Below are 144,179 nucleotides of genomic sequence, written 5' to 3' on the forward strand. Positions count from 1 at the left end.
TTTTGAAACACCTTAGTGTCAGTGCTGGACTGAGAATAGTCCACCAACCAAAAACATCCACCCAACAGTGACCTGTGTGCAGTGTCCTGTGACCGCTGATGAAGGACTAGAGGATGACCAACACAAACTGTGAAGCAGCAGATGAGCTATCATCTCTGACTTTACATCTACAAGGTGGACTGACAAGGTAGGAGTGTCTAATAGTGGACAGTGAGTGGACACAGTGTTTAAAAACTCCAGCAGCACTGCTGTGTCTGATCCACTCGTACCAGCACAACAGACCACCAGTGTTACTGCAGTGCTGAGAATGATCCACCACCCAAATAGTACCTGCTCTGTGGTGGTCCTGTGGGGGCCCTGACCATTATAGAACAGGGTAAAAGCAGGGATGAGGGAGTAGCTAAGTAGTTGTATGAAATGTAGCTAATAGCTGTAGTGCCTACAAATTTTTGTGTGACTATAGCGATAATTTTTGCCACAATTTCGCTACAGGCTCCAGGCAATCCACGCAAAATATGTACCACAGAACGCGGTCGTTAAGCAGGCTGGCAACTGTGCAAACCTGACTGGGCTGCGGACAGCTCGAGCAAACGGTCACGTGCTGACGATCCTTTACTAGTAGGCTTAGCTCAGGGGTCGCAACCGAAATGTTAAGAAGAGCCATTTTGTTCTTTCAGCAAAAATGAAACCACCTTTGAAGCCACACCATGACTGTAAATATGTCTCAGTATGTGCTGATGTCCTAGTGTAGGCTAAAAATTAAATAAACCTGCTTTAACCTTTAGCTCAGCTATAGCCGCTTTTCTCGCATCTCAGGAAACTTCTCCGCGAGTTTCTTGTAAAATGTCTCTCAATGTTTGACTTTTTATGAGGCTGGGGGTGCCAAATTGTACTGCTGCACCATTTAAGGTGGAACGGGAGAATTCAGAGAATGAGAAGCATCTTCAGCTTCGCAAGTTGTTGCAGATTTAACGTATAAGAAAACCAGCTGAGAGCTTATAATTGCAAATAAGTCCATTCATCTCAAAATATTGATGTTCGTCTTACATCTCTCTCTTTGCCTTTTTGTTATCTGCGGTGTCCAGCAGTCTGTGCATCTTCAGCGTTAAAGGTTGGTGAATTAGCAGTTACACATTAACTCCAGCGTTTAAGACCATTTATTTTGAAAACTGTGTTAGAACTGTGTGTTATAACGATTTCACAGCAAAGGAGGATTATGTTATTATACCTAAAAATCTATTTCTGCTGTGGAGCCGCAACAGCTCTGCAGCAGTGGAGAGATTATTCAGGCCTGATTCTCACCCCAAACAGAACCAGGGTCACTGTTGAGAATTATGGAGCTAAAGTGTTGCTGAAGTTTAACAAAGGACTCTGAATGTCATGTCTGTATATTTCTTGCTGAAATGCTTGAATTGGAGCATTTCATTTCAACAGTTGACAGTGTTTTGCACAAAGTTGTTTGGTGTGTATCTATTTTATTTTTTTTTTCAATTTTTGTAAGGAAAACCTGGAATGATTGACTTTGCCGTTAGTCTTAATTTTTTGTTGGATATCACGCCTTTGGTTGTGTAAGTTTGATTGTTAGTTATACTTTTTGGTGATCTTTTTGTATATTTGCAGCTTTTCAATTGTATGTTTCTTTCTGGCACATGATAAATGCAGTGTCTTGTTCACACTTTCAGTTGGGCTTGTTTGGTGTGTCAGGTGGAGATTCACAAACATTCTGACAATCTTGCTTTGAAAGTAGCTAAAAAGTGGTGCACCACTTTTCAAAAAGTAGCTAAAAAGTAGCCACTACTTTTCCTGGAAAATTGTAGCTAGCTACGAATTTTGGGAAAGTAGCTACAAAGTAGCTAACTACAAATTTTTCAGTAGCTATCCCAACCCTGGGTAAAAGGAGGCTAACAAAGCATGCAGAGAAACAAATGGACTACAGTCTGTAATTGTAGAACTACAAAGTGCACTGATATGGTAAGTGGAGCTGATAAAATGGAGAAAGAGTGTGGATACAAGGAGCTCTACCTAATGAAGTAACTGGTCAGTGTATTTGAATTCAGTAAATTCAATGCACCACTTTTTTTTAGCAGTAACGTTTGTGTTTTACTTTCTTAGCCACTAGATGGAGCCACTTTCTTCCCTAGTTCTCAAGCTCTCCTCCATATCGTTGATCTGCAGCCTCTGTTTGACTACACCAGTTTATTAGCACCCACATTAAGCTCCATACAAATATAAATTTCTGAAAATAAAAACATAAAAACAACTGAAAAAAAAGAAAAAAAATTAACTTTTGTATTTCTGTTGCTTTTTCACTTCAGGTGCTGAAGCGTAAAAGACCACAGTCAGACAGACAGACACAGATTTATTGCACACATTCACTGATGCACACATACAGACACACACACACACACACACACACACACACACACTACACAGACAATTCTAGATATAGACAGAAGTGTGTAAGTGTGGGAGGCCTAAAAGGGAAAGAGTTGAACAAGTTCCCACGAGAAAGCTCCTGTCGTGTGCCTCTCTGCCGGAAGCTGTGGTCATAGTGGTTTCACTTGGTGTATAGAACAGTACATCTGCCTGGTGGAGACAGACAGCATCGCAGAACATCGCATAACACTGATCTGCAGTTATTTACAGCCAATCCAGCTCATATAACGGCCCCATTTTACATTTTTGTTTCAGATCAGCACTAGATAGGCCGTGTTAATCAGGTTATAAATCACAGCTCTAATCGTTTCATATTTACGCGTATTAGTCACATGTCCTAGAGAAGGGCATATAAAGTTCACGCTGATATAGACAGGTCAAAAAGTCCCTCTGAAGTCTCACAGGAAGTCATACCCAACCAAAACCTCAGACAGGCGACCGTTGTGTCACACCATGATTGCCAATGTTAAGCCTGAGCTCTGTTTAGAACTCTAATCTATAAGAAAGTGGGAAGATCTTCTTTTAATCATTTTAGCTGCTTTACTGATTCAGTTATATTTCATAAAGAATAAAAAATGAAAAGGGGCAGAGGCAGATTCGATGTTCATCTCAGCTGTTTTTTTACTTTGCTTTTAGTTAATTTGACTTATACAAAAAATGCTTGTACCAAATGTAACACATTTTTGTAGATTAAAGGACAACATATATTCCAATGACCTGTGAAAGATGAAATTTCATAAAAATCAACAGGTGTACATTAAAAAAAAAAAAAGAACAGTGGGAAGCGAAAGCAAGAGTGCAACCACATTAAACAATAAGAAGCTCCTTACAACAGCCATCAGCTTTACCAGCTTATCCACAATCACAATCTGAATCAAGTCTATCTGCCATTCATTAACATGCACTAGGAACTTGTCTCTGTGATTGTTCCAGAGATGCCACATTAAACACAATCCATAAATATCAATATTGCAATTTCAAGAACATACATTGAACACAGTTCAAATACAGCACATGCCTGGGAGTGACACACTGCAGAGAGCTTCATTGTTGCTGTCTGTCCCAGTCAGGAATTGCCAAAACAGTTCAAAAGCTGCCTGAGGACTAGCACTAATTCATTAGAATAAGAGCAGGCTTTAGCAGGTAGCTGTTTGTAGTGGTTACAGTCTTGTTGTTACTTGAAAGTCTCTGTTGTGTTTTCAAAAAACAGTCAATTGCAGTAATTCTTGACTGGGACTTTAAGGCAAAATGTTTGTGGATGATGAATACTCTAACCCAGGGGTGTCAAACTGGGGTCCTTCTAGGCCACAGCTCTGCAGAGATCAGCATTTTTCCACTTAGAACATGCAACTAATGAAGGGACTCTTTACACCCAAACGAGCAAATACAGCACAGCAAAGACCAGCAAATGTTTTCTCCAAATAGACAAATAGATGTATGAAGAAAAAAATATACTTGAGTGAAAAATTATTCTGATATGTACTGAGGCATGTAAAAATAATAAATAAATGTTTTTACATTAAAATAACTTTAACATAGCACACAAGCTCATCACACTCTACATAATCCAGACTAGTGAATCCATGTAGGTTTTAAGGGGAATTCCACCAGTTCAATATTTCTGCATAGTTCTACTACTGAGATGTAAACAAAGTCATTCAGAATGGTTTGGTGTGAAAACATTTATGGTAGAGAAACTTACAGACACTGTACAGTCTTGATGATAGAAACCAGGGGTCACAAAATCTACACCACAGCCATTTTATTTTCTATCCAAAACCACTGGAGAACCTACACATGTCCACTCTAAATGACTTTGCTTACAGCTTAACAATTTAATTATGCAAAAAAATGGAAAATATTGATGGAATTCTCTTTTTACTAAACTGTGTGTAGCATGGAGACTAATGGGTGAGATGAATTAGCATAGTTAGGATAGGATGAGAAAAGAAAAACAACTAAAAAGATAATTCTTGTTACAAGTTCTTTGAAGGTGTAAATGAAAATGAAAGGAGTAAAAAGTAGTTTTTTTCAGGAAATTGTTCAATTTATAACTCTGTTATTATGCATTGTTGCCATGTAATAATGATGGTAATGGCAGTAATTTTACCATTTCTATCATAGACTGTTTATAAATACTCAAGCATTGCTCTATAAAAATGTCATCCAATGCTTAAGAATGATTTATAAACTCTTTATATGGATGGTCCTCAAATAAAGTGTCATCAAAAATTCTAATACACTCCAAATGCATTCCCAAAAAAGTGTTCTTCAGATGACAAAGAACCTAAAGAACCTTTTAATGGCTGGGTACTAGAGCCACTTTTATAAGTGAGATGTGAGAGTGTGAAGACCGTAAGTTTAAAGAACCTCCATGTAATATAAAGGTGCTATACCACTTAAAGGTTTTACCTAGAGCCATGTTTCCAAGCCAAGAACCTTCTATTTTGTTTTTAAGATAATATCAGCATTAACAATGTATTGTAAAAATTATGTGCAGTAAAGAGTCACATACTGCTAGGCCATTTTGCAGCAGTCTTCTCCAGACATGACTGCTTCATTCAGCCTTGGAGTCTTCTGAATGAGATCGCTGTAGAGCTTTTAGAAAAATACAGCTTTCCATTTGACCCGAGTAAAGCACTGATTGGTATGATTTGTTGACACAGTCATTTTCATGTTCCCTTTAGCCATGGAAAATGGTGCTCTGCCACAGAGACCCTGTACATTAAAGGAGGCTCTTGAAAACGTCTGTGTGCTCCACTGAGAATAGGGCTGCTTGGCTGTGCTCCACAGCTTTCGTGAGAAAGAACAGCTCTGTTTACTGAGCTTAAAGTACCACCAATCAGAAACCAAGGCCAGTGCTAATACTCCTGATACTGAAAATTAACGCCCAATCAAAAATAAGCAAATTAAGAAAGATAATAACTGATGAGGAGTTGCTCGATGGTTTTCTAATCCATTTGCTTGTGTAACTTAAAGTTTAATCTAGTAGCATTTTTTGGGGATGTTTCTAAATGCGCAGTGGATTTACTTGGCTGCACAATTTGACTTCAAACTGGTGAGAAGCCGGACTGTAGTGTCAGATTATGATTTAGGTTATGAACTTTCTGTTGCTACAAAAGAACAATTGGTGGATATACACTAACTTTGTAATGGCAATACTGAACAAAATTGGCCACATTGCTTAGCCAAAATCATATTGTTGCAGTTTCCTCCATGCCCTTACTTTTCACATGATAAGATTTTGCATTGTGGAGAGTGATTTCCATTCCATTTCTTACTCTCATCTCATTCTCTATCTCTCTCTCTCACTCCCACCCTCCATATGAACCCTTATATAATCTTTCACAGTGAATACTGCCTTGTTCTCTCAGTTGTCTTCTTTTACATGAACAAATTGTCAAACCAACTTACTTTGCAAGCTACAATATATCTATTCCACATGCAATAATTAAATTCTATACTTCCTGTTCTACTTATTGCCAGACAGAAGAGTCTGTGACAGTGATACACAGGGTCTTAACCTCTATGACTGCAGTAGAGTGAAGTCTGGTTAACCCCTTAAAATCTCAGGCTTGTTACTTTCTAAAGCTTCTTATTTAGTCACTACATAGGCTACATGGAGTTACTTTTAGGTTATAGAAGTGTCTAGTAACACCTTGGACCTGCTGGTGGGTCCTGGCCATTTAAACGGGTTAATGTGTTATTGTTTAAGGGAGAGTTATGTTTGGCTGATTTGGTTATCGCTGCCTATGGTAGAGTAAGAGTTTGGCTGATTTGATTATAATTGCTTCGGGTAGAGTAAAAGTTGCCTGATTTGGCTACTAATAGTTAGAGAAGAGTTCATTGTTGTTGATTTGGTTATTATTATTGCTTAGTGTAGAGTAAGTGTATTATTGCTTAGGGCCAAGTAAGGTTTGGCTAATTTAGTTATTATTGGTTTGGGTAGAATAAGGTCTGGTTCATTTACCATTATCATTGCTTAGAGTAGAGTACACTTTTGTTGATTTGATTATGATTATTTTTGCTTAGGGCACAGTAAGGTTGGGTAGATTTGATTATCAATGCTTAGGGTACAGTAACATTGAACTGATTTGGCTATTATTTCTTTGGGTAGAGTAAGGTTTGGTTGATTTTGTTATGATTGCTCAGGGCAGAGTAAAGTTTGGCGGATTTGGTTCTAACTGTTTAGGGTTGAATAAGGTCTGGCAGACTGGTTATAGTCGTTTAGGGTTGAGTAAGGTTTGTCGGATTTGGTTATAATTGTTTAGGGTTGAGTAAGTTTGGTGGATTTGTTCATTATGGTTTAGGGTTGAGTAAGGTTTGGCAGATTTGGTTATAGTTGTTTAGGGTTGAGTAAGGTTTGGCAGATTTGGTTATAGTTGTTTAAGGTTGAGTAAGGTTTGGCAGATTTGGTTATAATGTTTTAGGGTTGAGCAAGGTTTGGCAGATTTGGTAATAATTGTTTAGGGTTAAATAAGTGGCAGATTTGGTTATAATTGTTTAAGATTGAAAAAGGTTTGGCAGGCTGATTATAATTGTTTAGGGTTGAGTAAGGTTTGTCGGGTTTGATTTTAATTGGTTAGGATTGAGTAAGGTTTGGTAGATTTAGTTATAGTTGTTTAGGGTTGAGTAAGGTTTGGCAGACTGGTTATAGTCATTTAGGATTGAGTAAGGTTTGGTGGATTTGGTTATAATTGTTCAGGGTTGAGTAAAGTCTGGCAGATCTGGTTATAATGGTTTAGGATGAGCAAGGTTTGGCAGATTTGGTTATAATTGTTCAGGGTAGTGTAAGGTTTGGCAGATTTAGTTATAATTGTTCAGGGTTGAGTAAGGTTTGGCAGATTTAGTTATAATGGTTTAGGGTTGAGTAAGGTTTGGCGGATTTGGTTATAATTGTTTAGGGTTGAGTAAAGTTTGGTGGATTTGGTTATAGTTGTTCAGGGATGAGTAAGGTTTGGCAGACTGGTTATAATTGTTTAGGGGTGAGTAAGGTTTGGTGGATTTAGTTATAGTTGTTTAGGGATGAGTAAGGTATGGCAGATTTGGTAATAATTGTTTAAGGTTGAATAAGGTTTGGCAGACCGATTATAATTGTTTAGGGTTGAGTAAGGTTTGACGGGTTTGACTATAATTGGCTAGGGTTGAGTAAGGTTTGGTAGATTTAGTTATAGTTGTTTAGGGTTAAGTAAGCTTTGGCGGATTTGGTAATAATTGTTTAGGGTTGAGTAAGTTTGGCAGATTTGGTAATAATTGTTTAAGGTTGAGTAAGGTTTGGCAGACCGATTATAATTGTTCAGGGTTGAGTAAGGCTTGGTTGATTTGGTTATGTATTACTGCTGCATAGCACTAAATCTCTGTTAGCTATGTTCATATATAAAACCATATACAATGGAGACCGGAAACCTAGAATGCTTGTCTGGCTTTCTAACCTATTCCATGTCCATGCAAAAAGAAAAAGTGTAATCAGATTAGTCAACATATTCAGAGCGTATCACCATCAATTCATAAATGAGGATCAAATGGACATCTCATTCCAGGCCACTTGATTTGTGCTTTCCTCTCCGCAGTGTTGAGTGCTGTATGCTTTCAACTGTCCTTCAGTTTTTATGATTATGTCCAACTTCCCTTCCATCAGTGAAAGCACTTAAAAATGAAATATTTTCATGTTTATTGTTAAATGCCTATTTTTCGTATGACCATTTGTATTTCTTGGCACTAATCGTTTGTTTGTAGTTACAGTTGCACTCTCTCGGGGGACACAGAGATCGGAATGTTCTTTTGATTAAAACGTCAGCTCCTCAACGGTTTCTTTTGGCATGCTTGAAAACTCCTGTTGGTTTTAGTCATTAATCATGGACATAATCAACGAAGGCACTGGTATTATAGTTCAAATAAGTAAGCAAATACTTTTTTTAATAATATACTTTAATAATCATTTGTACAATCTTATATCTGGTTCCCATACAAGTTCCAATAAACTACAGTAAGTCAACAATCCATATCTATATATGCATTAAACATTTGCAAAGAATCAGCAAATGTGAATATAAGGCTTTAAAAAGCTGATTAAGGCAGACACTTTCACAGGAAAAAATACCCTTATCATAGCATACTGCTGATCTTGTCAGTAAAAGTAAAAAAAAAAAAAACGTATTTTGACAGAATTAATATACATTTCTTTGCAGTCATAACAAAACCTTGTATATCTGAAACACATTTAACTTTACAGGAGATTCCAACAATGGAAAGGTTTGTGGTTGTGAGGTTTTGCACGTTTTGCAAAGCCTAACCAAAAAGGCTCGCAACTTTATGACAGAGTCACAAAGTTACATAAAGTCAGGCTCTACGCTGCTGACTAGTTCATTTTAAAAAGTCAACTGGGCTTGGATACATTATGTAGGCTATTGCCCTAGTTTCATTGCACTAGTTTCAGTCTATATGAGTCAAGTCATTGTAGGAAAACTCTTTGATCTCAAAGAAACCTTGAGTTCCTGCCATTTTTAGAAACACCCTGTAAAAAGTACTTTTATATAACATCACTTTTACATACAGACAACATTTAAAGGCAGTCAGGTTGTAGAATTAGTCAGTACAGTCATTAGATTATGTATGCCCTCCCCTCAAGAAAAAGAAAAAAAAAAACAACTAAAAGGTAGCTGTAGAAGCTGTTTTACTGGCATATTTTAAGTTAAATATTGGCTCCATCAACATTTTACACAGTCATTATGCATGTAAAGTTAAAAATAGCTTTCACATTCGAAGGGAGGATATATTTAGTGTTTTTTCTGTGTCTGTGGCCTGTGAGTGTGTGTGCTGAGAGCTGCATCAGTGGGCTGACTGAGCAGGTAGCGCTCTCATATCACTAGTCAAATGGCCATACAAGCAGTACAGCACAGCCCACATATAGGCCCTCATAGTCACTGGTAGCTAGCCATCTACAAGAGCTGATGAAAGTAGGAGCCATTTTGTAGTTACTTTCTTTATACTTGGCATTTACAGTGTGTATGTGCGTGTCTTCCACATGACAGTTGCAGTATGGGTACGAAGGGCTTTACGGATGATATAAAGAAAGAAATCTGAAAGTCAACAGAAATCTGAATTCAACTATAGCAATTAAAGGAAATGAATCCCAGAAACAAACACAGGATTACCTGAACAAATAAATACAGAACAAGTATGTTGGTTCATCTTTAAGCTGCATGAGTCCATTCAATGTAACACCACGTTAAATACAGTTTGAGTTATTTTCTTTTATGAATGATGTGCCTTGAATATTTCCAAACTGCTACATAGTGAAAATGGAATAGCTGAAAACTATTATTGTTACTTTATGCCACTGTTATGCGCATACTTATAAATCATCTTTCCTTTAAAAAGCACCTATAACATTAGATACAAATCATTTCACATACTCTCTAACGAAACATATAGGAGCTTCATAGTATCAGATGGATGCCATACACATTGGCACAAAATATAATACAATCAGTTAAACATTTCTCTTTAGACAATATTAAAAATGCCAAAGAATAAAAAGAAAGCTACAGATTCCACTCCGTGTCTACTGCTGGGTAGACGAAAGTACCAAGTTCACTGATGAACACCAAATACAAACACTGACCATGTTTATATGAGAAAACATAACTTTTGAGTTAACAGTTTTGCCATTACTGTGACAGCAAAACTACCTGGAGTCGGTTGGCGCAGGTTTAAGTATGGTTGTAGGTGAGAAGATGCAAGGAAATCACACCACTTTGGGGTCAAAAGTAATATTGCTTTCTCTCATATTTGGTCTACAGAAAACACGGAGTCTCTTTTATATGGGTCCATTAGATGCTCTTTTTAAATAAAGTGCTTCACTGGATGTGGAGGAAAGCTATGCGATGTACAGCATCGATGTCATGATAATTGATTGGGGAATGTAAGGAGAGATTGAGAAAGCATAGAGTATTGATAGATACAAACTGTCCAAATTAGGTTTATGGGAAAATGTGCTTTCACTATCTGACCTTACCACGTTTTGCTGATGCAATTCATTCAATCTCATTTGGAAAACTGCACCAGAAAAACAGCTGGTAAATCTGTCCATTTGTCAGTAAATCACCTTTGACAATTCACTCTCAGTACAGTATGACTGAACGTGAGCATAATATGCAACACAGAGAGACATCAGTAAAAGCCACACAGTAAGGTGTTTAGATACATTATCTAAACATCTAACGAACAAGTAACAACTCTTAGATAAAAACATAATACACATTTTATCTGTCTCATATGGAGACATGCATTGATGCCTGGAGGTTGAAGCTGTTGTCTCTGAGTTATGGGTTCTGTTCTGTAAAGATTCTGAAACTGTAGATAAATGTGTAATGCGAAAGGCAACCATTCAGAGAGTGGCATGCTGTATTTAGGCACAGAGGCTTTAGGCAGCATGGCTGGGTTACTGCAGTAGCCACTATGTGGCCTGGTCCAGAGCTTTGAGCAGGTCACTGCCCTGCAGCAGGTGAAGGTTTCCTTGCAGCGGAACGTTCACATCACAGTCGTACTGTGTCAGCTCCATCAGGCAGAAGGAATCAAAAGATGGAGCCAGGAGTCGACTCGTCATGCCTGAGAGCAACAACATGTAATACATGTGAATGAGAATAGCGCTTGAGTGGAATAAAACATATTCGGTCTCCTATAGCGCTATGTAAATAAACCTTGACTTTCTGCATGTAAATTTGTGGAAAATCTGGATGATCCAACAGAAGGACCACTTGTGGTTCCCTATAGAAGCTCTAATAACACTTTACTTGAACCTTGATGCCACATAACATTGACATAAACATGTCATGGCAGACGTTATGTACTGTCATGAGTTGACATAACAGATTTTGTTCAGTAATGTATCAGTATCATTACCATTACTGGTAACTGTCATGACAGATACCATCATACCTGATGTCTTGAGAGTTTGTCACATGCTGCCTCCTCTAGTTAACCACCATGACATCAAAGATTATGTTATCTGTCTTGACAATTACTGGTAATGGTACCATGATACTGTAATATTACTGCATCTGTCATGACACCTTTATGGCATGGTTATGGCAATAGTATATAGCAGAGTTTAGTGTTACTAAAGCTTTCAAGGGAAGAACCTTTTTGTAAAGTTATTTTTTTTTAGATCAGACTCTAATTTTAATAATTTTACCACTTATTTTTCCTATCTAAGCATTTCTCCAGTAAACAGTGTTATTTTTCCCATTATTTCAGTAAACAATGTAAGTATATCTATAATATTCCTTTGCACATTTTTAAAAATCAATAAAAAAATTGCAAACCATTTTTATTTACCTATATTTTATAGTCATATACAGATAACGTTATATGTAAATATCCTCTGTCATTCATGTTTAAACTTATATTCTTGCGCATGTGTCTTGTAAGAGTAAATTCTGTAAATTTTATCGCCTCTCCTAATTTATGTTTTTGCGATTGGTACAGTTTTGGTGCTGCTGCTGTAATTCTGCAATTTCCTTTGGGATCAATAAAGTTTTCATATATTTATCTATCTAAAAATGCATTTACATGTATGAGGGACTGACCTGTGAGTTTGGTAGAAGGCAGCATGCTGTACTGATTGTATTCAGGAGGACAGAAATGCTCAGTGAAAGGCTGTTTGTGCTCTGTACAGTTCTGCTGGTCTGGAGGAGGCTGACTGTGACTAAGCTGAGAACCCACACCTGTTTGTCTGGATGAAAAAGTGTCTGCAAGAAAGAAATTATGCAGCGTGAGAAGCAATGAAGACAGAAAGAGATAGAGACATAATTATCTATGAGACATAATTAATTATTTAGCAAAAGTAGGTAACCATTAAAATACCTTCAAGCACTCTGGGGTTAATCGGTGTTCTGACAGAAAAGGCACAATTATCATTGGTCACTGTCTTCATTCGCTTCCACATGTCTTCCATGGACTCACTGCGAGTAATCCCCTCCTGATTACAAACACACAGAAATTACTTCCAAAAACTTTCTAATACTTATGATTAGACAGACTGTATAGTGGATCTTCATGAACCTTACCTGAGAGACATGTGAGAAGGAGCATGAGGAACTGAACTGCCTTTTGCGTTTGAAGTTGGTGGCCAGTGGAATCTGACTAAGGTTTGCGTCATCACACGGCTGAGTAAAGTTCTTGAAAATTCTGTAGTAAAAACAAAACACCATTAGTGAGAGCACACTGATAATGTATATTAAAATAGTTCAATGCACTGAAGCTGAGCAAGTATTTGAGCGAACTGCTTGTTACCTTTGTTGTGGTTGTCCACAAGTCAGATTCTGTCCATTCATCTCAGAAGCTCCGTACTGTAATGGTGAGTCTGGGGGCCACTGCAGGTTCTGCCTGCCCCCTCTAGAGGAGAGTGGGATGCTGGCAGGTGACTGGTAGGGGGGCATGAGTTCTGTTTCTGAGTAGGAGCTGGGGCAGCTCTTGCTTTCAGAGGTGAAGGGGCCCAAGGGCTGGAAAAGGCTAGTGACGGAGCTAAAATTATGCTGGGGTGTGGTGTACAGACTTGGACCTGGTTCAGATAAAGGCTCCTCCTGAGTAATGGGATTCAGCTGGAAGTCCTCACCGTCCATGGGGATGTACGGTGCCAGTGTTTCCAGGTCCAGATCACTCAAGTCAAACTGTAAGAAAAAAAAAGACAGGTGTCAGTTTTGACATTCCTTCATTGTCTTAAAACAGAACTTTCCCCAGTTTACTTTAAATAAAAGTTTGATGTAGTAAACATTGTTGTAATTCCAAACTATTCCAGTCACTCCCCAATATGTACTATGCAAAGTAAACAGAAAATGTATTATTTATGTGATGTTATGAAAACCAACTCATTTACAAATATCCACCTATTCAATATACAGCAGTTTACTCCCCACCCATTCTTGTTGAAGTTATAAAGAGTTTTTCAGTCCAAACTGCTTTCTGAATGAACAGAGTATATAGGGTAGCCAATCAGAACAGATGTCATGAACATATGTCAGATTTACATATGTCAGTCTTAAAGGATCAGACAAAAACAGACCATTTAATTGTGAGGGATAAAGAGATTAACATGAATTATGACCATATTTGGTACGTAAATCAGATGTTATAAGTGACCTCTTCAGTTTCTTAAACTGTAGACTTGTTATTCCACTATTAATCAGCCCTCAGTAACTACGACGAATTAAGTACTATGAAAATCATATATGTATCATGTAGTTATAAGCGCCCTGTCCGGGTGTATACTGCCTTCCACCCTATGTCTGCTGGGATAGGCTCCAGCTCCCCCTGCGACCCAGAAGGATAAGCGGCTTAGAAGATATGTGTGAGTGTGTGTGTGTGTGTGTGTGTGTGTAGTTATAAGCATGAAGAATTAAATATAGACCTTTTAATATGGAAACTTGTGAGCTGTTAAATGTAATGTACTGACCTGGGTGTCGGTGGGACTCTTCAGCTCAGCGTCCTGGGCAAACAGCCTTTCTGTCAGCTCTACTTTCAGTTCATTATCCCCAGCGCCATAATAATCTCTTCCTGGACTGTTAGGCTGCAAAACACAAGTGCACAAGCCGGTTATAACAATACAAAATCTACAAATGTGTCATAGAGTTGTGCATTCAAATATGCAAAGAGGAAAAGTGAACATACTGTGGAGCAGCTGCTGCAGTTGCTCAGGCTAGGCGTGGAGCTGGACAGAGATTTGGCCAGGCCGCTGTCAGAGCTGGATGCTGGAGAATCAAGTTTCCACAGCTTACTGATGGCAGCCTGACTAGGGGACCTGTAGAAGATGGATGGCTCTTCAAACTGTGGCTTTCCTGTGAACGCACAATGAAGAGCATAAATATCAGACGAGGCCACTGATGTCTCTGTTAATTCCTAAATCTAATGATGCACTTCTTTATAGTGACCAAGACGATCAGACACACAGTTACATCTAGGATCTTCCGCACTACAGCATAAGCTATCACTATAATACCTGCTAATGTTAAAATCCCACTCTATATGATATACACTATGATTGTGTTGTGGAGTTGTAAGAGTGAGTATGAGAAGGGGAAATGCTGTTTGTTAAAAGTGACCCCAAACGCTCCCAAGGTTTGATCTAAAACAGACAAAAGAGCAATCATTAGTATGTTTCCATTGCATGCCAATGGTGAGAAACACATTGAGAAAACAGCTGAATTAGCATAACCATTACAACCCAACACCGACAGTACTCCACACTGATAGAAAACTCAATCATGCAAACCAGGAAAACAATAACAATGATTAAAAAACACCTGTTTATTAAAAAAAGAACAAATTTTTCAACAGTGATAAGTGCTACAACAGTGCCCATACCGAGTGAAATAAAGCCCATTTTGCTATAGAGCAGAGAGATGAAATGAATTTCTGTCCTCTAGATTTATTGTATAATGCGTACCCTGCTGCAAAGCCAAGCTACAACCAAGCTGCTGTACAAAGGCTGCTTATTGCAAAGCATAGGACCAGGGCACTGCATGTGCGCGTGTTGTGATTCCGAGGTAGAGATCTAGAGGAAGACTAAGAATATTAATAGAAGTTCATGCATGCAGGAGAGGGGTGGACATGCCATCGAAGGATGGGTTGGAGTACAGACTGAAGTTGTTGTGGGGATAGAAGTAATGACGGGTAGCATTCTGACCAAAGTCCAGGGCAATGATGGTGTCTCCTGGTGTGGGCGCAAGCTGGGCCAGTTCCTCAGGTTCCTCCTTGAACTTGGTAAAGAGCATGCTGGCTGGATCGGAGATTGTGCCAGTCTGGAAGAGTTCACTTGTGCTCAGCATGTCATGGGGCTTGAACAGTGCCTCTGTCTGATCCATGGAGAAGATAACAGACTTCTCTTCGATTTCACTGAAATATAGTAAAGACAGGGCCACATTCAAGGTGGTGCTGATCCAAGCAGGTATGCTTGTTATGAGTGAATTGTGCAGTGAATTGTGCAGTGAATTGTGGAGTGAATTACACTGTCCTACAAAGACAAAGAGTAGTAACTATGCCAAAAGTGAACAGATCTAAAGTTCCATCCAATTATGTTGTATGTATGAAAGGAAGTATGGGAATTATGGCACAAATATAACAGCACAATATTTTCATGATAAACAATATGTAGCACAATATTTTGTTTTTCTGAGGCTCATAAAGAAGTTGTAACAGACAAAATGGACCAGCAAAACAGTAGTACCACATTTAATAAAGCCTATGAAAAGCTGAGTACAGTGATTTTTTATTCAACATATGCAAAAATAAACTATTTAAGAAGCAACAGGAGAGAAAAAATAAATTAATACAATAGTATAATGGCATAAAGTGATGAAATCCCGATAAGCTATGATACATTACGGGGTGGGTACATCATGTCACAATGTGCTTTTTTGAGCTTATCATGGATATCATCAGTCCTTACGGAGCACTGCCCAAATACATGGTTCATTACGTATAGGGTATAATTAGTCTTGCTGAATTGGATTTAGTGCAGTCCATGTGAAATGTGAAAGGTTGTTTTTGTGGTTTTGAGAGTATATTTTAAAGGTTCTACATATGACATTTTAAACATTAATATAGGAGCAAACAACTATTTTCTATATAAAGATATAGTGGATAAACGGCATCTTGAGCAGATAATGGAGTCGCACCCCCGCCGTGTGTGTTGTAATCCGAGCTTCTGTTTTTTGGTTTTCATAGCTGGTCTGGCCACGTGTGCATGTTAGTCCCACAACTGTCCATAATGCAACTCCCGCACCACTTAAGGCGGAATGGTAAAATTCGAACAAGAAGCTGGTGAAAAAGAAGCTGACTTGAGCTTCATTGAGAATGAAGGGGGATAGGGAGGTTTCTTTGTTTCTGCTTGACAGGTGAGATACATTAACTTATTTTTGCTGTTTTACAGAACCAGTAGGTCAGTATTGTTTTGTCCAGTTTGCTAATGTTTGTGATAGCAACTGGTTTGCTTCATAGCAGCAATTTTAGTGACAGTCTGCTGACCCATAACCTAGCTACCTAGTTATATTACTTGTTGTACGGTTGTTTGCTCTAATGTTTTATCATGTCTTAAAGTATTGTGATTATACTGTATACTGTTGTCATATCGCCCACCCATATAATGCATTATCTCACATTGTGTGCGTTGTTGTTTACAGGCTTGCTAGAATGGGTCTATCCATCTCTGCCATGAGGAACTCAGAAAAGCATATTGTGATGTAATTTACCACAATAACAATAACATATCAACATACTGCCTCCCTCTATATGTAAATGATACAGATATTGACTGATATATGGGCACTTATATTGACTATTTGGGCAGTGAATGCTCTTTGTCTTTATAGGGTCCTAAAGGCTTACCTGAGGACATAGTTGATGCACACAATGCACTGTGGCTGGGAGTTGCGGCTGTTGTAGATAACCGTGCCCTGCGTCTCCACCCACACGTAACCCCCGTGCTTGGCCAACATCCGATACTGCCTGGTCACCGCCTGGCCCTTAGCACACACTGCACACAGAACAGTACTACTATTAACACTGTTGTCAATAACATTGCATGTGCAAATGAAGTGTATCAACACTGTGCTCTTTTAATGTAGATTTAAAGCATTTGATACAAGCTATTAATATTTCATTTTGTTATTTGCTCTGACAAAAAGGGATGTTTTTGTTTACAAATTCTCAGAGAACCTATTGTGCTGATGCATATGGTGAACAGATTAGTCACTTGGGATCTATTTAACACATAAAAGTGTTGCTAATCAATTCATTGTGAAACTGTCCCCTTTGTATCTGTCTTCACAGACAGTCACAAAGCATCATCATGCTGTTAATATCAAAACCCTAATAAAAAAATCCATAATATGCTTGAACAACATTACTCGCAGTTTGTGTGTCAACCGCATTCAAGAGCTGAGAAAGCAATCTGCTTTGGAGTGACTGACATGAGCTCTTCATAATGCTGTTCACTTCAAAGTCTTATTAGCAGACAATCCCCTGCTAATCAGTCAGCCTGACTTGGCTTAACAAACCTCAGAACACTGGCAGAGACTGAGCTATTAGTAATGCAGTCACAGGACCCAGATAGCAAGAGTCAGGCCATTTCCGTGACCCAGGCTCAGCTCATCCTGAAACAATGACAATGCATTCAGAGATCTGAGAATGCGCTAATAAAGCTTCAGGACTCAGGAGTAAAGAGTAAAGTTGCTAGGTTTTTGACAATTTGAGCTATTTCGGCTCTGTATGATCAAACTTAAGGTATCTGCTTTGCCAGGCCTGTAATGCATTTCAGGTCTGGCTTGCTTTGGGGTGCTTTCTGTCCTCAGTCTTGTCTTCTGTAAATGAAAGCAGTGAGCAGTTGGGTTCAGGCTGGGAGACTGACTTAGCCAGAATGTTCCACTATTTGGCCCTGAAAGGCTCCATAATTGCACATGTAGAACGTTCTTGGTTTGAGATATCTAAGGTGAAGCTGCTCAGTTGAGATGCTTCAGTACACTTTCAATCTATCCTCCTACTACAGTTAGGGGAAACATTATGAAAACAAGTGAGCCAGTCTCAAAGCCAGTCTCAATGACACTACCTCCATCATGTTTCATAGATGAGGATCATGAGCAGTTCTTTTTTTCTTTACTTTCCTTTCTTTATTACTCTTGCATATGTTAACCTTCATGTCATCTGACCATTAAAGCTCGTCACAGAACTCTACCATATTTTTATGTACGTTTTAAGAAACTGCAACTTGGCCTTTATGTTCACAAGGCTTACCAACGATTTGCAGCTTCTTATTAACCCTGTGACCCTATAGTGATTAATTCTTCTACATATGGTAGTTCTTGACCGATTTATGATTCGATATAGGAAAACTGAAAAGTTTTTCTTTATTACTGAAAGTATTCTTTGATCATATACTACTATCTGCTGAGATCCACCAGGACCTCAGTAATTTCACCAGTGAGTTCTTGCGTCTTAACAGTTCTGGCAGGTCTAATGTTTTGGATGTGCCTTTATTGATTTTTTTTCTGTATTGTAAGCCTTATAATGGCCTGCTTCACTTCTTTGGTCCACAAGATGAAAGGACAGGAATTAATCTAGGAGTGCTCATATACAGTGACTTGTCATTGGACAAATCACTCGATGTGAAGTACTGAATGGAAAGTGCTGCTGTAGTTTCTATAGTTTATTGTGCATGCCCCATGTGTAGGCAGAGAAGTTAGACTTTGCAAGGTACTGGTGTGGGTCAGTGTCATTCCTAACAGTGCGTGCAGACAGGGCAGCAGTCATTTGATGCCACATTCGCTAGCAAGAGAGAGAGAGGCACAAGCACCTTGTGATTTATGATTTATTAAAAATGTTGTGAAGTACAAAAAGGCTTAAAGGTTTCTGGAACACAGCATGAGGACAGGTCAAAGTTGAGCAGAAGTGCAGGTCAGGTCTTACATAGCAAAATCCACAGTGTGCATCCAGAGAACAGTCCTACTCTCGCCTAGAATGCTTTCCATCAAAAATGTCACTCAGCCACATGATAGCTGAATAGCACAAAGCCAAGTTTATTTTATCTGTGATTAGTCTCTCCAGCAAAGCCATAAAAACACCATTAATAGATTAAATGCTATTGGTCCAGAGCAAAACATTTTCACTCTGACATCTGCTAAGCAAATAAATAATGCAATGCAATAATCGCTGGGTTTATAAATAACTCAACAATTCCAGGACCCAAGCTGGACATCTGCTTCCCTCAGTCACTGAGTCCATGGGAAATGCCTAACGTCCAAGGAAGTCTGAGCTCAAGCCTGGAGTTTACCCATTTCAAAAGATAAGACGCATGGATCTCTGCCAACCTGGGTCATTTTGGGGCTCGATCAAGGTTGATATAAAGACATGATTTAATCAGTCCGGTGTGTTTCAGGACAGTACATGTAATGCATGAGGGAGAATGAGAGTGAGATGGGATATGTGAGCAGGTGCCTGCCATATGTGAATTTTAGAAAGTTTGAAGAGTTAATAGTGGTTGTTTTTTCTTCTTCTTAGGCATTCAGTGGCTTAGCGACTGGCTAATGATAGAGTTTGTACTCACAGTTCTGATGACTCTTGATCAAACTGTCTGAGTCCAGTGCATGGTAGAAGTCATATGCTGAGCGCCCAACCAAGTCCTCTGGTCTGTAACCCATCAGTGCTCTCACCCTAAAAAACATATAACACATAAAAAAATAATTACTAACAGTGCCGCTGTTCTGCATCCCCGAAATAGAAACTTTACGGGAGAAGTAACAAAAAAAAGTTCTCCACTTGTAATGTATGGTGAAGGGCAGATTTCCTGCAATTTTCTTATATTTTATTTTTTCCTCATTTTTTTCCCACTGGGTTCACTTCTATTTGTCCATCCATCATGGAATGCTGTGAATATGTTCTTTACATTACAACAATATGTTCTTCGTGTTAAATTGTGCAAAAAGACAGTTTTAATGGGGTCATCATGTCATAGTGTTTATACCACAGTGCAGCTACAATATACCACAAAAAGGATCCAGCCAAGCCTCTACAAATCAAGATTCATGACTCTCCTCCACATCCTGAAGCATACTACTGAAAGACAGACCAAACTATCAGTCCACTAAATCAGACAAAACTGTGCTGCTGTAAGCCAGTGTAAACATCTTTCCCTACTTTAGCAGAAACTGATCACAAGCAGGGCCTTTGTTTTTCAGAAGAATAAATCGTTCTCTTTCATTCTCTCTCTGGAGGTTTTTTTTTGCTGTGTTTGTTATCTTTGATACGTTTCCAGCTTGTTCAATACCAGATTTATACTCAAACATAATTGCACTGCTTTTGACAGACCGTGCCTCTTCCTGTGTGACTGATTTCAGTAACTCAGAAAGAGCTGTTCATCAGTAAACGCACAAGAGTTTAACTCAGCACATCAGCAAGATTAAAGGCAGCTCTGATGTGAATGCCTCCATCATTACTCAAGACTGCATTTATCTCAGGGATCAATATCCTCATCATGCTGTTGCTCCACTTGTGATTGCTATTGACCTCGTAGCATGGGTCATTGTGTTCCGAAATTTCCTCTGTGCTGCTGATTTAACTATCAATAACAGCTACAGGACTTACGCAAGCCCACCTCTACGAATCATTCCCCCTCTAGCCAAGTGGGAAGCAAGGAGCCTAATGAGTCCAGCATGAGGAGCATTTGTTGTATACATGACAAATGTAATTTAAAACACCGCTGTACTCTTGGGAACTGGTCAGCTAGAAGCTAGTACTGTACAGCTGATATATTTACATAACAATCAAAATATATTACAATATATACACATGGTGTGTATGTTGTCACTGTCCCAAAAGTATCTTTTTTTTTGATTTTCTACTCCATTTGAACACAGCAGCTGTCCTTTACATTGTGTGAAGAGTTATGATGAATGGACCAATAGAAATGACCCAAAACTGTGCGGAATAAAAAACGCTTTACAACTCACACTAAACATAAAGGAGGTTTTTGCCGTCTCCTGTGAACTGACCATTTTGGAGATACTTATTTTTCTTTGGACAGCAACGATTTGCACTTTATAACGGTATAAAACATCCACTTCACCCATCTTTTATGCTACTTGTAGATTATTTTGTTTAGTTTATATGTTGTAAATTTTTACTTTATTTTTATTGAAATTTATGCTGACACACCAAGAGAAATTCTGTGGACCTCTCATGTGTAGTGAATAAAAAAGATCTGGTTTCTAATTCGGGTTTTAGGTGTACTGTTTGGAAATAATCAGCAATATACTGTAATACATTTCATTTTCATGAGGCTATTCGAGTTTTTTTACTCACATATCCGCCATAGTACAGTAGTAACAGCCATAGTACAGTGATAGTCAGCACTGCTTACTAAATCTGAACGGTCACACATGGACGGTAGAGCTGGACCAAGCCCTGCCCCTCTTGGTCGGCCCTGTATGGCATTTACGTAAGAGTGCAGCTGCTGCTCCAAGAAGGCTGCCAGAGGTCAGGCTACTCTAAACGACAGCCCTCATAATCACTTTCCCTTATTACAGAGAATGATAACAACACAGGCAGCGCCATAACTACTGTGTCTCTGAGGGGATTAGAGATAACAACTCCAGCCTTACCCTTTGCCACACACACATGACATGAGCTTAAGGATATTCACACAAATATACATATATGAAATACCTGTATGCATCATTGCTGTTGTAACAAAACCTCATATCTCCTATGATTCTGTTAACTTTTTTCTTTTTTGATTTTATTTGTTAGCTGCCCTCTACATTGTGAACATCTACAGTGCGAACATTTTTATGATAAATGACTAACAGAAACTTTCCAAAATGACATGTAAGAAATTCTCAAATCCTTCCTTAAGGACACTGTTTTTGCAATACCAGGTTGTCACAACAGAGACAATCTATATATAAAAATAAAGCTACACTATACATTTTTTTCTGTTAAAAACTGAAGTAGCAGGAGAAAAAAAAAAGTTTAAATTATGATGTCTTTGTGCTGCTGTGAGTCACCCTGCAAAGCCTGAAATAGAAAAACTTTTGCAGGAGTTTTTGGACCACTAACATCACATGCACAGGCTAAAAAAAAAAGGTCTGGCTCAATGTTTAGGCCTCAAATGCAAAATCAACATTATACTGATGAAGATATGATGACAATAGTAGATAATTCTTAGAAGACATGTCCTCCACCAAGTTTTAACTGAGCTCTCTTTAAATACTCTTTCAATGCACTCACAATCACTAGCTTCATTTGTTGGGGTATATAGTGTAGATGTGATGTAAATGTTATACAGATTATACTATTCATGTACGCTCACACATATAGCTATATGACACAGAGAAAGAACTACATGCCTCTCATCACAGTAGGTGAACTTCATGTCCATGTTATGTCGACTCATGAAGGTCTTGCTGTCGAGGGGCATGTCCACACTGGAGGGGTGAGGGATGGGCTCGCACAACATTACCACACAGGTGAGGGGAGGCTCAGTAAATCCACACAAAACATGAGGGGGGCGACTGGTGTACACCTTCAGATGTCCTGTACAGTGTAGCACCTGAGAAGACATACAGAAAAACACTTTCAGTCATAATGATAAACCATTTTCACTAACCTATGACCTAAAATAAAAGAGACTGGGGCTCAATGAGAGACAATAGGCTGCATATTAAAGTAACTGTGAAGGCTTACTTTAAGACATTCCACTATCAGAATATTTGTGCTTGTCTGTGTCTTAGAGTGTTTACAGTTCCTCACCTTCCAGGTAGCTGATTTAAGGTTGACTGTACGTCCTCTGCTGGTGACTGTACATTTCATCCTCATAAAGAAATCTCGCTCAGTGTTCAGCTCCTTACACCTCCTGCCATACACAGGCCCTAACAGCCACAGTTAAGCAAATTAGTGTCATATTTAAACTTTGTTTAAAGCATTATTTTATCTGTACCACTTTTAAGCAACTGCGCATTATAACATTTCATGTAAAAGTCATGAGTGAATGCTGTGGTAAACAAGTTCTAAGTGTTAGGGACAGGGATCTTTGGTCTTTGCTTTTTTTCTGACTGGGCCGTGGAGGCTGGGTCCAAAGTGCGTGCAGGACGAGCAGGCCTGCTGGAACCTCTGCTACAGTATAACAAGTCTGCTGTGCTATCTCGGAGAGATTATATCCTAGCAGCCAATCAAAACGCAGGAAAATAAGTCACCCAACAGCACCAAACCTGACCAGGTCAGATGGCAAAAAGAGAGGAGGTGGGTGAAAGAATGAAAAGGAGAGGAGCTTAGAGGTAGGCAGACGAGAGAAAAAAAGAGATTAGAATTAGATACAATGAATTTATTTGACTGTGTGTACATCATTACTACATTAATAAACAATATTACATCACCACAATTTTTTACCAAAAGTTGTTAAGTACACCAAAACACAAAACGGTGTTAATGTAATATATTTCATGGTAATTATGTACACACTGGAATTAGTGCTCCTAACAGGAAGCCTGTATGATTTCAATGATCGAGTGTTACATTGTCCTATCAATGGGACTACGCTGAAAAAAGTAACGCGCTTCCAGAAATGTGATCACAAGTAAACACATGACAATGTGAATGTGATAATATACCACAGTGTCAAAACCATGCAATAATGTGGCACAATGTGAACAATATGTGATCACATTAAGCCAGTGTCAATAATATATGACCACATGTGGCTTAATGTGAACAGCATATGATCACATGTGACAATGTCAATATGATCGCATGTGACTTAATGTTAAAAATATTAATAGACAATGTGAAAATGTATTCATATGTGACGTGATATGCAATGACTGTGAATATGTGAATGTGGTCTTGTGATATGTGTCAAGGTGAATAATGAGATCCCATGTGACGTGTGACCTGTTTCACTGTATATTACACGTGTGAAAAGTGTAACTGAACGCATTATAATGTGTATGAGTCCACTAAATAAGACAAAACTTGGCTGCTGGAAGAAGTAAAATGCAAACTTCCATCACAGGTGAAAAGTCCACATGTGGAAGAAGCTGTGAAAAACTTGTAAAGTGTCTAAAAAACGTGACTATTCACAAGTGAAAAACGTTTTTTTTCTGTGAGTGAATTAACTTGGTTTAAATGTGTACATCAATTTTACATTATTAAAAATATACTATAACACAATTATTGCCAGAGGTAGGTACACTGAAAGACAAAGTAGTGCTGTCATATATTTTATTCATGTGGAAAGGATGTACGTATTTGAAACAAGTAAATTCAATGTATGATTTTTTTTCAGTGTGTAAGATCAGCAGGGCTGTGAGGAGTCTGGACTGGACTCTGTTGAGAATGTTTAACTCCTCAGAAAGAACCACTTAAAGAATGTCCAAAATGTATCATGAAAATGGTGATAAGATTTTGTGGATAAAGGCATCTTTATGTTACTATGCAGAAAGATAAGGAAGAAACAAGGTTTCTGTATCATTGAGAGTCTCAGGAGGATATAAACCAATCTACACATCACAAAACACAAATGCAACAACAAACAACAGCAACAAAAAAAACAAACACTTTCCTCAAGTCCTAAGCTCAGTCACACACACCTGCTTTGATGCTGAGGTTTTCTCGGATCTCTTCATGGTCGCAAGGATGTGTGAAATCAAAGATGCTGTGTCCTGTTAACTCTACCTGAAAGGGGTTTAAAGTGAACATCATGTTCATATCAGGGACAAAGTACAAGACAGACTCAGAAAAACAGCCTCGTGTCTCCCTCTCCAGATGAGATAGGATGAGATGTGGACATTCTTGGCTGAGAGATATTCACTGCAAAGAGACTCACCTGCGTGAGGCCCATGAATTTACTGACATTCTCTGAGAGGAAGATTATGTCTCCTTCTGATGTCACCACGGCAACGAAGCCCTGCAGACTCTTCAGGTAGAGAATGTCCATCTGTGTGTCCTCTTTTGGCTGTCTGCTCACAGAGCCTGGGATAAAAAAAGAGAGAAAAATGACTTAAAAGGCTGAACTTGGGCACGTGAGTGTGTGTATAACAGCTGTTTTCCTGAACTGAGGTGGTTCTGGATGTCTGCTCATTTACTCTGGGATGTATTAACATGAATATTTAAGATGCTTTATGCAAGTCTTAATGTATTATTCAGTAACTACTAAGCTAATATGCAGTGAAAAGGGAAAGTCTTGCTTTGTTGATCGACCTTTTACATTTAAGAATGTACTGTTCTGCCACAAAGTCACTAAACTCACTCACTAAAGAGCTACATTCAAATTGAGACTTATTCTCACGAATAACTGACCATGAGAATCAAAACAAACCTCCCATCTAATATCAGCAGAAAAGCACACAATGCCACTGAACAATCTGAAGAACTGGAGACAATAATTACAGCTGGACCTCCTTCTGGGAGGAGGAGAGCTGTTTCCCCTTGATAAGAGCAAACCTCCTTCCCCCAGCGGCCGGAGTAGCCTGACCCGCACAGCCTCATTCTCTCGAGTTTCTGTTTGAAAATTCTGTCCACTGTAAATACCTCTCCTTCATGTCTAACTAACCTGCCTCTATGCCAGACCCTGGCATTCTCAGCATTCTTCCACTCTGTCAAGCTCCAGCAGAGGCTGAGAAACTTTTTTAAGCATCTTTCTCGGTGCATTCTTCTTTCATTTCTCAGCTCTGATATACATCTGTTCATTCTCTCTCATGTAAACAAGCTCATTTAAGGTGCATGAAGAGTACAAACAAATTTTCCCATGTATGAAAAGGGCAACTGCATTTAATTCAATAAAGGCTGTGACTGAAGAAAATGCTAAAGACAAAGAATGAGCTGTTCCCACTTAAGAGAGAAAGAGAGAGAGAGAGAGAGACACACACACACAAAATACATTATGATCTCAAATTCAACACATTTTAAAAAGGCATACAATACTAAATATGACATTCTGCATTTTAACTTCATAGCGTGATTTCAAATCCAATATGCTGAAGCAGAGAGACAAAATAAAAGTTTGTGTCACAGTTCAATTACCGTCAACTGTCAACTACACTGTATTGTGTATTACTTGTGAGGCCTTATGCTGGGTGCAATAGGGAAATGTGGGCCAACGCCAATATCCATTATTTTCTGCATATATCTTCCATTGCCGATACCAATACCGATACATAAGTATCTATAAAATTAAGAAGTTGGGACTACATCTTAGATTAGCATTACAAAGAAATACGACATACATTTCTTATTTCTATCATTTGTTTATACTGATATGATTCCTGTATCACTATGCATCACTAGACTTTAATAATATTGGGAAAAAATAGACATAAATCCTAAATTTTGTCTAAACCTAAACCTTTCTCTAACCTTTACCCCTTAAATGGCCCAGGCCCACTGGCAGGCCCAAAGTTTTATTACACATTTCCAAAACCTAAGAATAACTCAGCCACTGGAGTCTTTGCACTGAAGTCCCTGTAGTTACTGAATAATAAGCCTTAGTGTGTAATTGTTCTTGGATTTTAATGAGTTTAACTACTTCATGAAAAAGCACCATTTCTGTAAAAAATAAATGCATATAAAAGTGTGAGAACCAGCATAACCTTATAAATTTAACACATGTGCAATATTGCCATAGGGTAATACAGTATAATCATGTCTGACTACATTCTCTTGTGCCATACTCGTTCCGCTGTGTAACACTGCATCACACCAGGCTCGGAGCACTGCTCATAAATCAGATTCATATTTCTACAGACCTCTCACACGAAATCAGCTGAGATTTCATTATAGAGCCATTAACTGTGCTGCTTAAGGCCTCATATTATTCCACACAATTAAATCCACAAAGGATTATTATTCACCTTTCATTTCCTATTTAGTGGCACAACACTGCATCTGTTCTTCTTCAACACAAAATAAACAAAGCATTGAAGTTGCAATGATGAAATACTAAGAATGAAATAATCACACGCTCGCTCACTGGAAACAATCACTCTAGGCAACAGTTACACACACAAAGGGTCTTAACTGAGGAGAGGAGGCTCTATATGCAAACTAATGGTCAGTATTATGATGGAGACGTGTGTGTGTGTGTGTGTGAGTGTTTGAGATAAGGCTGCACAGTACATTGCTTATTAACCACTTAAAATCCCCACTTCTTATGCTAAGGCTTATTAATGCAAACTGATTGAGCTATTCTTAGGTTATAGAAGTGTGTAACAAAACTTCAGGGCCGCTGGCCATGTATGGGGTTAAAGGGCCCAGGTTCTACATTTTCCTTGTATTTTAGTTTTTTTCCCCGTAAGGTCCACCTATGATGTTTGTGAGATTTTATTAACCAAAACACAATTCATTTGCACATGAGCATTTTTCAACTTCTCTTTATCTTTGAAGACGTCATATGCAAAAGTTTGAATGACCCTGGTCGAATTACATGTTGTGTTGAACATATCCTATACAGGGAATAAACTTAAATGACATTTTTTGCCTGTCAATTCTAATGCACAATTTCAATTTTTTTGCTAAAACAATATAAAATGCGCCACAGTGATTGCACAGGCCACATTTTCTGTTTTATTTCCCCAACATGTTAAATTCAAAAACAGTAATTTTGCCAAAATGTGCTCTCTGTAGAGGGTGTAGTAACTTGTTTTCATTTAGAAAATGAACAAAACATGTCATTTCACCAGGGGCGCCTAAACTTCTGCATACAACTTTATGTAAGTGTCTTGTATTGTGCCATAAAAAAAAAAACAACAACACTCCTTATGACTTTTGCATGAATGGGTGGAGCTAAACTGCTGTAGGCTGAATAGGTGAATATATGTTAAAGTGTTGTTTTTTTGTGACATCACAAAAACAATTGGTTCAGCATGGGCTGTTTTTGCGGCTCAGTTTAAACTTTTTCAATCTTTTTTTTTTAAGTGAGGAACATTTGGTTTTCCATGATATTGGTTGTCATCATATTGGTCTTTGCAGTTCTGACAGTGTAAGAGGCTGTGATATGCAAATAGTTTTCTATCAAAAGTTTCACATATTCCCGGTTAGTGTTCTGTAAATGTTTGGATAATTTAAGGAGTTCTCATGATCCAACAAATAAATGATTTTGTGTAAAATGAATGCAGTACAGTTTTTAACTATGTGAATAAAAGGTTTTCCATTATGCCTTAAATATATATTATAGGCATATAATTGCAATATGTACTAATATAGTCACAATAAGGTATTTTATCCATGTGCAGCTGTTGTGTACATGTGAGTGTGTGACCCAAACCTGATGCCAGTAGTTTGCGTGTGCGGAGGAAACTGATGGTCAGTCTCATGATGGATGCTTTGTCCAGGTGGGAGCGGACACTGTGTGGCAGGGGCAGCTGGTGGGCCAGCTCATAGAACACCTCTGTCTCTTTACTGCGTCTGCAGCGAGCCGCATCCCGTGACTTCTCCTTCCGCCGCTCCGATGGGTGCCTGAAAACACAGTTTGAAGGTCAATAGCACATTCAAACAGCTGAGGATACTGTTGTGTGTGGCAACCACAAAACTTCCCCAAACAATCGTAACACTATCTTTAAAATAGGGTGGTTATTCAAACGGCCTGCCCACGTAGCACAGAGCCAGAATGTCTGATGAGCTTTCCTGCCTCATACCTGAGGAGGCTGCAACAACTTCCTGTTTATCCTGAGTAAACGAGCGGCCGGACATGCTGCCCTCTGAAGAAAACAATCAAGTCATCATCATAAGTGGAGCCAGACAACAATATGAAAGTGGACGGTGACTGCGTAGGCGAGACACGGGTTAAGTTTGGCCAAATATGGCTCATTTGGCACACAGGCTTCAGTCATAACCATGAACTTTCTGACCTCCGTTCATTGTCCAGACTGTTATGCCAAAAGTATGACATAAAATAAAATAAAAAATGTTCTCCTTTGGATCAGCCAAGACATGTTTCATGTCCAAAGGTCGATTCTGTAGTTTTACACTGGAGCTACAAGGCTACTGTAGCTAATGTAATAAAAACTAACTCTGATATATGAAAATGATCTCTGTTCTGATTGGCTGCCTTTAATTACACCTCATTCAAAAAACCGCCTGGGCTGAAAATTCCCCATTCAATTGTTAAGTAATCTCAAACAGACTTGATTATGTTGTTTCAGACACTGTATGACGCACTGTTATCTATAAAAATTGACAAAAGTATGGACAGAACTCAGGCTTCAAGACTGCTACTACTTTTATTAGCTATAAAATACTTTTGTACTTTGGCTTATTGACGTGGGGGAGCAAAGTTGTGTAAATGTGATTTTTTATTTTTTTTTTGCCAAACTATGGCTTTAAAATCAGCGTGAATTGGAAATAATAACTCATTTTCTTTACATACTGTTTGAAATCACTTGTCTTATTCACATTTTTTGTTAGTTTGGATTTAAACATTACAATTACAAAATTGTAAATATTTTTAAATTTCAAACTTTTGAGCGGTAGTGCATTTCTGAGTGAAACACAGTATCAGCTATGATCTAACTGCTCTGAGTGTTTTGTTGTTTGGTTTGATTATAGGTGGGGGAATATGAAACACAACGTTTTTGGTTATTTTTTTTCTCCCCTGCCCGCAGATGCACGGTGATGTATTATTATTTCATGGAAGACTATGGGAAACAAAAAAAGAAATTTGTCTTTTAAATGGTATAGTATGGTATAATCATGCTTAACGTGACCAGGAACATGAACCAAGAAGGTAAAAAAGTCCATTTTGATTTCAGACTGAAATATCTTAAATATTTTGTCTTAAATATTATGGTTGATCAAATACAATAACCAAATCTTACTATATGAAATAAGTTAAAGTAAAATCATGGTGTGCATATGATGATGCAGTACGAGAGTGAGACAGAAAGGGCAGGGGAGCTTTATGACGGCAGTTAAAAGAGATGCTGTATTAACAGAGGACATATCTTGCCAAGCAAAAAGCTCTGTGGTCTGTGGCTTGTCAGCTTGGGTTTAGAAAGTGTGAGGGCGTGTGGCAGAGAGAGTTGAACTCCACATGCCCCTGAGTGTGGTACACCACTGCGACCTGTGCCACACACCCATATACACACGTACACTAGCCTACGACACGCTGCTCCTGTTTCTGCTTTTTCTGTCTAAAGCAGAATAAACAAATAACCTCCATCACTTTAGTAGCTTAAGCTCTTAAAACTCCAGTGTCTGCATGCATAAAACACCTTCAGTGATTTCTGGCCTTAAGTTTATGCTTTACATTAAGTGAGTGGTCTAAAATCAATTCAGGGAAACACAAACAGAAAGTGAAAAAAAATCCTGAAGGTCAAACAGAGTCTTAAACTTAAGCCTTACATTTTTGACAGTTGCAAAAAGCACAAAGCTGTAAAACCCTTAAGTATAATCCTTAACTGAAATGAGCAGGTGAAAGGTTTAATGCCATGCACTTACGTACACAACTCAAACGTAGGTGAATTTATGGGTTTATTTACCAAAAACAGTCACACTGAACATTTTGCAACATCTCTTTATCCCTTAGAATTAAACAGCCTGGTTTTGTTACTATGCCTTTAACTCTGGTACATGTAAATGATCTCTGTTCTGATTGGCTGCCTTTTATTGTGCCTCATTCAAAAATATCTGTGCTGAAACGTTCCTTCAACATCAATAGGCGAACATATGTAAATGAGTTGGTTTTTGTGACATCACAAAAAAACAACGCATCTCAAATGAAGCCGAGTTTCCATAAACGCACTGTATGAGGCTGGGGAGAGAATGGGACGTTATGAATATGGTGCATGACTGGAATTGGCCAAGATTGGAATCGGCTAATTGTTGCTCCAAACAAACAATCGGAAATCGGCCAATTTGTTATTTTGAATGTCAGATCTGTGCTGCAATTTTATATGTGAGCTAGGAAAGTGCACTTGGCTGTACTTGTATGCTGCTGCTAAGCTATACCAAAATGTTGTAGCATAATTATGCATGACTCATTGTACTAAATGGCCAGCTGCCTCTTACTTTCGATGTAGCATTTATTTGATTTGTGTTACATAAAATAGGCAATTTTATTTTATGAAACAGTTATAATAATTTATCTTTTTCAAGATTATTTTATTTAAGGAAAATACTAGTATATTTAAGCAAATGCGCATGAGGAATCTGGTTCGCTGGGCTGTGTTGGTGGAACTCTAGTAGCAGTGGATCATGTGTGAGCCTCCATCACTCTCTCCCACACCCAGAGTGCAGAGTGTGTTTGTAAAACAGAGTAACAGAGAGCAGGGCTGCAGGAATGTGATAATCTTCCCACCATTGCAGAGCTGCGCATCTGGGAACAAAAACAGTCCCCCTCATCCCCATTTTTCATTTTTTTCCCAAGATAAAAATGTCATTATGCTGACTGTCCTGTAACTTCTTAAAGTTATAGCTTCCAAAGCACAAGTCAGTGTCACATAAGCAAAGATATAGCATTCTAGAGCATGTTTAAGGATACAAGATCAAGGATATATACCTACAGTATACTTCAAACTTCAAACATTCAGTACATACTGAACCATACTTGTAGACTGCTTCCCAATGGCCAGTTACAGCTTCTGAGACGTGTGTGAAGGTCCAGAATGGTCATTCTGTACTGCACCATGAATATTTTCAGTGATTGTTATTCAGTCTCTATATATTTGCAGAAGTCTGCTATTAAGACAGAATTTTTCCTTGTATGCTATAAAATAGTACCTCATTCTCTTTTTATATGTACTTTTTTAAATTATTTTCTATATCATTGTCAGTCATGGCATTAGTATTTGACTCAACAGGGGGGACAAATTATGCAAAGAAAGAAATTACAAATTTTTTATACAGTGCAGACCGCAGTCAGGTGCAGCTGAAAGCAGACAGTCGGCTCTTCACTCAATGACACATGACGAAGGTGAACACACTGATCCTGTGATATTGCAATCATAAATCTGTCTAGACAGCGAGCGGCCGATAACCAAAGTGGAGCAGTGGATAGTTCTCGCAGCACAATCATTTATTTTAATATGCTGTTTTTAAAGATTACGCTGCAATAATTCAAAGTTTCTGCTAACGTTTCTATTGAAATTTAAAGTGTCAGGTACCTGTCAAACAGGGGAAATACATCATATTATTAGATTTAGATGAGCTGCCAAAGCCACATGGCTGAAAAAATCAGGAAAAACTATACTGTTGACAGGAAGGCTGAGAGGCTTAACATACCTCAGGCTTAAAGAGCAGAGAATTTGACACACCCTTGTTCTTAATGGCTGAAATAAAGGGAAAAACAAACAGCTATCGTAGCAACACATCGCAGACTGCGATGCACAGGTGTCTGTTCTTGGAAGGCAGTAATTTAGTACCCAGAAGGACTGACAGAAGGAGGAAAAACTTGAAATGAGGTGGTGAAAAACTAAACGGTGCAAATGAAATGTTTGCACAGAGGTACCAAGCTCAACCAATGTGCTACCTGTCACTCACTCACTTTGTTAGACATTTCTTAAAATGTCTTCAGCCTGAGGTAAAGCAGCTGAACGCATGGGCTGCTATCTACTATCTGAGGTCTGCTGCAGTTGCATGCATTTGCTTTCTAAAGCTCAAAAGTCAAAGACTGATTTAATAGTTACACTCACTATGAATTGATTTAATAGATTAACTGTTCTCAGAAGTACCTAGTAACCGTTCTCACACATACCTAGTTAGGCAAGGAGAGGAAAGCAGGCTCTGTGTTCAGATCCAACTTAAAAAAAGCTGCTGCGCTCATAGCAGAACTTAAATTCCCAAAACAGAAAAGCTAACATGGTTCATCTGAAGGTCCAATGCAAACTAGCTATGGGGAGCTGAGCAAGGGGTGAGTGATATGGCAAAAATATAACACCACTATGAGGGCTGTTATGATTTTCTTGGTATGAAAACCTAGTAAGAAAATATTATGGTTTCATGGTATCACACTGAGTAAACATTTAAATACACTAGAATCTTGTTAAAATAAAGGAAATGTACTATTAAATTTATTAGAAGGCTGCTCTAGAGTGTTTCACAGTAGTCTAGAGGGAGGGGTCATGCCAAAATTCACTGAGAACCATTAATTAGGAACAGATGGAAAGGCCTTTTAATTTGTACATTAATATATTAATTTGACATTTTATGATACACAATACGTATCACAATATTTTTTAGTTTTGATGATGTTTGATAAATTACAAAGAGGGAGTATTTTCATTTTCTAATATTCTATTGAGTATTATTTTAAATGTTGGAATAATTAATAACAATAAGAAAATATCATTTTAATTTTAATAACTGAATAGGAAAAAAATGAATTCTTACCGGTGACATAATTATTAATTTTCTTTTTGCCGTTGCATAAATCATAATTATCTATTTAGCTTTTTTTAATAAAAACCTAACTGAAATACTATAAGGTACTGAAAAATCATTACTGTTCAATAATAAATTCATAGTAATTTGTGCACTGAATACATGGACAGGTCACAATGTCCATCTGATATTCAGTATATTAGTTAAATGGGCTAGAGCCGAGTGGGTGATATGGCAAAAAATTACATCATGGTACTTTAAGACATTTTCACGATATACTAAATGCATCACAATGTTTAGTTTTTCTGAGATTTAATAAGTTGGAATAGACAAAATAGAATCTGTGGTGCCACAAATAAAAAAATACTATAATAATACACCTTCTGCAGTTATTTTTATTCAGTGTTTTACAAACTGTACTGCACTATATCCAATTAAACAGGCCTAATTATGCTCACTTTGTAATGAATTAAGTACTGATGATATCCATGATATGCTCATAAAAGCATGTTGTGACAATTCGATAATGATAAAATATTATCGTATTGCCCAGCTCTAATCCACAATGTAGTCTAATGTAATTCCTTCCTCTTTAGATTTCATGTTATCTGTCTAAAAGTCAAGTGAATAAGGATCTGTGTGAATATTAAAATTAACTCTTATTCTACCAGCACTTTTGCTGTCTTACATAGACTGAACCTAATCTGTGCAGATTCGCTTTTTTCCAGATAAACAAGTAGTACAAGAAGTACAGTTAATTATTTACAGATCAGGGTATGAGCTCTGTGACTTTTAGGCCAATCAATGTCAGTGAGATGATATTTGCTTCTATTCTCATGTGTTCATCAGACACACACACAAAAAATCATACTATTTAATCAATCATTTAGATTAATATTTTACAGAACACAAACCCATCTGTAGTGAAATTTGGTGTTAAGCTTCTCCTATTTGGAGTTTAGAAAAACCCATTTGGAGCCAAGTCCTTCCTATTTGGAGTTGGTCCAGTCTGCAGGAATACAAACTTGGATTTTGAACCACATCACACGTCTTTATGTAGGCTATTAATGTTTAGATGCAGAATAATGTTAGGTCATTCCAGAGCCTGTTTAAGGGGAGCCTGGCCACTTTCCATTTATCCCGTTATATCAGGGCGCCCACTACGAGCAAGTCCTCAAATGGGGGTGGGGGTGTCCAGGACCTTCCTTTAATTTTCACTATTAAGTAAACCTACCTCTGTCCATATATTGTTTTTCTATAGCAAACAGGTTTTTTGGGTAGGACGCTAGCAAGACTGCTACTGAGTGCTGACCGGTTAGCATTTACAAACTGATTTTGCTCAAATGCGCCATTTTAACCCATTCATTTTGGACTTGTTCAGGAGCGCCCTCTAGCGTCTGACAAAGCTGGGAAACAACACTGAGCAATTTTACTCTTTACAAATTCTCTGGATAAATTCACTTAAATCCTCAGAAGACACGTCCTTAAGTTTGGACCGGGCTCTTTTTTAGCGTTCTCGCAAAAGTCAATTCATCCGCTCCTTGGGTTTGGCGGGGGAAGAGGGAAGGGAGATGTCCCATGCACAACCCACGTTACATAATATTCTTCCGCATGCTACGAGCTATTCCACCAGAGATCTTACATAGTGCAGCTTTAAAAATGAAAATGTTCTGGTAAACTCTTCGGTGGAGTGATGAAGGCTTTTAAGCCGCTTGAAACCGATTTATACCAGTATGGTTAGCTAGCTAGCCGGCTAGCTAACGTTTATTATCGGAAATAAATGCAACTAGGAACATGCTAGCTAGCTAACAAGCTATTCGGGACGGTAAGAAAACTTATTTCAACTGCAGCTGGAGTTAAAACTGATACTGTCACCTGGAATTGTGAAAGTCTCTCAAGCTGTGACAAACGACCCGGAGTCCGCTTTGATCCCGGTGTGCAGAGCTGCAGCTGTGCGCTACTGCTGAGAAGCTAACGTAGTAACTTTTCTTAGAAATAACTGTACAGATATAGTATATTTTATTCATGTGTAAAGACATGTTCGAATCAAGTAGATTTAATGCATCACTTTCAGTGTATATCATTACATTCTCATAACTATTAGCACTATAAAGCCTGTGGAAGCAAACATGCAAATGTCTTGCTGTATGGTAATAAAGACTTACTTACAGCATACTGTTAGTCCTCTAATAACATGAGTACATCGCTATAATCAAAAGTAAGAAGGTACAGTAGCACACATGCAGTCCATTAAATATATATATATATATATATACATATAGATCATGTACATTCTAAACAAATGGTCACTGGCCAAAAAGTAAAGGTAAATCCATTTATTTCTGAATAAATTACAAGAAAGAGCTCATGATATACTGTAGTCCAGCATAATTGGCTAGTTTTGGCTGTGGTTTTCTCTCTGCAGTAGCCTGGCCTCTCCTTGGCCCCATTCCCCCCGGCTCTGTTCATCAGAATGGAGGGGCCTATTGCACTGTCCCCTGCCCTCGGCCAGGCTACTGCATCCAGTTCCCACACACTCCAGCTGCTGACCTCCACCTCGAGCCTGCACTGCAAGCAGCTCTACTTTTAATAGGCCAAATGGCTTCTGGATGTATATGCACTAGAGCAGTTTGCATGCAGCTGTAATATTTGATAAGGAAAACAGTGGGTCAAGGTGAACAGTACAGTGTGCTGTCAGCAATTTTGACACGTCTGTGTTATTTGCACATTCACACAGCTTAATGTTCCCCTGCACCTTTCACCGAGTTACTATACCATAATGAGCCACTAAAGACATTAGGCGACAGCTATCAACTAGCCACTCCTCTTGGCCTTTACTTATAGACTAGCTTTGATTAAAAGTGTCAGTCAGATTCTTGATTGGTTAAGGTGAAAGGTCAGCAACAATCCTAAGGCAGATTTGCATGTATGTGAAGGAGGAGAGAGAAAAGGCAAGAAAGAGGTTCTCACTAATTTTTGCAGTGCTTTAAGGGCCTATATCAGGAAAAAGATCATTTTTGAATTTTTTGAAGTACTTTCAGTTTCATTCACTTCTCATACAGCCATATGTTCCATCATTGGACAATCAAGCTGCGAAATTCATTTTTAAGTTTTGACTGCATGATTTTTATGATGCAACACCTTAACATCCACCTGTTCAGTTTACAGCAGTTTAGCTTGTCCATTCATGCTGAAGTTATAAGGAGTTTTCAGCATGAACTGCTTTATGAGTGAGGCACTAAACAGAAGAGCCAATAAGAACACAGGTCATTTACATATATAAAGGCACAGTACCAGAAGCAGTCTGTTTGATTTAAAGTTTGAACATGAAACTGAATTGTGACCGTTTTGGTACATAAGACCACACAAATGTCACAAGTGGACCTCAGGGAAAAAAGAGGAAAATACTAGAAAAATCTAGAATGTGGGCCCTTTAGCATGTACAATGGCCGAACTCCTACACCTATTCCCCACAGCCTGAGGCCTTTTTGCTCACTCGATTGAGAAGAAAAAGAAAACAGGCAATCACATGATTGCTGAACTGACCCTCGCCCCTCTCTCACTGACTCTCTCCCCTTAACAAGATTAGAGCAGAATTCAGAGAAAGGCAGACCACACAGAGCCTCCATTCATGCACAGTGGATCCGCACATTATTGTACTGCCCCTACTGGACAGCTATGAGCAACCCTTAGCCTGATCTATGACAGGAAAGCATTTATCACTAACAGCATTAATTGTTTTTAAGGTGTTATTGTATTAGAATGTATGTGCTGGAGAATGAAGAGCAAGGATTAGAACTGCATGGAGAAAAATACTTGTCAATTTGAATAAAGGGAGATAAAGTCTCTTATAATGTAATTACGAGTGATTATGTGATTATACTAAGCCAATCTATCTCATTTCTCCCTCTCTCTCTCTCTCTCTCTCTCTCTCTCTCTCTCTCTCTCTCAAGAGACACACAGACGCACACACACACCTGTACCATCTCCTCTTCCAAAGGGACAATTTAGCTTAAAGACCACACTCTGAAGACATCAGACTAAATTATAGAGCTGACAATGGAGTTGTAGAAACGTGAGCCAAACTGAATCTGAATTTGCAAAGGGCCAGTGGCCTGATAAAGCTCCAGAGCAGAGGGTAGAAGAGGCAGCGGCTGCTCTGGTGTGTTCTCCTAAGCGTTCTGTTCTCGCTGCCCATCTCTCTGTGCTTTTCCACACTGTGAAAGGAAGGTGAACAATTACCTGCTAATCTCCATCTGCACTGGAACATTATGTCCCCTCTAACAAGCAACTGATGGCCCAAGCACTGAGAACAAATCAGTCCTTCTTTAACCATCCCTTAGGCGTCCAACAGCCAGAGTCAGCTTACAACCTCACCGTACAGAAAAAAAGTATAGATTTTTTTCCCAGTTGTAAACTCAATCTTCCAATGCAATATTTCTGATATCACACACTGAATGTTGAATGTAATACATGCAGGATACCAAAAAGATAACTTCAACAAATACCATGAAATCCACCATACAAGCACCCAATCATGGCCCAACATGTCAAGCTGTCTAGGAAGCAATTGCGAGTGACTAATGAATTGTGAATATGCTACCAACAGGGATCTTTTTGACTCAGCATGCCCACTAGTGCAGTGCAGGTGGCAATAAAAAGGCACTCAGTGTTGCCTTTGCACCAAATGCAAAACAGGACCTCACTTCAGCGCACAGAAAAAGAGATTCATTAAAGAGTTCCAAATAGTCATTTTCGGTTTTAGCATCTAATCTCATCACAAAGCATTTCATTTTTACATTTTCACACAGTGTTGTGTCACATTATGTAACTCCAAGAAGACAGAATGTGAAAGGGCCAATATAAACCTATATATTCATGATATATACACGAGTGGGCCACTCTTTTTTCCTTTTTGTTTTTGCATTTTGATTTAATTACTGTGGGTCATGGGGCAGGCCTGCTCTCTTTCAAAGCCCATGTGCTGGGGTAAAGGTGACAGACACGCAAAGTAGGCCTGAAGCCACCTTCTTGTCATTAAAAAAAAGAAAGGCAACCCAGTCCACACATTCAAGAACATGCAAATACAAGTAATGTTGATTAACATGAGAAAGCATAAGATCTCATTACAGCAAAAATCTACTCAGGACTTCTGACTGATTTATAACCAATTACAATGAAAAAGTTCAGTTGGTGCTAAGCTTTGTTAAGTCAACCCTGTCACATAGATACTAACCCACCTGCACATCTGCTGTTTAGCCCCGTGGCTCTCCAGGCTATTTTCAGCTCTCTCACATTGAACTTTAAACCAATCGGACATTTTCATTTCAGCATGTTGGATTCGTAATTGTCTTCCTCAGGCCAACAATTTAGGGTCATAAATAACGCCCGATTATGACCCCTCCGCTTACAACGTCATATCTAAATTGGAAAACGATTTAATTCACCGAGTCTCGGCATTACAAAAGAAAAGCTGTACTTAACCTAACAAAGAACACAAAATCACATTTACAGCCGTATAAGCGCCCTTCCCAGGCAGACCTGTCAGAATAAACAGCAAATTGACAACTATGGTTATGATCTTTTTGCGCGTTTTCCTTCTCTCTCTCTCTCTCTCTGCTGTCAGCTCTGTCCTACAAACAACAACCCATGTTTTTAGAAAACCTCATCAATTTATCTTTCCATGAGCATCGGCACTAAAAAAGCTGGTTAGCCGCACAGTGAGAGCAGGGTGAAGGCGGCCAATGAAGACGTAGCCATCTAACGCAACCTGCTACAGGTACGACTGGCGCAGTTACTTTGATCAAATCAGAGAGCGAAACTGGGCCCGCGCGAGAAACTCGGGTAGATCTGAAGATCTGTTTCGTTCAGGTTTTGGAGCAATAAAATGTGAATTACCAACCTGTGCAAACTAAGGCAGCTCAGTAAAGGTAGAAGTACGTCAAAACCAACCCTCAGTGAAGCTCACCGCAGCAGAGAGCAAGACAAACACAAACACTCTCGACTCCTAATAATACTGAACGAACAAGCTCAAATTATGTTAAATTAAAAAAAAAGAAGAGAAAAATCACAGCCTTACCTCTTCTTCTCTTTTTCAGCAGTCATGGTTGACTAAGGTGGAAGACGAGATTCCTAATCGGACGCCCTTCACTCAACTCTCGAACAGCAACAACAAGTAGAAAACTTTTTAAGGGTAGAACTCGGCAACATCCACGACTAGCGTACGACCATTTATCTCTTGTCCTGAAAGTCCATGCCGGGGCTGAGGGCGGTAATTCTCCGTGAATGTGTGGAAGTGGTTGAGTGCAGTCTCAGAGCACTGCCGAGGATCGCACTCCCTCCCCCTGTCTGACACGGGTGGCTCGAGCAGGACGCTTTAAAGGTCGATAACAGCTCTCCGCTGGAGCTCTGTGTCCTTTACTGCTGTTTATCTGGGTTAGAGCCAGTTCACTCTACAACCCACCCGTATTCACACACAGTTCCACCTGTATTCCGACAAGACCCCGCCTCCTGCGCAGGCACTGGTTTAAGTGCATTCTCATAAACAGTAGGCCGATCCTTTGAGTCTGAGCTGTTAGCCAATCTTAGCGCAGCAAGTGATATTATACTAACCAATCCCAGCGCAGGAGGGGGATCCTATTAACCAATCCAAACCCAGAAATAATAAGCCTAATGCAGAATGGATACTATTAGCTAGTCAGCGTAGGAGGGCCGACCTGGTCGTAATACAGATGGGTAATAATAATGATAACGGTAGTATTTTATATGTAAATAAAGTATTAATCATTAATATTATATGAATAATAATCTTCGAGTCGATTAGATATTAATAGCCTTTATAACAGCCTTTATAATCTTTGCATCTATTGGATACTGATAGCTGCAGATGAGTAATAATAATAATAATAATAATAATAAGAAGAAGAAGAAGAATATATTGACATCATATTTTAATATACCATTTATTATTAGTAACTAAGAATTAAAACAACTAGGAACGAAAACAAAACAAATCCACATTGAGGCTAAAGGTTAAACTAGGTTGTTAGCCTAACTCTGTAGTATTCTAGTAATCCTAAAAGAGGAGGATAAGATAGATTTTAAGCTTTGAACTCTGAAGAGATTCTTGCTTGGCAAGAGATAATATATGAGGTTTTTCCAAAAAGAATGTGACACCATTTGACTCTGAAACAGGCTGCTTGGCATCTGACCAAACCAGCCCGACAGCACTTTCACTCCAGGGCAACTTTTAGAACTCGAAGACAGACAAGACCATTTTTGACATCTTATTATTTAATAGGTTCAAAACAAAAACCAAACACATTCACATCCTTTAGATTACAGTACGTTTGGCACATAATAAAATGCTTACAATGAGACCGCTAGTGTATCCAGAAAAAAAAGGATATACCTCTGTGCACACAAAGCTTCACCAAACAGAAACTAAAGTCCAATACAAGATGTATATAATACATACAGCACTATCATACATTATGAAACCTTTATGTATTTTAATACTGTATGCGCAAATATTAAATATTCAGCCAGACAAACTTTTGCACTTAATTTAAGAGGTAATGTTTGAGCTGTTTGTTTTATTTATGTTGACTTTGAAGACAGACCATTGTTGGTTCCTACATAGCAAATTCATTATTTTACAGAAAAAAAAAGAAAAAAAAAATGGAAAGAAAACAAACCAGAGCTGAGACAAAGTGTTTGGCATGGTAGAGAAAAAGAAGGTGACAGGTAGAATGGTGACGTGGACGGCTGGTAGGGAAAGGCTTCCACAAATACAAGCAAAGTTGACCAAGATTGACCCACAGACAAATGAGCAACAGTACAACATAAAAAGTCATAAAATACATTAAGAAATAAGAACATACAATTAAAATCAAGAGAAAAAGTGGGCAAATGGGAGTGGTCAATAAAAGAACCATTCATTTTCAAATAAAATTGGAGATTTGTCAATCTGCCACTGAATTGTTCAAGCAAAGTCATCACATTCCAGCAAGGTTTTTAATTAGTTCGCCTGAAATTGACCCTTTTCTCTTACTGACCTCTTCCTCAGCTTTCTTCACATTTTATAAATGACTAATTCCACTATCGGAAAATGTACATGATTGAATCACACGGGGAAAAACCTATTCAAAAGAATCAGGGTGTGGCCTAGCAAGGCTTACTTGTTTGAAATATGCAGACGCACAAAGCACAGAAGGAAGCGAACTGCTTGGTGGCGCAATGAGGAGGGTAACCACGTATGTAGATTGTAGAATAAATTATGAGCGCACACATTATTCCACTACATTCCACAGACTCTGTTCTATGTACATGAGAGTGGTATATGGAGACGCACACACAAAGAGAAAGAGAGAGACAGACCCTCCTCATTAGGCCAACATCAACATCCTGCTGTTCTCCTGGGCTTCTAAAGCACAGAATGGTCATCACCATTTGAGATCAGCAGGGGTGACAGCAAAAGACCACACAAGAGAAACTTACAACAAACAACAGCAAATAATAATAATAATAATAATAATAATAACAGAAACAGAAGAGAAAAATATCTTCAGGGTATTGCACATGGATATCAGAAACTTTTTTTTTCTCTCCATAGACTTGTACTACTCAAATAATGACATAATTTGCCAGACCATGCAACAGTTGACTACTCTATTTGAAGCTTTCACAGGCTTTGGAGCAGATATTATGTACATTTTATGCTCTGTACAAAGGGCAAGACAGCTACGAGCACTGGCCTCTCTGCCCTCGACTATGCCGCCTGTTGCATAGTGGCAGGGCACTGTACAAACATAGCAGGCTCTGCACAGCCAAGCAGAGAGGGAGAACCAATGCAGAAAAACAAAAACAAAAACAAAAACAAAACAAAACAAAAAACACATGAAAACGACAACCAAAATTAAGAGCTTAAAAAAAATGGCATGTGCACTCACTCATGCAGATGCATGCACATGGACACAGGCCGACCAGTCAACACTGCGGATCAACACAACTCATGTACAGCAGGTTGTCATTCTTCATAGACCATCATAACACTGTGAGGGAATATACTGTATACTTATAAACCTTTTTTCCAAACATTTTTATATGTTACAAAATTGCTCCCAAGATTTCAACCGAATACACAAAAAGGCATTTGACTGCAGGGCATACTCTTCTTCTTTGACATCATCAGCATCTTCTCTTTGTGCACCTGATTCCTAACACTAGTACAATCATTGGTATCCTCAAATTTTGGTTCAAGAGTGCAAACCCACCCCTCCTTTCCATCTGCAGAGGACGCAGCAGTTTGGAAATCCAGAAGGAGCTTTCAGTACTGGAGCATCAGTGTGGCTGGAGAGGCCTTGGGATGAAAAGAGCTGAAGTGAAAGAAGGCAAGAGGAAGCGTTCGGAGAAGAACACACAGGAGAAAAAAGAACGAAAGCAGTAGTAGCTTCAGAAGCACACCATGGACCTCTCGCCGTGACTGCAGCCACTGCCTTATCCTACCCATCAATGCTTCGATCCTCTTGTATCCTTCTGTTTCTCACCAGACATGTCTGTGTATGTGTGTGTGTGTGTGTGTGTGTGTGGGGGGGTGTATTGTGTGTTTGGACAGGTACTCTGAGGCTGAATTTTAGGCCAGTGTCTCTTCTCCAAAGTAGGAGAAACCCTTGAACTCCTCCTGGTTGATCTGCTTAATAATGGCATCATCCACGGGAGTGAGGACGGGGTCCTCACGTGTAAAATCCTGATCAAAGTTATTCACATCCCTCTTGGTTTTCTGCAGAGAGAAAAAGGGGGGATTCATTATTGTCCATTTTATCAGCTCCACTTACCACATAGGAGCACTTTGTAGTTCTACAGTGACAATTCTCTGCTTACTTTATTAGCCTCCTTTTACTCAGTTATTCAACGGTCAGGACCCACACAGGACCACCACAGAGCAGGTATTTTTTGGATGGTGGATCATTCTCAGCACTGCAGCGACACTGACTTGGTGGTGGTGTGTTAATGTGTGCTGCGCTGGTACGAGTGGATCAGACACAGCAGTGGTGCTGGAGTTTTTAAACACTGTGTCCACTTACTGTCCACTCTTTCAGACACTCCTACACAGTTTGTGTTGGTCATCCTTTAGTTCTTCATCAGTGGTCGCAGAATGCTGCCCACAGGACGCTGGCTGGATATCTTTGGTTGGTGGACTATTCTTAGTCCAGCAGTGACACTGAGGTGTTTAAAAACTCCAGCAGCGCTGCTGAGAATGATCCACCACCCAAATAATAACTGCTCTGTGAGTTTTTTTTTCCCCCAGGAAGCAAGTATTGAGACACTTGCTTTTGTTATGCAATATATTTCCAATGCATCCACTTCAAATGAACACACGTAAGATAAGAGAGAAGCCAGCAGTCACTTCAACAGAGTTGCAGGACGGCCTGAAAGCAGCAGCAACAATAGTTACACAGAAAACAATAAACAAAGAAGTGCTCAGAAATCATCTCTGTTCAGACACTCCATGCAAAACTGCTCAGATGCATGTTGAAAATTTGCACATGAGCATTTCGAATCAGAACTCTTTTGGCACAGTATACTCTGGTCAGACAAAACAAAGCAGAACTATTTGGCTAATTTCAGCTCGTCATGTTTGGAGAAAGAAGGGATGGGCATATGTTTCAAAAAACACTACCCACAGTGAAGCACAGAGGTGGGAGCATCAAGATATGAGGCTGCTCCTCGGCCAACGGTACTGGGGCATTATAAGTCATCAAAGGAAACATGAATGGAGCAATATTGGCACTTTCTAGAGAAGAATTTACTTTCATATCATCAGCCAAGACTATGGGGAGGAAATGGACGCTTCAACAAGACAGGCAGAATAACTCAAGACTAGTTTCCAAAAAAAGATGGTGAATGTGCTTAGCCAATCTTCCAATTTGAAACCCATTCAAAATTCATGAAGAATATTGAAATCGTGAGTCCAACAGAGGAAAGCCTTGTAACCTTGGGGAATTGAAGATGGTCTGCCAAGAAGAATGGGCCAAAATGAAACTATCATGCTGGAAAAAGCAAATTACTTACTGTAGACATCTTAAAGCTGTAACTGGCAACAATAGCTTTGAAACAAAATATTAATGTTATTCATTTGTGGTGTCTGAATAGTTCTTTCCTCACTGATTTCAATCTTTATGTTTATGAATACATACTTTCTTTTCATATGTGTAAGTACAAAATCAGAAGATAACATTTGTAAATTTTGAATTTTGATATATGCACTGGAAATATATTAAATAACAAAATGAAATGTGTCTAAATGCTTGTTTCCCCTCACTGTATTCTAAAGGTATTCTAACAGTTACTGCAAAGACGAGCACCTTCATGTTATTAATACTTGGACTGTTAAAGTACAAAATGCAACCAACTTCTAAGACTGAACTTTGGAGGTGTGGAAAAATATCCCTACAGATTTCTTTGAAAAACTGAAAGCAAGTCTCCCGAAAAGAATGGAAGCAGAGTATGGACCCTGCTTAAACAACTGATGTTATATTTAGTTGTTGCAGCTTCTGTGTAATTTTCTGCTTTTTCTATGATGCTAAAACTTGTACTTACTTTCTCTGACATTTGCACAGCACTGTACTTCTTACAATCAGACTGCAATGTTGTTTATTCTGATTTCATAGCGTTTTTAAAAAAACAATGAGGGGGATGACTTTGGAAAGGTTGACTGAGAAGGAAATGTCTGAGTGAGTTATAGATGTCAGTGACTCTCATGTGTAACGATTCCAACAATTATCGTAGATCATGAGGTCATAAGATCATAAGACAGCCCTTTTCTTTTTTAGAGTGGCCTTTAAATGTCTAAATAATACCACTACTGGCTTTGACCAGTGCTAGGATGAGAATGAGAAAATGTTTAATTTCATGTTTCATGTTTTCACTTTCTGCAGAGAGACACGTTTCTCGCTGTCTCTTTGTTTCCTAATTTTACTAACACAGAAACTTGGTGTCAGCCTGTGTGGTATGAAGGAAGGTCAGATGAAGGTTAATCAGAAAGGCAAAAGGACAAGCAATCGCAATACTTTCTCTTCACCTTCCTGTGACCTCTCTTCTTACCACACATGCTTGGATACAAACTTCTTGTCTCTAACACACACACAAATATGCAGGCATACAGACACACTCACATCCTCTCCCACCATGGGAAAGCAGAAGCAGAGCGATGTCGTTGTGGCATCTGACTTTCAGTCTAGACCACAAACGCACAGAGGTGCGCGTCAGTTAAAGTAGGCAGTCTCTAAATAGGTGGCGTGAGTCTCTTCCTGTGTTCTGCATAATATATATTTAGCACATGAAAGTATTTATATGATACGAGTCTGGTCTTATATACGAGATGTCCCCCACCGCTTTTACATTTTATAGGTTAATTGTACTATAATAGTTGATTTGGACCATTACTTGTTTACTGCACTTTATGTGACTGTTTCAAATACATATCTACTTGTTTTTTTATTTTACATTATATAAAATACATTTTATACATTATATTGTAATATTATTTTGTATTACATTACATGTATGTAAATACAGTTGATTGCACCCCCAGGGTGTGTCTCAAAGAGCCTAGTTAAGGTACTGCCCAGGAAATCAGAAGTAGTGTCACACCTCCATCCAACCTTTCTTTATACCTCAGAATTAAAGAAGCTGTTTTGTCACTGTGCCTTTTAAATTGATATATGTAAATGAGCTCTTTTCTGACTGCTCTGTATTATGCATTACTTAAAATGCAGCCTGAGCTGAAACACTCCTTATAACTTCAGCATGAATGGGCAGGGCTACATTTCTGTATGCTCAATAACCTGACATGTGCTGGCATCACAGAAACAGTGAATATAGAATGGGCTGTTTTTTGCAGCTTGGTTTCCATATATGGACTGTATGTACTGGGGAGTGAACAGTGCATTTTGAAACAATATTTACATATTCTCAAATTATATGGTCCCTTTATATGGGCCCTTTAAAATCTAACTTGGCCCCAAGCTCAAGTAATGTTTATTTTCCAATTTTTCCTAAGAAGACATCTGGCAGTCATTATCACTGTTTACTACAAAGTGAAATGTTATTTAGCATTATGCTAGTGGTGTAAACTGAATGGAAAAACAAATTCTTAAAGGGCCCCCTGTCATGGGAAATTTCACCGTTTTGAAATAAAAAAAGTTTGATACAGTATGTTAACACTTAAAATTTCAAAACATACTATTCACTTTCCAGCCCATATATGGAAACTAAGCTTCAAAAACAACCCATATTGAATTCACTCTTTTCATGATGTTACGGAAAACCAGCTCATTTACATATATGCTCCTGTGCAGACTACAGCAGTTTAGCTCCACCCATTCACACTTAATTTATAAGCAGTGTTTCAGCCTAGATTGCTTTTTTAATGAGGTATAATACAAGGCACCCAATCAGAACAGAATTCATTTACATATGTCAGTCTTAAAGGCACAGTAAGTAATTCGAAGGGACAGAGAGAGATTAGAAAATGGTCATGTAGAAACAAATTAGCTGGCACCAGGGATGAACATGTAAAGTAAGAATTACAGTGCATGTGTCAATAAAGATTTGAATCTGAACTGAATTTTAATGGTATTTTCTCTTTTTTTGTTGTGAGTTTGAAGGGACTTACAATGCGTGGTTTGAAGGGGGGTTTGATCTTCCTCTGCTCCAGCAGAACCCAGTCTATCTCTCTGAAGAAAGGGTGCACTTTAATGGCCTCCTCCAGCCCCTGAGACACCACGCAGCCCAACCGTTTATTCGGGCTTTTCGTCATGAACTAATGAGAGAGAAGATAAAAACTTACTGTTTGTACAACCATGACTCACAGTGTGCACATTATAAAGAGCATGATGCTGTGACACAGTCTGCTATTAAAGGAAAAGTTTGGCAACAGTTCCAGTTAAACAGTTTTCCTCTTGTCCTAAATGTAGTCGATCAGCCAAAGTTTGTGCAAAGTTTTTGCTTTTGTAATGGAGCGGTGAGGCTAATGCAGCTAACAAGTAGTGGAAGTGTGGAATCTTGTAAATCGCACACCTAAATCATGACACACTTGCCTCAAACTATGTCACTTTGTTAAGTAATCATGAATAGACTTTCTTATGTGTGACTCTGTATGACATCCTATTATCTATAAAAATGAATAAATTCAGATTTCAAGATGGCTCCTACTACTGTTTTAGCCAGGTGATGTACTTTTAGAGCATGCACGGTGTTAATTGGTGTGGTGCATGCCTCTGTTACTTGTTAACAACATTAGCCTTGTAGCTCCAATACAAAACTAAAGAAGCAACACCAAAGATGTCTTAGTTAACTGACTTAGCTGACTAACTTGCTAAACATTTGATCTAAAAGGAAAATTGTGTAATTGTTTTGCCACAATATTCCTGGAAATGGAAAATCACAGAGCTGACTGATCAAGCTGACAAGTGTTTCTATGTCATGCCTCATTAAATGTTAATGAGAGCAAATTCTACATTTAATGTCAACTTACAGCAATTTACTAGGTACTCATGATGTACTGATGTCCTTAATTTGCAGACATTAATGCAGGCTTAGTTACTGTGCAGGTCATTAGGAATCTGTGAGTGTGTGTGAACACAAACGCAGGAACCCTGCTGATGTGGAAGGGAGGGAGAGGCACCAGAGAGGAGGAATGGGTGGAGGTGGAAGAAGGGAAATAGGTGAAAGGGTAAGGGAGGAGCCAAAGAGTCAGAGGAGAGACACTGCAGACCACTCAAGCAGCAGGAAAGCCAGAAACAGGGACGAAATGTCCCCTACAAGTACAAATACCGTCCCAAGCACACATGGGCGTGTGAGGAGATTGGAGAGAGATCACTCACTGCTTTAAGGATGCTGACGGCCTCTTTGCTGAGCCAGACAGGGTAGAGCACGTCATCATGGAGAATAGACTCAAAAAGATCGTCCTCATTATCAGCCTCGAATGGCGGCTGGCCCGCCATCATCTCATACATCAGCACCCCCAGAGCCCACCAGTCCACTGATGGGCCATACTCCAGCTCCTGCAGGATCTAAGAGAGATAGAGAAAGAGAAGCAACTATAAGCATTTCACTGGGAATGGTGTTTTATATACAGTCTTCTGTATGAGGTAAAGACAAAGCTTAGCATTTTAACTATACAGATCAGATAGCAATCTTTCTTCCAAGAGCATATGATTGGAAGAAAATACTGTTGCATGAACATTTCCAAAACGGAACTTTTCTAGGAGAAGGAAAAAAGTTCTAGAAAAATCATTTATAAATCATCACTGTCAAATCAAACCCTAATTTTTCTGTCCTTTATACTGCAATGTTTCATGATGAATGGATCAATAGAGGTAGTCCAAAATGACTTGGAGAGGTCATAAGTACCTGAGAAAATTGTATTTAAAAAGCTATTTCATCCAGCGGTAAATTTTTAAGTGCTCATAAAAACACCAATATTAGAACAGATACAGCCAGTATTAATACTATAATTTAACTGTTAACCATTTACAAACATCTGCTTATGGAAAGTAGTATTAAGTAGGGATGCAGTGATATGGAAATTGTTGGCCGAAAGCCAATATCTGATATTATTCTTATACATCTGCCGATAAGAATATAAAACCGGTAGAAATTAGAACTAGATCCACCTGCATTAACATTACTAAGAAATGTATTTGTATAAGATTACAAATGCACTAAAATTAATAAAATAAACAAAATGTAGACAGTAGACAGCATCACCTAAACATTCACCTAAATAATGCGATATGAGGCTTACTTTATTGTTGTTTAAATGTATTCTTAAGTTTATAGGTTTTAGAAGCATAAGCACACTTATTGCCAAGATAAATGTTTTAAAGAGATTGCTTAGATGCCTTCTAAGACTTCTGCGCAGTGCTGCATATTAAAAGCTAAAGATATGTATTTTTGCTCCCATAAAAAAGTGATCATCTCGGAGTGACGAAATTTCTAAACAATTGGACCAAATAAATGTTAAAGTCTAAAAATGTAGAAATTTCGACAATACCCTAAGAAAAACTTATATCTCCAAAATGATCACTATTGCAATGATATTTAATGTTTTTACAGTAAAGACTAATCTAAACAAAAAAAGACAGAGAGAGTGTGCGAAATATGCTGTGACACGTGCATTCAGTGTTATCAGGACTACTGCCACAGTGCATGATGGACTGACTGCATAACCACAGCAGACTGATTTACGATGGAAGAGAAATCATTCTGCTTCTACAGGTTGTTGTACCTCAGGGGCAATGTAGTCCGGTGTGCCGCAGAAGGTGGTGGTAGTGACGCCATTCAGAATGCCTTCTTTACACATCCCAAAGTCGGCCAGCTTACAGTGACCCTCAGCATCCAGCAGAATGTTATCAAGCTTCAGGTCCCTGATGGTACAAAGAGAAAAAAAAATAGAGAAAATGAGAGAGTGATGAACTTGTACTTCAGCTATGTAAGTCATTAACACTAAGGTCAGGTCTTGTGGTAGCAGCTGTGATGTGAGGAGGACAGCAGGCTGACAGCAGGGATCAGCAGGGCAACCCTACGGTGCATACATTACTGTGAGGCATCAATCACTCAAAGGGCGCATCTTTATACATTTCAGTGTGGCTGTCCACAGGGTTAAGGTCAGCAGGGTCTATAAGAAAACACCCTCAGGTGCAGTGAACCACTTCTGCACGTAGCACATGAGTGAGAGGAATCATTCTAGAGCTACGCCAATACCTGAGGGACAATGTCAAGACCAACCTCTCTCAAACTACCTTCATTACGTTGGTTTCAAAGATGGTATGGTAGGCTTGTTTCCTAAGGCTGGGGGCAGAGCCACCTTTTTAGTGAACGCACTAAATGAGGCTTTTAATATTGCGTAAACCTGTCTAATCAAGAGTGTAATTTAGGACCCTAATTGGCATTTGAAAAAAAAAACAAAAAAACAAAACAAAAAACTTTTTTAAATAAAAGCTGACCAATTTGAAATTTGAGCTACAAATAAAATATGTGATAATATCTGATAATATCTTAAATCTAGTTGAGAAAATAGAGTATTTCTCTTTATGAGATTGTAAGCATATTATTAGAATATTCAATTATTTTTATCTAGAGAAACTGTCTTATTATATGTCTATTCTATTAAAGTTTGATTATTTTAAGAAACATTCTACATCTGCCAATAGAATAAGTAACAATTAAATAAGTGAAAATGTCTAAACAATTAATTATAAGTTTAATAACCTTACAATTTTTCTACAACAACCTCGAAATGATCAGGGACACTTTTTTTATCACAATACTAACATTATGATAAAACATCTGTTCTGAGAGTCACAAAGCCAGTTTTCCATTTGCTTTGACCTAAGCACAGTCCTGTCCCCAGGAGAGAAGACAAATTTACTCTGATTATGTCTTTACATTTTTTAAAAAAGAAATTCCCTAAGGGATTTTCCCTTAAAAGGCTTAAGATGCTCATGAATTATGTTTGAAATATGGGAACCCATCAAAGAGATGAACACAATGTCACACATATACCCAGCTAGAGGCAGGCAAGGCCTCTGATGGTACAGTATGGAGCGGTATGGATTCATATGACCGCCTGCATGAGTAAACAAGGCCCAGAAAGGAGCTGTACGTTGACAGAGCCCAGCGCAGTGCCCCAAGCAGACCATTACCCAACAGACCACCCAAAGCGCCAGCTTTCATCTAAGCCTCCCATCTCAGCTGCCTACTGCCATTTTGCCATTCCAGCCCCAATCCTGCTTTTCTTCCCCCAGCTTGCCTTCCCCTCAAGGTAGGCCCCCAGGGCCACGTCCACACCCACTTACAAACACATACACACGTATACACAAAGGCCCATGTTGTCGCTCTCCGAGACTCCATCCTTAGTGTGTTTTTTTTTGACTGAGATTGTGAGAGTCAAGTTAAGACTAGTGGTTTAACCCTTTTCATGCAGGGGTTACCAAACATATTGCCTACGATATGGTCACAGACTTTGGCAAAGTCCTCATTAACTCTAAATCTGTTGCCAGAGTAGCTGAAGCACATGCGTGTCCATGTTGGCCATACTAATAGTAGTGTTGGATGTACTGTTGATAGTTTCTAAGTGAAAATATGTACCCATTTAGAACTGAATTCAGATTTCGTAATGTTTTGCTTCAATGGATCAGTAGCAAAAGACAACTGAGGTGTGCATATAATCTTATAAGCATTTGTTTGTTTATAGAAAATGTGATGAACTTGTTTCAGTTTTGTTGGATTAAAACAAATGCAGCAATATCATTACGAAATCGCATTATTAAAGGGGAATTCCACAGATTTTTTCCTGCATGATTCTTTTATTAAGACTTAAAGTCATTTGAAGTGAACTGAGGTGAAGTGTAGAGAAAAGATATGTTGAAGCTTTTCATGTCTCTAAAAGCTCCCTCTGAGAAAGTATTACATAAAATTGTCCCAAATATGCTGCCTAATGCCTGAAACATTATTTTACAATAGTTTTGAGATATGTTTTTAGACTTGTCTATTTTTTTTATTCCATTCATGCATTGCAAGGCACAACTTTACACAAATAAAACTTTTTTTTTCCAATTTACCACTATATTATCAACATTATATATAAAAACTCAGATAATACATGTAGGTTCACTGGTTGTTTTGAATAGTAAATAAAATGGCTATATTTGCATTGTAGACATTGCAACCCCTGGTTCCTACTGATATGTAAAGAAATCTGCGTCAGTAACCATCTTCACAATCAACCATGTTATAGCAAAGCACTCTAAATGACTTTCTATACATCTTAATGACTGAACTGTAGAAATTTAGAAAAAAAATGGTGGGATTCTGTTCAAAGGAAAAGAGTGGACTAAAAGGAAGAAACAGCTGCTTTGGCTCAGTATTAAAAAGTTGAAGGGTTAAACAGAGGGTTTCCTCATCTCTGTGCTGGGTCATTTGGGTCTGGGTTTTCTGGAACACTGCACAAGGGCACATAGGGAGGGTGTGTGGTTTATAATGTCACCACTGAATATGAGAGCATGGGTTCCCTGCATATATTGGTCAGGACTTCATGGAATGTGGACAAGGACTGACCCTTGCGTGTATAAACAGCAGCTATACTCCATCAGCTCACATGGCATCGTAGTATGTCAAAGTGACAAGCCTGCTACATCAGCAATGCTGACATATGACAAATCTCTTATGCACAAGCTGTTCTTCTTTCTGGACAATATAGTAATGCTTTGAATTTTTAACAAACATGCACGTGTTTAGTTATGTATGTTTGAATGTATGTACTTATGTGTGTGTGTGTGTGTTGGGGCGGGTGTTTCACTCACAAACACCTGGACAAACTGGCTTGAACCTGACTACAGGCAGGAACGAAGCACAAGACTAATCTGATTGTCCTGACCGATAAGCTATGTTCTCTCCGCTGAACAGAGAGAAAGAAGCCCCAAAGGGGAAAACAGCAAGCTGGCTGCATGCTTTGGTCACTTTGGCAAGCAGGGTCCATTCATGGGGAGCTCCAGACCAGAGGCCCTATGGTTCTACACACAGTTTATCTGACATCAAAATGTCTGTAATCATGACTTTTTTATCATTTATTTCTCAATGTAAAGCCATATATAAAGTCAACTGGGTGAATGCAAACAGATATCATTATTTCACATACAGTTAACGGCTCTGAATGTATTGACACATTGTAATAGATACAGTTGTATTGTGATAAATACAGTGCAGTCCCTAACTAATTAGACAGTGACACAATTTTCATTGTTTTTGCTCTGGGCTCCAGCACATTTGATTTAAAATGAAGCAATGATTGAAGTTATAGTGCAGGATGTCAACTTCAATTTGATGATAGTAATACTCATAAGGCATTACAGCCCATTTTAAACTCATTCTTCTGATTTAAACAGACAACTGGCTGCTCAGTTGATTCTTGACCAACTGGGTGTCACTGCATCCTTAATTCATGCTCAAAAGAGTTAACATATTTTCTAGAGCTGATTCTCTGGCATTTGAATTTGGTTTCTGTTGATGTTATTATTGCGTAATATTGTGTAAAAACTGGTGCATTTTTGAGAAGCATGAACATAGTTATGTTAAGAATGGTAATATTGTACTGTACAGGTATTAAAAGAGACAGAACTTTTGCACAGGTTGTGGTGCTTTATTTTCAGCTGTTGCTGGCCATAAGCAGAGTTTTTCTTCTAACAGTTCGCTCTCTGCCTCAAGTCCTCAGAAAAACGAACGAGTGCAATAAATGCTAGAGAACACTAACATGTCGGAACATTCCTTGAACATGCTACAATATTAAAAAAACACAATTATATGAACAACATGGTCATTGTTTCACACTGTCTTGCATCTGAACTTTATGTAGTCTTCAGTAGTGAGCTGCTGTTGTGTGAAGCGCCAATAGGCCTGAAGAACATTTTGTTGACAAGTTACACTAAAAAATGACAACAAAGATCACTTGACTTGATAGCAATAATAAACAGCAGACTAAGCAGTGGACGACTGCATAAGGAAAATCCCTTTTAACTATTAAACACAACAAGAACAATCTCCAGGATGTAGACATAGACGTGTTAAACCCAAAGAATACACCAGCATGACTTCAGAGAGTTTACGGCAAGATGCGAACCATTGGTAAGTGTCAGGAGCAAAAAGGCCAGGTTACAGCTTGTGTAGAGAGGTCCAACTCCTCACTGCATTCATGATTATTTCAGAATAGCTGCCTTCAACTCACACGGTAGCACAGCTTACTGAAAGCTTAAGTACCTGATCAAGGAACTGGCTGAGAACCAATGAAAGTGACCTCAGATCAGACTCTGTCATGCACTATTTAATAGATAGCATCTCTAAAGCTGGAAGAAGAGCCAATGTGAGGATCTGTGGTGGGACTGACATCATGCTGCCATCTGGACCTGGTCATATGTTAAAGCGATAGTTTGCTAAGAAAAAAAAATACACAATTTATTCCTCGGTACGTTATTTGTATAGGGCAAACTGGTGAGATCTCTGCTACATTAGCCTCATAGCTCCAGTGTAAAACTTAAGAAGTAAATTTGGCTGCAAAGAGCCAGTTAATATTATGCCTAGTTCATTAGGCCAAGCATCCACAAACCTGCAGAACATTCTACTACAGTTGACCTCCTAGTGACCCTTGGTGCGTTTATGTGTGTGCGTTACAGGGAAGTGATTCCCTCATCTACCTGTTCTGACTTGATCTGCTAACACACTGACCCACAGGGTTACAACAAGGGTTGAAGCTTTGATCAGACAACTCTATGATACAATACTGATACAGGTAACATTGCAATGTTCTCTCCATTACCCCGTAGTAGTAATGACATATTCAAGTGACAACATACAACACGTGTGCCAAAAAAGCTTTTTTTACCATTATTTTATCATTATTCATCTTCAAACACATAAGAAAATCTGCAAAATATTTTATGGTCATGTGGCAGTTTTACACAGTGGTTGATTTTAATTAACCCCTAAAATGGCCAGAGCCTGTCGATGGATCCAAAGTTTTACTACACACTTCTATAATCTAAGAACAGCTTAAACAGTTTGCATTGAAGGCCCTGTCGTTGCTGAATAATAATTCTTAGTACAGTCATGGCCGAAATTGTTGGCACCCCTGATATTTTTCCAGAAAATGAAGTATTTCTCCCAGAAAATTATTGCAATTACACATGTTTTGTTATACACATGTTTATTTCCTTTGTGTGTATTGGAACAACACAAAAAAACAGGGAACAAAAGCCAAAAATGATATAATTTCACACAAAACTCCAAAAATCAGACGGACAAAATTATTGGCACCTTTCAAAATTGTGGGTAAATAACTTTGTTTCAAGCATGTGATGCCCGTTCAAACTCACCTGTGGCAAGTAACAGGTGTGGGCAATATAAAAATCACACCTGAAACCAGATAAAAAGGAGAGAAGCTGACTCAATCTTTGCATTGTGTGTCTGTGTGTGCCACACTAAGCATGGAGAACAGAAAGAGGAGAAGAGAACTTGAGAACCAAAATTGTGGAAAAATATCAACAATCTCAAGGTTACAAGTCCATCTCCAGAGATCTTGATGTTCCTTTGTCCACGGTGCACAACATAATCAAGAAGTTTACAACCCATGGCACTGTAGCTAATCTCCCTGGACATGGACGGAAGAGAAAAATTGATGAAAGGTTGCAACGCAGGATAGTCCGGATGGTGGATAAGCAGCCCCAATCAAGTTCCAAAGAAATTCAAGCTGTTCTGCAGGCTCAGGTGCATCAGTGTCAGCGCGAACTATCCGTCGACATTTGAATGAAATGAAACGCTATGGCAGGAGACCCAGGAGGACCCCACTGCACACAGAGACATAAAAAAGCTAGACTGCAGTTTGCCAAAATGTACGTGAGTAAGCCAAAATCCTTCTGGAAAAACGTCTTGTGGACAGATGAGACCAAGATAGAGCTTTTTGGTAAAGCACATCATTCTACTGTTTACCGAAAACGGAATGAGGCCTACAAAGAATCAAATATGGTGGAGGTTCAAAGATGTTTTGGGGTTGTTTTGCTGCCTCTGGCACTGGGTGCCTTGACTGTGTGCAAGGCATCATGAAATCTGAAGATTACCAAAGGATTTTGGGTCGCAATGTAGGGCCCAGTGTCAGAAAGTTGGGTTTGCGTCCTAGGTCATGGGTCTTCCAGCAGGACAATGACCCCAAACATACTTCAAAAAGCACCCAGAAATGGATGGAAACAAAGCACTGGAGAGTTCTGAAGTGGCCAGCAATGAGTCCGGATCTAAATCCCATTGAACACCTGTGGCGAGATCTTAAAATTGCTGTTGGGAGAAGGCACCCTTCAAATATGAGAGACCTGGAGCAGTTTGCAAAAGAGGAGTGGTCCAAAATTCCAGTTGAGATGTGTAAGAAGCTTGTTGATAGTTACTGGAAGCAACTGATTTCAGTTATTTTTTCCGAAGGGTGTGCAACCAAATATTAAGTTGAGGGTGCCAATAATTTTGTCCGGCCCATTTTTGGAGTTTTGCGTGAAATTATGTCATTTTTGGCCTTTTTTCCCTTTTTTTTGTGTTGTTCCAATACACACAAAGGAAATAAACATGTGTATAACAAAACATGTGTAATTGCAATAATTTTCTGGGAGAAATACTTCATTTTCTGGAAAAAATTCAGGGGTGCCAACAATTTCAGCCATGACTGTATGTAATAAGCCTGAGATTTGAAGGGGTTAATATGAAGAGGGATTCAACTGATTTTTTAATTTTGTGCATAATTCTGTTGTTGAGATATAAACAAAGTAATTCAGAGCTTGTTGCAAAATGGTGAACTGTAGAAAAACTTACCAACTCTGATTTGTTTTACAGTGGTGGTGACTGCAACCAGGGGTAATGATGCAAATACAATGCAAATACAGTCATTTTATTTACTATCCAAAATGACCAGCGAACCTACATGTGTATTCTGAGGTCTTATATGTAATGTTGATAATAGTGGTAAATCTGAGATATCTTTTCTTTGGGTACTATTTTGCCTTACATCATCCTGCATGTACCTCTCCACCATGTATTTAAAGTATTTTAGGCCAAAGCCTTATCTCAAAATCACTGTAAAACAATATCTCAGGCATCAAGTTACATATTCATAATCATTTCATGTAATAACATATATTGAGCACCTGGTTCTTTTCACCACCGCTGTAAACAATTCTGAGTAAGTTTCTTTTTTACAACAGACCACTCTGAATTACTTGTTTACATTTTAATGACTTCATTATGCAGAATTTTAGAAATTCTGCTTCACATGAACAACTGATACTGATTTAAATGACACAATAACAATGTTTAAATGACACAATTTTTCATAATGTAGAGGTATAATACCTGGACACTCTATATTAATATGTACAGGTATTGACCCCTTAAATGGCCAGGACCCACCAGTGGGTCTAAAATTTTACTATACACTCCTATTACCAGTTTACATTGTAGTCCCTGTAGTAACTGAATAATAAGCCTTAGTATGTAATAAACCTGGGATTTTAACCTTGGGTTAACAGAAAATATGAATCAGTGTGTCCAGAAAATTCAGAGTACAATGAACAGGGAATTTCTAGAGTCTTCAGCATTGTCTTTCTCTTTCCTTCTCGCCATATGTCTTCTTCTTTCGCTTACTCACTCGCGCCCTTTACTCTTTATGCAAGCACAAAGCCTACTATACAGTGTGTATGTGTGTTTGTGTGTGTATGTCTATGCACTGATGCCAAGATAAAGTCTACGGGGACAAAGATAGCATAAGGAAACCAAGCAACATGGGCTTTGATGGTTGATTGGTAAAAAATGTCAACATTTCTTCACCAGCATCAGTCAAGCAAAGGTGTTTTTGTGACGCACTGTTCCAACAAGAGGGCGGAGACAAGACCCGGTTTATGTAACTGTTCTATTCTGGAGAAAGAATGGCAATGGGAACAGAAAGTATTTTGGTGTAACCTGCGCTTAACATGGCAGTGGTGTCCAATTTCCAGCAAGTTCTGGAACATTCTGCATGTGTATAATATCTACCTTATATATATATAATTCAACTTCAAAAAATAATTCAACTTCAGGTCATATAGATGTAAGGATGTCACTAGTGATTGAGCACTCTAATGATTATTTTAACAATAACTCACTATGTTAAAATAAATAAATACAGCACTGACATTTCTTTCATGTATAAAGCTCACTCCAAATAATGTATATCATGAAAATAAAAGAAAATTCACTGAGCACTTTATTAAGAACACTTGCAAACCTACTCATTCATGCAATTATCTAATCAACTAATCGTGTGGCAGCAGTGCAGTGCATACAAAAAAACATGCTGATACGGGTCAGCAGCTTCAGGTAATGTTCACATCAACCATGAGGATGGGGAAAAAATGCCGATTTTGTGAATTTTGATTGTGGCATGATTGTTTGTGCCAGACAGGCTGGTTTGAGTGCTTCTCTAACTGCTGATCTCTCGTGATTTTGCACAACATTCTCTAGAGTTTACTCAGAATGGTGCAATAAAGAAAAAAACACCCAGTGAGCCCAACCTGCCCGCTGTCAACAGTCCATGCTGGTGCAGGCGGTGCAATTTTTGTGGGGAATTTTTTGGCACACTTTGGGACAGTTAATACCATTCAATCATCAACTGAATGCCGCAGCCTGTTTAAGTATTGTTGTTGACTGTGTGCACTCCTTCAGTGCCACAATTTATCCATATTCTAATGACTACTTTCAGCATGAGAATGCACTATGTCACAGAGCAAAAGTCATCTCAAATAGGGTTCCTGAATTGCATGATGTAATGAAGTCAACGTGGACAAGAATCTCAAAGGAATGTTTACACATCTTGTGGAATCCATGCCACAAAGAATAAAGAAAAAAAAATATATATACATATATTTGATATATATATATATATATATATATATATATATATATTTATATATCAAAATCATATGCACAAAATCATTAGTCCTTTGCCACAAATTAGTTTGTGAACTTTCTGTCCTGATGAGTCTGGGTTTGGCAGATGCCAGGAGAACGTTACCTAACGGAAGGGTAAAGTTAATGGTACAGCATACAAAGATATTTTAGACACTTTTGTTTTTCCAACTTTGTGGCAACAGTTTGCGGAAGGCACTTCCCTGTACTAGCATGACGTGCACAAAGCAAGGTCCATAAAGACATGGTTTGACAAGTTTGGTGTGGAGGAACTCCAGTGGCCTACACAGAGCCCTGACCTCAACCCCACTGAACACGTTTGGGGTGAATTGGAATGTTGATTGCAAGCCCGGCCTTCTCGTACAACATCAGTATCTGACCTCACGAATGCTCTTTTTAACTGAATAGGCAAATAGACACACTTCAAAATCTTGTGGAAAGCCTTCCCAGAAGAGTGGACATTGTTATAGCTGCAAAGGGGAACCAAACCTCCATATTAATGCCTGTGGTTTTGGAATGTGCTGTCCATACTTTTGGCCATATAGTGTGTGTGTATGTGTTTTATCCCAGTAAATAAACAGCAATTGTGCATTAAAATGTTTAGAAATTTAGAAAAAATGAGTGTGTCCATAACTGTGAGAGAGAAAGTAGGACAGAAGGAGATATTCATTATCATCATGCAGTTTCCCAACTAATCATTTCCATTTAACAGAGAAGGTGATTTTTAATGACTATTTAAATAAAGCAGTCTCCTTTAATGGAGTAATAAGAAGAGCTCTGCATTCAAGCACACATTTGTAACACCATAGCCTTGTTTAAATCTTTTGTAAGAGTTTTATAAATTCTGATATGCTCAATTCTTCTTGTTGCTCTAATAGCTTTGCAAATGTCTTCAGAGGGTAATGACGTTTCTATCTATCTGTCTAGAACAGCAGCTACTGCAGAAAGTCGACCATGTGCTCAGCAGCTCACTGCATTACCATTGCCTCTTCAGAGCGCCTCAGTTGAGCAACTGGACTCTTATCTTTAAGCAGACAAACAGGCAGATACACATGCACAAACACACACACATGTATACACACACTCCTACTCAGACACACACAGAAAACGCATGCAGCCACACGTAACACCCACTGATTGGAGACGTGACACACTTCCCCTGTGCTCCAGTGGGCCCTCACTTTGTAGCTATAGTTTACAAAGCCCTGATGATGTTATTTCTCCCTCATCTCCCCCACCCAGTCCCAGCCTCTCTCCCCTGTCTAAAAACACACAAGCACATATGTACTCACATACACTCACATACAAACATACACAATCAGACCCTATTGAAAAGCCTTCCTGTGTTGCTTGTTAGTGTGGAGTGATTTTTCCATAAGACGTTTGGACAAACCCACAGCCCCCTACCGTGACAAACCCCTTCTCAAACCCAGCCAAGAAACCTAGAAACACTTGATACACGAAAGTCCATATATGCTAACTCTACACTGTGTAACTGAATGGAAACGTGTGGCAAAAGTCAATTAAGTTCATACAAGTTCTTACTTTTTTTAAACGCAGGTCAATGAGTACATGCTAGACCTGCAGGGCTGCTTTGTACTGCCCTTCTGAATCAGACTGGACATCTACAGCTCGGCAAGTCGCAGCACGCTCCACAGACCAACTGACTCCACTCATTCTTCTCTTTTCACTCTCTCAGAAGGAGGAAAACATCACTGAGTTGTTAACTCTGAGCAGAATAAAGCAAAAGCTCAACAGAAATGCTAGTAAACAGAGAGAGTTTTAAGGTAGCAATCATGACATTAAAAGCAAGTGCTTTTGGACTGATTTGCTCTAGTTCCTTTTGGGAGTATCTCTTTTTCCGTCTTTTTTAGTCGTATGCCTTGTGTTTGTTACAGTAACCTTCCACTAACCTTCCACTTTAAACAAAACCTTGTTTTCCAACTCCATCAAAGTGCTTCCAGATTTCAGTAGTTTGGGAGAGCACTGCGCCATTTCAGAGACGAGAGCAAAACAAGATCACCCCGCCCATAGCCTGTAGGGTCAGCCTGCATCTAAAGAGGCCAGTAAAATGGTGGTCAACCTGTTGACCGAGTTTTTTAGCAACAAAACAGGTTGCAAAACTTTTGTTTTGGCTTGACGCACCATTAATCATTCAAGGGTTAATGTCAGGGCATGGAGTTAAGCTGGAGTGTAAATAGACCCTTTTTAGATGCAAATTATCTTTAATGATTTTGGAAATCTGATGGGGGTGTTTTGGGGCAGAAACTACACAATGCTATAAAAAACTGCTGAATCATCTAGGAAATAAATTTCACGTCACATCACTAATGATAATAAGTAGGGATTGATCCAATACTCAGTATCAGTATCGGCCCAACACTGGCCAAAATCACTGGCATGGATAGCAGAAGAAAAAACAAAGTGTAAACCAAAATGATCCACTAGCCTAAACCAGAGGTGTCCAATCTTATCCTCAAATGGCTGCAGGTTTTCACTCCAAACAAGCTGAAACACACCTTATTCTCCTTGTTTAATCAATTGGTCTTAGTCTTCAAACATTTCATCAGGTGATTTCCTGCTTTGTTGGAATGAAAACCTGCAGCCACACTGGCCCTGCGGATAAGATTGGACACCCCTGGCCTAAACTATCTTAGAAATGCTTAACTAAACTTTAAGTGAGATGTGTCACAACTAGGGCTGTCAACAAATACTATTTGATTACATAATCTAACTGTAAAAAAAAAAACAGACATTAGATTGTAAAAATGAATATTCCATTGTGCAAAAAAACAGCACTATCGCAGCTGTCTGCCTCGCAAGTTCTCATGTGAGCCTGGGTCGCTGCACTGAATGCACTGTATGACGGACAGGAGTCACACAACATCACTTTCATGATTCAAAATGAAATGTAGGTCAAGCTGAAACGAGCAAATAATTCAACACCAAACGTGTGGTAATATGTTCACATCATGACTCGGCTGCAGAGAGAGTGCCCTGCACTCCGAACAGTCTAAAAACCCCGTTTGGAAATACTTCAGAGCAGTGCTTAAACGTCAGTAGACGGAAAAACTGCAAAACGTCGATATAAAGTTGTATGCAAGCTAGATAAGCTACAGTTAGCCTTCCATTCAAGCACTAGCAGGGGCACATGTCGAAAATATACACCCACATGCATTCGATTCAGTTCCTCCTTATGTTCACGTTCACCCTGATAAACCATGGTCGCGGGGGCGCACATCCACACAGCACTGAAACAATGGAAAACGAAATGGCTGAGAAAGTCTTTTGCCTCAATTTATTAATCTAATCAGTGGCAAAGCGCTGAACCTTTGAACCTTTTTTTTTTACTTTCCATAGTTGCAGTGTTGTTTGGTGCTGAATGCTTCTCAGTGATTAAGCTTGATGCTATTAATATGGCTAGGTTTGGCAAGTGCATCCAGATAAATATATGATTTACAGCTTATTGTTTAAGAGTGGGAAAAGGACTGTATCAGATTGGTATCGGTATCGGCAGATATTCAAGGTTGCAGTATTGGTATCAGTATTGGTATCGGACAAAGTTGTGTCGAGCCACCCCTAATAAAAATGAACAAACAGAGGATTTTTGTACCAAATGAAATCGGAAAGTACAGACACGTTTTGACACTGCTGAGCATGCAGAGGAAGGCTGTGTGCCAAAAAGCATTAGTGTATTTTCTATGAGACTAAAAACTATTCAGCAAATTATACTCGTGTTCTCTGATTTCGTTCTACATGTCAACATGTCGTTCTACATGACTATAAAATATATATAAGGTAAAATAGTAAAACGATCAGCCATAACAAAGTTAAAATAAATTTCGAAACAGTACGGAAATGCAATGAGCATTTTGGCATTCAAACATGTCAAAGAAAGGGAGAACTCATGAATAAACGACCAAACAGTGGCATGCTGTTACATGACATGACAGCTTAAAATGTCATGTTGACAGCTATTTCATGCCTTTCTGTTCACTGGCATCTGTGAAAGCAGAGGAAACAAGTTGAGAAATGAGAATTAAGCAATGATGTCCCTTTGTTGTGATCCAAATGATGTTTTTAGCCTGCCAAAGACCACACCTCTCACCCTTTTCTGGCAGTTATACGCTGAAAATTTCATTGTTAATGGCAGGTAAGAGTCAACAGGGGAGAGGAAAGAGAGGAAGAGCGAGCGACGGAAAAACAGAAACTTTCAACAGGCTCATCCATTCTCCACAGGGACAGAGATATTAATCCAAACTTATTATCTGTTTCTCATTAACAGGGCCATATTGTCTTGTATTTCCTTGCATATGATTTTACTTCTAAGATCCACTTATTACATTTGTGTGTATTTATGTACCAAAAACAGTAATGCATTTTTACATGATGATGTGAATTAAGCTGAATTGTTTTTGCACTGCACCTTTAAAACTAATCTGTGTTAAAGTATGATTGGCTGCCCTGTGATATTTCTTATTCAAAAAGCAGCCCCAGGCTGAAACGCTCCTTATAACTTCAACATAAATGGGTGGAGATAAACTGCTATAGGCTGAAAAAGATGCATTTATAAAACTTACTTGAAACAGCAAAGAAGAACTAATGAATGCAGAAGTGGAATTAGAATTAGACTGGTTAATCAGTACAGAGAGAGATAGACACAGAAGTGCACAGAAGAACAGAAGAGAGGACTCTGATAGACTGGTGTGGTCAGCATTTTGAACCACAGATACAGCAGCCCTGCAAAGATAACTTTCTGAAGAGTGCAGACAAAATACCTTCAAAAAGTGAGGAAAGCAGGTATATCTATAGTTTGTCTCCAACTATCTCCCTGGACAACAATGTGAAAGTTTGATGTTTGATATATATATATATATATATATATTACAGAGACTTACAGCACTTTAATTGTTCATCAAACATCAACTTTCACACACACACACACACACATATATGTATATACCCGCACCCTATTTAATTTATAAATAGGGTACTTAATCATATATATATATATATATATATATATATATATATATTTTAATAGGGTGTGACTGTGTGCTTTTAATTTATAAATGGGGCCTGATTAAGTACATGTGTGCTTGGCTTTTTTTTTGTTGCTTTTTTTTTGACTCTTTTTTTTGGAACTAGTGTGCAGATTTGGCCCTAGGGAAAAAAGAGGCTGTTGTTTGGTCACGCTGTAAAGAATTATGAAATGCTTTCACCTCCACTAAGTGCCTACCATAACAGGCAGCTCTGAGTGCACTACTCTTTCACTTCTCTCTGAGGACAGCTAAATCTGCTTTCGCCCCTGAGGCGCTCCCAGCTCATTCAGGAGCCAAGACGGACATTTCTCACTGATGCTCTTTGTCCAGGGCTAACCCGCCTAGCATCTCAGAACTGTGGAGAGTAAAGGAGCGGTGACATAGGCAGAACAGGGTTTCTGGGATTAGCAGGACAGCCTGGTTGAACAAGCTGGACAAGCATCAGTCATTTACTGCAGTTTCATTAGATTGTAGGCCAATTATTGTTCTGGTAGACAGTTGCATTTGCATGTGTTTGTGCATGTTTGTTTTTGTATATTGTTTCTGAATGACTTTTCTGATCTGGGCATCTGGGCAGCATTTAAAGACATTTGTTATTCATTATTGCATTATTAGCCTTTTAATGCTGATATTGCAGAAAGCTGCAATATGCAATAAGCCCTCCAGCCAATCACAATGTTCTTTGTATGCAAATACAGTAACATATGTCGAAGGAATGAACAAAGCTAAATTATTTTAGACCAAAATATGCAAGTCGTTCTTTAGGCATGTCACAATTTCAATTCACCGATGCAGTTTTTAATATATACTGAAAGGCATATTCTAAATACAAGTGTTTTGCCTATATAGCTCAACTTTATTGTGTTTATATGTGTGTGTGTGTATTGGTACCTATAGATGACTCCATGTTGGTGCAGGAACATGAGGGCAGATGTGACTTCAGCAGCATAGAAACGTGAACGAGCTTCATCAAACTTTCGGGAGCGCTGGATCTGAAACATCAGATCTCCACCATTCACATATTCCATAACAAAGAATAATCGGTCCTGGAGAAACAGAGAGAGAGAGAGAGAATTTGAGGGGGACCCAATGTGCTAAGTCTTTTGTGGCAGTTTCAGGTGCAAATTGTACACATTGTGCCTACACGTTCTGCACGGCCCATTAGTCTAAACATGGAATTAATAAGCCAAGAGCATGGTAAAATGCAAAATAAATATATAATGCATATGCTTTTGAGGGAGTATGCAAAAGTGTGTGTCTTCCTGGTTAAATTACATGTCTAAGTGAAAATAAATACTATCTCTAATGTGTCTATTCTCTATTCTAACTCTATAGAGAACATACTTCAGCACATTTTAACACACAATTACTGTTAATTTGCTGAATTTTAATATGCTGTACAAACAGAGTATAGCCTGTGCAAAAGTTTTGGTACATATTTAATACATATATTAGGGATGTATTGAAACCGAGACCAAAACCGCGGTACAAATGCCTGCGATAGAAAAAGACAGAACCATGATACATCAAACTTTTTCATATGATTGCTGGTTTACCTAATAAATCAGCAACTCAGTGTAAACTCTTCTCATCATAGTATGTGTCACCTGTCTTAATGCCGCAGTACTTTTCCTAATTAACAAAAAAAGAAAAAAATTCCTAAAAATAGTGCGAGCACAAATGTAAGATAACAATGCGCATTCACCAGCGCAGCGGGATAAGTCCTCTTTAATCCAGGCTGATGAAGCGCTGTAGCGCCAGGGGAATAAGAAAGGAAAGGTCAGTCTTCCTGCATTCCTGTTGTGTGATGTGGGAAATGGGAGGGAGCATGGACAGATATCCACTTAACTGTTCCTCATCATGTGCCATTGTTTTCTCTCCCCACAGAGTTAAGGATAAGGAAGCTAAGACACATATTTTATAATGTCTTTACAATGAAACAATGCCATGTCTCTGATGATAAGGAAGAGGCTCCAGTTTAGCTTTACAGGCCTACTGAGCTCAGTCCTGAAATATCTCTCTCACTACGAACTACATACACCCACACATGTGCACGCTCTGTAGGAAGTCAAGGTCAAAGGACAGGGGCGATGCTCTGTTACTATCAGGAAACGGAACTTTCTCCAAGGATGTGTGGGGAAAGGCAATAACACTTTTTATGACAGTCTCTATAAAAAGGTTAATGTCAGTCTACTGTGCACAGCATGACTAAATACTGTTAAAGTGGTACTGCTAAGGAAGCAGTGGAGGAAATGTTGTATTCTATGTTAATACACATCCTGGGTGTTTTGAATGAAGGCAAGGAAGAAATCTTAATGAATTTAGTCGTTTAGGTCAGAAGAGTGTACAAATGTTAACAGATAAATACAATAAACAGAGGAAGAGAAATGAAGCTGGATTTAAATGGTGAGACTGCACACATGAGAAATTAGAATTCATATTAACATGTTCTACACCTTCTAACTGACCCAAATATCTTTGAATTGTTTCCTCTGACAGACAGCGCTCTCACATGAGTGCATGACTGCATAACAAATTCAGTTTGTCTTTATTCGGAAGAAAGATTTAAACAGGATGTTAAAATAATTTGCTTAAATGCACCAAGAAATCTGGAGGAGGCCCACCCAATCAAACATGAACAAACAGTGCCTGCTCCTAATTAGAAATGTACAAATAGTGCCTTCCGGTTGGGATGAGGCGCAGCAGAATGGCTCTGATTGGCAGATAGCAGCCCAGAGACTGCACATTGTCTGCTCTCTGTGATAGAATGATTTACAATACTGAAACAATAAAGAAACAGCCCATATTAACTACTTAGATTCATATGACATAGCAAGAACATCAGTAGATCAACAGAACATACTTCTTGTATTACAAACCAAGAAAACAAGTACCAAGAAGGCATGCATGGAGCACGTACCCCTGAGCAGAAAAGGGAAATGCAGAGCTAACACATATTTCATTTAAGAAACTTAATGCGTGTGCATGTGTTTGGACAATACTGTGTGCTGGAACAGATGGGTGGTGTAAGGAAATGTCTGTTTAGTCTATGCTGTGCTTATATAACATGTTATGAAAAGCATTTTCAATGGCTCCTGTTTTGCAGGTGGAAGAGGTTTTTGATGGATCAGTTACTGCACTGGGAATACTTACATAGACAATCATATGCAAAGCATGAACCCCTTGGTCAAATGACATGTTTTGTTCACAGTCAGCTTAAATAATTGTGCTAGCTCAAGTTATTAAGGGGAGACAAGCTAGCGAGGCACAAATTTACGCGGGGTAAAATATAACATGGATATTTATGTAGTTTAACCCCTTACCAAGCCATGGGCCCGCCAGCAGGCCCAAAGTTTTATTACACACTTCTCTAACCTAAGAAAAGCTCAATTAGTTTGCACTGAAGTCCCTGTAGTTACTGAATAATAAGCCTTAGTATGTAATTAGCCTGGAATGTTAAAGGGGTTAACAGGTTCAAGTAGAAGCTGCTTTTAGTTGCGTTTTCATATTCTCTTGAAAAAGTTATCTGCTAATTTTGACAGCAATCACACAGATATTTGTTGGATTCACCATGAAGATTGTTTTTGTACGATAGAAGTATTTTTTTTCATCATATGCATTTTTCGACCACTGAACTGTGTGCATACATCACAGAATTCACTCACTCTCTTGGTAGCAGTATGATACCACCATTATGAAGCAGCTTTGTTGTTAGATTCTAGGATAAGTTGCCAACAGCAGCCAAAAAGGAAGTATGAATTTTTAATATCATTTTTGTTTGATATTTGCTTACCAAATTGTGTATTTAGTATTTCCCATTTCTTCAGCAGTGCATATGTACTATTTAAGTGCTAGTTTATATATTAGCCTTATTATTTAGCTCTGATTTTCTTCCTCATGGACTGCTGTGTTTCAAGTTTTTTGGACTTTGGGACCAAAAGGTCAAAGGAAAAGTCGTCCCTGGTGCAGAAGTCAGCAAAGCTTCAGAGCAGAAAACTGCAACTTGCAGGGAAATTGAATCACCATAATCTATGACCACACACATGACAAGTGTGACAAAGTTTAAATTCAAGAACGATCTTGTGATGAAGTCAGGAACAATCTTTACTTCTGTAGGAAAATAAAGCATTTTTCCAACTGTGTTTCCATTGTCAAATCTCAACGTCTGTTAAAAAACCCCATGAAAATCTGCTGAGCGCTCACTTTCTCTGAGCCAATTCAATAGTCGACAAAGACTGTAAGTACACAAAGGTCTGATATTGATTTATTTCACAGATAGTTGATAACCTGGCAGTCCTTTTTCTGGAGCTGGAGTTTGGGACACAATGTGAAGCAACGCCTGCTTCTTTCCTCCAGACACGGCAATCCTTCCACTTCATGTTTCAGTTCACCATTATCAACCGGGGTAAAACAGTCAAATATTGCCTGTGTAATGTCTGCTCATATCTCACATGACCCACTTTTTTAAAAGAATGCAAATTATTTCAACCCTACCGTGCATGCATTAATTACCAAACAACATAAACCCTCAAGATTAAAAAAAAAAAATACTTCATGACATAACTCATAACTCATAATTACCCAGTATAACCTGTTGAAAATCCTTGTTAAAAGGTGCAGGGTGGAATGGATGCAATTTCTATAAGGGCAAATAAATTGTTTATTGCACCACTGGCTTCTCTGACTTATCACTGGGGTGTAGAGATATGTCTGAGAAAGTAATTTGGTAAAAGCGAACCTTTCATGTCACTCTTTCCCCTGCAATGTTTCATCTTTCAGTCTAATTTCATTATCTCCTCCTGCATATGCCATAAAGAGCATAGTCCTACCATTTTAATAGAGTGTATATACTGTGTGTATTTCTGCTGATATCTCTGATGCAAACATCACTACAAAGGAGTAGACCCTTCACAATCGTGGAATTTTAGCTGACAATTAACTGCCATATAAATAATTGTGAATTGTATTAAAGTACAGGCCTAAACTGGCCAAACTGGCTGATTAGCTAACTTGCATCCTAGCTGTTGATAGTTAGTAGCTCCAAACTGAGCTCCAAACACTAACCCCTCTAAAGGTGTTCTAGCACTAACTTAGACCTTTCTTGTTTCCCATGACATGTCTTAATTAATGTGTTTTCTGATTTTTAAAAAATAAAAATAAAAAAAAATTATTCTGTTTCTTGTGGCACAAACAAACATAACTGTGGTCAGCTTAAATAATTGTGTTCAGACGGTTATGTAGGGGTGAGTGGGGCATTAAATACATGTTACATGGATATTTTATGTACTAAATTAACAATTAAGCTCACCTATGGGGTTAACTGTAATGTTTGTACTACCACTTTCAACTGAATTGGTCACAAATAGTAGAAGCTGGAAACAAGGTTTTATTTTTATTTGTAGCAGAGATATGTGGATTGCTTGTATGTTAGTGTGTCAATCTGTGTCTGTTGCTTAGATGGAAATTACACAAAATTCATGAACGTTAACAGCACAAAGGAAGCAAAATGCGGAACCAGAACTAAGCATTCAGTAACATTAGCAGCGCCTAAAGAACATGAAAAGGAGTGAAAGAGAGGAACACAAAAATGGGAAATGGAATGGGAATGAAATTCTCACAGAGCGGGAAAAGCTGACTGTGCTTGTGACACAACTGCTGAGTGTTCAGAGTCATAATGTCACTTATTAATCTGCTTGTGGGAGAGAGAGAGAGAGAGAGACAGAGAGAGAGACAGGGAGAGACAGAGAGAGGAAGGAAGAGTACGATTTCTAAATCAGCTCGTGTTTCTTCTGGAAGGGTGCCAGGTCCCACAGAGTGATAGAGTGCCTTACTGTACCAAACACACATACAGAGAGTAAGAATTTTTCACAGATAGAGAGTAAGAATTTTTCACAGACAGAGAGTGCACAATAATGAAACCCACAAAAGACAGAACACAAACTGACAGACCTGCCAAAAGTGTATGTGTGGTCAAAGTGGAGCAGGCAGACGGAGCATGTCCCTGAGAACATGTTCACTAATCAGAGCAGAATGAAAACAGACAAAACACACATTAGGGAGAAAGACTGAGACAAACGAAAGCCAGGCTGATGGTGAGACTGTCTGTGTCCAGGGCTTCACACTCCAACCACCTATGCAGCAGGATCTGCCCTATGTCTCATATAGTCCCATACATTGGACTACGGCTGGCCAGTATACTGGCCACACAGAGGGGTGTTATTTCCACATAGCACCACGTATACTAATCCGCATATCACTGACCTAGCAATTCAGTGATTTTATTGTACTTTGTGTCACACCTAACAACACTTATGTCTCACCTAACAATACTACTTTGAAGGCCCATATCCTACATTATTCTTGCATGTATTTGTATTTTTCCCCTCCACATATAACATTTGTCTGGTTGTATGCACCAAAAACAATAATAATTTATTTTTTTTCCTACCAGTCTTTATCCAATATAATTACACAGGCTGTGCCTGTGACTTATATTTGTAAATGACCTCCGTCCAGATAGGACACCCTATACTGAAATTAAGTCTGGTTAAAACACTCTTTATAACTTCAGCATGAAGGGGAAGAGCTAAACTGTATGCTGAATAGGTGTATATATGTACATGTGATGGTTTGCATGAGAAAAAACAGGCTATTTTTGCAGTTTAGTAACCGCAAATTTTAACATTGTTTACACACTGCTTTAAAGCCCATTAAGCATAGTAAAATTACTGTAATGCAAGGCCTTCACAGCCGAGTTGTTTATTACATTAATTTTGCTCGAAAACAATGACATAACAAATCTAGCCAGCCTGCACGTGTTCCCATTAACTGCTATTCATGAAAGCTGGTCAAGTTCTATTTTCACTGTTGTGCATTATACATCTTATCTAGAGCTCCATCATCTATAATGTTGTATACCTGGCTATTAAACAAAGCAGATACTGCCCAGGCTTACATAAGACTTTTACCTTTTGCATATGTGTGACACAATAGCCATATTCATTGCAGTAATCTCCATAGGAAGGGTTCCAAAACACATTAAAAGCCACTTTTTTCCAGGACTCTGCATAGAGATTTTGGGGGGCAGGTGCCTTATCAAGAGCGTAATCATTTTTCAGAGGAAACCAAACGTAGTGTTGAAGAGTTTTCCAAGGCAGCAGAAATAATAGCTTTACAGCCCAGAGATCTGATTCAACAATGTCCAGCATGCAAAGCTACAGCACTTTCCACTACACTATCTAATCGCTATATATCAGTGTGTTATAGCTGTATTTAAGAGTAAAACAGAGCATTTTCTTCTAATCACAAAACTTAGGGTAGCTTCTTTCTGTCACATCACTGCATTATGGAATGTGATGCTGACATTATTAATGCTTTATGGTTGGGATTACCAGCACTTTTTTATTGCATGCATTTGCAACAGTTTGAAGTTACTGTGATGAAATCTCCACATGCAGTCAGTATTGCACCAGAGGGGGCGCTCAAGAACGAAGCTTGTTGAATGCGAGCTGAGAATCTAACTCTTCTCAGCCACGCCTCGCTGAAACTTATCTTGAAGAATGGCCATATAAAAAAATAATTATTAGATGCGCCAGCAAAGGCAACACGGGCTCAAGACCCCTTGAGGTTTATCTATGTACATCCCTGCCTCTTTTATGAATTCTGTTGTTGGGAGTGGGCTTTGCACATACGAGACATATTAATGCATACTATGATTAATACTACGTTTAATTAATACTGAAGTGCGTTACACATCAGTTGTTATTCTTTTTAAAACTCTTCTTGTGTCAAATGAATATAAAGAATTTAGTCATTATACTAAAATGTTATTTATCAAAGTCTAATACCTCAAAGGTCAGGACAAGGGCCTGGATGAATTGGAACTAGTCAGCAAACAGCAGACAGATACAATGACCTCAGGCCAGCCTTCAGCTGGACATGGTTAGGAGAGAGGTCATTTTCTTAAGAGCTGCATTCTTTTTCCCATTCTTTCACTCTTGGGGTTGTTGTATCTCATCTTGCACAAATGCACAAGCATGAAACAAACACAATTCACACCCATTAAAAGCAAACCTGCAAAAACATCGTATTCTAAGTGTGGCCTCAAGAAAAACAAAGGGATACAGGGAAACAATGACATACACATCTTTTGTTCTTGGAGACTGTTTAGCAGCTAAATTTGCTGTGCGTCTAAGCTAGTTCCTGGAATGTGAGCACTCCACCTAGCAGTTATAATAACAGTTCTTAAACTTCCTCTCACACCTGAAGCTGCTTCATGAACACAAAACTCCTCAAACACACACTTTGCTTCTTTAAGTATCAAGAAATTTTGAAAAGAAGACTAGAGATGGCTAGATGCTGCTTTTCTGGCAAAAGACAGCTTGCCTCGACCAAACACTGCTATGTCACACTGCTACATCAATGACTGGATTTGTGTTGGAATTAGCAACTGAATTGGTGTAGCTTTACATTCAAAACTAGACTGAGAATTTTAAAGAGTGAATCCCACAAAAGAATAATCAGAAGCAAACATCATCTATGCGAGCCGAGTGGCACAGGAGTTCAGCCTATTCAGTCACAGGGGAAACACTGGAAAAAACTCAGACAAACCATTGTTGGAGTTTTTAAACACTGTGTACACTTTACACTGTTCACTATATTAGACACAACTTGTTGATTCACATCGTAGGTGTAAAGTTAGATATGATAGCTCGTCACTGCACAGCTTGAATTATTCATGTCTAGTCCTTTGTCAGTGGTCAGTTTCTGGCCACAGGACGCTGTTTTTGTATATTTCTGATTGGTTGACAACCCCTCTCAGCCCAGCAGTTAAACTGAGCTGTTAAAAAATTGCAGCAATGTTGCTGTGTGTGATCCACTGTTATATATACAACACCAATATCACCCATGTGAAAAAATAATTCCCCCCTAAACAACTGCAACCAAACGCTTTCTATAACTGGTGATCAGTCTTTCACTTCACTGTGACATTTTGGAAGAATTTATGCCCACTCTACTTTGAAAAATTGCTTTAGTTCAGCCACACTGAAGGGCTTTCAAGCATAAACTGCCCGTTTAAGATCCTGCCAAAGCGTCTCAATGAGGTACAAGTCAGGACTTTGACTAGGCCACTCCAAAACCTCAATTTTGCTTCTTTCAGCCATTCAGAGATGGACTTGGTCTTGTGCTTCATATCACTGTCTTGTTGATGACTGTATGTGTCTAGTTTAATTGAACAACAGGTGCCAGTTGGTCTTAGTTAACTTTTTCTTTCAGTTAATCAAATGAGCATACACATATATTTTGCATGAACATTTCTTATTGCATTAAAAGTAAAAAATGTTTCTTTTTCCTCCTATAAAGTTTTCCTTTTCTGACATTGAATATTTTGTTATGACAACAACAATGATATATAATATGTATATATAGTGCACACAGCTCGTATAATCTCCACAAAAAAGCACTGACCAATAGAATGGGAAACTCTGGAACAGCTGCACATGACCCTAAGTTCAATAGGTCCAATACCAATGGCAAGTGTCGGCTAAACGTATATAATGTCCCCCAGCATTGGAATGTGGAGCAGTAGGACTGTGTTCTCTGGAATGATGGAGCTCCATGCAGTACCACTGATTTGAGCTGGAGAGGTTTTATGATACAGAACTAATCATATATATATGTATATATATATAAAGACTGGAGAAGAACATAAAGAACATAGAAGAAAGGCGAGGATAAGCCGGACTTTGGCAATTCAGAAGTTAAACATGCATAAATGCATTACAATATATACACACATTGTAATGCGTTTATGCTTGTTTAACTTCTGAATTGCCAAAGTCTGGCTTATCCTCGCCTTTCTTCTATGTTCTTCTCCAGTCTTTCTGATTTCTGATAATGCCCTGTAGACTATTTTACTCCACCTCCATGCTGCTCATCTCAACTCAGCTACTCTTCTCGCTCCTCTTTTCTTCGCTATTCTCTTCCTTTCTCCTCTCCTCTCTGTTCCTCCTTTGGAGTTCTGTCTCTTTCTCTGCACAGACATGTCTGTCCATGGTCTGGACAGGCCCCTCAGAACCCGTTGTGTAATGTTATTTACATTTCTGCGCTGTAATTACGGCCGATAAGAGCATGGCTGTGATCCCAGTGCTGATTAAGAACAGAGCCTGAAGTTCAGCTGGAGTGCATACCCCCCAATCAATTCATCTCTCTATTTTCCTCTCTTTCCCTCTCTCCTTTCTTCAGTACTCTCTTCAGCCGTTTCTTCTACTATCCCCTACTGTGCTTTTGCTCCACTGCTTTGTTTCCTGATGGAGCCTTCAGACTCTGAAATGTATATAAAAACCTGTGGTGACTAAATAGATGTGTGAAAAAGACAGAGATCAGGCATCAGGAAAAGAGACTGAGAAAAAAAGTATTCACTTAGCTGAATACGGTCACTGTTGTTTTTTTACAGAATATGAAAATGCTTTTGTATTAAAATTTCATGATGAATGGACTACTATAAATGATCCAAACCTATCTGGAAAAAAATATTGTTACATTTTTCACTTTTAGAAACACAAAAATCTGAGCAACGTCAGAGACTCTTGAGTGGTGCCACTGTCGAAGCATTCACCCCAACATCAGGAGATCACGAATTTGAATCTCAGAGATGTCCCAGCCATCCATAAACGGTTCAAGAGGAGAAAATGCCTGGTGGGAATTATGTGATGAAACCAAGCTAATGGGGAAATTAGTACTAGTTCTAGAGTTTACCTAAATGAGATGCAGAACTAAAAAATGTGAGTTAGGAGAACTTTGAACTAAACTAACAAGTTTGGAAAACTCTAGCATTTATTAAAGTTAGCATTTTATCGCATGTTGCTTTGTGTATCACTGACACTAACACAACTAGCAAATGATTTATTTCATCATGTTTTTGCCCCTTTCCATAAGAATTGTGTAGCAATTGTCTATAAACAAAATTCTAATCTGTCTTATCAAACCTCATCAACTAGGAACACAAAACTGACAGCTATTTTGCACAAACATGCACAGTCTTGTTGAGTGAAAGCATCACCCCAAACCACTTTCTGCAAACTCTCTGCTTACAGTCTAAAGCTAAGAACAGTCTCCTCCCTGCTGGGATGTAAGACTGTGTCAACATCGCCCTCTTCTGGACTGACTTTGTCTGTGATGTCTAAGATGTCTGTCACAGTACACCACCTGCTGGACAAACACTTGAAGGAGCAGGAAATGATTTTGCTATCACACTCCATCAATCTACATCTCAGTCAATCATTTCTCCGTTATAAATTACAGTAACTGAGAGGTCTGTGATGGGCTGATCATTAGCCCTCAGAAGGCACAGCTTTTGCCAACAATATCAAACCATACTTGTGTTTGTAATAATAATAAGGGATATCTATTAAAAGATACCGTTATGTTAACAATTTTGCGTGGATAAGAAAACTATTATTCTCACCATTGGTATCTAATTTCTTGACAGTGAAACAAAGTAAAATGTTTTAAGTGCAACCAATGGATACAGAATGTAAAGTGAATTAAAGTGTAGTTCATCACGTAACTATAAAATTACATTATAATAATTATGTAATGGGGATTTAATAATTCTAGACTTCTGTTAAACAGTTGAAAAAGTGGTTCAGCCATGTAGACAGTGGTCATAAAAAGTGGTGATCTCTCCTTTAAAAAAATGGGTTGTCAAGGGTTCTTTAGTAGTTCTGTACAGAACTGTGAACATGTGAAGAACTTTTTGAATGCATAAATAGTTCTTTGCATTGGTTAATTGGTTCTGCTTGATGATGAAAAACATGTTCTATATGGTTCTTTAAATAGCATTTAAAAAGCAGTTGTAATTTAGTTGCAATCTGGTACTGTTTTTTTTTGGTCATAGTTTGGTTAGGAATTCATTATAGTTTACTTGTGGTTTGGTTGTGTTTTGAGTGAAGTTTGGTTGTAGTCTGATTGTGGTTTGCTCATGGCTTGGTTGTGGTTTGGCTATCACTGGGCATTAATCCCATACCTTGGTCTGGAAGCAGCAGAAGAGTTGGGTCAGGTACGGGTGTTTTCTGGCCAATGCCAGAATGCGTTTTTCAGTTAGAGTGCAGTCAACATCATCATCCTGCAAGATCACGTCTTTCTTCAGCACCTTTACAGCGTACACCTCATCTGTCCCTTTGAGTTCTGCTAGCATCACCTACAGAAGAGACGGGGTGAGACTCTTCATTTTATAGTTTAAAATGCTGCATTTGTTACAAAGTTACTCTTGCAATGTAACATTTAGGGGGCTCAGGTGTCTCTACCTTGCCAAAGCTGCCTTTGCCCAGCACTTTGATGAAGGAGAAGTCAGCCAGGTTCATCCTCTTCGACTGGACACTTTTCACATCTCCGTTCTCGCGGCCCTCATTCCCTGAGCCCTGGAGCCCACCGCCTATGGAGGAAGAGGAAGACTTGTGCTCCTGGCCAAATGACAAAGCTTTACGGATGCTTTCAAGCTCTGACAGCTCTGAGATGGAGAGAAAAATAAACAATGCAGGGTTAAACGCAGGGGAAGAGCAATATGAGAGAGAGAGGGAGAATAATATCCCTCATATCAGTAATATCAAAACCTCTGAACTTTCTTTGTCCTACAAAGTTATAATTTTAGAGATGGAAGGTTTTGTTATGACAGCAATGATAAGCTCTTCATTACCCTGGTCACAGGGTGACGTTGGAGCTGATTTGCAGCGGTCAGATTCCTCTGTTGAGGCAGGCTCCGATGAGGCCGGCTGGGCATCCTGGCCTGGAGTCAGCTGCAGAGAGATAAAAGCATGAAACATCCTCTTCTCCACCTCTTCTAATCTCACTGCACTTTATTGTGATTACTGTCATTCTCTAATCTATCACCAACCCTCTCTAGTCAATCATCATCACCATTATCATCACTAATACTCACTCATTTCAAAATGAGAATCATCTTTTTTAATGCACACGGTAAGACCGTACAGGCTATTCATTCTCATTCAATCGATTTTGATGGTTTTACAGCTCAACCCACCCCTGGCCCAGGAATTATATTTGCCTTTTTTCTGCGCTGGGTGCTGTTGGAGATTTTGTCTGGCGTCACTCCAAGATCAGACAAAACTTTAGCGATTCCTCTAGCATCCACTCCACAGTTAGGAGCTACGTTAGTCTCACAACGCCGGTGCACATTCATCTTACAGACTGAAACACAAACATACAGAAAGAGAGGTACAAGCAAAACACCATGAGGAAATATCAAAAGCCACTTTGCTATATTTTCCATGAATATTATGCTAACCCAGAGGTTGGCAACTCAAATGTTAAGAAGAGCCATTCTGTTGTTTCAACAAAAATCAAACCACCTCGGAAGCCACTACGTTTTATGTCCATTTTACCATCATGGCTATAATTATGTCTTAGTATGTGCTAATGTCCTATTATAGGCTAAATAAACATAAAATGAATGAAAATGCAGACTTACTTTGCCCTGCTTTAAGCTTTAGCTCAGCTATAGCTGCTTTTCTCGCATCTCCGGCAGGAAACTTTTCCGCAAATGTAGAACAGTTTCTTGTAAAACGTCTCTCAACCTTCGACTTTTTATGAGGCTGAAGTCACTTCTCATTCACCAGCTTCTTGTTCGAATTTTCCCGTTCCACCTTAAATGATGCCTGAGATGCCAGAATGTAACTGCTGCACCATTTAAGGAGGAACGGGAAAATTCAAACAAGATGCTGACTTCAGCTTTGTGACTTTTTAGTATTTGACAGTTTCTCATTGCAGATTAAACATATCAGGAAACCAGCTGGAGTGCTTATAAATGCAAGTAAGTCAATTCGTCTCCAAATAATCTATGTTAGTCTTAAATCTTTTTGTTTGCCTTTTTGTTAGCTACTAACTACTGTTGTCTGTGTTGCTATGGTGACCAGCAGTCTGCATACCAGCCTTCAGGTTTAAAGGCTGAATTAGAACATACAGGCTTCCTTAACTCCAGCGTTTAAGACCATTTATTGTTAGAACTGTGTTAGAATGATCAGCAAAGCTTTATGTTACTGCAAAGGAGGATAATTTTATTTTTACATACAAATCTAATTCTACTTTGGAGACGTAACAGGGCAGTAAATGAGCCACACGCTGCTCTGAAGATGCATGTTGACGACCCCTGTGCTAATCTAATTTTCACCACAAAAACTACATTTCCCATAATGCCTCACCTTTGCACTGCAGCCCTTGCCGCATCAGTCCCCACAGTAAAGAGCCGCAGTGGTCACAGAAGGTAGGTACTTTATAGTTGTGAATACTGAACTTGTGAGGCATGTTTACACTGAAGCGCTGAGAGCCAACCTGTGCACAAAAACTACATTACCCACAATGCTCACTGTTCAATTGTACTGGATAGGTTCTAATTTAGGTATTCAAGTCTGCAAAAATGAATTAAATCAAAGTGATCGCTGACCTCTTCTGGTGTGTCATCCTGTTTTTTTAGGCCAGGACACTTTGTGATGATGAGCTCATGACATCGTTTATGGACCACACAGGTACACACTGCCAGAACAGCACACAAATCAACACAATGCAGTACCAATACACAGCAATAAAACAATATGAAATGATAATATTTAAGGAACGCTGACCTCAGAACCAGTCTCTCATTCTAACTCATTCTAAATTTTCATTGGCACAGCACAAGGACATTTCAGAAGAAACCTTGCAGGAAATCCTGACCTCTACTATGGTAATATACGAATTTTAGAGATTCTAGGGTAAAGAAATCTTGTCACACATGTAGAAGTGAACGGTGCCAACCTTGACACTGGTATCCCTGTTTTCCTAACACGCCCCTGCAAAGATGACACAGAAAACATGTGTTAGACAAAGCAGATCTCACGCTCTGTCAGCCTGTATACACATCTGAATTTTCCATGGCATAGGATTGCAGTCAAAATTCTACATATTCACTGTTGACCAGCAGAGGGGGCCTTTAGCACAAAAAAGGTCACCCATGTGATCGCCACACTTACTGACGGGAAAAAAGACAACATTGTCTGGTGTCACACAGGCACACTGTTTACCAGTTATGCAAATTGACTAACTGTACAGCCTTGAGACTTAAAATAGAAGTGAAGACCAGACAGTTAGAGATGCAAAAATATCCATGTCTGTATGTCTGGGCTATTAGCAGTCTGTTCTGTGTTTTGGGGATGTAAATTACATGCACACAATGATATTATAAATCATGCATATGAAAATACAGTACATAACACAGAAACAAAGAAACACAGTAAAGGAAAAAGCTCTATTGGGCTTTTTATGATAATATCATAACATGAACAGGAGAGAGAGAGAGAGAGAGAAAGAGAGAGAGAGAGAGAGCGCTTACCATATGAAGTCTCTACAGTGGGAACAGTAAGTTGGTTGTCTCAGGTAAGTGGCCATGAACTTGTGCCCATTAACCTGATGAACACGCCTCCGAACTGCCCCCTGGCGCTTTCGGGGCCGCATGCGCTCACGGAAAACTCGCTCTTCATTTTCAGTGGATGCAGCAGCTGTCAAACCGAAACAAACAGAAGAGGTTTTGAAATTCAAAAATGTACTATGCAAAAAGAATATACATTTACAGAGTCACACAGAAATCATCACCACCTAGAACGCTACTGGAATCATGTATAAAATTCACGCATAAAATTTTTGAAAAGCTTAAGATGCCCAGTTCCCACTGAGGAAAAGCATCCCCACTACAGGATGCTGCCACTCCCATAGTTCACTGCTGAGATGGTGTTTGTTGAGAAATGGGCAGAGTTAGGTTTGTGCCACACATAATGTTTTGAACTTCGCCCAGAAAGTTCCACTTTTGTCTCATCTGACCACAAAACCTCATCCTACACTCTGGTCAGTCTAGTGTTTTCTAGCAAACTCTAGACGTGGTGTGATGTGTTTTTTCTTTAGTAATTGCTTCTTTCTTGCGACCTTCCCATACAGGCCAGTTGCATGCAGAGCTCTTGATATCATTGACTGGTGCACCTTCACTCTTGTCTCAGCCATTGAACTCTGTAACTCCTTGAGAGTGGTTGTTGGCTTCTTTGTTGCTTCCCTAACAAGTCCCCTTCTTGCTCTGAGTTGTGAAGGACAGCCTTGTCTAGACAGTGCTTGGGTGGTAAGATGCAGCTCCCATTTCCACACAATTGATCCAACAGCACTCACTGGGATAGCCAAACACTAGGACATTATTTTTAGCCTTTCCCTGTCTTCTTCATATACATATAACTTTATCTCTGATTGCCTCGGGATGGTCTTCATTTTCCAAACTTTCCTTCATTTTCCAAACTTTCCTTCACAGTCTAACCAGTGGTACTTGAATTAAAGGGGTCTTAAATGATTCACAACAAACATCCAAATTTGCCCTCGTTAGGGCATCTTTACCTTTATCTGTGCAAACTTGGAACTTCCAGATCACAGGGGTTGAATACTTAAGCAAACAGCATTTTTCAGTTAGTCATTTTATGTCAGAAAAATATTTTCTTACATAAACCCCATATTACTTTAAATTAATTCATTTTGAGGGTCAGTCTTCCAGCTGTAGCCTGGACAGAGGAAACACACCCAGTTTGCGCTGAGCCAAGACAGGCTTGTTTAAAACAGAGAGGTACTCAAGCCCCCCTGTCCTCAAGTCAACCCAGTCAGCGGAGAAAAGGAACAAACATATCTTTCATTTCTCTACTCCTCTCCTCTGTATGGCCCTCCCAGAGCTGTACACAGTCTGAGTGTATGTGTGTGTGAATCATGAGAGGGACCTGAGGTCCAGACCACCTGACTCACCATGTGCCCTGCGCAGTCATGTGCATTAACACAGGTCAAGTCATGTAGCCTGAGGGACATCACAATGCATGTAGCACAGCACTGACCTGCACGAGCTGTGCGTGTGGGTGCAAATTAGAGATCTGGGACCAAACCCAGTTCTGCTCAGAGAAGATGCGACATGAAACAGCTCTGTTTGCCCTTTCAACTTTCAAATACTGCCTCCTCTTCTTTCAGACCACATGCGTGTGTGTAGAGAAAGGCTGATCCATATGAACAAAATATCGCATTGTGATTATGTTGCTACATATTATGATTGATTTCTATATTGACAAACCTTTGATGGGACCTGAGTAAAGACTGAGTTGCAACCAAGCAACTGTGAACAAAATTACTAGCATTTGCAGTTTGGTTCATCAGAACACCCACCATAACACTCCTCAGAACATCTGTGACTGGTCAGGATGCTCACAGCACACCACAGAAAGTGAAAAAAGTGATTCATTGAATGTATTTGGTTCAAAATTGCAATTGGGTCATGCAGTGGTTCCCAACCTGGCCCTCAAGGCCCCCTAGACAATACACGTTTTTGCTCCAACCCAACTCACAACACTTGGGGATGAGGAAAAATGTGGGCCATCTGAGGTCCAGGTCTAGGTTGGCAACCACTGGTGTGGTGGTATACCCACTAGTGGTGGTATATGGCATATATTCATCTCTGAAAAGAATGATCTACCGTATACCAACCTACAAACCGCAAGAAATACAAGCCTTTTTTCAAAAAAGTTGGGACGCTGCACAAAATGTAAATAAAAACAGAATGCAATGATGTGCAAATCATTTAAACCCTATATTTAATTGAAATTTCATTATTTTTGGAAAAACAAATGCCCATTTTGAATTTGATTCCATCAAGGTTTTAAGCGAGCTGAGCTGGTACCAAAAGGTAACTGAAAAAGGAAAAAGAAAAAACTGAAAAAAGAAAAAAAAATACTGACTGGTTGGAGAGATTGTCAACCTAAACATGTTTGCTAATGTTAGCTACCAGGTTAGGGTACCCTCTTGCGTCGCCTTTAAACAATCGTAACAATCTCATCGTCTGAAATCTAAAGTAGTATTTCCAAAAGTCTCCTGTTTTTTTATCTTCTGAACAAAATTCCTTCACATTGTGGCAGTGTCGCTATGACGACCAGCTATATTGAGGGGGCACTATATCTGCAGTAGAAAATGGAGTAGCTGGTACCAAAAGCGAGCAGAGTTGAGAAGAGTCAAGCTGTACCATGTGATGGAAAAGTGCCATTAGACACTCCTGATTATGTGTGTTTGTGGTGCACAGACACACACACACACACTTTGGGGTATGAAGATCCCTTAGAATACCCACCTATTCAGACACCACTACAAATGTGTACAAAATTTCCACATGAATAAAACATATTACATAAACACAACCACTACCAAAAACAAGTAACTGGAAAGACAAAAACTGTGTAGATGGAATATAATATATTTTATTCATGTGGAAATGCACAGATTTCAGTGCATGAGTTTTATTCAGCATAGAGAGTTCATCTCCATATTGAAGCTATGCACAATATCAGTATAGCAAATGCCGCTATCAATTTAGTAATAATATCCCTAGTGTAGAGGTGCATAGTGAAAGAGTACACGCACACCTTACTGTGATTACATTACCATTAAACAGCTGCTAGGAATCATACTGTGTGCGTACAGTCTGTTTCATGTCGGTTACCTTTCCGAACACACCTTCTATGTGTGCGACTGTCTCTCTGTTTGTGTCACGTCAGCAATCTTCTGGAACACGCTTGGTGTTTGTGTGTGTGTTGTGTGATATTTTGCAGGGAGGGCAGCTGCTGAGGAGCAGAGCAGCTAAAAGGGCCATTAGTGGGATAGATGTGCTTACATAACGCTGCTTTACCCATCTGCTTAGAGAGCAGGCTTAAGCACAGCCTAAGAATGCAGCTCCACAAGCCACCAACAAAGCTGAAACAATGCTATACACGCTATAAACAACGCTATATAACAGCACTCCTCCACACAGTGTCCTAAACACACACCCATACATGTCCAGAGACAGAGGACAGATCAGTGATGCCAGAATACACAACTCTTGATAATGTCTTCATCCAGACACTGGTGTGTGTGTAGCTTCACTATGCAGACTGCAACTGTGTTGACACTACAATTATTCAAATATAATTCTATTTTTACCAATTTGGGATCAATATATTTAACGCTTTGAACCCCTACAGTCTTATGTATAACTTTGGGCTCCCCTGGACAAACCACATATTTATTAAGGTGAAAATGACTTTAGATGCCCTGTACAGAAAATACAGTTCTCTCCATTTTATTGCACAACTATAATGTACTTGCTGAATTTCACATTAGGAACAAAATAAAACATAAAGTGTGGCATGTACAAAGGTTTGGGCATATGCCACATTTTATTTTTCATCAATATGCTAAAGTCAGCAAACACAGTTGTATACAAAAGTTTGGGCACCCCTGGTCCAACTACATGCTTTGTTGATTTTCTAAGTAAAAGTAACACTTCTGCACACTTAAATGCACAATTACTGTTTATTTGCTGAATTTAACATACTGGAAAAAAAATGTTTTCCTTGCACTGTTTGGGCGCCCCTGGTCATGAGCACCCCTGGCCCCTGCACTAGGGCTGCACATCATACTGTTATCATGATACTGGCCTTTGCAATACTAATATCTTAGAAAGCTGCAATTTACAAACGAGTCCTCTAAACATACCCTAGACCCAACTGGGTATTATCTTGACCAGTCACAGTTCCAGATGAGAGTCTCTATGGGTGTTTTGATATGTTTTGACGAGGTAATTATTTTGGTTAAAATGCAGACCAATTCTTAATTTTGTCACATTATTCATTTACATTTTTTAATATTGTCACTAAAGGAACAAAACCTCATCAAAGTGGCAACTTTTTAGGAGAAGAAAAAATGTTCTTAACTTTTAGTGGAACATTTTTATTCCTAGTTCTAGAGTCTAAAGGGCAGCTGCCATTTTTAAATGTAAAAAAAAATGAGTATGAGTATTTGATTTGACACCAAACACGCAAGTTTTTATTGCAAGTTGTATCACATATGTAACAATGTCATCATGATACTAGTAATTTATCCATATCGTGCTGCTCTAATACACACTTAAAAACACAGTACTCTGTGTATCTCTCTCTCTCCTCTCTCTCCCTAATCTCCACTGTCTCTCTCTCCCTCTCTCCTGTGTGTGGAGTGGAGGATGTGGTCTGCAGGAGGCTGATCTGATGAGAGGGCAGCAGAGTGGAGCAGAGAGCTGACCGCCCACGGTCAGACAGCCAGAGCAGCAGAGGGCTCGCGCCGCCCACACCAACGCCACTCCAGCCCCAGACACGCCACACACACGAGCACCACAAGCACTCTCAAACCTCACCACAGCTCAGGCACACACTAATTAAAACAGCATTAATCAGAGAGAGAGAGCGAGAGATAGAAAGTGAGAGATTTCACACGTCCTTTAGTGACAGCAGCACTTTCAACTAAAAGAGCAGACACACAGACACGTGCACACACACACAGAATTAACCATATCCAACAGCAGGCTGAACAGAAGAGTCATTCTGGCATTCATTCAATCATTCTGGCAACGTAGATCAAATTTATAAAATTTGTGCTGGATAGTCTAAGGATGGGCGATATATCACAAACATAACATTATGATGATTAAGACTTCACAAATAATTCATAAGTAGATGTTTATTTAAAGTGTCTAAATAAACATTTAAATAAAAACATTTGATGTAGTACAAAAATACTGTTAAAATTTAAAAACACACTGTTCATTCTTCAGTCCATGCCTACGTGGAATTCATCATTTGTTATGATGTCACAAAAATCAACATATTTACATATATCTGCCTATTCAGCCTACAGAAAGTTAGCCTCACCTGTTTCTATTAAAGTTTTAGGCAATATTTTAGCCCAGACTGTTTTTTGAAGCAGGTATAAAACATTCTAAAATCATGCAAAAATGTATTATGATTTTAGTACATAAATAGTTATGCTTTTGGTACATTAACCCATGCAAAATTCATAATAAAATACTAGAAAATTGTAGGATACAGGCTCTTTAAGGAGGAAAAATCTGAAGGAAAAAAATTAGCCCTTAAATGCCCAGGACATGCCAGCGCATCTAGGCTTCCATTCCTTACTACTATAACTTAAGAGTCCATGAAAACTACACAGAACTACATGGACACATTTTGCCTTGTTTTCCATATTTTCCGTATTTTCAACTAAATATAGGGTTTAAATGATTTGCACATCATTGCACTTTGCATCATTGTTTTTATTTAAATTTTGCACAGAGCCCCAACTGGAAACAGGGTTGTAGTTACTGAATTAGTTACCTTAGTATGTAATATGTCTGGGATTTATAGAGAAAGATAATGGCATAATGTAGTGATTCTATGGGCTACTTGTTATTGTGCAGTATGCAGTTACTCTGTACTGGTTGTTGCTGTTTACAGGCTCCCTGTAATTGGTCTAAATTTGCTTATGATACATTCAGTTGTTCTGGTTTCTAGAAGTAGTAATATACTCATAAAAGCACCCTGTGATGTAATCTACATCTCACATTAAGGATTCATCATCCTATGGCTTATTCCTAGTGGGTATGGTGTTCATTATATTCATTATAGACTCAGAAATGTTGTCACGTCATTAAAAATAATGCATAATTAGCAAGTATGTGGTTTGAACTGGTGGGTTGTGGTTTGAACCAAAAAACCATCAAATGTCCCACACTCTAACCTGTTGTTCAATACCATGTTAGTAATCATCATATCTATCATACTGTGCTAGACATTTCTTTTCCAATAACGATCAGTGAGAGCTGAAAGAGCTCTATCTAATTCTATAGCTCCACCAGAAAAAGGTTCAGATTTACTAAGAGAGGCACTAACTACTAACACTCTACCGACATGTTGATCTGGTGGTGGTGGCCAATTTAACAGTTATCTACTTAGAACTTCCATGCAAATGGACAGAGGCACATAATTAACATCATAATTAACATATGACCAGCGCAATATAACCACGTGTTTGGCTCACATGCTTTTTAGTATGAAGGCTTTTCTGTTGCATAGATGAAAAACTCCTTTTTGTGTATCTGTTTCAGATTCTGTGACTCATTGGGTCAAATAAAGATAATGTATAGTAAAATATAAAAACAGTAATACAGACATGACACAATTATTGGCACCCTTTTTGATGAATTCTAATCAGATTAGACTCACATGTGATGAATTAGAAATTAGAATCACCTGTGAAAAATGAGGGTTCACATGACATGAATTAACCAATGAATGATGGCTTTAATGCTTTAAAAGGCCAAGTTACTTTCCTTGATACCTTTTTATAATGGTTAAGACAAGAGAGCTGCCTAAGAGCATCAGAAGTGCTCTAATCTCCAAAAACAAGAACGGTAAAGGGTACAAGGCCATCTCCAAAGTCCTTGATATCCCTGTTTCAACAGTGCGTAATGTAATTAGGTTTATTGCTCATGGACTGTCAAGAAACTCCTAGGACTTATGTCAAAGGGGAAAAACTTCAAATGTTGGTGCGAAGTGTGGATAAAATGCCACGTACACTGCACACTAAACCAAGGACTTCATAGGCAAAGGCCAAGGAAGACTCCACTGCTGAAAGAAAGACATAAAGCACGATTGATCTTTACCAAAATGTACCTAGACTAACTACAATACTCTTGGGCAGATGTTTCATGGACAGATGAAACAAAAATAGAGCTCTCCAGACCAGGCCAGAGATTTGTTTATAGGACACAAAATGAAAAAGAACACACTACCTACAGTCAAACACGGTGGTGGATCCATAATGTAGGCTGCTTTGCTGCCTCAGGTTCTGGAAGCCTCAAATGGAAGGAATCATGAAATCTGAAGATTACCAAGGCATCTTAGAGCAAAATGTGCTCCCTAGTGTAAGGAACAGAGGTTTGACTCGAAGGTCATGGGTCCAACAGCATGATAAAGACCCAAAACACTCATCAAAAAGCACAGCAGAACAGTTGCAAAGGAAGAAGTGGACTGTTTTAAAGTGGCCTGAATGAGTCCTGATCTCAACCCCATTGAAAACCGTTTGTGAAATCTGTCACAGGGAAGAGACACTTTGCAAAGCTTGCAGATGGCTACCAAAAATGTTTGGAGCCTGTCATTGCTGCTAAAGTGTGTGAGACAAAATATAAGCAAAGGATGCCCTTATTACTTTCCATGGCATACTTTGTTCCTCTTCTTTAAAATCACTTCCTGCAAGTTGAAATGTGTTTAATAACTTTTGACATTCATTAAAATATTCTAATGATAAAAAAAACAAAAGTTGGTTTATTTCCATTTATTTTCCACTTTTTAATTAATTAATATTTAATAAAGACAAGGGTGCCAATAATAACGAAAAACTCTCTTTTGTCTCCCTGAGCAAAAATAATGTCAGTCATGTTACTTCCAAAAACAAGACAAGCTTTTCACAGGTGTTAAATATCACACAGTCAGTATTTACTACCAGTCTTGGTAAATGTGAGTAGGTGCTTCATTATAATAATCCCCTCCCAGTGTTTTGTGCTTTGAAAGGGAAACTCCCATGAATGCATATGCAATGAGGCAAAAACGCAAAAGAGCAGCAACTGCCCCTTTGATCTTTTTATGGATGCTAAAGGACTGCAGCACATAATTAGTAAATCACAACAGACACACTGAAGCATGCAGCCGTGCAAAACGTTAGTAAATCCGTCCCAAAGTGTGACAGGAAAAGAGCAAGAAAGAAAGAGAGAGAAAGAGAGACAGCATGGCGACGGAGGTGGAGAGGAGGAAATGAAGACAAAAACAGAGCTTTATTCCTTTGTGGATTTCTTCAATCTGTTGGCTGGGTCACAGGAGAGTTTGGAGGGAGGCAGCACTCTGTCTCTTTCTCTCCTTCTTTCTCTCACTCGCTCTCTCACTCAGGACAGACTGGGGATGGAGAGAATAAATACAGTGACATGATGGAGGTGCTATGGCGTGTCGAGCCGAGATGTTATCTAACTAGCCATCTGGCAAATGACTCTCGCTGTCACTCTCTTTCTCCAGATTAGAGTAGAACATGAGTACTCCACTGAACACACGCAGAAAACTACTGCATTAGACGTGCAATGATGTCCAGCTATACATACTGTGCGCTCCAGCAGGACCGTGAGGTGCCGTGAGCATGCTGGGAACAGAGACTAAACCGTTCATGATTTCGTACCAAACCCTTTTACATGCAAGTCTCTCATCCTTCCGTCTCCCTCTCTCTATCTCGCTCCCTTCGCTCTCCAGACCTTGCTCTTTCTCTGTCCCTCGAAACCTGTGAGCTCACAGGCTCGTTTCCATGACGACCCCCGCAATCTAAATGATCTGAGCGCCTGGGCCGCCCTGCTGAACAAACACAGGTAGAGACTATAAAAGAGCCTTGAAGCAGCCCCCCGAACCCACTCATAGACCGATCGATTCAGCAAGTACTGGATAGAGGGGGGAAAGAGAGGAGAAGGAGACGATGAAGGCATGGCTGGAGAGAACAGGCAGAAGAGGAGGAGAGAATGAAAGGACGGTAGAGAGGAGGAAAGGCCGGAGCCGCCAACTCAGGAACTCATAGAAAGAAAGCGAGAGAGAAAGAGAGAGAGAGAGAGAGAGAGAGAGAGAGAGAGAATGACTAAAAATAGCTCTCCCTCCAACGCCACCTCTCTTTCCCTCGCTCATAGCCGCGGCCTCGCATATATTTGCATGGTAAGTGGCGAGGGGCTCAGTGTGCTGGGAACACGTGAACCCTGGGAGAAAGTTCAGGTGAGGCAGAAAGAGGAAGTGGGCGGGATAAGCACAGACTCACAGCCAATGAAAGAGAGGACAGAAGCTGGGTGGGCACTTTGCAAGGACAGCTTAAGTGACCCTGTGTATCTCACTGTATACATATGCATTAAATAAGACTCACTGGCCACCTTATTAGGTACAATCTGTATCTACATTGATTGTCTTTTTTATCAGCTTCATATACTGTATAGGAGTATTTTGTAGTTTTACAATTAGACTGTAGTTCATATGTTTCTCTGAATTATTTGTTAGCCTTCTTTTAAATGGGGTCATCAGTGGTCAGGAGTCCCACAAGACCACCATAGAGCAGGAAATATTTGGACGATCATTCTCAGCACTGCAGTTACACTATCATGGTGGTGTGATAATGACCATGCTGAGATTTTTGTACAAAAAGATCAGTTTTTTTTCTTACCTTAAAGTCTTATCTCTTCCATTGAAACTCGTGTTCAGACAACTCTCAGGTAAATCTGATCTGCTCATCAGAGACCTTTACACAAACTTGGAGTTGCCAGCTAGAGTGAACACTGAACACAAAGAATCTACTTTTATGTAACTGTTATGCTGCTAATTTAACTTGTAATGAAAAACTTTGTATTAAGTTAGAAAAGAACACAAAAAATGCATTTTCAGTAGTGGTCTCAGACTTTTGGACCCCACTGTATACGGTATGTGGACCATAAAATGAACAGTGAACGTATATGTGCAAAAAAATTAGTGAACCTGCTATTTTGACCCTTTAAACCATTCAAGCCTGAAGCCCAGCTACTCACACAATGTTGCTTATTGCTATGATTCCCAGACTGTTCAAGTACAGCTTCTAGATAGCAGCTTTCACTGAAGGCTGTCTTGGCAAAAGTTATTTCTGGCTTCTGTTATGCTGTGAATTTGTTTATCACTGAAGTACATCAATGCTGAAGTATCATTTACAAGACAAACACAGCACTGATGTAGCAGTGTCAGCAATATTAGTAACATTAGCTGTGCTCACAGAAGAACTATGGATAAATTAACAAGCAGCAAACTAACAAAAGCAATAGCAGTTCCCCTCAAAGCCAGGCATTACAGTGTTTTCAAATGGAAAATGAATCTTTATTTAGGGTCAAATTGGAGCAAATAAAACAAATGTGAGTAATCACAGCCTATCTACACAGCCCAATGTGATTAATAATGATGAATTCTTTTAATTGTTTGACAGCCCTAATTTATATTATTGTGTTTTTCATATTTTTACATCATCATCATCGTCATCATAAATAATCGTCATTATATATATATATATATATATATATATATATATATATATTGTAGAATAACTTATTTTAAATGTTATCAACATTTATCGTTTTCCTGTAAAGTTAACAATTCGGACATAAAACGTTTTATTAGGACACCGACATCAGATGTTCTGTATGTGTGTGCGCTCTTTGACTTTTGCATGGAATAGAATTTCTTTAGAGATACATATTCTAATCAGTGGTCAGCACACACATATGTGCATGTGCACACACACACACTTTTACCTAGAAGTAAGTATGTGTGTGTGTGCGCGTGTGTGTGTGTGTGTGCCGTAATCCATGGCTCAGTCTCACCTGCTATTTTGAGACACTAAACCCTGGTCAGCCAACTTACTGCCCCTGACACAAATGTTTCCACTCATGCACATATGCATACAAGACCACACAGACAGACAGACAAACACATACTAACCCATCTCATTCTGCACTCCACAATTTCACACGCTCAGTCCAGTCAGTATTAGTTAATAACTTTAATCCTGCTCAATGCGTTGAGAGGCAGGTGAGTCATTTGTGTTATGATCAGAGCTTTATAAATAGAGGAGAGTAAAGATAGATGCTGTGTGTGCCTGACTCTTCTCTTCAGAGGTGTGTGCCAAAAACAGCACAAGGGTCACTCACGTAGGACAGCTGGGTCTCAACCTTATCCTGATGACCCTCTTTGTGGGTGTCTGGGTCTACTCGTGTATGTATGGAGTGCTCGGGTTATGATTCCCTCAGACATACACGCTTACTCGCTATGTTATGTTGACTTTACAGTTTAATGTTCTATACTAGCAGGCTCTATGTTGGTGTAGCAAACAGAAGCAGGCAGAGTGAACAAAAACTGTACTCAAGTGCTCAAGTATTGCTACTGTACATTTCACTCTTTATTTTACACTCAATCGTATGCACTTTTAGTTCAAGCTTAACAAGCAACACTTGCTCCTAAAAGAGACAGAGCAAAAATATACTGTTATAAATAAGATCATGGTCCATTTTCAGTATCCTTGACCCCCTAGTCCTCCGATATTTTTGTTTCCAAGCGAGCTAAAGGCTCTTTCAGGGAGCTAAGCTTTTTCCTGGCATCCCCTAATTTTAACTCTTATGTGACGGTATAAACAACATATCTTGAGGCCATGCAGTGGTGATCTCCCTCTGCAGAACTGCTGGCCGTTTCAGCCATTGTGGTTATCCTATTATGGGGCTTCACTTTCACAATGCTAGATTTAAAAATGTAATGGGAAGAATGTAGATGAATGTAATGGAGCAAAGTATTTTGTTTCCCTACAAATATTCTCGAGTAAAAGCATGAAGTATCCTCAATTAAAACGACTTATAGAAATATAATTTATTCAAAAAGTTACTTAAACTTCTCTATGTTTTTTGTTGTTAAAGCTTAAAGTACCTTTGCTGAGTCAGAGGGAAAAAAAATCACAATAAAATATGGTGCGCGTGCGCTGCCTTGAGTCACCCTATAAAGCCTTAAGTAGTAATTTAAAGTTAGAAGTGTTCGATCAGATTTTGCAGGAGATTTTCAGACCACATCATATGTCTTTATATATTAGTCTTATGCATAGGCTCAAACAGAAGGTCTGGCTCAATATTTAGGTCTTAAATATAAAAGCAACATAATAATGATAACTTTTGTCAGTAGGTTTTGACTGAGATCTCTTTGTATACTGTTTCAACACTCTCACAATCATCAGAGGGGTGGGGAGGGGGGTGTCTGAAGCACAACCAACATTAAAAAAATGTTCTTCCGCACAATTACGTTTCATCACCATGTAATCATTCATCAATTCTTTTACCCAATGATCGACGATTTTTGACACCTCAAAATTTGCCACTATATGATGTGATTCAGTTCGATGCTGGGGTCTGCAGTTGATATGGGATGATACTGTGGCTTTAGAGAACGTCTGGGTTAATTTCATTTTAGTTATTTCATTCAATAGCGGTTATTTAGCCTATTGTTGTGAGGACTTATTTTGATGGGCAGGGCTGCATGCTGAGGTAAACAGTGTGAGCCTAGCAGTAAACAGAGTAGCCTCGTCGGGTAGCAGTGAGAGTCAAGTGCTAGCCTGAGCCTGAGCACCAGTTTCCCTCTATGCTGTTTCTGATTTATTCAGTAAAGCCAAGTTACGGACCAGATACATGACTTTGTCTGAGTTCTCCTGAGAAGGCCCCAACACTACAATATGATGAAATTCCACACATTCAAGCACCTGGCTTCAACACCGTGTCACCTTTTCAGGTGAGCTGGCATGCTTGTGGTACTACCTGAGTATCCTAATTTACAACAGCAAAGGTCTTGTCTGCCTGTCCGTTATTTTTTCTAAAACCAAAATGTTTCCACACCCAAGATTTTGTTACCAATGGGAGAGTGTAAAAATTTCTTTTTTAGTTGGCCACTAGTGATTGATGCTGCAGTGTTAAGCGCTTTAATGTGAACGCAAAGGCGCACATTTATTTGGCGGGCTGCACCAAGCTTACACCTCTTACTGCCACCTACAGCGTAGGAGCATACAGAGAAGAAACATGTGGATAATGCTGCAATCAATGTTTATGCATCACAGTTATGACACTGGATCATTTGCTATTTGGTCAATCCATCAATACAGAGCGTTGGATTGTTACATTCCTACCCACTACAGAGGTCTCCAAGTCCCCAAAACTCCAGTAAAGCTTTCAGTAAATCCAACGAAGCCAGCCAACATCCCTACCCAATACAGAGGTCTCCAAATCCCCAAAACTTAAGCAATGCTTTAAGTAAATCCAATGAACTGCTGAGGAAATTCAGGACTATGAGGAGGAAAATCAGCATAAATACCATTGTCATATCATCAGCATATTTTTGTCATTAAGTCCTGTTTTGCATTTTGATATAATGTAGACATACATGTCATACAACCACCTTGAGTTTCAGCTCTTCCTGCGCGCACTCCATAATTCTTCTGCAAAAAGGTTCTAGTGGCAGTAGAAAGGAAGATTTGCTTGTTCCAGGCATCCTTCCACATATAAACACATGAGTCGCAGAGGGCAGTGCAGTCAGCAGACTTCTGAATCAGGATTAAATTTGCGTTTCTTAACCTTCATCACTCTACAGCAGGAGAGGGCCAGGCAGGTGGGATTGTGGGTAATTGTGCAGGGATTGTGGGGAGCTGCAGTGTCTGAGCTATTCAGGACCGTGTAGCTTGAGGCGTCACTGAAAATAGCTTGACTCCCCCTCACAGTGTTTGAGAGTTTCTCTTGTGTGCGTGCGTGCATGTGTGTGTATCACTGATTGGGTCTGTCTGTGGAAGCAGAAAAAGAACGGCTATTTCTTTCCTGTCTTCTCTCAGTTTAGATAACACAACCTGCTACTGTTGCCATGGCAGCAGAGGTCAGTGGTCATGACCCACTTGGAATTAGCATGGGCAAAAGAAATCATGTATCTGAAAGCCCGGTGGGCGAATACCTTTTTCTTCCAAATTTACTGCAGTTTACTGCAGTTTCCCTAGAATACTAACTTCCCAAACTCAGGAACAAACTCCTGCTGCTCCTGATGTGTGGTCACTGATGGAACCTAATCTGCATGCCAACAAATCTCATAATTAAGAAATAAGTAGGGATTTGGCATCTGTAGCAGACAGCACTGAGCAGATGACATAGGAATGAAGTTTACAGCACATAAGTGCTCTATAGATAATGCATGGAATGTGTCAATATGTGCTTTTGATGCCATTCTGCAGCTTGAAGAGACTTGTGCCCTGTTCAAGCAGTGTTAGAAATGGGGAAACACTAATTTCCCAACTTTCTGAGTTGTTTTTACAAGTGGGCAAGTAAATGTGATGTATAAGCAACCATTTACTTTTTCAGCCGGGGAAAATCAGTAAACTTGGTGGTGGCCTGTGCCAGTAACAGAATCCTTTTATTAGGTAACCATGTAAAAAATAACAATGGTAAGTGCTTATCGCTAAAAACAAACTCAATGATAGCATGTGAGTTGAAGTTTAATCTTTGTGAAATAAAAGAAATTAAAAATAAAAAGCACAGATCAGTACAAGTTGTGGTTGTAATATCATGTCATTTGTCTTTTAGACATGAAACTATAATTAATCCAGTTAGAAAGAACAGAATTATGAATGTCACACAAATGTAACTGTCCAAGGCCATTTTGACTGTGGCTGCTTAGCCTAATGCCTTTTGATCGAGTCTATTGTGCGTGATGTTTAATTGTACAAGAGCTGAGTAAATGAGTAAAAGAGCTTTTGACATCACCATATAACCATTTGTACCATATAATACAATGTTCTGGACTTGCATTATTCTTGCATAATTTTTCTGTGTGGTGGGTGTATTTTTTTTAACAAGCACCTGAACAGAGTGAAGTAAACCATCTCGCATGCATAACCTTCCGATGAGCATATGAGTGCAGCATCGGCAGAACTGGCCTATCCATGCTCTCCATACAATAGTGTTCTTTTACAAAAATCATTGGGAGGTTGGACAAGCTTTACAGAACATCTGCAAAATTCCCATACAACCTAATGAAAGAGTGTACCGTGCATTGGAGTTTTGCCCGAGTGTCAGAGTACATTATTAACTTCAAATTATATTTATTTTGCATATGTATAAGAGGTGACACTTAGATATACCAGGTATAGATTTTGTGTCAGTCAAGCTAACATTAGTATGGTGTTAAATCCAATGTCATTTAAAACCTGCCTAGTTTTGTTTAGCTACGACAACACAGTCCAGCTCAACAATGCAGCATTTTAAACTCAAATACCCGTCTACATATCAAGTCTAAATTCCAACCTAAATTCAGTAGGTTGAATGGGTTTGAGAATGGGAGCTCTGTAAAGCTTATCTAACCTCACAATAGTTGCTACAAAAGAATGCATTTGTTTGCAGTGCAAGGATAGGTCAATTCTTGCCCCCATGAAGGTTACAGAATAATAGCCTAAAGCACATATTCACACTTCAGCTGACTGTATGTAAGGTTTGTGTGGATGGCACATGGTTGTGTATGTGCGTGTTTTTATGCAAGTAACTCCACTGGTCTGATCTGTCTCCTGGCGGCAGGGTGGTGGTGGGACATGCTGTGGCCCACGTGAGCTCCCTCCGGCCAGCCAAAGCAGGCACAGCGCTGTGGGTCGATGGAGCAAATCAACCAGAAATCAATGAGCGTGTGAACACACTGAACACAATCACCTTGAAGCCGGTTTCCTGGAACACAGACGAGGGCTTATGGCCTAGGCTTAGTGCAGCCCTGTGGACATAAGCCCATTCAAATGAGCCATGAAAAGATGCTGCACTTTCATTACTGGCCCATACAAAGTGACCCAACGACTGTACACACAGCACCGAGCAGTGCCCAAACATTAGCACTGATTGGCTGTTTGCACCAAGGCACAGACACATTACAATTAAAGCAGAATTAGTTACCAACACCCCCCAGCAGGGGGCCATGATTACAGTGTCAACCAGACACCACCACCACTATCATTTACACACTAATCGACCATCTGTGTGTTTGTGCGCGTGTTTGTTTTTTTTTTTTGTTTTTTTGTGTCTGTCTGCTAATTTTGTCAGCATCCTCTGGAATTCAGGGGGCTATTATCCCAGATGGTTGGCAAACTGGACTAGCATATTTAATTCATTTGTCTAAGGAATGCCTCAGAAAGAGAAGTCATCTCATTAATGTTTAACCCATAGAAGTTGAGAAGTTATCACTGTCATTTTTTAATACTATTCAAATGTAATTACACAAATACATGATTATAGGGCGGGGTTGTGTGGAGAGAGGTTGAACAGTTGCTCCGCAGAACGGTGATAGCAAAACCACCCTCCCCTTAAAGCCAAAGCAGGACAGACGAGACGTACCCACAATGTAAATGTTTGAGTGAAGGGTGAGGGGGAGCGAGGGGGAAGCCAATGATGTGGCAGAAATTCTGGCGTGGCACCTGGGGTGGCCAGCCAGATTTCAGAAAGCCACTGGCCTGTGAGTTACAAGTGATTAATATGGAAAGGGAAATTTCCACCAATTTTTCAAAATTTCTGCATAATTAAATTGTTAAGATGTAAACAAAGTCATGCAGATTCAGGTTTGGTGTGAAATGCCTCATTCTAGAGAAATTTACCTAGTCAGAATCGTTCACAAGGGTGGTAATAGGAACCAGACATCTGAAGCATTTACTGCTTCTAAAAGCTACCTCGCGTTTATGCCACACTTCTGTTATTGCAGGTGATTACTGTGGCTTCTAAGGGTTAAACATAACATATCTTTCAACCAATGGCCTTTTTCAAGCTTGTGAAAGACTATATTGACCTCTTAAACTCCTATGTTAACCCCAGTCCGTGAGTTCATACATGCCTTATTCAGTACTTACTCAATGATTAATGAAGTTTCTGAGTAATAAGCCTAGAATTTAAGGGATTACGCTTTCGAGGGAAGACACCGAGATCAGATGAAGATTTCATACATGATAAAACTAATAGTCAATGAATCATGATTAGCTCCAGCGCACAGGAAATCTGTCTGCGCTGGCCTGCAGTCACAAGTTGCAGTAGTGTGTGGGAACGCTTCAGGTAACTCAGACGCTATGATCTTTACGGTTCCAGCACCCACACACACTCTTTAGTTTAAAAGAGTGGGATTTCCCTGCAGAGAGCAGCCGATTTCTCCACCAGACTAAGGTACATACAGACGCACGCTCTGTTACAACAGGGCGTACTGACATATCCTGTTGCTCTACTGTATATGCATCAGAAAGAACTGAAAATAATGACTCTGAAATGCATTCATCTGCAAACTACGGATTACAGTTCACATTGCACCAATAGTTGCTGCCTAAATTTGCCTTAAGAAAAAGCAAGGAAAATGCTTATTTGATTCAGCACAATATCACCACAGTCCAAACCAACTCAGAGTGATAATTCTCCCTTTTACTGAAATGAACTGAATGTGTATGCAGGTGCTCCAAGATATTACCTTCACTGGAGGATCCTGACAGATCGATGATGACGTAGACCTTGCCCTCAGGCTCCAGGTCAATCTGAGGAGAGAACACACATGGGATCAGAGATTAGAAGACCTGTACACTGGCACAATCACTTCAGCTGATGAACTGGGAGAGATTAGACCATCACAGCCCTGAAAACATCACTATCTACTTTCTAATACTCTACTGCTCACCAGCTATCAGCTATATTCACTCTATTTAAACAAATATACTCATCCAATTTGTACAAATTCATCAAGAGAATTTCATGTTCAAGATAAATTTTATCAAGGGGTCTGAATATCAGATGTTGACTTCAGGTCTGGGCCTTCTATCTACACAAACTCATCATCATCATCATCATCATCATCATCATCATACTCCATATTTCTCTCCAAAGGAAAATCAAGCAAAATTAAGTGTACCTGTTTGTTCCTATGTTTACACTAGGAAATGCGATGGGATGTAGTATACTGTAAGCATTTGGACAAACCAATTTTGTTTTTGGGTGAACAAAATATTTTGGGTGAAGATTTTTAAGGTTAAAATTTGTAGGAATGCTTCTCAGGAATGATTCAAATATGTGAAGGACTGTGCTGTAATTTGTCATTTTGCTCACCCCAAAAGACTAGTGTTCTTTTATAGGGCTCCCGAGCAGTACAATCGTTGGAGATTGGCAGTTCGATCCCTGATGATGCCACAGCCATCTGTGGCCAGGAGTCCAAGAGAGCAAATTGGCTTCACTCTTTGGGTTTGTAGAATAGGCAGCGCAATGCCAGCCCATGTGGCATACTGGCAATGGGGAGAATTGGGGAGAAAATTGGGTAATAATTTAAAATACAACAAAAAAAAAGATGATACTAGGAGGAGTGTACGATCAAAATAGACTGATTTTTGCTCAAAACAAGTGATTGTCAATCAGGCAATTTATTACTTTGATTTTGGCTAATCTGTGCTGTAATTTTATGACATTAATAACATGAATCAGGTGCCTAGCCTTCACTACAGGAGGTCGATTTGCTTCTCCCAACAATCACAAAAGGTCTCCCAGTATCAGGGTGATTTTAAATGATGGTCTTCCCAGATTGTCCTGTGGTGTAGGGCATCTATAATCCAATCTTTACTCCTCTGACCTACTCCCAGTCGGGGCTGCTCCAATTGTGAATCGTAAATATTAAACATGTTCAATATTTACGACTCAGTATCCTGTAGTGTGGGGTGGACACCAATTCAATAGTGTGAAACGCGATGTTGATGTCATGCCTGAAAGACCGTCAACCAAAGAGAGGCTTTGAGGATATAAACCACCAGGACTCTTGTTTGTGTGCTTAATCTGAAAATGTGTGGTGTTTCATTTAAGGCAGATTATGCATTGCGGGGAATCTGATGACTAACAACAATGAAGGACAGAAAATCGGTGAAAAATGTGTGGGATCTCTCATGTTTTCAACATTGTTAGGATTTTTCAAATCCTGTAGTTTGGGCCAAGCAAAAGTGCACTTGTGCTGTATTTAAATGCTGCTGCTACATCTATACCAAAATGTTTTAGCATAATTATACATGACTCATTGTGCTAAACAGCCAGTTGCCTCTGACTTTCAATGTAGCACTTTATTTAATTTCATGTTATTTAAAGACAACAGGTTTTTTGTTAAAGAAATTAAAATGCCAGTTTGGCCTGTTAAACTTTGCAACTTTGTGTGTTTAATGTGTTCATTTGGCCTACAGGGCATGAGCTTTGGTAATTAAAAAAAGGCAATGAAAATAAATAAAAAAATTAATAAAAATAAATTAAAAATGGCTTGTAAGCCAATTTCGCCCATAAAAATACAGTGTTCCTCTAGATACTACTCTACAAAAATCCAGGCACTCAGTACATACACTGTACTTTATGTACAACAAAACTCCAGGCACTTATTCAATTTTCATCGGGAGCATTTTAAGTTCAAAGTGTACAGTGAAAGAATTTAGTCCATGGTGCCTGAATTGAAACAAGGGTCAGTCTCAGAGGACAGAACAAACCGCAGAAAGTGAGTATGGAGAATGCTCCTGTTTTATAATTCCACCTCAAATCATTTGGCCTGCCTGAGCGGCCCACACAGACCCCCACGCGGGCCATCAGCGCAGCACGGGGGAGCCAGGCCCCGAGAGGCAGCAGCTTCACACTGTCAGAAACCCACTGCTTAATCTCATTATCCAGAGAGAGAGAGTCAGAGATAGAGAGTGAGTAAGAGAGAGAGAAAGAGAGATAGAGAGAGAGAGAGAGCGAAGAGGGGGGATGGAGAGAATGAATGCAGCAGTGTGTCCAATGGCTAGGGGAGGGCGGGGGTGTCAGGAAGACATCTGAATTAGGACACATCAAACCTTCAATTTAAAACAGCTCATGCTCTGTGCAGCAGCCACTGGAGAAGAAGATAAACCCTGAAATTGCTGGATGCTGTTCCTGCTGCTCTGATCACGCACATTTGCTGTTGCGCAGGATGAGTTTGGGCTGCAAATAAGAGCACATTCAGGCTCTCCTGATAACTAACATATACAGCACTCATGAAAACCACAGTTCTCCTGCTGGTGAACACAGTGACTTCTTAGTAGACTGATAAACACACACACACACATATAGCAACGGGGCAGCATAGTGGCTAATACATTGGGCTGGCCTCAACTATCTGAATACTGAAATACTTTGTTCATTACAGTACTTCTCTCCAGTATTTGGAAGCTTTGCATTTTTTTGTAGCCTAAACTACAACATATTTCATCATCAAAGACCTTTAAATAGAACTATTTTTGTTAATATATATAAGATGTAAAAATAAATAACTGTTTTTTATGTGGTCATTGCAGCTAAACAAGCAAAGATGCCCAAGAAATAACATGTGGGACCACGAACGGTATACAGAAGATAAAAAAGTGCTCAGTTGCATCCTTCTGAATTTATTCTGGACGGTAGTAATGAACATGCTTAAAATTAAGGAGTTATGAATGTAACTATTATTTTTAAGGGTGTTTCTGCCAGTAAAACAACGTCAGCAAACACTAGTAAAATGCTGTTTTGCCAGCCCTACTAATATAATTGCCTTGCATACATAAACTCAAAGGTTCAATTCACCATTCAGCAGAATAAGAGAGGTTAGGCGAAACTCTTAAAGTTACAATCGCCTACCATTGTAAATCACTATGGATAATACAGGCTGCTAAATACATGTAATGAAGCCTATACAGGAATATACAGGAATAGAAGCCTACACAAATAAAATTTCCTGTCATGATATCATGAACAAAATTACTGCAATATTATATTAAAATTGTATTTAAATATTTTTAATAATATTACAATAAACTTGAAATGTTTAAAAGGCAACAACACACACTGACATCATTTCACCACATGTATTATAGAGTCTGTTGAACCTCAAATACAAGCACAATTTAAATACATATGAAATGATTACCAGCACTCCTACTGTTCACTGTTCTGTGCTGTACAGGGAGACTGTAGCAGTCTGCTACTTACTTCCACTGAGACTTTTTAAAAGGAGGCTAATCATACATTATTGATCATTATTGATCATTAATTAGTTTTAATATCAAGGTAAATCATTAGTTACTGTCTCATCTCTAAATGTACATTCAACATTAAAAAACATGCATTAGAGCACATGTCCATTCTTGCCCTTGAAACTTGACATATAACAGAGATCATCTTTGAGGGACAAATGAGGGCACTGGTCAAGTCAGTTGCAAATGTATTAGAATTTGGACAGTGAAAAAGTTCACAAATCTTTCAATGATAAGTACAAAAAACGTTCTGCACTGCTTCTCTGGGAGGAAAAAATATGTTGTAGGAAAAGTCAGAGTGGACTGAAATGAAAAACAGCAGATTGCGCGTGAGCAGCTGATGATGTCATCTGGAGCGCGGACAGGGTGATGACACGTCTGTTATCCTCCACGCGGCCCCCTCCCCCCACCCCCTCTCTTCCTGTGATGTCATCAGATTCCATTCAACTGCTGTCTCTTCAAGCACGGTCGTTTCGGAGGTGCAACGGCCACTAAATATAGCCGAGGAAGGAAAAGCCTCGGTGTGTGACTGTGTTCGTGTCTGTGTGTGTGTGTATGTGTGTGTGTGTGCGCGTGTGTGTGTGGGTGCATGTGTGTACGTGCTAACCCGCCTGCAATGTGCAATTTTCTCTGATGATACTGTCTGTATAAAAGGAGGTAAATACTTTTGCAGCTAAACAATGTTGGCAAGACACAGTTGAGATTCTCAAGCTGCGTGCGTGTATGTGCTTAAGTACATACTGTAAGTGCGTGTCCCTTTTGTCCAGGTATGAGGCCAAAATTGTTCCCAAAGTCACTCTCATCACAAAGCCCTGACAGACTGCAGACAGCAGTCAAAGCACCACTCCACACACACACACACACACACACTGCACGGGCAGCAGTGTCATGCTCCAGCAATGGCCTCAATCCACTTCACACAGAGGTCTAACCCACAGAGTGCTCACAGACATGCCAACACAACACTCCAACCACTCACCCTGAACACACACACACACACACACACACACACATGCATAAAAAAACACTAGAGCCACCAGAACTCTGTCTTCCATTACTGTAAGGAACAAAGCCTGTGGCAGAGAACCGGCCTCTCTCAGATAGGTCAAGATGTGATTAGAGATGGCACAATCCCATTTTTACTTTTCCAATATTTATACCACTATCAATAAATATTGTTATTTTTATCACTTAAAACTACGGGGTGGGAATCTCTAGGCACCCCACAATTCGATTCGATTACGATTCAGAGGGCTACGACGCGATTATAAAACGATTATCGATGGATCATCTCAATGCATTTTTTTTTTTCTACATAGCATTTATATTTTCTCAAGTTTCGAGTTCAAGTTTCAAGTTTATTTGTCACTTGCACAACATGTCAGGACATTTATGCATTAAAATGCTTGTGGTGAGGCTCAGCTAATCACTCTACAGAAAGTAAATAAGTAAAAATAAAAAAAATACAAGAAAAACCAACTGAAATATATTAAATATACACAAAATATACACAGAATATACACAGAATATAGAGACAATATACATTTTAAAGTGACTAAGTAACTCAGTGTTACTGTTATTTAAAGTGACTTGGTACTTTTAAAGCAAAGTATTTGTAATGATCCACAATGAATTTACTTCCAATATCTTTTATTAATAAATCAAATGGAAGTGATGTGGCAAGTGAACTAGAAGGCTCTCATTTAGTGCTCTTGTTTGGAACACGAGAAGCTGCTGCTACTCATCTGCGATAAAATGCGCAGTTACAGTGAAATAAGATCCAGTGGTAATGGATGTCCACACAGCACACGTTACAGCTATTCTACCCATTTTCTTAAGTGATTTTATAACTTCGGTTTTGGTCTCGTTGTAGAGAGTGGGGGGGGGTCGCTGTGTCAGTAAAGTATCTTTGATACGGGAAGTGAGCAACATAGCGCGAAAGCCCTGTTTCGCAACGACTGAGAACCGGCGTGCAGACTGCAGGTCACATAGCAGCGATGCGTTATTCGCATTTATAAGCAATGCGGTTGGTTTCCTGGTACGTTAAATCTGCAACGAGAGACTGTCACACACTAAAAAGTGGCGAAGCTGAAGTCAGCTTCTCTTTCGAATTCTCCCGTTCCACCTTAAATGGTGCCGCATTTACATTCGGCGCCTCACTTAGAAATTTAGGTGGAACGGGTAAATTCGAACAAGAAGCTGGAGAATAAGAAGCGACTTCAGCCTCGTAAAACAGTCGAACGTTGAGAGACATTTAACTGATCTACTTCTGAGAAAAAGTTTTCTGGCGGAGATGGGAGAAAGCGGCTATTAAAGCTTAAAGCAGAGTGAAGTAAATCTGCGTTTTCGTTTATACTGTTTAGCCTATACTAGGACATTATCACATACTGAGACATACTGGACATTAAATGTTGCGGCTCCCAAGGTGGTTTGATTTTTGTTGAAAGGACAAAATGACTCCTGATCTAACCTGGCTTTTAATGCAAAGGGAGTCGGTCGGATTTCTCACTCATCCAGTGGTGTTTTTGTTATGTGCTGCCACAGACTGTCCGGGCGCTGCACTTCCGCACTTCCAAGTTCTGCCTTTTGTGTTCCGTCAACATTATGTTATAAATTAAATATTTAGAAAATCGATTTTTGACATTTGTGAATCGATTCAGAATCATTCACGTCCGCATCGCGATGCATCTAAGAATCGATTTTTTTCCCGCACCCCTACTTAAAACTGATAGTAGAGTATATGACAGTTCCAAAAAATACAACTTTTCATATTTTTATTATTAAGAAACACATTGTCACTACCTGAACTAAACCTCAAATCCCCAAAATGGCAACATTACACTAGAAGAAGAAAAAAAAGTTAAAGTGAAAAGATCTTATTATAAGTATTTTTTCCACCATTTACCAGGCCTATTCATCATGGAATTTTGATACAATGTAAAGGCCAACTGGCAATTTTGAATTATGTGAAAAAATTAAAAATGGACAAAAATAGAAACACAAGGTTTTATTCTGGTGGTGATACATATTCTACAGCATTTTACAATTCGATATTCAGTATTTCTATGTAAGCCTGTCACAATCATGATGGTTGATGATTAACTGCCATATAAATAACTGTGATTAACTAACAATTAATTTAATTTTCTTTTTTAAATTTACTGTATGCAACAATTAAAGCACAAGTCTAACGTGACCAAATTGGCTTAATAGTTATCTTGATTTCCTAGCTGTGCATTCTTTTTTGGTCTCAACTGGACAGCCACATCTCATATAAACAAACTTTACTCATTGCCCTCAAAAAATGTTGCAGCACCAACCAGAATTAAGAATCTTTCTTGCTTTTGTAGGATTGAAGACGTGTCTTCATGTGTGTTTCATTTATATAAATGTGTCCAAACCCAAAAGATAAAAGTGCACCAAAATTAACAAATGTTTTGTTTAAAAGCTACTAAGCTTTAACCTTTTTTGCAGAAAGCAGACAAATTCTCACTCTTAATTATGGTTTTGCAGTGCTGTTATGTTTATTTAAAAAATATGACCTAACAAAAGTGAAAACACATTTTTTTGTTCAGTTTTGACTACCATTTTGAACAAGAAAACATGAATCACACATCAGTCATGTTTTGCGGTTACTCTGATTAAACAAATCAATAATTGAATTAATTGAAGTAGTTCATTTAATATGATTATCTAAAAGCAGGCTGTCATGCTCAAACCACTCAGACTCTCTACAACCCCACAGTTAAAAACATGACATGAGTGTTGGTATTTCAAAGTAGATTCCACTCTTTCCCATTAATAACATGACTTGTTACAGGACTGAATAAGATTTATTCTTTATTTCCTCTTCCTTACCCCAAATGTAGTTGATCAGCCAAAACATGTTTGGTGTTTCAAGTTTGCTTCTTTAGTTTTGCAATGAAGCTACAAAGCTAATGTAGCTAAGTCACAGAAGCTTATGTGCCACCAATTAGCACGATGCAAACTACATGCTTAATCTTCACACATCTGCACTGAGAAAATTCCAAATAAACTGTTATCTTTAAAAATGGACATTAAGTATAGGCAAAATGTAGGATCACTTCAACTACTGCTTTTAGCTATGCAACACATTTTTGTTATTTATTATAGACAATAAAATGTCACACAGTTTCCACATAAGCATGCCTGTTTGATTACACCAATTGATGCAAGTATGTGAGGATTTAGGCATGCAGTTAGCACAACATTAGCCTGCGGAGTATCAACTTCCATTATTAGTTGGCTACAAGAGCCCCATAACTCCAGTGCAAAACTAATGAAATAAACATGTCTTGGCTGGTACAGTGCTGTGAAAAAGTATTTGCCCCTACATGATTTTTTCTATTTTTGCATATTTGTCACACTTTTTTCAAATCTTCAAACTAAATTTAATATAAGACAGAAAATCTGAGTAAACACCAAATTCAGTTTTTAAATTATGATTTGATTTATTGGAGGAAAAAGTTGTTCAACAACAACTAGCCCTGTGTAAAAAAGTAATTGCTCCCTTAGTTACCTAACCAACCAATTAACCAAATTTAGTTGATAATTGGGATCAATTAAACTAGACAAACCCACGCTTGATTACTGCCAGCCCTGTTGAATCTTAACATCACTTTAATAGAACCTGTAAAGTAGGCTAAAAGGTCACACACTATGCTGCATTTGCCAAAAACCACCTTGATGACCCTCAAGCCTTTTGGAATGATGCTCTGTGGACTGATGAGTCAACAGTGGAACTATATGGAAGAACGATGTTACATCTGATATAAGAGATTCCACAATAAGAACATTACACCCACAGTCAAAAATGGTGGTGGTAGTGCGACGGTGATGATTTGCTGCTCCACGGCCTGGGTGACCTGTCATAAATGAAGGAACCATAAATTCTGTTCTCTTCCAAAAAATTCTGTAGGATAATATCCAGTGATTTGAAGCTAAAGCACAGTTGGGTTATGCAGCAAGACAATGATCTAAAGCACAAGAGCAAGTCCACCTATGAATGGCTCAAAATAAGCAAAATTAAGGTTTGGGAGTTGCCTTGTCAAAAGTCTTGACTTAAACCTTATCAAGATGATGTGGCAGTTTATGCACGAAACCCCTCCAATGTGGCTGAATTAAAGCAATTCTGCAAAGAAGAGTGAGCCAAAATTCCTCCTCAGAGACTGATCTCCAGTCATAGAAAGCATTTGGATGCAGCTATTGCTGCTAAAAGATGCACAACCAGCAGTAATTAAGTTTAGGGTGCAATGACTTTTTCCACACGGGAGATTTTTATTCTACAATAAATGAAATGATAACTTAGAAACTGTGTTTTGTGGTTCCCTGTGTTCTCCTTGTTTTATATTGCATTTTGTATAAAGAGCTGAAACCATTCATTGTGACATTCATGCAAAAACAGAGTAAATCAGGACTTTTTCAAGCAGTGTGCAGTATACACGCAAACGCACATACAGACAAACACATGCGAGTCGTCCAGCTATTGAAGAGTGCAGGAGACATAATAGACGGACACGCACACTGGTCCAACTACACAGCGACAGGCCTGTCAATCAGCTGCTGATTTGTGTCTGTTGAATAATGCAGAGCGCTGATGCTGAGTGCCTGCTCACATTACACACATATGCATACGTACATAGGACAAAAGAGAACAAAGAGGTGGAAGAGAAACGAGAGAGAGAAAGAGATAAAGAGAGAGTGTGCCTGTATATGTGAGTGTAAATAAGGAACAGTGAGAGTGAGAGCAAAAGTAAGAAAAAGAGAGAGAGAGAGAGAGAGAGAGAGAGAGAGAGAGAGAGAGAGAGAGAGAGAGAGTCCAATTAACAGAAAGAGAAAACAGAAAAAGTGTTTGTAGGACTAGGACAAAGTTATTAATAAATACCAATATTATCTTTATTATTATTATTTAAAACAACAGGTACAGTGTATTACAGTTTTGAAAAAATCATGAATCAGGACAAAAATAAATATTTTATTTTTATTTTTTAAGATTATTATTTACTGTGTATATTGCAGTATTTTACAGTTCAATATTCAATATTTTTTTTTAATTCACCGCAAGCTTAAAGTGACCGAATTGCCAGAGGGAGCACAAATTCTTATTTGTGATGATTAAAGAAAGAAAAATCCTGCCACACTTCAGATAGCATTTTCATAGCGTGGCAGCTAGCACGGTGCTGTGACACACACTCGTGCACCGACTCACAAGACAGCTTACTGCTGTGTGTGTAAATGAAGTAAAACCCGGACAGGACTTTTAAATATTGGACTGGAGCACAGAACACTGATGCAAGCAAAAGTAAGCAAGGACAATACATTTTACCTAGCAATTTCACAGCTGTTATTGATAATTATTGATAAATCCGTAAGTGGTGCCAGCTTTAAAGTGCTTTCGTGTGTATGAGAAAGAGAGAAAGACAGCGAGGGAGAGAGGGGGAGGGAAGAGTGGGGGGAATAAAGTGAAGGATAAGCTGTGGGACAGCAGCAGATCCTCTTACGCAACACCCTGCAGCTCACTCTCTAACCCAGCAGGAGCTCTACACACTCCAGAGCTGGCCTGTCTCACTCTCTCAGCGTCCCCCTGCACACATATACACACACACAAAAACAGAAAAAACACACACTCATGCATACCTATACAATCACATACTTGACACTGGAAACGTGCACATGCTCCTCTCACTGGCTTCCTGATACCATCAATTCAAATAAACAGGTACAAGTTGTGTGTGCTGGATGTGTGTGTGTGTGTCTGTGTGTACTGGGATCATCCAGAGAGCACAAACAAAGCGAGGAGCTGCTGTTTGCCCATCTGCACACACAGCTCTCCATGACTTTCTCTAGTTCTAGGAAATACAGCGATCATCCACCATGTGCTCTCCTCCAAGATCTCTCTCTTTCTCTGATTCTGTCTCTCTTTACCTCTTTCTCTCTCTCTCTCCATGCCACTCTCTATCTCTTTTCTGTCTCTTTCTATGTCTTTTTCTCTCTCTTTCTCTCTCTCTCTCTCTCTCTCTCTCTCTCTCTCACTCTCCTTGATCCTCAGCTCTAATCACTACAGTGCAAACACACATTTACAAACCACAGCGAATGCATGCACACACACGCACACACACACACACCACACAGTCACTCTCAGTGAAATGTGTTCAGTTAATTCCTTCAGGGTCTCTCAGAACTGATTAAAAATGCATTTTAATATTTACTGCTCTTTTGTGGATATTGAGTAAGAGGCAGTCATCTCTAAACAGCACTGTCATTGATTAAATATTTCATTATACAATACTGTATTATAACGGTAAACTTGAGAGATAAACATTATCATTGCCAAGTGCATTGAATTGCTGCACAACCAAATGTCTGCACCTCTGCTAGGATTATATGCTGCTTGTGACCACTGGTATAACTGTAGCACGAAAGGGAGGAAAGCATGTATACTCACTGGCCACAGCCTTTTAGCACTACTTTGTTTGTGTACAGTCACAGACTGCAGTTTATGTGTTTCCATGTGTAATTTGTCATTTTTTAGCCTGTCATTAATGGTCAGTTTCTGATCACAGAGCCACTCTTGGCTGGATATTTCTAGGTGACCACCCACTCACAGCCTAGCAGTGACACAGATGTGTGTAAATACACCACTAACACCGCTGTTTCTGATATACTTGTACCAGCACAACAAACACTACCATGCATCTACCATGTTGGTGTCACTGCTGTGCTGAGAATGATCCACCTCTGGTCAACAGCAGTGCCCTGGACAGAAACTGACTAACGATGAGTAGGGTACAGTCTGTAATTGCACACCTATTTATTATGATTATATTGGCTGATTGTGATATGCCTTGCAATATATTAAAACACTTTAGTTTAACATGGTTAAAGGTTGGTTTGCATTATTTCTACTCAAATTCTTTATCATCACTGGATCATGTGCATCACTTGACTCATCAAAGCACCTACAGAAACCAATCTGACATTGTTTAGGATGCTTACAGGACACAATTAAGATTTTTATTATGTAGTAAAGAGCTTATTTGCATTTACAATATCAATATTGCAAAATCCAATACTGCAATGAAGATTAACTACCAATATTGTTCTTGTGGAAGTATACTGTAGATTAGGGATACATGATGATATCGGAATGTATTTGTATCAGCAGATAATTGTTAAACAATTATGTATTTGCAATGCAAAGATGATTAGATTTGGCCAACATTTCAAACCAATCTTTGATAATATCTGTATGAAATGTGCTATATAAATAAACTTGCCTTGCCTTGATTATGCATTTATTAAATTCTGGAGGAGCAGAATGTTTAGGTGATGCTGGGCCACTATGATAAATCTGCATTTTATTAATTTTACTGCATTTAAAATCCATTACAAATTAATGTTATATTTTTCTGTTAGAGTAATCCAGGTAGATTTACTTTTTACTTTCTTTTAATGGGCCCATATCCTACACTTCTCTTGAATTTCCCCCCCTTATAAGATCTCTGCAGGTTAATGTACCAAAAATGGCCATTTCATTTTACAAGACACTTTCCACCTCTTTACCCTCTGCTCTGATTGGCTGCCCTCTTATTGTACCTCATTCAAAAAGCATCTAGAGCTGAAACTCTCCTTTAGAACTTACATGAGTGGGTGGGGCTAAACAGCTGTATGCTAAATAGGTGGATATATGTAAATGAGTTGGTTCTCTTGACATCACAGAAACAGCTCATTCAAAATGAGCTGTTTTGCTGCAGCATGGTTTCCATATATGGGCAGCATGGACTGGGTATGAATGGTTTTCAAACCTTAACAATGTTTACAAACAATAACAAATAACAAAGTTATTTACTTTATACTTTTTAAAGAAAGGGAGGGAAATTTGGTTTTCCATGATATGGGCCCTCATATATAGCAGCATCAGCATTCACATTCACAGATATGTACATGAAAGATATTGGATATTTGCATCAGTTCACAGTTCCCATTTCGGTGCATCCCTAAGGTAGATGTTTCTAATAATGTGATGGTGAGTCACACGGTGAGTATATACTGCATTCACACACTGTTGCTTGAATCTACGACATAAGACACCAGAAGCTCTAAGGGCAGAACCTAAGAACGTCATTTAGAAAACATGATGCTTACCTAACTTTTTTTCTCCTGAGGCTTTTGAAAAGACTTTACACTCTAAAAAAAGGGTTCTTTGAGAAATTCCATAAAAGAACCATTTTTGGAACCAGACAAAACTGATGGTATTAAAGAGTTTTGTGAATATGAAGAACTTTAACATAATGTAAAGATTTCATACTAATTTAAGGTTCTTTAAACTTTAAAAATGTCCTTCACATACACATATCTCCTTTACAAAAAATTTTGTCTAAAGAACCATTCAATAAAAGTTTTTCAACAAAACCCCAGTGCGTCTTCTATGTCACCACATCAGAGAACCCTTTGGCACCTTTCCCTTGAGTCCAAAAGTAAAAACATTTTTAATGGTACCAGTTAATGCTGCATGCACTGTTTGCCCCACCCCAGACAGAAACACGCACACAGATGAGTTTCTAGAAGATACCATGCTATACGTGAACATGGGGTGGAGTGCTATTACACTCGTTCACTTCATTAAGCTGTTAGTCCTATTAGACGTGCTCATTTGGTCAGGAGAAAACTGAGACTCCTTTATAGACTAGAGGGAGAGAGAGTGAGGGTGAGGGAGGCCTCCTGAGAATAAGAGTGATGTGATTGAAACTGCTCTGCTTCCCAGTGTGCGTGTGGGAAATCAAAAATAGGTCTAGGCAATGAAGACAGCTTTAAGCACATGTACTGCTCGGTTCTTAATAAAAAAACAGAAAGAAAGAAAGAAAATCTCTCCTCCACAATTCCACAGTGTAGGAGACCGAGGAACACTCTCTTTCCAAATGTATGAATCCCTCCCTTTCTTTTTCTTTTTTCTCCTTCTCCTCCCCCTCAATGCACCTCTCCCTTTGCACCAAGTCCTCTCTCCCTCCATCCATCTCTCTTCTCTCCCTCCCTCCCTCTCTCTCTCTCTTTCTCTCTCTCTCTAGGACAGTTTGAGCTCAGTAACAGCCCTCCCACGTCCATCTGTCAACAGCACACTCTCAGTATGAAGACAGGGCAGCATGCCTGGAACCCATTCACACTCTCTCTCTCACATACACTAGCACTTATACACACACACACAGAGGCATTCAGAACACATTTGTACCCTCGCATGCACACATACAGTGCTCAAACACACTGAGTGAGACTGTCTGAGCTGTATGAATTATTAATCAGAGAACACACCGGGGCTAATTTTGCATAATTCATGACACACTGCAATAATGGGCTCCTTTGAAGGTCTGATTGGAATTGTGTTTGAATAAATACTCGTTCCTGTGGGGCTCCCAGGTTTTAATTCTGTAAATAACAAAAACCCAGGTCTGACCAAACAAAAATAACAGCTGAGAAGTAGACACAATTCTGCAGGGCTACTTTCCTGAAGCAAGAACAAACAGGACTGTTAAACATCACAGAGGCGTGTCAATAAAAGACGAAAACACACACACACATACACACACACACACACACACACAAACACTGTGCAAAAGTTTTAAGCATGTATCTAGCATACATTTATCTAGACAGTAATGATTGATTTAATCAGAAAAGCACTTATTTTACAATGAATACAAAGAATGTTAATACAATAAGTAGTGATTTGACATATGTTAGTGTATTTATTTAACCACTGCCAATCCTCTCCTCATGGCAGCCAAAATATTAACTACTTTGAGAAAAAAAAAATTGTTACTTTTTCTATAGTGATGATTATTTTCATTTATTCTACTGGTATGGTGACTTTACCAGCCAAAACACACTTATTTACACAATATGCTTGAGTTTTGCCTGACACTGTATGTGTGTATGTCAGGTGTACAGCTGTAGGAATGCACTGATACAGGAATTGTAGGCCATATCCAGTGGGCTGATATCCAATACTTTTTATGTATATGATCTGCTGATGCTGATGAATAAACATTTCTAAAATGTAGAAATTTGGACATCTACCTGGATTAGCCTTATAGAGAAATAAATTTATTTTGTACACTCCTGAAAAAGAAGGTCCTTCAAGGGTTTTTTAGTAAAGATATTGGTTCTAGATAAAACCATGAACACTCAAAGAACCATTTGCATGCTTCTTTGTATGGTGAAATGGTTCTACAGATTGATGGATAATATGTTGTATATGATTCTATATATATTATTACAATGTCAAGCTAGTAACAACAGAAGAATCATTTTTGGTGCTATATAGAACCATTTTCAAAAAGGTTCTATATAGAACCATAAACAACACATTCTCCATCAATTGTTAAATTTGAATGATTTCACCTTGCAAAGAACTTTTAAGCATGCAAATGGCCCTTTGAGTGTTCATGGCTCTATACAGGACCACTGTCTTTACTAGACAGAAGTGTCTGATGCAGATTTTGTAAAGCAGTTATCTGCCAATACAGACATGATTCCCATACTATCATACATTGTTTTAAAGTTTAAAAAACCTCCAAATAATGAACAACAGGTTGTACAAACAATTGGAGGTCCATTCCACCCACTCAATTTCGTATATTATATTTTACTGTTATTAATAGTTTTAACTACTATGTTATTATGACATTCATAACAACATATAACAAAGTCAAAACCTAATCCTAACCTTAACCCTATTATCTAAAAAAGAAATGTTTTAGCCCTTTCCATCATAAAAAAAACTTTTGTATCATTTTCTGCATATGACAAGGCAAGTTACTCCTGCTTTTATTTGGTTTTCCTACAGAATCAGGACATCTGTGTCCTGAAAGTGTACAAAAACACACACATAAACACACACACACACAGACAGAAACACATACACTCCGATGGCTGCATCGTGTGAGTGTGCGGGTGTACGTGTGAATGTCCTGTGTGTGTGAATGGGGTGCTGAGAGGCACTGGGCCGGTTTCAGGCTCCTGCAGAGATGATGATGGCAGTGATGAAGATGGTGGGAGTGCCTGGCTCGTCCACATGGTCATAATGCAGCGCCGCACGAGTGCAATGCTGCAAGTGCTGTGCGATAAGTGGGTCAATGACGAGTCCTTGCCTCGCTTTTGCTCCCCACAACCAGAGCTTTCTTCCATTCACCACTCTCCATTGCTCCCATCTCCTCCTACTACACACCTGCTCTCTCACCCTGCTTGCCAGTAGGGTTTGGGGCATTTTGCTTATTTCTGTATGCTCCAGTAGGAAAATGAATGTGATCTTCACTGTCAAAACCTTGTAACAAAACCTTGTATTTTTTATTTTTGTACAACATTTGAAAGTGTCAGCTGCCCTTTACACTGGATGAGGACTTAATGATGAATGGAATAGAAGTGTATTATATCAACATACAGAAAGAATGTTTTTCTTTTCTCTTATGTTAATAGGGGTTTTTCTATGGCAGCAATGGTATATACATGCATATTATGCAAAATGAGATAACTGGCTTGAATGAAACATGATTGTAAGTAGTAAGTAAATTTGATTGGCTAGTGGAGATGAGAGCTGCCATATTCATGTGTATTTGTCTGCTACATTTGTTTTGAGGACAAGTGTGTATGAGAGTGTATGAGTGTGTGTGCGTATGATTGTGTGATTATAATTGGGTCATGTAGACAGGCGTGCAGCTCGAGTGTTTTTATTGGAGTATGTGAGCACTCGTATGTCACCCTCATTGTTCTTTTCTCCAAGCTTTACAAGCCCTGAGCTACAGTACAGCACAGCATGTGACACTGACACAACCAACACTCGCATCACCACTGGCACACACCCACACTCAGTGGGAAAGCTGCTCAATGGCTAAACTAATAAAAAGGTCAAACCACACACTTAGCCCTGACCTTAACACTCACAGTTAAAATCCAATCCATTTTTGCCAAATGCACAGAAAAAAGTAAAAGTGATTATGGGTGGGCGATGCAAACTCTGTATTTTCTAATCAGGCGACGATGATATGATCTTACAATATCAATAATAATCATTATAATCAACAATAACAACAAACCATGAATAATAAGCATTGCAGTAGCTTATTCAGTTCCCTTTAAAAGGGAATTCCACCATTTTTTCAAAATTTCTGTATAATTCAACAGTTGAGATGTAAACAAAGTCATTCAGAGTGGTTAGATGTGAAATGATTTATTGTAGAGACACTTTCTGACTTTCTTTAGATATTAACCACAGGTTGCGATGTCCTCAAAGCAGATGTGGCCATTTTATTTACTATCCAAAAAGACTTCCTTATCTTGCTCAACAGTTATCGTCATATCTGCTTTGTCCAATAGCTCAATAAAAGAGTAAAAAAGGAAAAAATCAAACTTATAATCTCATCAGTTCTTTCTAGTGGCATTCTGTAAGTGGTAAGCAGCATAAAATAGACTAATTTCATGCATACGCCTACTACCGATATCAAACGCTACACTGATTAAAGTAGGCATGACTGCATGTGGACCACAGCGGTGCAGCTACTGTTTCTGGTCTAAAAAGCGCTTTTTGTTGTTTGTTATTTAAGCTGTTTGTACTCATGCACAGTTTCCCTCGGGGCTGTTTGTGGTTTGCTGTTTCTTGGGCTTATGCACAGTATGACAAAATCTATATCATGAGACAACATCACCCACACTCAGCGGTGTATTCACTTTAATACCACCCTTACCTCCCACTCCTACAAGCAACACGCACGAATAAACTGAAAATTCAAAACAAAACCTCCAGTTCTTATTTGACTCATTTGTAATTTCCCTTTTGGACATTTTCTCTTCTCTTTATATAAAACAGTGGTTTGCATGAGGCTGTAAGGGTGTGTCTGATAATACCTGCAGACAATGAAAGCTATCAGCCACTGCAAAGACATACAAACAAACACATATGGCGCACATTGGGGAGTGGTATTAAAAGACAATAACGTGAAGGAAATGAGGAGAGGAACTATGGAGGACAGCAGTAGTAAACTAACTAAAATACCCCAACAGTTCAGCAGATGTGGCCTCCCAGCGAGTCATTTCCTATCACTAATTACTGCTGTTGGAGGGATGCTGTAGCCTTTCTCGTCCAGCAATGAGCACAGGGAGATAGCCGAGACAACTCCACAGACAGTTGAACCTTTCATAAGCTATGTCTGTCCTTCAAAACACAATCTAAAAGAGCATTCCATACAACACAATTTTTGATTGCGTTTACACACTGATCATGGAAAAAAGTTGAGACGTCATTTGCTCTATAATGCTCTAAAATGTTCATATGTTTATCTGGCATATCACTTCTGACATATCATATTCTTCCCGTACACTACGGGAAGTGTTGGGGCAGTATAGCTTCTATTGTTCTGCTGCACCTAGCTTCAGATTCCAGGCAATACAACCCCTGTTGTGGAGTCAGCCCTTCTTCTTGAGGGATGTCTGTCATTTTTCCTTTTAAATCACACCAAGGGCAATCCCCGCTCAGCAAGCAAGTAACTTAAACATTTGGCTAAACATCCACATGTACAGCCTCAAAAGCTACTCTATCCTGAACTACTAGCCTGTAAAAATGCTTCAAGTGTTACAATTCCCACTCTCATTATTATGTTACGTATAGAATGCATAAACTGTATGGTAAAATGTATGAAGCAGTAATGGCTTATCATCATAAGGAATTTTTCAGAATTAAGAATTAAGTATATACATGTTTATTTCTGTAGGCTTATATTGAAAATAAAAATATACATATTTTTTTCATTTTTGGACTGCAGACACAGAAAAAGCTGTTCAGAGAATCCTGACTGTTTTACACTGAAGTACCTCATGAAACTCACTCATGTTTTGCAGGCTACAAATTCTACACAAGGGGGTGCAACTAGCTGTCAAATAACTTTAATTGCTTCATAAGAGCAGAGCTCTGTATCAGCAACACTGTGTAACTGTGTGCTAGTTCAGCTTTCCAATGCACAAAAATGTGCTTGCAGTTCTGATGTAAGTAGCTAGTAATATTTGTTGATTTTCATTTTGCACAATAGGGAATTCCGCTTTTGTAATTTTGTGCTTTTTTGCTATTCGCTTAAAGGAGAGTTTAGTCAGATTACTGTTTATACACAAAAAAACATATCTATACAAACAACATTTCCAGTCAGAGGCACAGTATTTTAATAATAATTTTTCACTTCCCATCTCGTCATCATGATATCCAACAGCTTTATTGACACCACATTTTATGTCCATATCGTGCAGCCCTACATATCACTGATCGCTTGTTTGAAGGACAGACTCTCTGCATGGTTGTATAGGCTGGACTTGGTGTGGCATCTAAGTAGAAGTGATGGAAGCCATTAGACTTAATAAGATACCAGTCTATTAGATTTTGGAAACTTCAAATTCCAAAATTTTCTTTCATCGTTTATCCTTGCAAATCTGAAGATCTCCGGTACTGATACTATAGCACCAAATACTGCACCATAAGGGAAGCAAGTGCTTGTCACACAGTCAGAACGCTGAATGGTGGTGGTGCTGTGATGAAAGCAAACTGACAGATGAAGGCACAATGGTTTGATTTGTCCATTAACAGTCAATCGATAGATAGATAGATAGATAGATAGATAGATAGATAGATAGATAGATAGATAGATAAACAGTCAATTATAGGAATAATTGTAAGGTGGAGCACTGATTTATATAGACTAAAAAGCTGAGCTTAGGGGTGCAGAGTATGTGTACAGATTGTTCTCTTCCACCGGCAGGTGAGTACACTTATTAACACCCAGCTCTGACAAACGCTGCCTTGGCAAGACAGTGACATGCATTCCCATGGCAACCATGTGCCAAGGAGAAAGGAGGGGCTCCGGCTCAGCCTGCCCTATTTGCACAGGAGGTCACGGAGAAGCATCCAGGAAGCACAGACGACGCTGCTGGACAGAAATGTGTTAAAGCATTCTGAGTGCAATCGATCACTGTAAGGCAAGCCTCACCAGGTAATGGAAGAGCATTAGACAAACAGCAGGTCGTCATATCTAATACCATCATCTGTAGCTAAAGCAATATCCAGAGTGAAATGCTGTGTAAGCATTTCAGTAGACACTTAGCACTTATTATAAAGGACAGTGAGATAAAGACCACAAAATTTGGAAAAATTATCTAAAAATGTAGCAACGAAGACAAATGGAAATACACAGGAAGGAAGCTCAGGAGAGAGAGGGGTGAGAGAGGTAAAAGAACAGCTAATGGGGGACAATACAAGGAAGGAGAGTGAATGAACCAAACAAAGAAATAAAGTGAGTGGGTGGTAGTGCTGAAAGATGGGCGATCCCTCTTTGCCACTCGACCTCTGCCAGCAGGAGCATCTCCTTCACACACACACACACACACAAACACACACACCCTCTCCCCCTCTGACTGCCCCTTACAGACGACTCCGTACTAAAAGGCTGGTAAGTGAGGAAACCAATAGCCCTGCAGATAAAATCAAAAGCAAGGGAGCGTAGCAAACCTAAGCAATGGCCATCGTGGCTGTGGACTGAAGGCTTGAGCGTTCCAGAAAGCGCCTGATGGAAGGCCTGTGAATTATTTAAGTTCTTCCTGCCTCACATGACAAAGACAGGAGGCCAAGTCTTGCTGCTGTCTGAGACACATCCACAAAGACATGGCACCCGGCTCCAATTACCCCCCTGGCTGGACTCTACAGAGACAGCCAACATGTGCTGCTCATAACCCATTCAGCACCAACACTGAGTGAGACAAAGCATGGCACTCTCTCGCGTGCATCCAGAGAGCAAGAGCACACAATCTGAGAAGAGTCAGAGCCACACGCTGGCGTATAGCAAGTGTGGAAATCCCTGCGGCATTGCAACATTTGCCATCAAGTGTATCTGTGTTTTGACTGTAAGACTGAACAAAACCAACAGAGAAGTAGTAAAGCAACAAATATGACACAATGCCAACTTCTTGTTTCTAAAGAACAACCTCTTAAGTGAACTCAGTACTTTAGACTTCAGTACGCAGTGCGAATGTAAGGCAGGTCTCTAAATTGAAATCCCTACTCTTTGGGCCAGACTTATGTATGAGCACAGACGCAACACAAAATATGCCTTGATTTTAACTTAATACGCGCCCATAACGCACCTGATTTTTACATTTGATTTACTAAGACTGCAGCTATTTAATCAAATGGTACATAGTCCCACCCACTAACTAATGGGGCAGTCAAGACATCAAGACAGAAAAAGTAAGTTCAGTGACGAAGAGACAGCAGTGCTAATAAACAGTTCTCTCCTTCCAAAACAAAACGTATTGAGGCCGCATCACTGCATATTTTGTGTTGCATCTTCTTACACGTATATCCAGCTCCAAAAGTTTAAACAGCGTTATTCTGAAGGAAAACATTCTTTCAGTACATGTTCAAGACTCGTGTCTTTGTCTAGCCACTGTTTCTTCTGCAATTTTGAGAGGAAGTCTCTCAACAACATGTCTTTTGAGACACTAATGGAAATTAGTGTCTCAAAAGAGTGGGTATGGGTGGGTATGCTTGGTTTCAAAAGGCAGAAGAAAACAGAGGTCAAACCGGCCGCAGTGAGTTGCTAAAGCTTTCACAAATCGAGTGGAACATGTCATCAGCCATGCAAACAATATCTCCGCCTACTTTGTGCACAATCTTAACATGTTTTTTTGTGGCCCACCCTGAAATGCATATGAGTGAGGAACAGGAGCGCATACTGCGGTGTACCATGCACATGGCCCTACGCGTTTAGCCTTGTGCATCACACACGCAGAATGCATCCAATTTGCCAAAAGCAAAAGGCTTAGTACATCAGCCCTTCTGTGTTTTAATAGACAGCATGCACTGTATCCATTATAACTTTCGATTCCATAAAACAGAGACATTCTTGTTGCCTAACAGTTGTGCTTTTAGTCTTTAAAATTCTTTATACATGGTATTTACACATGGTATTCAGGATCTGACAGCTAATTTGAATTTTAATTAATGTTATTTATTTGGTATATGAATGTTCTGAAAGAACTGTTTAAAATACATAACCAAAATAAACATTAAAAAGATCCTGTATGATAATCTGATTCTGAATGCTGCTTTTTTACATTAAAAATTAAAAAATTACATTAAGATTTAGAATACTATGCAAGATTCCTTTTTGCTGTAATTTTGAGAGGAGTAGAACAGAACAAAATATCCCATTCTGAACAAGCAAGTCAGTTTTACAAGACATTGTTTAGTACCAACACTGAGAAAGCATGTGTCCATCGACTTTATTAATGCAAATTTAAATATCATCTGATTCCCTAATGCTGTGATATATTAGGACAGCACTGTAATATTGAATTTAAAGCTCAACACTAGGTCTACCTGTGCGTTCATGTGTGGGAGTGTCTAACTTTGTTTCTTCTGAGGTGCTCATTGATGACTCTCAGCCTTGAGCAATGTCTGTAGACGTCTAGCCACATGCACCACTGGCCAAATGTCTGGGCGTACTGGCCCACCACCGCCTACATTGTTTATCCTGGCTATAGAGAACTGGGCTCTAGTCCTTGTAGCTGAGTTAGCTGACTAACTCTGACAAATTCTGTTGCTTTGACAGACTGATTTTTTTCTGTCTCACAGTTTCCAATCCATCAAACACACTTAAGTATGCTTAAGCTTAAATATGCTTAATGCTTTAGCATGAGCACTCTCTTAAATAAGTCCAACCAAGCTCGTTTCAAAGTTATCCAGCTAATTAAGTTAATATGCAATGACAAATGAGACTCTGTAGCCAAACCCATGTGATCCAGTGTTCTAAGTGTGTTTTAATGGACAGCTGCTAATGCACGCATTCAGTCATGGGGGGAAATACACAATACTAAAAAGCCCTATAAGGAACAGCCTTGAGAACATGTAAAAAGAACCGCAGGCAGCGAGGGAGATGTTGGGCAAGCTGCTTCAAAGAGAGATGTGTTAGTGGACACGAACGATGGGGGAGTGCAGAGACGAAATTGATTTCCTCCCCTCACTCTCTCACTTGACACATTTGCAGAGCAAGCTGCCAACGCAGAGAGGGGGAAGCCTTACCAATACAGGAACATGATCAATACATTCTGACCTTTCCCTGGGTGCCTAATGTGTGAACACGAGAGCTCTCCTCACTGTAGCCCCTCGGCTGGGGCTGAGATTATATAACACCACAGCGTGTTTATAATGCAAATGTGGTACATCTCATGCTATTTTTTTTCCTGTTGCTGACAAACACACTGTAACCTGAATCTCTTTAATACATGCTGAGGCCAGTTATCTTTGGGATGCAATGGTAGATCACAATTTATAGAGCATGTCACTGTCACTGCGCCAGTGATGTACTAAGATTAGATGTGATGTTCCAAAGAAATGTTACAACAAAAGCAAATGCAAGTTCATTCTTTTTTCATATTTTAACCTAAAAAGTAGGCATTTGCCGAAAGGCCCCACCCCCCAGCTTGATTTCAAGACAAGCTGTAGGCCTCATATTCTGATAGCATTATATCATACGGCCTAAACTGCATGTGGTACATGAAGGATGGAAGCTCGCGTAATCTGTCCTCTCCGTGCTCAGCAGGTCCTAACCCATTTTTGCCATAAGGACACACTCCAAGTGAGAGTGACTGGCAAGCTGCCACATTTGCAATCGGATCAACGCTACATGGATGCTTGGGTGAGATACTATCTAGGTATGAACCGTGCGCACTGTCATTCTTCACAAATAATATTTAGACCTTATTTTAAGCCAAACGGCCAGCGTTCCTCACTCCAGTCTTCTTGTCCACCTGCACATAGCGTCACGCTTTTCCTGCAGTCACATCATTAGCTAATTAGTGAATTCTTCATGAGCTACAAAAGGCACATCTGGTAAAATCTGTGCATTTGGACCACAGGACTGAAAACTGATTTACACTCCCAAAAATAAAAGTTCCTAAAGAGCTCTTGGCTTGGATGTACAGTTCTACGGAAGCTCTTTAATAGGTTTCACATTGTGTAGAAGGTTCTACAAAAAAACAAAAAAAATGTTCCTCACACTTTCGCATCTTATTTATAAAAACTGTTCTTTAAACAGCCATTAATTGAAAGGTTCTTCCGGGAAAAGTGGTTCATCCATGACTCCAAGGAACCTTTCCTTGCACCTTTATTTTTTTCTAAGAATCACTGTAGAGCAGTGTTCACCAGCTCCAATTCCGTAGTCCATCATCACCGCACAGTTTCATGTTAGAAACCTGATTTGGTTTAACATACCTGATTAACCTTCAAAAGAACTTGACCACTTGCTTGTTAACTGGTTAATGATATGACTCAGGTGTAGATAAAACATGAAACTGCTCAGCGCAGGTGGACTGCTGGACTGGTGATGGGGAACACCTAAATTCTACAGCTGGCAGAAATCAAAGCATAACGCAGACCTTGTTTACATTTAGGTGGACAGGCCTGCCAACAGTGGTGACCTGAGTTTGCAAAATGCAGCTTGATGTGACAGAAATCTGTGATGATGCAGATGATGCATGCTTGGTTTGATGCCCACCAGAGCAAAACCCCTGGTGCTGATACCCCATCTCTCTCTCTCTCTCTCTCTCTCTCTCTACATATATTTCAGTTTCTTAGGCTGTCTGGCAGCTCTACGTACCCAGTCCTCGAAGTGGCGGCTGCCATTCTGCAGCAGGTCCTCGAACTGGATGGTGCAGTTGGCCACGAAGTCGTCGTAGCCGATGGGCGCATCGTGGAAGACGGACAACTCGATCTTCTTGCCGTCGTACACCTCGGTGACGAACTCGTCGTTCCAAGCGGGGCTGTTGGTCTTCTGCTTGGTGGAGGTCTGGCCCACGCGCCAATCGTCCACGTTCAGGGCGATGTAGGTGTCCAGCAGAAAGCCCTGAGTGCGGGTACCCACGGCGTGGCGCAGCGACCACGGGGTGGGCTTCAGGTCCAGCGCCTCGCACACCTTGATCTTCAGCAAGCCGTTGAACACCACCATGATGAGCGCGAGCCCCGTGCAAACAAATGCAACCGGTTGCACCACGAAGCGTCTTAATCCAACGGCTCCATCACGGCGAACAGCGGCAGTGAGCGGCGAGGCATTAGAAGGGATGCTGCTCTGCTGTGCGGGCAAAAGAAGGTTCTTGTTGGCTCTTACGACATGAGCTAGACTGGAGCACACCAGACCACAGGTCCTCTTCTCAGGCTGAAGAGGAGGGAGACACAACTAGTGGAGCTCGAGCTGGAAAAAGAGCGAGTGCCGAACAGCAGTCAGGGAGGAGAGCAGAGACTCCGATGGTCCTTGTTTTTGTTTTTGTTTCGTGGTTCGGTGCTGCTAATGTGGACGTTTAGAGGAATCCCTCTGTGGAATAAACAGGCAGGTAGAGATCAAGCAGCGGAAATACTTAAGAAACGAAACGCGAGTGGACGTGAAAAAAGCGATCGCTCCCGTTCGCCAGGATCTCAGTACAGAGGAAATAGCCCGAACGTGAAGGTCTTCCAGTGGGCGGTGTGTGTGTATGCGTGAGAGAGAGAGAGTGAGAGAGGGAAAGAGAGAGAGAGAAACAGCCGAGCCGAGCCTCAGCGCGCAGCCATCGGGGCAGTCCTCCTCCCCCTCCTCCTCCTCCTTCCCCTGACGGACTGCTGGCAGCCTTTAACCGTCCGCTGTTGTGTCTTTCCGCGTGTAGCTCGTGTGTGTGTGCGGTACTGATGGCAGCAGGATCGTCCGCGCTGTTCGAGCCGCCCGTGTCCGCGCGCGCTGTGGGCTGGAGCTGCGCTCGCTTCCTGCAGCCTTCCTCCCTCTCCCCCCCCCTCCTCCTCTCCCTCTCTCCCTCCCTGCGCTGCGCCCGGGCAGGAAATGCGCAAAACACGTCAGCTGGGTTAAGCCGCGCCGCGTCCAGCCTGGGCCGGATGGGGGAGTGTGTGGACACAGACAGGAGAAGAGCACTTCTGAGTGTTTGTTTGTGTGTATGTGTTTGTATACGCGTGTGTGTTGGGGGTTGGGTTTGTGTGTGGGTGTTGAAATTGTAGTGTTTATGTGTTTGTGATGCCCTTAAATGGGGTTACATTACACACGTGTGCTCAGGCGCGTGTGTGTGTTTGTGTAGATGTGTGTGCAGGGCTCAATCTGAGAGGGGATGCATAGGGAATGCCGCCCCCACAGGTCAATATAAAGGACTACCCCCCCCACCACCACCACCACCCCACCCCCTTTTTCATTCGCTTTGGATTTCACACATAATGTGATTCATTATGTGATATCACCCAAGACGTTGGGATTTACACATGTTCTCTTTGATGGACGTAATGTACTGAAGCTCAATGGCTCAATGACCACCCCACATTATTCAATGTCCAGTCAAAACAGCCATTAAGTACATTTTTAGGAGATATTTCTGAGGAGAGGTGATATAATCCACTTGCATAAGGAAGGGAAAAAGCAAAAGAGAGTAAATGAGAAAAGAGGAGTTCAAAAAAATTATAAAAAGATATTGAGAAAATGTGACGCGTAACAACCATGCAAGACCCGGTAGACCACCAAAACTGTCACCATCAGTTATTGGCACTTAAAGCTTTAATCTTTGAGAGAGAGGAGAAAGTCAAGCTCCACTCTTGCTTGAGTCTGAAAGGCGCTGTCAAAAAGGTGTTACTGAGAAAAGGAAATAGACAAAAATAAAAATAGTAATAATAGTAATAATAATAGCAGAATATTTAGGATTTGGAGTGAGATTTTGTGAACTAATGAGCCTAAATTTGTAAGATTACTTAGACTGTGAAAAACAGAAAATGCAACCAACTTTTAAGACTGAACTTCGCTGATGTGAAAATGTATCTCTTCTTGGAAAAACTGAAAGCAAAACTCCCTAAAAGAAATGCAAGCTGTAATAAAGACAAAGTTGGGCACACTAAATACTGAAAAGTTTGATATTGTATTTAGTTGTTGAGGCTTCTGTGTGATTTTCTGTTTTCTGCTTTTTCACTAAAAATGAGTTACTTGGCCATTTTGACTAATTTGTAAGGTAAATAAATGAAGGGTTGTCTTTGACTTTTGCACAGTACAGTGTTGTTCTATAAGTAATGGAAAATTTAATCACAAAGCTTGAGCTATTTGGCAATGTATAACTAAACACATTTTTGTAGCGTTTTCTGTTTTAAAAATGTTCCCAAATGCTGATAATTTCATAGTTTGTTTGCCATCAACTAACATTATTTAATTTGGAAAACAAAAATATATAATTGCAGCATAATAATGAAACCTGTAATGTTGACAGTCCTTAGAGAGTCATACTCGTGTGAAGCACTGCTTAGCTCTTGCACTTGCTTAGCATTTAAGAGTACACTCAGTTCAGTTCAGTTCAGTTTCAGCTGTGTCATACACCAGCTGATCCTGCCCATCCCAGAGGATGCAGTTTGTGTTGTTCTCATTGGAATAGGAAAGCCACTCTGTCCACTGTTGCAATGTGATGCATCCAAGCAGCTATCTGTTCGGATGGAAGGAGACGAGGTGGAGACATTCAGCTGGAGGGCTCATCAGTCTGTGTGTCGTATTGAGAAGATATGGTGGCAGGTTTCATATGTAACCAATGAAGAATTGACAACAGACTGAGAGCAGCTTCTGTTCTTTTGTTGTCCTTTACTGATCTCTAGTGGTCGAAAAGGTCTTTGCATTGCTTTTAAGCGGAATATATTTTTTTCAAGCAGGCAGCTGGCAGCTAATGGCTTCTTCTTAGAAATTAAAAAAGCTAACATGGAGAAAATAAGCCTCTGAGGGTTAGACTAAAATTGCTACATTTAGCCTAATGGTTACAATCACTAATGCAGCGGTTGCATTATCCCAGTGGGTGGCACAGGCAGCTGGGTTTCTAGTGAAACATTAGGACCTCAGTGGTTGATTCCATACATGATTCCCTGCTTTCTGTGCTAATCCTCAGGCCTATTGCTTGTGGAAGTGTGAATTGGACTATTTTCTTATCACTAATCCTGTATTAATAGCAGGCCTATTTGCACAGCGGGCTTGATGGACAGACTGATCTGGTTAGGCCTTCTTATCTTCTGGTTAGAAATAGACTGCTGCCCACACTGACTAAGACTGTGAAAAACTGAAAATGTCCATAATTGGCAGGTTCATTCTAATTTAACATAAATGCAATTCCATTTGTGTCCTGAAGGGGGGAGTGTTGGGTGTGATTTGGGCAGAAGCAGGAATCAGAGCTGATGGATGCCCTCATCTCTTCCTTATAAAAGACAGTGTGGATGCAGCACTGCATCACATGGAGCACTAGTGGAAATAAGAGTTTAGTGCTTAACTAGCCTCTAAATTAGCCTCTAAACTTACAGAGTCAGAACTGTTCACAGTGATGATAGGAACCAGACGTCTGAAGCATTTAATGCCCCTATGAAGCTACCAGAGAGAAAGCCTTTATATAAGACAGTTATGATATTGCCTGAAGCCTGACACACTGTTTTAGGATAGTTTTTCTATATTGATAGTTTTTGTTACAACGTATTTTAATGTACATACAAGCTGTAAAATAGCAGCAAAATAGCTCCCAAAGAAAACTGTTTTTAAGTTTTTGAACTTAATTTTACCATCATCAACATTACGTATATTATGTCCAAAGAAATATATATCTGCATTTTTGTCCATTATTTGAATGAAGCAGCTGCCTTTTACTTGTGTGAAAATTTCATGATGAATGGACCAATAGAAATGCTCCAAAGGAGCTTGGAATAAATTCTCTTTACTTACATTAAAAGTTAGGAACATTGTAAAATTGCCATTTTGGAGTTACTTATTTTTCTTTGAATAGCAATGATATAAAAACTAAGAATATAGATAAATGGCTACATTCATGTTGTAAACATCACAACTCTCATTCCTATCACCCCTGCGTTTCCCTACAATGCACCATTTCACACCACCTACTCTGAATTAACGTATTCAGAATATTTGCAATGATTGAATCATGCAGAGATTTAGAAAAATCTTTAACTCTGAAAGTTCAGAGGCAGGTGACTAAGGTGTACTTATTTCACACTAATTATTAATTGATGAATGCATTAATTCATTCGTCCATTTATTTGTTCTTTTAAATAACAGAAAGTGTGTGATTGTTGCTACTTTTCTGTTACTACTTCATCATCTGGACACAGACACAAAAGGAACATTGTGCAGCTGGAGCAAAACACAGAGAAGCACAAACTAGTGGAGAGGGAAGGAGAAGGAGAGGCTTCTCTAATCATATTTCCATCACAATCATAAACATGCTGACCACGAAGCTGGCTTGTAACACTGTGTGTGTGTGTGTGTGTGTGTGTGTGTGTGTGTGTGTGCGCATGTGAGTTTGTGTGTTTTCTCTTGTGCTCTTCTCTTTGCCCTTAAAAGGGGTTACATTTCGTCACATACTGTGCTGAGTCGGGCCAAATTTGAAACCAATATTTACTATTTACTGAGCTCTCACTGACATAACAATTACAAGTCAAATTACAAGGGGGTTAGTTGGCTCTTTTGCCCCCTTTCCAACACACACATAGATGAAACTAAACAAAGCAAATAAAAGCAAATCACTCAGTAGTAATCAACATCAACTGACTGATGCATTTTATTTTACTCAAGCAAACAAGCAAATACTCATCTAAAAATGCTCTGGGAAACATTAAAAGGACTGTGTCAAATTCTTTACTCAAGTTAAAGTTTTCTCATGTTAAAAGTAGAAACCTGTTCATTTTACTTAGAATATAAAATTCTCTCAAAAATGAGAAAGAAGTAAAGCCATGAAAGGTGAATGGTTTACCACACAACTTTTCCTGTCTTCTTACTGGTTGAATTATCATTCATATTACTGCTACTCAAGGCCGGTTTCACTGTACAGAGACGTTCCCTAATCACTTCTCTACTTTACTCTGTACAGAGACGTTCCCTAATCGCTTCTCTACTTTACTCTGTACAGAGACGTTCCCTAATCACTTTTCTACTTTACTCCGTACAGAGACGTTCCCTAATGACTTCTCTACTTTACTCCGTACAGAGACGTTCCCTAATGACTTCTCTACTTTACTCCGTACAGAGACGTTCCCTAATCACTTCTCTACTTTACTCCGTACAAAGACGTTCCCTAATTGCTTCTCTACTTTACTCCGTACAGAGACTCTCCCTAACTGCTTCTCTACTTTACTCCGTACAGAGACGTTCCCTAATTGCTTCTCTACTTTACTCTGTAGAGACGTTCCCTAATCGCTTCTCTACTTTACTCCATACAGAGACGTTCCCTAATTGTTTCTCTACTTTACTCCGTACAGAGACGTTCCCTAATTGCTTCTCTACTTTACTCCGTACAGAGACGTTCCCTAACTGCTTCTTTACTTTACTCTGTACAGAGACATTCCCTAATCGCTTCTCTACTTTACTCTGTAGAGACGTTCCCTAATCACTTCTCTACTTTACTCCGTACAGAGACGTTCCCTAATGACTTCTCTACTTTACTCCATACAGAGATGTTCCCTAATTGCTTCTCTATTTTACTCCGTACAGAGACGTTCCCTAATCGCTTCTCTACTTTACTCTGTACAGAGACGTTCCCTAATCGCTTCTCTACTTTACTCCGTACAAAGACGTTCCCTAATCGCTTCTCTACTTTACTCTGTACAGAGACATTCCCTAATCGCTTCTCTACTTTACTCTGTACAGAGACGTTCCCTAACTGCTTCTCTACTTTACTCCGTACAGAGACGTTCCCTAATCGCTTCTCTACTTTACTCTGTACAGAGACGTTCCCTAATCACTTCTCCACTTTACTCTGTACAGAAAGTTCCCTAATCACTTCTCCACTTTACTCTGTACAGAAAGTTCCCTAATCACTTCTCTACTTTACTCTGTACAGAAAGTTCCCTAATCACTTCTTTACTTTACTCTGTAATGTGATGTTTCCTAATCACTTCTTTATTCTTACAGTGAAAAAATCAAAGAATCGGCCAGTAAAAGTCAAAAGTTACAGTTAAAGCAAGGTAATTACACGCTGAATTTCATATATAAGTACAATAAGAAAATAACAAAGTTATTATACTTCATTACTTTTTACCTCTGGTTAGCACTGAATTGACACTAGAAGGCCAACAGACACCAAGAAACGTAATTTATTAACGTGAGACAGACGACTCTTTTTTAAAATAAAGTTAGAGGTTTCAGTGTTGACCTGTATTAGTTCCTCTCTACTTGAGAAGCACAAAGGGTCATTGACTTCATTTCTACAAGTGGACACCAGTGAGAGGGAGGAGAGGTCCAGAGTTTAGACACAGCTGCCCAATAATGTGTAGTCTTTTTTAAAATAATGACAACAAACTATAAGCAAAAATAGAATGAAAAACATAATGTAAAGTTATAAAATGGAACTGAAGAAACTAGACTCATTTCATCACTTTTACATTAGTAAAAATATTCAATATAAAGTAAAAATATTCAATAAAAATCTGTTTGAGTTTAAGTGAAAATATTAAATATATAATAAATTACAAATCCAAGCAGCCAGGAACAGACAAATAGAGAGGGCTCACCTTCCATCTACAGAGTTAACAGCATGTTTGTAATGAAACAGAAATGTTGCTATGGTGAGTGAAATATTTTGAGCTTCAGTAGTTCAAGCTAAAGCTAATTTGTAAGACATTTAAGTGGTTAGAGCCTGTATGCTAATAAAGGAGAGATGTATTGATGGGTGACAGCTGCTATTTGTAATAATGGGTTAACTGAACTTGTCAATCCATAATAAAATAATATTGATCTGGGCTGTAACTGAGTTAAAAAGGAAGAGGTGTTTTATCCAGAGTTGGGTAGTGAAAAACCATACTCAAGTAAGATTGTTATTATTACTTTTTTACAGCAGTACAGATCATAGACAAAAATGATTTCATTGCTTTTTGTACGGCAAATGGTCCTCAGGAAAGTGATTATGATCGAAATAGACACCAACAGAACAGGAGGAACTATCTATAAAAATTGTGCCTTCGGCAATAAAGCATGATAAAATAAATACTAATTACATTTGAGCGACAAAATGTAATTCAATAAGACTTTCTTCCTTCCCCTCAGAGCTATACTTCAGAAGTAAATGTAAAAAGTACAGAAAACTATGTGAAATGCTGTAAACTATCAAGACTTTTCACTGTAAAATCTCATTGCCGACCTTTTCGTTTTCAACTTCGCCTAAGTTGGCCAAAGAGGGAGTGGTGAGGCTGTAAGTTGATGTGCATGGCCTTAGGGGAAGTGTCATCTTCTGGATGTGAACAATAGAGGTATAACATTGCATTGTAACATTAGTGAGAGGATGTGCCTGCGGCATAAACTGTAAACATATACACCCCAAACTCTCACAGAGAATGAATCATAGAGGACTGATTTCAGCCCTGATGGCTGAGCCCAAAATACCCCGCGTCTATGTGTGTGTATTACTATGTATACTGATAACCATGAGAGAGGGAAGAATATACAGACAAAACAGACAACACGCAGACAAAACTGACACAATACCTACATCCATGTGTGAACGAAACATTATTAAAATTCAAAAATCTATATTTTCTCGACCTGTTATTGGCATTATATGTGCAAGTCTATTTGTGTAAATCTTGGGAAAATCCAGCATGTGGTGTTTTTATGATTTATCCTCAGCCCCCACAATGCTTGCGAGGGTCTGGGGCATTGGGTTTCAGAACTGCTGGAGGAGGGGCAACCACAACAGGGCAGTATGTGTCACAACCAGAAAAAAATATATATTTAAACAATCCGCAGTTTACATACACCCAACAAACATACAACAGCAACTTTTTGTAAGCCTGCGTCATTTGTCCAAAAGCATTTCAGACTGAAACATGGAAAGTGACTCGTCATTGTCTTGAAATGTTCTAAACCTGCCGTGTGCTTATACTGAGATATTTTCCCATGTCTCCAACATCCTGTATTTTTCTATCACAATTGGTAGAGAAGTCTCCCTTTCAAGTCTTAGCTTTTCTAAATGTATCTTAAAGAATTTCTCCTTTTTACAGTAATCCTTGGCATGATTATTGGAGGTCTGCAAAACCAAAGAGTGGTCTATAAAGCCAAAGTTTTCAAAGGCAGTGATTTAACTTGATCCCTAATGAATAAAATGTTGTACTTTTTACTCTAATACATTTGTTCTCACAGTGTCCAGCTACAGTTATGTTTCACTGAACAATCCACAGAGTATAATTATTGTTCAGTGATCATTGTGTTTTACCAGAAACCAGGTAGATAGACTTCAGAGGTCACACAGGTGACTCCACAAAAGTTTCCAGCACTAAAAGCACTCAGTACAAATTTGTCTACTACCCTATACCTACTCAGGTAGCTTCCACAGTACACTTGCTTTAGAAAGACATGCATTCTTTAAAAGTGACAGAGCACTTCAGTTCTTTATAACTATATTTTCTATTATTGTCAAAACATATCATACTTATTGTAATTAATCAAAGAAGAAATGTAGGATTACATGAGTGGCATAATTTGGATCATATGGACCACGGTGCAAAAAAATAAAAATAAAATAGTTATAGTGCCCCGCACTGCCATCAATAAACTTGTTAACACACAACATCTCAACTGGGTTGGTGCTTTAATTTGGACTAATAGGTTGTAACAAAGTTGGGAACTCGAGTCAGCAACTCAGACTCAGACTTCCGCTTACCTGACTTTTGATTCAAGTCAGACTCACGCTTAACTGACATATGAAGGCTTGTTATAAAAACTTGGGTAACACTTTACTGTAGGGTTTTGTTCATAAGGCTACATGACATCTACATAAGATTGTCATGACAACTGACATAACCCTACATAAATGTTTATGAATGCTTATTCCAATAGGCAGCATCTGTCATAAAGGCTACTTTAGCTAACTTTGATCAAAATTGGAAAATGTATCCCATATAGCAAATGATGCCTAGTGGAATAAGCGTATGTAGGTGTCATGTAGCTTTATGAACACTATCCTAAAGTAAAGTGTTACCAAAATGTATTCGTAACTTTGCAGTTGAGTTTTACTTTGGTCATACACAGTGTTGGGGTTTAAGGGAATTGCAATTTGAGTACTATAATGAATTTACATTATAATCTTGTCAACTGTAGTCACTGCTGTAATGCAAAATGCAATATTCACCAACATTCCTACTCATTCCTTTTGGAAAAGGGACAGTGACAAAAATGCAGGTATTACCCTAGTGCGGCAAAACAGTTAAACTCACCCTGGCCCTGGAGTTAGTTATGGGAAAAACTCCCCTGAGTCATCATGATCACAACCTAGAGGCAGAAATGAGGAAAGATGAAATACGAGTGATTATTGCAATGCTGTTCTCCTCGCAGCTCGCAACAGCATCAGGTTTGATATGGCTTCAAAAAATGAGACCTTATAGAGAAACCTTCAGTCTGAAGGACAAAATGAAGTGCTACATGCAGTAACTGTTGTGTTCAACTCCTTAAAATCCCAGGCTTATTAAATACTAAGGCTTATTATTCAGTCACTACAAGGACAAATTGGTTAAGCTATTCTTAGGTTAAGGAAGTGTGTAGTAAAACTTTGGGCCTGTCAGTGGGCCCTGGCCATTTAAGGGGTTAAAAGAAAGAGGCAAAACTAGCAATAGCTAATTTAGGTGAAGTTGTCAGCTAATCTAGCTGAAACTGTAGTGAATTACCAAACATATTGCTTTAAAAACAAAACTTCAGCTGGATTAGCTATTATGTTAGATAGGAAGCATACATACAAAGACTAACCAGCAACCAGAGACTCAAGATTGGACTCAGAGTCTGGGTGTAGTGCATTATTAAATTATCAGAGCTACCAAGGCGAGTGAAATTGCATAAGTAACAAAATGAGGGCTCCAGTCAAGCCATTAAAAGGGAATTCAACCATTTCTTTAAAAAAATAATCTGTATAGTTCAGTCATTACGATGTTAAAAGAAGTTATTTGGAGTGTTTTGATGAAAATTAGAAAATTACTGAGTCTGAATTGTTCACAGTGGTGGTGATAAGAAACAGATATCTAAAGCATTTAATGTCTCTAAAAGCCACCTTACAGAAAAACACAGAAGACACATGTAGGTTCACTGGTTGTTTTGGGTGTTAAATAAAATAGCTTTACTCACATTGTAACATTGCAACCCCTGATTCCTATCACCACTCTGTGCCAGTTTTTCAGCAGTGCACCACCTCACATGAAACCACTTTGAATGACTTTGTTTACATCTTAATAACTGAATTATGTTGATTTTCTGAAAAATGATTTTCCCATGTAAAGCGCCCAGCTATTGCTATTTCCATTGCTCCACCTGCAATGGCTGTAGTTACTCCATTGGGTTGCATCAAGGAGGTTACAGGATGGAAAAAGTACTGATATGCTCATGTGAGTAATGCTCTTCATTTTAGTACTGCATTAGAAACCTGATTTCTTAAGAGAAAGTGTATGCTGATATTTTTAAATGATTGCAGCCATTTCTAAACTTTCCTGGGTAGTAAACATTGTTGTCTGCCACTGAGGAAAATGAGTGACCTGAGAACGAGTTTGGTGACAGTAAGGGACACCCTCCACACAAGCACGTGCACACACACCCTCACACAGGTCCAAACACAGTGTGAGATCCTGCTCTTGATCCTCTGTGAATAGCACAGGGTTTCAGTGTCTCAGGAAAACTGAAGCCTCCATTAACACCTCCTCATTAGCACATTTTTAGACCTATCAACACAGCTTGACAAACTCGTTCGAACATGGGACACTTCAATACATACACAGCTCCTCTTCCACACAGATAACCCACTCTAACTCCACAGAGGATCATTTAAAACAGCCTCCATGTTATTCATTTAAAGACTCATGTGATGATGCTTGCTGGTGTTGGCAAATGGGTTCATGTATTTGTTCAGTAGGATTCTGAACATGGCAGGAATTTGCATTGGCAGTAAAAGTGTCACAGTGGAAAGGTCAGAAGGCACATTGTGTGTCATGTGCGAGTTCCCGCTAGAAACCTTGCTCTGCTTATTTCTCAAATTGCCTCCATAACTTTAAGGTCAAACATGTTGACCCACATTAGACATGTGCTAGAGGGCTGTTAGGGGCACAGCTGACCTCAGAACAGGGCTCATTTAGATGGGGGGAAGTAAACAGGAGACCCCTAACCCTAATAGATAGATGGATAAATAGATAGATAGAGAGACAACAGACAGACAGACAGACAGACAAATGTCTAAATGTTTGTAGACACACATTTTGCAGGGGTGGATATTAGTAATTATACTTTGTTGCTTTTCTTAACTATTATTTGGGATTTGTACTTTATAAGAGTAATGTTGAAACTGAGTAGTTATACTTTTACACAGTTACTTCGAATTATTATTTATTGGAATTATTTCCATACTTTTTACTTTTTACAATTTCTTTTTCAACGTCAAATTCCTCATTACAAATCACAAAGCCATGACATTTCTCTCTTGCCAATTAGTTGAGTTATTATGCATTTGAATATATTGTTTTTATTAAAACATCGAATCAAGTTCCTAAAATTGTAAAATGCAATCACCCACACCTATATTAATTTGTGTTTGTGTGAGGCCTAGTACCGCCAATTAAATGCTGCACACACCAAATATACCACATACCACCAAATAAAGAGAACTATTAATTCGTCAAATTTACTTAAAACATTCATGTTGTCACTTTTGTATACTTCAGTATATGTAAATGTTGACATTTCTGACTTTCTTCACTCCAGTATATGTTCCATACGTCTGATTTTGATTTTGAATTTGACACAGTACCCATACGTCCTCTTAAGCATAATTTCTCTGAACTTTTTCCACTCCTTGAATTCAGTTACTTTAAAGTGCACCTATTGTTGACACATGCATTTAACTGCACACACAACCTGTATAGTAGCCACAGATCTCAGGACATGAGCCTAATGTCACCATAACAAGTGTCAACTACAGGGTATAAAGTCCCCCAGCGTTGTGCTGTGGAGCAGCGGAACTGTGATCTCTGGAATACTGGAGCACCGTTCAAAACCTTCGGGATGAGTTGTATTGGCATTTGTGATCCAGAATTAATGCTCTTGTGGCTGAATACAATTAAATCCTCACAACAATGTTCCAATCTAGAGAAATTCTTCAATCTAGAGTAAAGTCTTCCCAGAAGAGCAGATGCTGTTACTGCAGCAAAGGGGACAGATACCCCCTATTAATACCATTGATGTCAGAAGAAACGTTGGATGAGCAGGTGTCATGTATAGTAGTGTAGACGTGCAGGTAGGTAGGTAGTAGGTAGGTAGGTAGGTAGGTAGGTAGATAGATAGATAGATAGATAGATAGATAGATAGATTGTTTCAATATTTCATAGAAATAACCTCAGCAATTACTAAGACAGTGAGACACTAGAGAAAGCCTTCTAGCTTCAAATGTTTAGCAATTGTAAATGAGGGCTCATATAAGATTGAGTATAAGCAGTAACGCCTGTCCCTTACTGAGCATATGGACACATTCTTTACATGTATATTAGACAGGAGAGATACTTCCTGATCAGACTGCCCATCTGCTGGGAAGCAAGCAGCATGGCCCTCTCAATAAAAACACTTAGGAATGCAAAAGATCAGCTGCTGTTAAAACGTGTGGAAATGTTTGATTTATCTACAACAGGTGCCGATCATTACAACACATGTAGTCACCAAACTGACAACAAGGATCTGCTTTAATAACCGTATTATAATAAAACATGTTTATGGGGGGAGAAGGTTAATAATCTTTCATTTTTTACAGAACTTGAATTAAAATTACACACTGGGGAGTTATACTAAAGTAAGTTTGTGTGATTAAGTGATGGATTGAGGGACTTTCAGAGAGTAAGTGAGAGAGAGGAGAGAGAGAGAGAGAGAATGAAAGATACTGCTTTGATTACAGTCTGAGAAGCATGTTCCTGCCCAGACGCTGGCGGTGTCACTTCCCTATGCATGCACATTTAATCCCTCTGCCTGCCAGGAGGATGGAGGGGAGAAACTTGATCACCCAGGGGGCCAACAGACAGGAGGACAAGAGAAGGAGAATGAGACCGAGCCAGAAAGAGAGAGAGAGAGAGAACAAGCACTGACAAGATTTATAAGTCAGCTAATGGCATGGCGATATTATGTCGATCATCACCAATGCATTTAACCCAGAAATACCAAAGCAACTGGGTTAACTGAATAGAACTGAGCATTAGTGATGCATGTACCAAAATGTATTGAAATGTATTATTTTTTAATGAGTTTATTATTTTTGTAGACTGGTGGTAACTACAATCCAGTTAAGGCCAATGAGAGCCAACTCAGGAAGAAACTAGCTAGGAAGAAACTTATGAACTTATGAGCCATCATCATTCCCCGCGATTTACGATTTACACACACACACACACACACACACACACACACACACACACACACAGCTTAGCGGCAGCCTCACCCGGTGCTATCGGGTATCGCGTCCCTCCCGAGAGGGAAGGTGAGCCAGCTTCATGAATCATTTAGAGTGTGCGCTGTGAGTGGAGGTCAGTGTGATTGCTGAGTGTAGGGTGTCTCTGCCCACGGCCCCCACACAACTGCCTTGATTTGAATAGAAAAAAAAAAACAGACTTAGGCCATGGCATGGTCAGCAACGGGCCTCTAGCGAAACAGAGCACAACAGAGCCGTCTGGATTAACCGAGTTGTTCCCCTCACTCACAGCCCACTGAAACGGGAGACAGGTGCAGATGGCTTCAGAGCACAGGCTGGACTGACCATTCCTACCCTCTAGCACAGGTAGCAATAGAGCTCTCTCAGGAAGCCAAACCAAACCTTGTGAAAAAAACAAAAACAAACTACACTCAACAACAGCTTTATCTAATAGCTTGAAAAAAGGTTGATATTTGGACGCTAGTGAAGTGCACCATAGAATGAAGAGATTTGCAGTTTAACCCTTAGAACTGTAGAGTTATGTCATCTTGCTGTACTATTAATATGTATATACATAATTATTACATAATTAAATGTTTATTAACATAGTGAAATACATTTACGTTCCATTTACATTCTATATCATCAGGTTCACATCTGCACTTTCTGCAGATTTTTTGGTTTCTTTCCTTGTCAAATAATCACAAACGTGTCGAAAGTATTACGATTCTTTTTTTCCTTTTCATTCATTTAAAATCCTCCTTTTGTTTTAATTACACGTTTTTTTTGTTACTGCCAGTGATAAACCTTGTGCTGTGGTTGGGGTACTGGAACTCTGCCTTTAACAGTTAAAAAACATAGTCAGTCTAATGCTTAATGACAGCATAATTTTATGAGAATTGTTTATAAATATGATTTTTACTTGATGACATCAAAGTTCAGAAAAAAACTTTTTTTCCAAATATATAAAACATGGTTGCTGTCACATCAACACCTTGCAACTCTTATTTATTCATTCACTTATTTATTTACTTACTAACTTAATTTCTTACTTAGACACCATTTCAAAATGTCAGCTGTCCTTTACAAATATTCTAAAAAAAACTGACAGTGAAATGACCAGTAGAAATGGTTAAAATGTCTAGTAATAAAGTCTCAATGCAATAATATCCATTAAAATTAAGAGCATTTTTTATTCTCTTTTAAAGCTTTTAAAGCTAATGATAACAACAACATTAAACATTGACTATTTCACTAGCTGATGTATAATTAATGTTTTAAGGTCATTTATGGATTTTATCAACTTTTTGAAGAGCACAGAAATGCACTACTGCTGCACAAAGGAAGCACAGGGTTTTAATTATTTTCTTTCTAATAGGTTTTAATTAGGTCAAAAGAACGAAAAAAGGAAAAAAATAGAAGATAAAAAGTTTTATATGTATACAGCATTGGATTCTCTGAGACACTGAGCAGTAAGAAAGTACATGCAACTTGAACTAAAGATAAGAAACAATTAGTTGTCTATATGGATTTGAGGGCATAGGAATGTATTATTTTCAGCAGAAGCTTTGAAGGAGATGTCAGGTCAGATGGAGAAGCCCCAGACAGCAGGCTTGGCTCACTGTCTCTAGCACGAGGTTTAGAATGACACAGCATGTTTAGCGCCAGCCCAGGCCTTTAAATAAACAATGGCGTTTTAAATCCACCAGCTCACTCTGTCTTCCTATACACTCTGTGAACCTTTACCAGCACTGGAACTGCTGCTGCTCTACCACACCGCCTCTGGGTCTATGGCTGGGACAGCAGCTAGCCTAAGCGCCATCAGACAGGCCAGCGGCTGCTCAGACACCTCCTCCCTGTCTTCAGGAAAACTGATACTGCCCATGTACAATCAATCAGGCCCCTTTACTGCAAACTCAGCCATGTGTTGGTCAGTGAGTGAGTGTCGGGGCATTTAGGTTTTCAACATTTTATTACAGAGGCAAAGTTTTTGACTTTTGTGGTACGTTTTAATGAAAATAAAGATATGTTTGTATAGCTGGGAGAGCAACAGATGATTTGTTGTAACACAATCACTTAAAATCCAAGACTTAATATAACCTAAGGCTTGTTATGAGTACATGGACTACAGTACATACTGTAGTTATTCCTAAGTTATAGAAGTGTGTAATAAAAGTTTGGACTCTTTGGTGGTTCTCGGTCATTTAAGAGGTTAATCACACTGTTATATGACATATAGCCAGATCAGCATACTGTTATGAATCATTGCTGCCATGTTTGCTCTGGTATGGCATAACAGAAGGTCTAAAAACCAAAATCAAAGTGCTTCTTTTATGGCATCACTCAAAGTACCATTTGTGGCACCTTTTTTAACAGTATACATATTCCAGAATCTGCTGTATCTCCAGCATATTTGAGTACATTTGAATGATCATCTGATACAAAACAGCCTTCAAAATCAATAAAGTCAAATTAGTAAACATCTCTCTGTCCCTTTGGAACCAATGCTGCAGTTACAATGTCCATATGAAAAAGTACGCCAGCCTCATGTTACACTCCAAAATAACTCAACAGATATATGATACCGGCGACTTCTGCTCACAACTCTCAATCTAACACACTTCTGCTGGCTGACTTTTCTATAGCGACAAACCTAAAGACACTTTTAAGAGCTTTTTCTTGTTTCTTTTCTCTGCTTAATTTTCTGATCTCTGATTCTTATCTGTGATTAACTAATACATTCTTGGTGCATTCATTACATTTTTATTGGACATTATGTGTTATCAGGCTTATTCAGTAGGAAAATGGTAATATTTCAGCAACCCTACCTAAGATACTACGAGCAGTGGCCCCAAAACACATTTAGATGTTTTTGCCATGCTTAAAAAGTATTAAGTTAATTGTGTTAGGAATAAAATGTCAAACTAGACTGTATTTTTTTTTCCTTTTTGGTATTTTTTTTTTTTCAAACATTGGCTGGTGAGTTCTAGAGCATTATCATATGAGTAATTTATTTGCAGACTTCTGTAGGGTTCAATCCAAATGCCTTTGTACACACTTCTGAGTTCATGAACACAAGCTCACTGATACCACTGTAAGAAAAACACCTAAGAAGAAGAAGAAACAGCCCCAGACTTTGTTGTTTCCACCTCTGTGCTATTTAATAACTTCAGTGCAGACTGGTTGGAGTTCTTTTCCAGGCTTTATCCGCACAAAGAGTCCAAATAAAATCAATGTGATGTTGTGTAAAAATGTTTTGCTCTGAAACAATTATAGTTTGCCAAAAATTGTTACCTAACCTAAAAAAACAACCAATTGTTTAATGGTTAGAGTTCAAATACTTTTTTGGGGTCACTATTTCAATCAGACAAGTCTTGACTGCAGTGAAGTGAAGCCAGATACGGGTTCAAATTGCTCCCAAGAAATTCTTTTCATTATTTTTTTTTTGTAATTCTGTGCAATTAAACCTTGTTTAAAGGGCCGCGTGTTTTGAATCTGTATTGAATTTGTGCTTGTTTTCTGTATATGAAACAAGCCTGCGTGTTAAAGATCTCCTATGTTATGTCTGTCTGCTTTTAGCCACTGCATTGCACTGCGTGTGCACTCCTTCCCCTTAGGCGGAGGATGGAGCCACACAACTTCTCTGCACTCTTCCCCTGAACGGCTCCCCAAGAGGATGCTCTCCCCCTGTAAGGAGATCCGATTACTGGAGGGCGGGCTAACAGCCCAACACACTCGAGGAAATAATGTAGTGTGCACAAGTTGCTCAAGGCAGGAATAAGATCGTTTGCACTTCTTGGCAGCCTCGTGAATGTGACTTTTCCAATGAAGCAGAGGAAATACGGCTCTTCATACCTCTTCATGTCATGATCGGCAATTTTTTTTTTACTGCTGCTGCTGTTGGTCTTTGTTATGTCATGCATTTTTCATAGGCTGAGCACGGCGAGAATTGAGTTTCGCCCGTGGGAACAGCTCACACTGTGAATTAAGGTTAAAGCGACAGTGAGTGGAGTTTAAGGAGACAACTGGACCACTCTTGCTTCCGAAAATGTCCATGCCGCCCAGCTTCGGCTTCACGCAAGAGCAGGTGGCCTGCGTGTGTGAGGTCCTTCAGCAAGGGGGGAACATTGAGCGCCTTGGCCGTTTCCTTTGGTCCTTACCGGCCTGTGAGCACCTGCACAAGAACGAGTCGGTGCTGAAGGCCAAGGCCGTGGTGGCATTTCACCGGGGCAACTTCAGGGAGCTCTACAAAGTGCTGGAGAGCCACCAGTTCTCACCACACAACCACCCCAAGCTGCAGCAGTTATGGCTGAAGGCACACTATATGGAGGCAGAAAAGGTACGCGGGCGACCCCTCGGAGCCGTGGGTAAATATAGGGTGAGGAGGAAGTTCCCCCTGCCCCGCACCATCTGGGATGGAGAAGAGACCAGCTACTGCTTTAAGGAGAAGAGCCGCTGCGTGCTGAAGGAGTGGTACTCTCATAACCCTTACCCCTCACCCCGAGAAAAGAGGGAGCTGGCCGAGGCCACGGGGCTCACCACCACGCAGGTGAGCAACTGGTTCAAGAACAGGAGGCAGAGGGATCGGGCTGCAGAGGCCAAAGAAAGGTACCTCTAACTGCTAATATATCTTTCCCTTATTGTTACCTGTATCTTTCATACTGATTTCACATTTATACATTCACCTTTACACAAGAGAAATAACATATATGTGATATTTCATCCCTGCCTGAGCAAAACTTTCTTTTATAATTTAAAAATGCCAGCTGCTGTTTCCACTGTCAAAATTTCATAATGAGTAGACCAAAAGAAATGGTCCAAAATCTACTTATATGAACTTATAAGTTAAAAATATTTTTTCTTCTCCTATAGAGTTACTTTTATTTGGAAAATACAAGTCTTTGCTCTGACAGTGATGATATTTTGGTTTTAAACTGAAATATCTGTTATATTTCAATCTTACATTTACAAATCTATATCTGCCGTATGTTTAGACTGTGTATACACATATACTGCTATACTGGATATTTTTTTAGTCATTCTTAAACGACTACATGCCTTATATTTTAGTCTTATATCTAAAAAAAAAGGCCTCTAATGTTTCTGTCTTATGCATAAGTGTCGATATTTGTCTAATTCTCATGAAGATACATCATATTATTACAGCTATGTATAATTTAAGACAGGACAATTTCAGTCTCTTTAAATAGACTTGTCCTATTTCACACTGAAACACACATTCATATATATCGCTATATCTTTTTTTTTTTATTCATTTTTAAATTCAGCCTAATATGCAAATTTCTGTCTCATCTCGGCATTTTACACTTTAAACAAGTATTTTAACTTTCTGGGTAACTGTTTCTTAGAAACATAAAAAGTTAAGGTTGTACTCTGTAAGTTATGTAAGTTATAAGTTATGAGACAAACTATGCACAAGAACAGCAAAAAAAGAGCACAAAAACAAAAGATTTGGTCAAAATGATGTTCATGTGAACAAACAAATCATTTTATTATTATACTAACTAATAATACTATAGAACTGGAAGTATTATACTGTTTATTGGGTTTAGACTGAGAAAATACATTGATCTACCTTATTTAGAAATGTTAACAGTCCTGTTTTAAGGCTATAAGCTGATAGCCGAAATTTAGTATATTTAAACCAACTATAGCCATGTTCCAATTTATTACATTTTTATTACATTGGTTAAATTATAAATAGGGTAACTTGTTAATGAATAGGGAATGAAAATAGAAAAAGGAATAAAATAAATAAACTCACTAAATAACTAACTAAATAAAAGCATTTTAAAATTATTTTAGTCTTTCAAGTATTTGAAATACAGGATTTTTTTTTTTAAATTAACCTATCATAGTTACATTATTTGGCCAATAAGAGGCAGTGGGCATACGGCAATAATTAATGTTTTATATGGCGGAGTGGACCGTGTTTAAGATAAAGATCAATAGATCTGGTTTGCAATTGGACTACTGCGCTAATAAATGTAATGATCTCCTCCTCAGGGAAAATGAGGGCACAAATCAAAATGGCCACAACCCCCTGACGTCTCAGATGAGTGAGAGTAAATCTCAAGGTGAAAGCTCAGATGAGGAGAAATCTCCAGTGGGCAGTCCTGACCCCACCTCCTCTATGAGTCCTGCCATGCTGATGGGCTCCAGCTCCGGCCTGGCCACGCTGCACAGCTTTGGCCCTCCTCCGCCTGGTCCCACCCCGGACCCTCACCAGCACCACCAGCCCCACCACCACCAACACCAGCACCAGCACCAGCACCACCATCTCTCCATGCACGACAGCTTACTTAACCCCATGGCTGCCAGCCTTGTGGACCTGGGCTCTTAAATACTCAAGTGGATGCACTGGAAGAGACCACCTTCCTCTGGAAACCAAAGATGAAGAAGAACCCCACCTATCCATTTCCCACGCATTATCACATCACATAACATTTGTTTCAGGACTTTGATGAAATGTATCTACTGGACATCTTGTAGTCTTATAACCCAATAGTCAAGTTAAAAACAAAAAGACCAAAGGACAGAAGTTGGTGTCAATCTTATGCACTGTACTTAAAAAAAGATGATGAACCCTTTCCATGTGATGAATCAGTATAAATCAGCTTATAGTTTTTGATATACCTTGCTATATATAAACTAATAAAATATATATTGAATAAAGATAACATTGATCAGAGTCATCTTTTTGCATTTTCATAGCATGCTCAAGATGAGTTGGATCCATTAAAGAAAGAAACATTATTAACTGAATTTAGTAAAGTACACTAAGAAAGCATAAGTGCTTTTTCTTCTGTTATTAATAAAAAGACTGCTCTCGCATTTTAAAACGAATCATTCATAATGGGTTGTTTTTGTTCACTGATAATGTTGAGCCCTGTAGCATTATCTGTAACTTGTTATAATAGCTCATTAAAGTCAACAGGATTGATAACTTAAGCAGCATATTTATTCGGAACAAACAAATGCCAGTAGAACATAAACAATATCAATAAATAAATCACAGTAACTAGGCTAGAAAACTACCACATAGGTGTAACCCTGTATAGCAGACAAGGTTTATGCAAATAGATGTTCATCAGATTTGTCTAATACAGAAAATCCACAGACAGGCCTTAATGAACAGAACCAAGACTTCTATTTCACTATGCATTATTAAGGGTTTTCAAGCCTAACATATCCTGCCATAAATATCTAACCTAAGGTATAACCTGAAGTTTAGGATATAGTGAAGGTGCTAAATTTGTGAAACCCAGTCCATCTGAACCTAGTGAACCTAGTAAACTTAACTAAAATTGTTATTAACATTTTTGACCTAAATTTTACTGCATTTACAATCAGTAAAATATTCTTCTAAAATGCCTCCATAAAAGGTCAGCTTTGGTCAGTGTAGCCTATAGGGAGGAACTGTATCTGAGTGCATGCTCAGTTGCAAACTGGGATTCACAATAAACAGATTAATAAAGACAGCAGTGACAGAAGAGCCTATTATCATTTTCTCTGGGTCATTTCTGAAAACAGCCAGTGATTTCAGACCAGGAGAAGAGCAGCAAAGGCCCAGAGTTCTCTTTAAATCGGTGGAAGACTCCACTCTCTTTTAAAAAACCACACACGGCTCTGAATGCTTGAGACCGTTGTAGGTTGTAACCAAACATTAAATATGCACAGTGGGGGACAACAGTTGTGTTTACAAAATAAAGGTGTTTTCTGATGTAAAGAACATCTCACTTACTGAATCAAGTGATAGAAGAGTGTAAACTAAACTACACCGTGCTTTTACACCCTTTATCAAATTCCTGTGATTAGTTACATTAACTAGTTGTACATAAATTGCATGCAACTGTTTTGGAAAAGTCTGTGAACATATTTGCAAAGTTTTATTCCTGGTCACAAGTATGACTGGTGGGAAATTACAGAGTCGAGAGCTGCATCAGTTAATTAATCAGAGCAAATTATGTGAGAAATAATAAAGAATTAAAAGAAAGAACTAAATAAATATTAGCTGTTGTGATAAACAATGGAGGGGAAACAAAACAGCAAATGATGTGAGACACCGATCACAACTGCGACCGTTCATATGTTTACAACTCCTGTAAGCATGATATAACTGATAACTGTGGCAGTACTTATTAAAATAACAATATTCACCTCTTTAAAGATTCAATGCACCAAATACAGTAGTTGTACTTGTATTAAACATGTTTTCCTTACTTTCTTTTGTAGACCTCTGATGCAGACGTCATCTGTCTCAGGTTTATGCCTGAAGTAAACGTCTCCGGTCATGTGACCCACATACAAATTTTCATGTGAAATTAAGACAACTTATAATTTAATTTGTAGTTTACCGTTAAGTTTAAAACACGTTGACACTTTTAGAGTGTTATAAACTCAGAACACGATTTCAGTCACAGCTAAAACCGATGGGATCAAACGGGTTCAAATGGAAGCGGTGGAAACAGTAAATGTGATTGTACTGCCACCTAGTGTTGACACCGCGTCATTATCAGTCCATGCATTTAGCTGGTTTTGGCTGACTCTTCAGTGTCACACAGGGAATCCAGGTTTTTTACGGAGCCCTGCTGTTTACATGCCGTATAAATTAAAATAATGCGTGACCACGACTTAATAAGGCGTGGGAACGAGAAAATTAAGTCATGGCCGCGACTTAGTACACTGTAATGAGATAATTAAGCCTTGACCACATCTTAATAAGGCAAGATCTTGTTCTCACGCCACATGGTGAATAATAGTGGGAGGTGTATATCGAACACTTATTTGGTTCTGGAATGAAGATTGAATGACTTCAGCAAGGTCACACAGGCCCAATCAGCCCAGAGACATCTTACTGGTTCTCTCCTCATCCTCCTCTCTTCTGCTTTCAGCTTCATCATACAGGAGCAGCTGTGTGCCTATAGGTGCTGTTTTTTATCATGTGCCTGCTGTTGGCTGAATGCTGGCATGTTAAGCCATTTCATACAAAACTTTACTCTGTGGCTTTACTGCATAAAGTAAAACATGCATAGATGCACTATACGATATCAGACACTCATGTCTATCTATACTTCATTACATTGTGTTCATTATATATTTTGTTATTTTAGGCAAATGATACTTTGACTTTATTTTTTCCTTGTACTCTTAATGAAAGAAGAGTGTAGAGAAAAGCTCAGTAATGTTTGTCCTGTTGCAGTCAGAGCTTTGTAACTAACTTTCTTTGTCTTTGGA

At 39.1% G+C, this 144,179-nt stretch overlaps 3 protein-coding genes across 3 annotated transcripts; 1 reads left to right on the forward strand and 2 right to left on the reverse strand.

The window, feature by feature from the left end:
- Positions 1 to 8,345: 8,345 nt before the first annotated feature.
- Positions 8,346 to 39,719, reverse strand: epas1a (endothelial PAS domain protein 1a). Its single transcript, XM_036572404.1, has 16 exons — positions 39,374 to 39,719; positions 28,244 to 28,434; positions 24,809 to 24,954; positions 24,573 to 24,657; positions 22,738 to 22,856; positions 22,335 to 22,537; positions 19,535 to 19,641; positions 16,822 to 16,969; positions 15,122 to 15,330; positions 14,107 to 14,273; positions 13,892 to 14,005; positions 12,733 to 13,109; positions 12,507 to 12,627; positions 12,304 to 12,418; positions 12,027 to 12,188; positions 8,346 to 11,046 (listed from the first exon to the last, which is right to left on the reverse strand). The coding sequence occupies exons 1-16, from the start codon at positions 39,397 to 39,399 to the stop codon at positions 10,895 to 10,897; spliced, it is 2,442 nt and encodes an 813-aa protein (XP_036428297.1). The 5' UTR covers positions 39,400 to 39,719; the 3' UTR covers positions 8,346 to 10,894.
- An 849-nt stretch (positions 39,720 to 40,568) lies between these two features.
- Positions 40,569 to 121,468, reverse strand: prkcea (protein kinase C, epsilon a). Its single transcript, XM_036572405.1, has 15 exons — positions 121,121 to 121,468; positions 96,851 to 96,914; positions 79,255 to 79,420; positions 78,681 to 78,715; positions 78,331 to 78,419; positions 78,089 to 78,218; positions 76,936 to 77,078; positions 76,567 to 76,666; positions 76,178 to 76,380; positions 75,898 to 76,071; positions 64,761 to 64,915; positions 49,589 to 49,727; positions 48,183 to 48,371; positions 46,973 to 47,119; positions 40,569 to 43,075 (listed from the first exon to the last, which is right to left on the reverse strand). Exons 1-15 carry the CDS (start codon positions 121,466 to 121,468, stop codon positions 42,929 to 42,931), a joined length of 2,229 nt encoding a protein of 742 aa, XP_036428298.1. The 3' UTR covers positions 40,569 to 42,928.
- A 17,077-nt stretch (positions 121,469 to 138,545) lies between these two features.
- six2b (SIX homeobox 2b) lies at positions 138,546 to 141,619 on the forward strand. Its single transcript, XM_036571702.1, has 2 exons — positions 138,546 to 139,529; positions 140,949 to 141,619. The coding sequence occupies exons 1-2, from the start codon at positions 138,970 to 138,972 to the stop codon at positions 141,283 to 141,285; spliced, it is 897 nt and encodes a 298-aa protein (XP_036427595.1). The 5' UTR covers positions 138,546 to 138,969; the 3' UTR covers positions 141,286 to 141,619.
- The last annotated feature ends 2,560 nt before the right edge of the window (positions 141,620 to 144,179 follow it).

This window comes from Colossoma macropomum, unplaced genomic scaffold (genome assembly GCF_904425465.1).
Source record: "Colossoma macropomum unplaced genomic scaffold, Colossoma_macropomum, whole genome shotgun sequence".
NCBI lineage: Eukaryota > Metazoa > Chordata > Actinopteri > Characiformes > Serrasalmidae > Colossoma > Colossoma macropomum.

Coding starts and splice junctions, on each gene's coding strand:
- prkcea (XM_036572405.1), bottom strand. CDS start 121,468: ATGGTGGTGTTCAACGGCTTGCTGAAGATCAAGGTGTGCGAGGCGCTG. Junction 96,915..121,120: donor GCCGCCACTTCGAGGACTGG/GTACGTAGAGCT, acceptor TTCTCTCCTCAG/ATTGACCTGGAGCCTGAGGG. Junction 64,916..75,897: donor TCTGCTGCTTCCAGACCAAG/GTATGGGATTAA, acceptor CTGTTTCTCCAG/GACCGATTATTCTTTGTTAT.
- epas1a (XM_036572404.1), bottom strand. CDS start 39,399: ATGACTGCTGAAAAAGAGAAGAAGAG. Junction 24,658..24,808: donor AATTCATGGGCCTCACGCAG/GTGAGTCTCTTT, acceptor AACCCCTTTCAG/GTAGAGTTAACAGGACACAG. Junction 22,538..22,737: donor TTAAATCAGCTACCTGGAAG/GTGAGGAACTGT, acceptor ATGTCTTCTCAG/GTGCTACACTGTACAGGACA.
- six2b (XM_036571702.1), top strand. CDS start 138,970: ATGTCCATGCCGCCCAGCTTCGGCTTCACGCAAGAGCAGGTGGCCTGC. Junction 139,530..140,948: donor GCTGCAGAGGCCAAAGAAAG/GTACCTCTAACT, acceptor TCTCCTCCTCAG/GGAAAATGAGGGCACAAATC.